The sequence below is a fragment of the Chamaea fasciata genome, unplaced genomic scaffold, assembly GCF_029207755.1.
Source record: "Chamaea fasciata isolate MVZ Bird 193981 ecotype frontalis unplaced genomic scaffold, bChaFas1.0.hap1 SCAF_7, whole genome shotgun sequence".
Classification (NCBI taxonomy): domain Eukaryota; kingdom Metazoa; phylum Chordata; class Aves; order Passeriformes; family Sylviidae; genus Chamaea; species Chamaea fasciata.
Genome location: NW_027094092.1, coordinates 22,023,535 through 22,145,890, shown reverse-complemented (window position 1 = coordinate 22,145,890; position 122,356 = coordinate 22,023,535). Strand labels below are relative to the sequence as shown.

The 122,356-nt window shown below is 40.3% G+C and overlaps 2 protein-coding genes across 6 annotated transcripts; both read right to left on the bottom strand.

Moving 5' to 3' along the window:
• Positions 1 to 5,634: 5,634 nt before the first annotated feature.
• EXT2 (exostosin glycosyltransferase 2) lies at positions 5,635 to 84,751 on the bottom strand. 2 transcript variants are annotated; one of them, XM_066187890.1, is made up of 15 exons: positions 84,670 to 84,751; positions 83,898 to 84,008; positions 81,429 to 81,988; positions 81,166 to 81,255; positions 76,306 to 76,422; positions 66,553 to 66,748; positions 63,086 to 63,225; positions 62,103 to 62,196; positions 43,900 to 44,031; positions 34,302 to 34,491; positions 21,651 to 21,817; positions 14,586 to 14,729; positions 13,922 to 14,050; positions 12,653 to 12,735; positions 5,635 to 6,655 (listed from the first exon to the last, which is right to left on the bottom strand). In XM_066187890.1, the coding sequence occupies exons 3-15, from the start codon at positions 81,962 to 81,964 to the stop codon at positions 6,517 to 6,519; spliced, it is 2,157 nt and encodes a 718-aa protein (XP_066043987.1). In that variant the 5' UTR covers positions 81,965 to 81,988; positions 83,898 to 84,008; positions 84,670 to 84,751; the 3' UTR covers positions 5,635 to 6,516. The 2 variants fall into 2 exon arrangements, with proteins under 2 accessions (XP_066043987.1, XP_066043986.1); XM_066187889.1 differs by lacking the exon at positions 83,898 to 84,008.
• Positions 84,752 to 89,732: 4,981 nt separating this feature from the next.
• LOC136292331 (1-aminocyclopropane-1-carboxylate synthase-like protein 1) lies at positions 89,733 to 119,828 on the bottom strand. Of its 4 annotated transcripts, none has more exons than XM_066187887.1 (15): positions 119,630 to 119,828; positions 104,715 to 105,328; positions 103,198 to 103,257; positions 100,534 to 100,604; positions 99,925 to 99,994; positions 98,761 to 98,827; positions 98,211 to 98,308; positions 97,567 to 97,644; positions 96,452 to 96,552; positions 95,722 to 95,811; positions 94,696 to 94,741; positions 94,404 to 94,545; positions 93,653 to 93,795; positions 93,117 to 93,270; positions 89,733 to 92,912 (listed from the first exon to the last, which is right to left on the bottom strand). In XM_066187887.1, the coding sequence occupies exons 2-15, from the start codon at positions 105,309 to 105,311 to the stop codon at positions 92,614 to 92,616; spliced, it is 2,016 nt and encodes a 671-aa protein (XP_066043984.1). In that variant the 5' UTR covers positions 105,312 to 105,328; positions 119,630 to 119,828; the 3' UTR covers positions 89,733 to 92,613. The 4 variants fall into 4 exon arrangements, with proteins under 4 accessions (XP_066043984.1, XP_066043982.1, XP_066043981.1 ...); XM_066187885.1 differs by lacking the exon at positions 119,630 to 119,828 and adding an exon at positions 117,316 to 117,479; XM_066187884.1 differs by lacking the exon at positions 119,630 to 119,828 and adding an exon at positions 106,432 to 107,247.
• Between the last annotated feature and the right edge of the window lie 2,528 nt (positions 119,829 to 122,356).

Sequence of the window (122,356 nt, the reverse complement as noted above, 5' to 3'; positions counted from 1 at the left end):
AGAGTGCTGAGAGCCTAAAGCCAGTTTCAGTAACATCCTGCTTGTATGGGTTTACATCAGAAATTGCTCCTGGCTTAAATGATGCCAAAGAACTAAAAAATCTCTCTCTAAACTAGATAGTGGCAGAACCCAGATTAGAAATGTGCATTTTCTTCTTGAAGCTGCACTTTCTTTTTGGAGTTACAGGAGTTATTTAAAACACATGGAAAAATTTCTCTCTGGGAGATGTGGCTACAGCTCCTAGGTTAAGGTGTTCCTTCTCTGCTGGAGAATAAGACTTAGAGGCAAGGCAAAGTTTGAGCAGTTTAAATGAAAAACAATTTTTTATTCCCGTAAACTAAACAGATTGGCCTTTTTTTCTTCCTCTTTTTAAAAGCAGGTTATTAACCTTTAAGCAGATGGATGTTCAATAATCTTCTCATTGGCAAGGAAGGTAACAGCCATGCAAGGTGCATCTACTTATGGCCAGCTGGAGCCCACATGTAAAGGTGTTGCATTTAATCTGAGACAAACAAGTGTTTATTATTTGTGAAAGGATCTTCCACTTTCTCTTGCTTTGCAGTTCATAACTTACTCACAAGGCAAAGACAGATGCTCCGAGTTAGCAATCTGCTCCTTTTGCTGTAGCCTTGCTGAATTCCTGGATCTCATTTTACGGTCCTTTCTCCTTCAAACCTTTTCCCCTCCTTGTTTGTATGAAGTGCAGTAAAGCAGTTATTGTTTCCATCAGTCCTCAGCTGAAGGCACACGGCACTAACTGTGCCCAGCACCCAGCTGAGACCTGGTCCTTACCTCCAAAGAGAAATTTCACAAAAGAAGGACCTGTAAGTTTACAACCAGCCAGCCAAGCAGGTGAGAAACAGTGGTTTTCTTGAGTGTATGGCACATATACACAAGGACATATGGGAGGGAACACAGCCTGTGGCTTGAAAAGCTCAAGGATCTTTCCAAGGCACTATGGGCTTATCTCCTGGATGAGCATGAGATATTCACACTGGACAGCTGGATATCCATAAGTGGCACTTTGTTCAGTCAGTCCCAAGCTTTTAGTTTTGCAGGTTCCCATCACTGCACAGAATGGAGGGGAGGGGCTAGAAGAGATAAGCTTCAGCCTTAAAAGCACGGGATGCAACAGAAACCACAACTCATAATGACACATGGAAAACCTCATGTGGGTCTGCATATCCCAAGTTCTTCATGCCTTCATTGCTCAAATGGTCCAGCTTTGACCTTTGTCCAGCCCCCCTCAACTGAAATTTAGGTTAAAAATCTAATAGATGTGACTTAATAATTAGGCTGGTATTTTCTTAGTCACAACATCCCCCCTGCATAGTCTGGTACTGAGCACTAACACAAGTTTATAGACCTAATAAAATTATAACCTGATCTCTGATCTCTGTCCATGGTCACTACAGAGTTGTCATGCTTGTCTGGAGCAGGAGCACTTCCTGTTTATGCAAGTAAACAGGCATTTAGCATGACTAAAGGAAATTTGAAGAACAATTACTGGATCCTTTTCCAGACAAATGAAGACAGCAAACAGGCAACCTTGCAGGAAGAACCTTTGAGCAGCACTGTTTTCAGTCGGGAAACTCCCTTCGTGCTGCTAGCTCCAAGCCAGTCTATGTAATTGCCTCAATTGTCCCTGTTATCCTTTAATGGGAAACATAACTCACTTTCAAAGCAACCACAAGAAGCTGCAGACAGGGGAATCCTGAAGATCAGCAGAGGTGGGACTGCATTACAGCCATTTCCATCAGGCTGAAATTACACAGAGTGCACCAGGAATGTCTCTAAATGGCTTCAAGCCAGGGCCTGCTGAAGCCTGCTGAGTCTTAAAGTCAAGGCTAACAGTTCTCTGCCTTGGTAGTGAGGAACCCAAAACTCCAAACCAACAGCAATACAGACAAAAGTGTAGCTGTTCTGCTAATCCCAGGTTTGGGATACTGGCGTTCAATCCTGTTGAACCCACACATCTCCAAAGGGTATCCGACCGTCTCTCTCCGTTTCCTTATCTGCAGCTACAAGTAAGAAGCTGATCTTACTCATGCAGGAGGACCATGAAACTCAATTTCTTGAACTTAGATACAGCAGTGGCAGGCATCATAAAAAGAACTTACACCGTCCTACAGGCACTCCCAACAGCATGAGATACAACTTAAGGACCTACGATTAAATTGTAAAGCAAAAGTGTTCTACCTGAATTTTCTGCTAAGCAAATGCTATCGGTCATATGCCAATGTTAGCAAGAGGTTTGCAGTGACCACCTGCTCATGGGATAACAGAGTATTGTGTTTGGCATTTTCTGGCAGGTTTTGACAGAAATTATTATTTTCAGCCTAAAAATTGAAATGAAAAGACAGTAGAGGTGGAATACTTGTCAGGATTTGCTCTGCTCTTCTCAGCTCTTCAGAATCAGACTAAAGTTAGCAACTGGACCAATTGGAATTGGAAAACTCCTCATTTTCTAGCATAGATTTAATCAAACATAAGTTTTCAGATTTTTTTTTTTGTGATTTAAGTACACGGACTAGACTATCCGCGACTACAACAACTACACATAGTATACATTTTAGTTTACAAAAGAACATGTTTTGCAGCAGTCATAGTAAGATTTAAGTATGCAAATCTTCAAAGAGAAAAATGAAAAAATTCATCCTCACTCTGTCTGATCCCATTTTCTCATCAGCAGCATCGATTTTAGTTTCTCCTCCGCGTGTCACGCTTTGGTTGTGAGAGCAGCTTCCACGTAAGAGGGCTGGATAGATTTATGCAGCACCCATTAACCATTCTGAGATCTTTCCTGATCAAAACATGCTCTACTTGTGAGGAGTACCCAAGGTATCAGGCATCCATTATGGAGGGCATTTAAATTGGAGATATATTTAACATTAAAATTGCCCATCTAAATCCATTTTCATGTGTCTCAGTATAGCATCTTTCTAGAATGTTCAACACTCACCAATACAGCCTAAAAGCAAAATGAGTCAGGGGTACTGAGCATCACTTAAATGCCACCTCATAATTATTTTGACATCCGTGTTTCCGAGGTCCTTCAGTTTAAAAGGCACTTGAATGGATAATTAAGAGGGATAAACTTGTTGCTAGAGTAAAGCATATTCGAACCACATGAGCAGAAGCATGATGGATGGCAGGAGGTTCCAGAGCAGGAGCTAGAGATGGAAGGACAGAGTCATTTGGAACATCAGGGCCTGAATTTTCACATCCTGTAATAAGATGGTGGAGCTGTGAGGAAGGAAAGAGAGTTGGTGATGCTAAAAAAGCATCCTTAGGACTCCCCACGACTGGCAGGGCAGGCCCTGAAGCACATCCCCCTTGCCATGCACAAGCAGGAAGGTGTGCCATGCACACACTGCTCTTTTGCAGCATAATCCACAGGGACTGTGCTGCAGCGCTTCTGGAAACAAGAACTGCCACCACATTGGATTCCACAATCTCAGTGACTCAGTCAGTGACTCAAAGATCTTCTTCTTTGAGAAGATCTCTTCTCAAAAGCACAGTTATTTAACATCTGCTGTATCTCTTTGCAAAATAAAATAAAATTAAAAAACCCTAAAAATTTTTTAAAAATCCAATCCATATTTCTCCAAGATAAATGCTATTGTCAAATCTTGGCAGAAAATTAGAGTAACAGCTACTCTCCCCAAAAGGTGACTGGAATGAATTTCTGCAGACCAAACTTCTGTTTTCAAGACAACCACTGAACTCCAGTTATGGGAAAGACAAAATACTGACAGATCTTTCCGAAGTGCACTGTGGATATTCAAGTTTAACACAGATTTATGTAGTAAAGGAGCTTGTCACTGAAATTCTCCCTTCTGAATTAATTCATGATTCCTTGTGCCACTCCAGAAGTGAAATACAATAAACACCCATGTGATTTAATTTTTAATACACAATTATTAAGCTTTTTTGGATATCATATATACAATGAAAAGTTTAAAATTATCTTAAAGATTGACAAAAAACCCTTTCCAAATCAGACATACAATTACACCTTCCCTTTACAGAATTTGCATCAAGAACATCACAATCACAAATGCAGAGAGCAAGTAAGTAGGCAATTTTACAATTTTTCTTTATGGTCAATTGCCCAGTTTTCTCCATGGCACTAAACAGAGATAAATGGGGTTGTAAATGAGCTAGTCCTATAAAAGCAACTGTAAAAGGCCAAAGGATAAAACATGATTGTTAGGGGTCACTGGACATTTGGTGCAAGGGGAAACTACTCTGATGCTCCTGAAAAGGAACTGTTACCTTTTTAATGACTGGACATTATAGTTCAGCTTACCAGAACTGGTTTGGCTGTCTACATCTAAAAATATTCAACTATTCAACTATTTCAAATCCTCAGTGTCTTTTAAGACTCTGTGCAAAATGGGCTTTTTACTGGCTTACAGGGAAACGATCAAGAAATCACAGCAGCTTCACAACTCTGTAAGGAAGGTGTTGCAACTCAGTTAAACTGCTAGGGCCTGCAAAGCTGAGATCAGCTCCAAAAGCACAGCTAAAACTGAAGTGACTACAGCACGGTCACAGCTACCCTTTTAAAGCAAATTTCTCAAGGAAAATATGCTGCCATCTCTTGATGCTCAAGCACCAGCACATAAATCAACAGGAAGATTCAATAAGAAGGTTCATGCTAATAAACCTGAAAGGCTGCACAGAAGAAATAATGAGTAACAAAGCGTCCCCTCTCTTGTCATAGCCACTGTGCAGACAGCAGTTGTTACTGCAACAGCTATCCTTTTAGCTCCCATAGCAACTCAGGAATAAAACAGAGAGTGCAGCAAAAAAACATTTACTAGTAATTAAACACTCCCAGAGAGTCAGATGATACAGTTGACAGGCACATCCCAGGGAGGTTATGAAGTGAAGCATCCCCTCAAAGCTATTGTTCCAATATGATTTTCATTCACAGCACATCCACTGCATTGGGCAGTAAGATAAGTCTTAGTGGGGGTGAGACAAATAGGAGCAGATGTTTCCTGTTTCTAGCCTGACTTTCATTTGGTTTCTGTCATTGCTGCGTATCCAGCTTAGGAGAGGGGGAGAACCATGATGTCTAACACTTGTCCTATTGTTTGGGGTTTGGCAAATCTGAGGAATAAAGTTGCTTGCACTGTAACAGAAAAACAGCTCATCAAATATGATGTGTCTGTAACCAGAAGCAACAGAGGTTTCAAAAGTCAGTGAAATCACACTAATCTAGTAATAAACATTTTATCAGTGGAGCTAGAAAAGATTGCTTTCTCAGCCCAACTTAGGACCCTCATTAATACTAAAGGGCAAGAATACAGGCAACTTTATACCTAATTTTGTTGCATTTAGTTTTCTCATTCTGGTTCATTTCAGTATGGAGAAACAATGCAAATGCCCTTAAGAAATGTAAATCTTCTCCAAAAGACTTCCTAAACGGTATGTTACAGCCTGTGCCAATGGGTTCCTTAAATTACAAGCAAAGACACAATAGTTTTTCCAACAATGATAACTTACAGGAGTTTGTGTGTTTTAACAGTGTCTTACACATACACATGTGCCTGTATATTGGAGGTGGAACTGTGAATTTCTGCAAATATACGTGTTTTACAAATTAGTACACTGCTTGCTGAAGAGGATTCAGACATGAAAAATTTATTTCATATTTCATCTCTATTGATGGCTACAATGTAAAACTGTAACATGATTGCTGGTTTGATAATGAAAATAAAAAATACAAGAAGACTAAAGACAAATCATTTTCTGTATAATACAACTAGTTCTGATATAGAATCAGAGTCTTTTGCATGAGTGCAGCAGAAAAACTGAGATTTACACAGGAAATGTAGCAATTGCAGTTCTGTCCTACAGGTCTCTGCTTTGAAGGAAAGTAACCTCCCAGCTGCTGTGTCTCCATCTCCATCAAAATAATTTAAGTAACACAAAATGCTTTGCTCTTTAAACTAGGTGAAAACAGAGATTTTTGTTTGTGATGTTGTAAAAAAATAAACATTTGTCTCATATTACAGAAGAAATTATTTGTCACACAGTTACTTAAGACAACAGTTAAAGCTCAAAAGCCAGAGGCCCACCAGCCACACAGGAAATAAACTCCTCCCAAAAGAGAGCAGGTCTACACTGCAGACAGATGCTTTGAATGGATGGATGTTCACTAACCAGAGCGCCTGCAGCACATTTGATAGAAGAGGTCAGTAATGCCAGTCAGACCACAGAGAGCAGGATTCTGTTTTATTCTTCCAGGTGCATAGCCTCCTTTGGACAATAGTGTGTGTTTGACATTTTTTGGAGAACCCACAAATAGATTCAATTCTCTGTGAGCAACAGAGAAGCAGTTGTTCAGGTGTCCATTACAACTTTGTACAATGTAAAAGGAAGACAACAACATTAATTCCCATCTCCCTCAGATGCAACCCACTCTCTAAGTTCTTCGGGGCCTCATTTTCCTCATAGCACCTTTTCAGCTGTTGTTTTCCTCACTGAGGTTTGTCTCACTCTTTACAAGCTGCCGATATTGGGAAAGCTCTTGAGTTTCTCAGGAAAGTCATCTTTGTACAGGACGGGGTCAGCACGATGCTCCACCACTTTGAGAGGCATGGTCCCAAAGACAGAGGCAAACTTATTGATGCATTCAGATCTGGGGAAAAGGAAAGCAGTATAATTAAGAATTCCAACAATTGGGCTGGCTACCAACTCCCATACCAAAATAACCGGTAGAAACCTTCCTTCTTGCACTTGGAAGTATTTCAGCCATGCTGGCTACTAATAAATAAAAAGAGAGCCTCAATGCAGAAAGAACAGAAAAGAAGCTGGTGTTCTTTGATTTATCCATTTAATCACAGAGACGAGCAAGGGGATGCTGGCAGCAGCACATGTGCACATGGAGGTCAAAGCTTCCCTTGTCCCTCCCCCTAGAATTCCAGTCATTCTTAAAGCAATGTACATGCTGTAAACCAGAACAGATTAACTGCCAACATGTCTCTTAAAGGGCCACTGTTGGGTCAATTTCGTTTATAACGAAGGTTTTGCAAAAACCAAGGCTTTGTGAAAACAGAGTTCTAAAAAACAGCCTGTCTTTTTCCAGGCTTCTTCAGAAGCTCTATCTTTTCCCCCCAAAAAATAAACATGCCTCAGAGAATAGGCAGAGCTGATTGGACTGTAACTTAAAGGTGAAGCTGAATTAAAACTATAAAATGCAACAAACTAATTAGTTTATTTTTCTTGTCTAAATAAAGATATATTGAGCAATAAGACATTACATTAGCACAAAAAAACTGGACCCCTGATGACTCTTTCAGTTTTAATAATCTCAGGTGTCAGTAATGTGGAAAGGAACATCGGTGTTCTTCAAAAAACAAGCAATCAGATGTTTAACTGTTACATTGCTCTTTTAACTCTTTCACTGAAGGGCGCTGTGGAAGCAAGGCAGAGAAAACCTGGCTCATGTCACCTCAGCTAACATCAGCTGCCTGCTACATAAAACAGCTTTTAAGGAATTCAGATACGAAGAATCATGACAACAGTTCCCTACCATAACAGAGAGCTACAAGAAAACAGGTGACATTTCTTTTGCCATTCAAAAGGGAAAACAAAAAGTGAAGTGAGCACTTTGACTCAGCTACAGAGACTGATGTGCTGCAGGCAGTCGCAGAGCAGGTCTCACTCTCCAGCCACGGCACCCTCTCCCGACCCCTTCGAAGGGTTAGGGGGTCACTATGGCTCCAGGATAATTTTCCTCATCAGGACCTGGTCAATCACACCAACTGAGTGTGACAGTTCTGTGATGGGGACTGCTCAACACTGCCCCAAACACTCGTTTGAAGTAGACAGGACAGCAAGAGCGGTTTTCAAAATTATTTCCTCAACCACATAGCTGTTTCAAGGTATAATGGTCATAATTCAGACCATTTTCTGACCTGAGAAAAGTATCAGAAAACTGCTACATATGAAGTGATACTTCAATAAGATATTTATACAGGTAAATGTAGATGCTTCACTTTCTGCTACCTTCTTCTCCTCTAGTACTTAGCCCTACCTCATACCTTCCTACCATCAGATTCAAATCATTGGAACCACAAATGAAAAAAAAAAAGAATTCAGAGTGTGAGAGAAAATCATGTGCAGTGGGACACAACCTCTACTCCTGTGACAAGCACAATCTGCTCCAGTGTAGCACAGATCTGAAATAGCAACGGAGCCACCAGTGAGGACTGAAGTGAAGACCCAGGTAGCTGTTCAGTATCTGCAATAATAAGGTGAACCATCAAGAGAATGAGATTTGGACCTCAGGCACTGAAAGGTTGCAGTAGTTCCTGCAGACAGCAAGAACTGAGTGTTTTCTCCAGGAACATTAAGCAGTTTCTGTTGCTTCTGCAGGATGCCTACTGTGAGATATCTTAAACACATCAGATTTTTAGATAAAGTCAAACTTTCAAATAATCTGTTACTTGTAAGAAATCTGGTTAACTAATCCATGATGTGTACTGGAGAAGCCTCATGGCAGGAAACCCACAAACTTCACAGGCAAGGAGGTAGATGCACTGGGAGATGTGCATGTGAGAAGTTTGCACAGCTGCTGGCCTTCACTGGTTTCTGGAATACAAGAATACTTTCAGTCTACTGGTTCAAATCCTGCCTTTGCCAGTAATGACTGAAGGACATTGTAATGTAACAGCTGCTTGGTGGCTGGTGTGAAATGAATTAGTTATCTCAGCCTACTGCCTGGTAGGCAGGTGTCCACATCAGACCAGCCATTGTCACAACCGGAACTAAGTGGCACCCTCAGAGCAAAAGACAAAACTAAATGGAGAGGGCAGACAAAATTGACCTCTTCTCTCCAGAGGTTATACTCCCCAATTATTTTGTCATAATACCTCCCAAAATGAGGTCTTATGACAAAATATCAAGATGGGATCCTTCTACAGAACAACTTACTTTGGTGGCAAGTCCATTCAAGCCTGCCAGTACAATATCTTTAGCCACCAAGAAACCATTTCATTGTTAAAGAAATGGCAAAAATTAAAAATGGAAAAATAAGTATATTCTAAACACTCTGGCTGAAGCAGAAGTTAGCCCTCCACAAATAAATATCAAATTCAAAGATCAGAAACAGGCTTTGTTAAAGGAAAGAAATGTCATGCACAAGTCACAAAATGTGTTAAAAAGAAAGACACTTCTTTCCAAAAACTTCATCTCTAGCACTGTACTAAATCATTTAAATTCTGAAGTCCTTGCCACTTTTGGACAATATAAACCAGAAAGGATGTCTAGAACATTAAACACTGAAAGCTAGGTAGCCAAGAGAATGTAACGTCATCTCAATACAGAGGGAAGGTGTTTTTCTTAGTTGTGTCAATAGTTTCACAAATTCAAAGTAACAGAGGCATGTTTGCTTCCAGGAATTATTTTCTTTTTCCTTGATTTGCTGACAACATGCAGTCATGCTCAACTCAATAAGACATTAAGATTGTGTGAACTCAGAAATTGAGAACCCCATTGCCCCTGGATGAACTTAGTGTTTGTTAAGGTCTCTCTTAATCAGGCTCCTCACTGCTACAATCCAACTAACTTTGTGGCAGGGTAACCCTGTACCTGCAACCTTTGGCCAACTGTGACCTGGGCAGTTTGCCTCTTAAGGAAATGGCTTCCTATTTTCACTCTGACAAATACTTACAAGTCCTAAATAAAACACTGCTGTTATTGGGGCTGCAGAAGCAGCTCAGCCCTTTGCTATATTTACCGTACTGGCAGTTGCCCTCTAGATTGCGTTTTACAGAGTTCTCCATTTTTGAGAGCCAGATGCAAAGATGCTAAAGGCAGTAAACTTGTTGCTACTTAAACACCTGTAAATACAGGGATTATGAGACTTCCCTGCAGTTTCTTCTGTGGCCTGATGAAAAGGCCAACCTAGGGCAAGAAGGGAATTCTTCGTTCAAAGCTTACTTCAGTTAATGTATTTTAATGATGGAGTTTGATAACCCTGGGAACTAAAGTTTTCTATTTATCGCAAATAAATTACACAGCAGGAAGAACAGCAGAGTTGACTTTCCCATGATTCAGTGCATTGCTAAAAGAATAAAATTTCTTAATAAGAGACAGAGTTCAACTGTACTATCTTCTTTTGTCTCTGCTGAATGAGTCAAAATGCCCAACACAACCAGTTAGTTACATGTGTTTCCTGGACAGATCTCCACAACTGACTTCTAAACCTTTTCCATTTACAAAACCAACAGGCAGTTGCTGGGCATATCTCTGCTATTTCTGAACCAGAAACCCAACACTAAATGCTGTGCATGTATGTGACAACCCTGATAAACTGTTGCACAAAGAGTAGGCTGATCCTGGATATCTGGGCAAGTAATTAGCTCAGACTACCTGTTTGTTATTTCTGAATGCTAAAAAGCAAGGAGTCAGGCACTTGGGGAAGCTGCAAGTAAAGCTGATAATGGCTCTTTGCCCGACACATCAGGTATTGTTCTTGATACCCAACACTGTAAAGTTATTAGTACAAAGTTATTCTTTTATAATGACAAGGATTCCCTGATACATGCGGTTTTTTCCATTCAGCTTCTCTCCTGACCCTGAAAATAGTAGATAGATAGATAGATAGATAGATAGATAGATAGATAGATAGACAGACAGATAGACAGATAGATAGATAGATAGATAGATAGATAGATAGATAGATAGATAGATAGATAGATAGATATGAGAGCCTTACTCACTGCTAAGTTAGGAAAATTTGCTCTAGGAGTTGTTACCATTTATTATCCACTTTAAATGAATACCTAGGTTAGAAGATTCAAAAAAATAAAGCCTTTTTGATTCTCAAATAACTCCTTTATATTTAGGTAGATTATAACACAGGGCAAGAAGGCATTAGGTGTAGCAAGCAGTTTCAGTATAATATTAAGGATTTTCAAAACCAAGTCTGAATATACCTAAACTGTATATCTCTCCAGATTCTCCTGCACTCAGACTCTACCATAGCATGTACTTCTTTGGCTGGGCAAATAAAAGCATGAGGATTTGCAGTCAATCTAACACTTCCCACAACCCAGTATTCTCCACTTTTCAAAATTACAGACAAGCAAAACAACAGTTTAAACATGTTCTCAATAAACTGTCAAGGACACTTTACTCTGAGGATACAAGAACTGCTATAGACATGGAAACATGACCTTTACCCAGCATCATAATGCACTTCAAGGCAAAGAGCACTTTTTCATCTTCTGGTTTTAGAGCATTTACCTTAATGAGAACCTAGCTCATAACTAAAATTCCCACGTGCTGTTGTAGTGCTACTACTATGACCACAGGGAAGCTTAACTGGCTTTGTGCAGTCCATCCTGTAAGCCAGGTCAGAATTGTTAGATATGGGGGAACCTCTTGTGCTTCCCTTTAAGCTAACATTTAAGATCTACAAAACTTCCCATCCCTTTCTCAGAGTAATTTTTACCATCTTAATGGGGTATGTTTTACTTCTGAGTTGCATGCTCATTCTTTAATCCACTAAAGTCCATACAACACTAAATTTTCTGAGTTCTGCAGAGCACAGAAAAAAGCTCACTGTTAAAATGATAACTAGTAAGATAACCATGTTATACCTCTCCACGCAAATCTGAAATGGCTTATTTTAAATGTAGGTCAGATTTTTTTTTTTTTTTTTGGTCACCTCTTAGAATCATACAATCATCTATGTTGGAAGAGACCTTTATAACCATCAGGTCCAACTATCTGTCTCTTCTGGTGACTTCTTCCCCCTGCTTACCTACCCCATCAGTTCTATGGTTGCAAACAATTTTTCCCAAGGTTAGCAGAGGAGATGCAACAGTCCAAGAGGGCTGAAGTGAGATGCCTTTATTGGTCCCCAATCTCAGGTTTATTCCACCTAATAACTGCAAAATGATGAAACTTTCCCTTAATTCACACATTCAGGAACCACGGCAGAGAGAAGCCTAGTGTCTAGGTCAAGGCTGTAAAGCCCTTTATTGTAAAGCAGGGAATGCAAATCTCATACTTACAAACTTTCAGTATTTCACTCTAAGCATTCACTGCCTTTCCAAATGCATACTTCATTTCAAAACTAAATTTTCAGAAAAATACAATAACGTTGCTACTGTTAAAAAATGCAACATGGAAATGTTGCAGCAAATGCCCTTCACCAGTGGAAGCAATATGCTTCACAACAACTGGAGGGAAGACAATGTACAAATATCACTTCAAATGACTTTATTAATAATTTATTTCCTTTCTGCTCTTTGGTAAGTTACCAATTGTCTGGTTTAAAAAAAAATCATAATTATTACAGTTGATATTCCACAGCAATCAGAAATGTGGTATTACTGACAGTACCACCAAGCAAGAACCTGAATTCATATATGTGTCCTATAAGCTCTACAGCAAAGCTGTGAAAAATTGTGCCCTTCTAAAGTCCTTTTTTGTAGTAGTCTACTTTTCAGAGACACATCACCCATTGTAGGAACTACTTATGTTGATCGAATCCATGTAACAATCTTTCAAAATTAGTAATTTATAAAAACACTATCATTTTTGATCCTAATTTAATGAGAAACAGGATAAGATTCTAGGGATCAGAAGAAGGCAATCAGAGAAATACAGAGTGGTCACTCACCTCTCCACCATGTGTGTCTGGTCCAGTGATAACCCATCAATTGCTGTGCATTCTGGACATTTGAACTTCTTTCGTGGGGTCACCTGCAGAAAGGCACGCCAGATATTATCAAATATCAACAGAAGGGACATTAATCTCCTTTCACAGAGAGCAGTGCAATACCTCTGAACATGCCTGCAGTGTAAGCTGAGCTGTCTCAAAAAGAGGGGGTGTACAAAAACAAAAAAAGCCACTCTGTTCCTCCATTCAGCTCCATCTGGCCCGGCTGACTGCAAAATTCACAGGGGCCCAATAAAAACAGCTTGGAGGGTTTTTTCCTTCTGTAACTGAAAAGAAGTGGCGATGACAAGCTCCTTAATTCCTGTTTAATGACTGTTTTCTCACTGCCAAGGTCCCTGTATAAACACCATTTGTTCTTGCAGCCATAACAGCGATGAAATATAGCTTCCCATACTTCACCGTAACGTTAATCCAACAGGCGCTCTTTTGCTCTCTCCAGTTAAGAGCTAACTGGCAAACTCTGCAAGGCTCTCCAAATTGCACAGAGGTGCCAAATTACTCTGCTGTGCCCTCATGCAGCTCAGAAACCTTTTTCAGCAAAAGCACATACTTTATCTCCTAAAGACTTTTCTAGGAAATGCAGCCACCAGTCCCAGTAAATGATGATGGACAGATGGGAGAACGGACCCTGCTAATTGAAGTAATGCCTGGTGGCCTCTAAATCTCATTCCAAGTTGACACACTTTGAAATGAATGTACAGAGTGAATGTCTGGACCTGAAAACGTGTCGAAACATGTCAGGAAATTAATTCAGGGATAAAAAGTTCATTTAAAGCTGATCTTGCAATTAATGTTCTTGCAATTAACATTCCTATAAATCAGCTGTTGTCAGGCCACGATAGAGCGAGCTGTGGACAGTTGGTAATTTCTTTCCTCTAGCAATCTCAAATAGTTAAAATATATGTATGTGGGCATGTACATATACATACACATACCTACAGCTGGCATTTAAATTATCTATTTTATAGCTCATTTAGATGGCTAAAATAACCACCAGAAACAACTGGTAAAAAACAATTATCTGTTCTCAGTTAACATAAAAAATTTACTAGAAGGGCTTTTCTATCATGGAAGGAGACCAAGATACCATACTGGGGGGAAATGAGAGAAAAAGGAGGATTAAGTAACATATTGGAGCCTACTGAATATATTGAAGTATGTATCTCATGTTTTTTAATTTTTTAAAGATAAACAGCAGAAAACCCCCACCTTAATGACTGATTTGCCAGTGACATTTGCTACTAGAAAATTCATGGCAATATCTTCACAATTCATATGAGCATCCACCCAATTCTTGATGTCTCCAGGCATTTTATAGGTGTAAAGGTAGTTGAAATACTGCAGAGAAAAGAGAGGGAGAAAGGATATAATTTTAAATATAGATACAGTAACTGCAAGACTAAACATTTCAGTCATGGAATGGCAGGCAGCTAAGTGCCCTCAGACAAGAACTTCTTGCCTTCAGCAAGAACTACTTCAGCAGAGAGAAAGTAATTTTTGGGTGCTAAACTGAGTAATTATTCCTTTCCTGACCACCACACAAATTTAGTTAAAATTGGTTTTCTTTTCTGAACCTACCAGCTACAAAGCTACATTCCCTGCAAAATTTGCTATGTACTTTCAAGTCATGCAAACTGGCAGGAGTTTTCTAAGTCCATAAAGGTAAGTAATGATTTTACTTCACTGGCAGAGACAAATCAGTGGTTTGCACAGCAACTGAAAGAGGTCTAGGGAAAGTTTGCAATCAGTTCTCCAACTGTTCTAAAAAACATAATCATAGCACCACAAAAACTGATAGAACAATGACAGAAACACATATAGATCTTTTTTAATGTACAAATTGTGCATTAATACAGTGCAAGTTGTATATTACCTTGTGATAAAAGGCTGCCCCAGTGAGCACCATTGAGACTTCATTGGTCCATTCTGATTCGTATTTCCATTTGTTCATCTCATGGTCCCAAAGATGCAGGCGGCCTGGATATCCAACCAACCTGTCAGGGAACTCACGCCAGACCTGAAGAGAAAAAAACGTGATATGCTGTTAACCAGGCCTGCACAGAAAGCAAATGCAACACATCTGCTTTGGAAGGGTAGAGTTACAGTGGGGCAAAGATCACTTGAATTCTTGTAAGTCCAAGTTCTTGGAACAAAAAGTTGACAGGAAAAAGTACAAAAAAGAGCAAGCTTGCTGTGGAAGGATCCTACAACTCAGAGAAGCCATGTCCCAGAGCAGAAGGCCACTAATGGAATACTAAAATAATTGTTGTAGAGAAACACAAATGACTATTCAGAAAGATTTTAACTCTAACTAAACCCAAGCATGATTAAAATGAAACTTTTGATGTTAACTTCAGTAGATATGTCTACAATCTAACTACTTTCACAGCTGGCTTTGGATCTAACCAACCTGCTTCCTTTGTCAGGAACTGCTTAAATTTTAATATTTCTGGTATTCTTTAGTGGGTGCCTGGCTACATGGAAGGCCGCTTTGCCCTTGACTTGTTCCAGACAGCTGGATACAATCAAGATACCATCCCTGTCACTCCATACATTATTTTATAGCTGACTACAGGATCAAATACAGTAGACAAAAACAAGGAGAAGGGCATCATTAACGCAACCCCAGTTCTCCACACTGTTGGCCACATTAAATAATGGACAATTTTTGCATTAGGAAAAAAGGAGGGAAGGATTATAATTGTTTAGAGGGGTCTGAATGATATTTGTTTCCTAGATACAGTTTGTCTGCATTATTTGCAGACAAATTATTCAAAATTTGTCCCTTAATCCAAACAACTGCTAGGTCTGTTGGAAGAATGAGTCTTGACCCTCTAACATACAGTTAGGTTACAAGAGTTTCTGGTTTAGGTTGGTAATGTATAAACAAACAGATGCATGCAAAATTAAATTTTTGTATGTAAGATCAACAACAAGAACAAAGTACCTCAAAAACACCTAAGGATCCCTTCACAATCTCTTTTGTCTGTACAAAAGATAAGGGAACCCTACAGTTGAATGTACAGTAAAGAACGTGTTATCTGGAATTCCACCATCCTGCAAATGTCACCCCATCAGCAGCTCACTGTAGGCACTTTCTATGTGCCACTGCATTTCAGTTGGGAGGCCTGGACTATAAGGACTCTATGCAAGTATTTTGTCAAAGTAAATATAATAAAACAATCAGCTTTAAGTTACTGCTTCCGCATCTACATTTCTGTGATTCTGCATTACTATATACCTTTTCATCTAAACATCTCAACACATTTTATTGCTGTCAGTTAATACAGCTTCAGAATCCCATGATGAGAGCAGTTATTATTTCAAACGTCCAGATGAGGAAACTTGCCAAAAATCATACAGGAAACAAGAATGGGAACCAGATCTTCTGACTCCTCGACTTCTATTTTATCCAGAAATCAATCTTTCCAGACAGTTCTAGGGCACAAGTATTGGGATAGTATTTAGATATGACAACGCTCCAACACAGAGGGTTCTTGAAAGCAGATAAAACTTGGAACTGAAGGAAGAGAATTCATAGGACACTTACAAGTTGGTGCCATAAGCTAACTAAAACAATACAGACGTCTGGCAGGCAAGCCAGTGAGGGCTTGAGATATCTATTTTGACACGATGTAGAAAACCTTAATAAAGAACACAAAACTAAATGTACGACATTCAAAAATTTATTCCTCACTCTCCAGGACTCAAAAATCTAATGATTTAGTTTTAAACCTGAATATTAAAATGTCTATCTCCCAGCTGTTGGAAGGCACCACCACATAAGCTACTGAGGCTCAACAAAGGATTTGACAGAACACTACAGATCTGCACCGTACTGAGCTAAGAATTCTTGTAGAGGAAATGGCATGCATATTAACAGCAGCTGAAAGAAAGATTAAAGTCAGCTACTGCTTCCCACGGGATTGCAGTGCCTTCTCAACACAGAACCCTGGACTCATATCCCTTCTAGTTTTTGCCCTTGGTGTCATCTTCAAGAGTCCAAATGACATAAAATAAAAGCCAATTATAATGCACATTACTCATACAGATGTTCTTGTGTCACTCTAAATATCAACTCAACCCTGTAAAAAAATTTCCTGGCCTCTGAAAATTGTCAGTTTGATGCATCTAAAAAATAACTTTGGTGTTTTGAACAAAGATTCCCTTTAAAAGTAATGCTTTCAAAGTCAGTGGAAAAGCTTGGTTTTTTCACAATGTTCACCACTAGCTCATTCAATGGTAATTCTGGACAGGCTCCCAGTGGCTTCATCCAGCTCATTGCCCAAATCCATACATATGCTTTGTGCCAAAATTAATATATACAGCTACTGCTTATAAGAAAGCTTTCAGAATAAAAATAGTGCTAATGATTCTAATACTACCCTCTATTTTGTACTACTGCCCATTTTCTCGTGTTTGATGGTTGCCTATGATTTATTAGTCTGTTACGAATACATTTCATTTTAACCAATGATCTTATTAGCTTTCTCAGACTAAGAAGGATGGTCTGATTTAATACTGGTAAGGGACACATCCAAGCAAAAACATATTTCCAAGTGAAGAGAAGGTATGCTTCTTCACAGACAAGTCATTCCAAAGACTCTGCTAGTCAACCCTGAAGATAAATATTTTTGGATGAAGCATCTCCCAGATGAAATGTCAAATAAAAGTTCTGACTTAGTAGTATTACTAAAAGTCTTGTAAGGAAAACCAATCGGAAATTATAGCAATTTTGTTTCCAAGTTGAGTTCCCAAGTGACATAAACAGCATGGCTAAAACACTCTCCAGCTTCATCGCTCCAGGGCTCTTTCTGCCTCAAAGCCTCAACTACTCTGTGCAATTTGCTGTGCCATCAGAACAGCAAACTCTCCATGTAGCCAGAAGTACAGGGAAGCATTTCCTCCTACAAAACATTCTCAAACACTTATGCATTAAATTCAGTAGACTATATTAATTCACACGTAATTTCAGCAATTTCATGAACAGAAAAATAGTCAGCATTTCCAAGGCTACCATGACAACATTTTAAGAACGAAACACTGACTATTCTTTACAAATGAAAACAAACTCAACCCATCAGTACTCTTTCTGCCTTCCAGAGCCCCATCCACTCTTAATTCTTTCCCAGCCCTCAAAGGAATGGCTTGTGCTATCACTAAAAAAATAAAGCAAAATGTAAACACAGAGTCCATTAAAAGATGCACGATGCTTTGCACACACACATTTTGTAAAATATCATCAGTTTGAAGAAGAACTTTGAACGTGGCCAGTAGTGAATAATTCTTTCGTTAAGCAGAGTTATAGTACCTGTCCTACAAAGGAATTCTGAAAACTGAATTTCTAAAGTCAAAATGAGCAAGGAAGAATTCTTCTGAAGAAGGCATTCAAACTTCATGAAAATTTCAGCCTAGCAAAAAATGCAATTCAACAGAATAGATTTTTTTTAAAGAATGCCAGAGACATGAAGCACTGAAAAACAATTCTAAGACAGAATAAGATCATCTACCAACAGAAGGCCAAAAGTTTTAAACTTAGCAATGCACCAAACTGTACATTTTATGAACGAAAAACACAGGCTCAGAACAATAATCCCCATTTAGACTATTTCTATTATTGATCTAATAAAAACACTTTGTCTCTCTAAGGATAAAGTGCTGCAAAAGTATGTGATAAGAAATTACTTAATGCTAAGACATCTACCTCAAGGCCAGCTGAGACACAGAGGTCGAAATGCTACAATGCTTGATTTCAGTCTTGTATTCAAATACCAAGCACTTCAGAGGTGGCCAATGGTTCTGCTTTAATTTTTTACGATTATGATAATCTAAATAGTTGCTCCATTTCTTGGGTCTCTCTGATACTCTCTCTGAACAACAAAATTCAGTAAGTGGGAAAAAAAATTTTCTAGACATAACAGTTTTTTTCCAGTGTCCCAAGTCATGTAACTTAACAAGACTACTTTTCTCAAAGTCAGAATGTCATGAGTATTCTTCTGCTACCTTAATACAGCAGCTCACAGGGACTGTTTTTCTGCTTGCTCCAATAGATTTATGCAAGGTCATAAATCACTGTACCATAACAGTTCACTTTTAACAAGTAAAAAATGCCTGACACTTTGAGTGTTACTATAATTTTTTATGGCTGAAAGTGTACAGAGATCAAAGTTTTCTGGGGTTTTTTTTTTTTTTTAGGCTTGCTCTATGCATTCAGACAAGTGTGTGACAGAGGGGGTTTTGCCACACGTTTAAATGCAAAGTCTCAAGGATGTCAGGAGAGAAAAGAAAATTACTGAATGTCACGTTCCAACCCTTCATATGACCAAAGCAGAAGCAGACCTACTTTTAAAAGAAAAGTTTCTAGTAATCTTATATGCTGCTACTGTTCCCTCTGGACTCCCCTGCAAATGAGTCAAGAGTTTGAGAGATACTTTTCTGGTAACACATATAAACAGATAGATAAATTATCACAGGCTGAGGACAATTTTAACATCTGGGAGCCAGCTCAGGCCTGTCAAGCAAGTCACAGACACTCAAGGACAGGAAAGATCAATCTTCAGCCCCTGACTTCTGTGCCAGAGAGTAGGAGTTACATCACCCACCCCCTATACAAGGAAAATTGTGTATTTCTAGAATAATTTGCTCTGCTTCTGTATTCAAAGACATTTCTATTCATTTAATTTACTGAGGGGATGGGGGTAGTGAAGTCAAACTCAAAATATAAGGATTCAAATTACTCATAGGTTTGTCTCAACTATCTTCTCAATATGGCACTTAATTTTCCATCAGTGTTACTGTGTAGTAAGCTGACTTCCCAGAATCAAAAAGGAATAGGATTTATAATAAAATGCAAAAAACTGCAAAAAAAATAGTTTCCAATCTGCCAAACTAAACAATCTCATGTCCAAACAGTTACATTCACACACAGAATATAAGGACTGTTACTCATATAGTCCCTGCAACCAAGGCACATGGCCATACGGCCAATAAATGAGCCAGCACAGTCAAAATACTAGAGCTGTTGGACTTAAACCTAGGAGAGGAGCAGTTGCAGGTCCCAATTATCCCCTAATTGCACTGACTACAGGGGAATTCACATCAAATTTTCTTTGCCTTACTTTTCTTTTTCATGAGGATAACTCCTTTCTCTGTGAGTGACCAGACTTAATATATGTGACGTTACAGATATTGTCCACTGAGGGTGTTAAAATTAACAGTTCAGACACACAAGAACCAAGGTTCTCCTTTACATGACTTCTGGCTGACACAGCTGCAACTCAGCTGCAGTTTGACTCTTTGCTTCAAAGCCTTCAAGCCTGCTCTGTCAATAGCAGAACTACTTACACAGTCACTTAGGTGACTTTGGTAAGCCACTCCTTACTCTCAGTCACTTTGAGACAGCTTAATGGAAATCAAACTGCAAATGGAGCAAGGATTTAAGCAGCATGCACATTATGGATCTGCTATCTTTCAATCCATCAGATGCCCCTCAAAACCAGCAGTTATAAGCACCAACACAGGCAAAAGTCAGCTTGCAGAACTGCCAGCACTTGATTGCTCTGCTGTTGCAGTACAGTGCTTAAAACATTCAGTGTAGACAACAAAGTATAGAGAAGGTCTGTGTAGCCAAAATCCCCTTCCTTCAGTTGTCTTCTCTTCCTTCCATCTTTCACACTTCATGTATTAACCCACTACTCTTAACCTGGCAAGGGAAGTATTTCCTTTCTGGAGACACACATGATAGATGAAACCTCTGTCTCCACTACTTAACATCTTTGTTATTACTTCAGCATACCTACATCATCACAAGACATTTCTGGAGTCCAAAAGCTTCTTACGTGCTAACAGTCTCTTTTACTCCAGAGGGAGAAAGAGCAATATTTTACCACACATGTACATACATTCAAGAAATGCTTTCAACATATTTTTTAAAAATACCATCTTAGGATTGCTAAAAATTGGACATCACATTTCGCTAACTTTCTCCACCTCAGAGAAGCAGTTTTCATCATTTCATTCAACTCAGGCAACAGTTTCATGTTCTAGCTCTCACATAGGAAGCCCAGCGTTGTTTTGCTGTTGATAATGCATGTACAGGTGTGACTAAATAATTCAAAGCTTTCTTAAAATATAGTATTACATTTTCTAATGTTTCTGATTTGTTTACAAATATAGCATCTTTGTCTTAAATACACACAAATAACAGTAATGTTAGATTATGGACTGTGTCATACACTCAAATACAAATGGAAGTCAAAAATTACCTAATTCAAAACACAGTTTTGGAAGGAAGATAACAGTGTTGCTTCAAATGTATTTTTAACAAACAAACAACAAACAAATAAATGTACTTTTAACAGACTGTCACCTCTTTGTGCCACTATAGGTAACTGATTTGGACAAGCTTTTTTTTTGTTCATACCCTCATCACAACAGCAGCTGTTGAAACTTTGCCATTTCAAGCACATGATCCATGTGTCCCCTCCTTGAAATTCTTCAGTTCTTCTTTTCACTGCACTCCACCTTACTTCAGCACGTCCTCAAGAGGCCTCGTCTGTTCCCAACACATAATCTCTGAAACTTGTCTTGTCCATCAAGACATGTTCACTTGGCTAGCATTTCTGATTTATCCGAAGCTGTTAAGAAGGATGCAGTTCAGTCTTCACACTGCTTCCACTACACTAATTTCACTACAACATTTTCTGGAGTCTCTTGGCACTCCTGTGCCAGTTACTGAAAATCTCCTATCTGGCAGGTTTTTCAATAAAGTAATGACTATTTGTAAAACTATTTCAGTCAGCATTGAACTGTTATGGTAAAGAGAGATGCAACAATCTGAACTAACAGACTGTGCAGTGCTTCCTCCACTTTATATACACTTTATATACAATGATGAAGTGGACAGCCTAAGAGCCAGGGAAAAACACAATTCTCTTACCTCATAGCCAAACTGGAGTTCATCTGAGGTTAGCATAATGATATCATCATCAATAGCCAACACTGCTTCTGTTTCAATCTCATCATAAGGGAAGAAGCGGTTACTGAGCTTGTTTTCTGCAGTTCTAACAACTTTCAGGGGAACACGAATCTTTGGCCAAAGGGAATCTAGAGAAAAAAATTAAAAGAAATAGAATTCAATGTTATATTTTACTTCTGAGTCTACATACCCATCTTAGCTGCTTTTACATTTTTCTTCTTTGCATCTAAACAAATGCTTCTTAATGCCAGATTTACAGCAGTTTCAGTTTGGAAAACACGAGAACAGATGAAGGCAAGAGCCAGAAGCTACAACTACATTTCCCTCTGTATCTCTGAACAAAGAACTTCATGGGCAGCTACACAGAGGACAGCTTGCCCAAAACAGCAACTTGCAACACTCTTAGAGCAAATATAGGGATAATATGTATTGGTTTAGGATACACAGCATGAAAAGATACTTCACTCAACTGCAACTAAAATAATTTGAAGCAGCAGTATACAATCACTGACTGCAAGGCTAGGGTCATAAAGAATTTGACTAAGAATGCTAGTTCTATTAAGGGCTGAGAAAAAAAAATTATATCAATTGTTTAGCACTATTGACTAAGGAGTAGATTCAGTGTCTCAGCAATTTCTTTCATCTCCAAATTCCTAAATCACAGTGATAATTTAAAACTAGGTAAGTACAAATGGATTCTAACTTGTGCCCTACAGCATTCTGCCAATTAGAATAGAGCACTGTAGTACACAAACATTAAAATTCTCAAGTCAAATGAGGATTTAAATAGCAACAAAACACCCTGTAGATACAAAACTGGATCCAATTCACTCTACAATGGGGTTAATTTCCATTTTCTCCTACATGTTTAACATGTAGCACCTCAAGCGACATGTTAACAGCTTCTGCACATATTCAAAAATTTTCAAAATCCTATTCTATTCCTACAAAAGAATAAATGTAGGTGTAAGTATAGAGCACCAAGCTAAACAAAATGGAAGTAAGGGCTGAATATTAAACATTATTTCTAAATGCATATAACCATGTCCAGTTTCTAGCACAAAGGTTAACAGTAGTCATTATTACAGTATGATACATCCCAAAAGCAACTGTTCATGAAAAAGTATTTTAATTAAAAGCAAGAGAGACACGGGCAAACTGGAGAGAGTTCCGCAAAGAACCATGAAGATAATGGTGGCACTGGAGCATCTCCCCTCCAAGGAAAGGCTGAGAGTGCTGGGGCTATTTAGCCTAGAGAAGAGAAGGCTCAAGGAAGGTCTCACCATTATGTACAAATACCTGAAGGGAAGGTGCAAAGAATATAGAATTAGGCTCCTTTTACTGGTGGCCAGTGAAAGGACCAGAGGCAATGGCACAAACTGAAACACTTGAGGTTTCCTCCAAACATCAGGACAGACTTTTTCAGAGTGAGTGTGACTGAGCACTAACACAGGTTGCCCAATGAGGTAGTGAAATCTTTTCTCTCGAAGATATGGAAAGCCATCTGGAGATGGTTCTGTGCAACCTGTTTGAGATGTTCCTGCTTGAGAAGACGGGGGGGAGGGGGTGGGCAGGTGGACAGATGACCTTCAGAATTCCCTTCCAAACTTAGCCATTCCTTAATTCTGTGGCAAGTGGAATCTAGAGGAACTGATACTGGGCCTGAAGCCACTAGAATTTTCATTTCTGAAATACATATAAATTTCCAGTGCAATTTGCAAGTGACACAAAGTCTGGAGACATGAAAAACAGTGAGGACAATAAAATCATACAGAGCTTACTAAAGTCTATACACCTGGACTGCTTAGTAAACTAGGTGCATTTGAACAAAAAACACGCTGACACATTTGAGACACAATTAAACACTAGGACCAAGGCAACTTCTTCTGTAAAAACAGCTTCTGAAAACGATTAAAGGGACAGAGTGGACATTAGTTCTCATCATGCTGCTGTGGCAGAATGGATTAATCTAATTTTTGTATATACAGATGGTTATGTCGTAAGAAATGGGGGCTGAGGGCAGGGCAATTTTACCTGTATGCAGACACAGACAGACAGATGCTAAAATACTGTTTCATTCTGGTGTTTTTGTATTTCACACCATGCTAAAACACTGAAAACGGTGCAAAAATAATCACATGAGTTATTTGAGGTCAGGAGAAAATGCCTTTTGGCAGAACATGGAGATCAATCTGTTTAGTTTACTAAAAGAAGGAACAAAAAGTAGATATGATTAACATGTACAAGCACCTACACAAGAAGGAAAATGACATGTATCTTCAACAAACTGGAAAAAGACATAACAAAAAATAATGACTGGAATCTAAAGCCAGGCAAATTCAAAGTATAAATAAGGCAGACATTTTTAATAGTAACAGTGGTTAACCGCGGGCAAAAGTTAAAAAGAACAACAGTTGGTTCTGTACATCTTGTCATTCAACAAGACTGGGTATTATTATAGAAAATGCAGTCAAGTTAGAAGTCACTGGGCTGGAAAGAAAGGCAATGTGGTGACTCATGGCTCACAGGTCAACCCAGACGGTCTTACTGCACCATCTGCCTCAAACACCATGAACAGTAAGACTGTTGACTGTCACCAGGATAAGAATAGGAAGTTTGAATAAAACTACTAGGATATGGGGAGCAGATACAGAAATTCAGAAAAGAGCATAAGGAAATATGATCCTTGTTTCTGTGTTTTGAGAATGAAAAGTGGAAGTTAAAATAGGTGTCAATGAAAAAAGCCACTGTAAGGACAAAAATAAGAGAAGTCTTAACCTTAGAAATAGTTTAAGATTTTAAACAACAACATATGATTATATTCTGGAATTGTCCTCAGAAGAAGGATCTGAAGAATACTGGCTGACAAACACCAAAAATAATGGGATACAGTTCTGTGCATACACTTCCAGTTCCATTATAATCTTGAATCAGGTCTGCCTCCAAAACAGTTTTGCACTCTCCACTGTCAGTCTGTTGCACTAGGAAGACAGAACCAGAGAAGAAGAGAAGCTGCTTCATTCCCACATGTACAAGTAAAATTTGCTATCGGGAAGAAGCGTTCACATCCTCATAGCCACTGGGTCTCTCAGATTTAACAGCTCACAAAACACTCAAAAAACCCACAAATCTGCACACTGCTAAAAGACACCAGGGTCCGAACACTATTTCCCTCAGGAAAACAAAGCAATATTTCCAAACCACAGCAAGTCTTCAACAGTCAATTTTTCTTGGAGCTGGATATTAGAAAGAAGGATTGGCATGCATGAGTGACCAAAGGGGAAAAAAGAAAAAAAAGAAGAAACACGGAGTGATATTTACTGGCAAAATTTGTATTCAGTATTCAGTTTCCTATCCCAAGGTTTTTCTGGTAATGTTGAAAACATGTCTGTAAAATCTACTTTTATCTGTGCGGTCTCGTAGAGCATGGCCTTTATTTGACACGTACGCATGCTCTTGTCCTGTTTTACTCACCTCTTGTCCTTCTACTAGAAGGCATAAGGCACTAGCCCTAGCACATGCGAATGGCTTGTGATATTGACCAGTAGTCAGCTGGAAGGATTCAATCCCATTACCGATGGATTCTAATGGAAGTCACGGTCAGCCACCAGCTGAGGGGATACAGCAAGCTCTTTGGGGCTACTACAAAAATGGAGCATTGATTCCATAATTATATTTATAATTACTATAAATAATTTTTTATTAATAATATTTAATTATATTATTTATCCCATAATTATAATTCATAATTATAGTGTTATAAGCTCATTTTATTCTCAGCATTGTAAGGTCTTTAAAAGCCCTGCATGAATCACAATCTAAAATGATGATTCCAGTAGGAGACCACTGAAATTCCAAAATTTTCAGCTTACTAGGCATTGTAACCTCAGCAGGCAGTGACATTGAATGATTGGAAGTGTTTATTGCAAATTAGTCCTCTTGATTTCACTCACTGCTTTCTTACTGGTTTACCATACAACGTGCAAGTACCATTTTATAAATGGTAACAGACAGTTAGAGGTACCTCACAAAGACAGATGTCATTGCCTCATAAAGAATACAGACTGTGTAATGTTTACAAGCTTCTTAAAGACTTTTGGATAATTGCCCATAATTATCCAAATGTAACCCCAGGATTAGTATAAAATAATTTTAAACAGCCTGACAGATCCCAGAAATACTGTTACAAGTGTTTCAGTTGCAATCAAAATTGCCCTTCCTATGTGTGCATTTGTAAATTTGTATTTATATGTAGCATCAAAGTCTGCATCTGCAACATGTTAAACATTCTTTTAGTCAGTCTTTTCTTCTTTTCGTGTCTACTACATGTTTAAAAAATGACAAGCAAATTGCAACAAAGTGCAGGAATATATTGAAACAGAAATTGAAACTGAAAAATCACTAGGATCGAAAAATAATAACTCAGAAAAACAAGCATGCATGTAAGCATTAAACTTCCAGCTCTTCTGAAAAATCAACTATTTGACAGCCAACCAACAGACATGCCACTTGCATAAAAATTGCTATAGAAGAAAAAGTAATGAAAAGTGTATGAAAAATGAAGATGTAATCTAATTATAATCAGCACGCATCTCAGATGTCAGCAAATCCTCTTAAATCCACATGATTTACTAAGGTCTTGGAAAGTCTCTCAAAATGACCAGTTCTCAACAACGGGTATGTTACTGTCAAATATTTGTGCTTTGAGAAACATAATATAAAGTTTCTGAATTTAGCCTTGGACTAATGAAAAGAAAATATAAGCATTTTGGAGAAACTTTGAGTAAGATGTTAGGGTACCAGTTACTCTGCAGCATGCAAAATGCTCAAGGCTACTTGCTGCTTAGAGGGTGACTTGATACTGGAGGTTGCTGCCCCTACAGAGATGGAAGCACGTGGGAGATGTTATGACACAATGACATCTGGGTAACAACTGGCAACCTGGGCAAAATTGACTATCATAAAGGACAGCAGGCTCCAGTGAGAGATCCAAGTATTAAAAATTAGCTCTGCCACAGCAACTCCAAAAGAAATACATATATAAAAAAAGACAACAGTCACTTCAGAAGTCAAAGTTTTAGAATCCATCCAGAAGGTTAAAATTGCCTATATCCATTTTCAAGGACCACAAAAGAAAAGTATTTGTACTTAAAGAGCAATCAGAAACAGGGTGTGCCCCTTCTGTAATACCAGACTTTGAATTTTCAGATACTGCCTGGAAAGTTCTGAGAAACCTCAGCACTAGCAAGACATATATGGAGGAAATTCTCCATTACTAGACTTAGTTATGACCAAGGTAAAAGCACAGACTTTATTCTTACATTAAGACAGACCTTTAACAACAGAATACAACAAACACAAAAGAAGCTTAAGAATCTTACATCATAGCACAAGATCCTTTAGGCATACAAAAGCAAAAACGCATGTTTGGACTGGAGACTACTCTTACCTTTGAAAAGATCAGTGAGGACTCTGTGAGTCAGCAGAAAATAGAAGCAAATTATGGAAATAAAGTCCTCTGAAGTGAATATAAGTCTATGTATGTAAGGATTCTGAAGAGAATGACAGGCACCTCCTATTGTGTGTCACACTGAAATAATCATGAGAGAAGAGTGAATAACACTTATACTTGCTCTCCGGTAATGACTCAGGTCACGATTGGCATTATGCGATATTTAGGACTACTGATGCACTGATTGCTGGAGAAGCCCATAGAAAACAGTGTGTGGTCCTCTAAAGACAAAATCAGTAGTTTCCCAACTTTGCCCAATGCAGCTCCCTCTTCTAATGGGCTTACAGACCCTAACAACCACATACATGGCTGCGTTTCTGGCCAGCCCACAATTGCACCATCAAGTCCTGCAAGTCCACATCTCACAGCAAAATTTTCAAGCATGATTTCAAGATGATTTAAACTGTAGGATAAAAAGGTGCCGTAGTTAGATTCCCAGTTAAAACACTCATATAAAAGTGCAGCAAAAAATCCTGTCCTCTAATTATGCATTTCTCAGCTACAACTGCCAGTGAATCACTTGGAACATGTAAATAAGAGAAGGGAGTGCAGCAGTCATGAGAAAGAGGCAACTTCATTATAATCTAAAGGAATACCCTCTCCCCTCTCTCACTCTCAACACCTCCCTAGGCTTGTGATCTGATATTTGTAATGAAAACATAACTAACATGACCTTGCACACTGTTTATATATAAAAATGATTTCTTAGTCTGAAATCCACCCGTTTCTCAGGGCTGAACTGTTACATCATACACAAAAGGGGATCATCAAAAATAATAGAGTGCAATATTTCCATGGAATATATTAATTTTTTTCAAAGAGAATGGCACTGTGTCATGGTTTGGGAATGGTACTCCCCAATTCAGTGCCCCCACCAAGACTCTCCAAACCACACGCCTCTCTTGCTCTCTCTCACTCTTTCTCTTCCCCCTCCCTGCTGCAGGAGGATGGAGGGAAGAAGAATTGGAGACAAAGATCACAAGTTGAGGTAAAAACAATTTACTGGAAACAGCAAAGAGAAAAAATGAACAGTAGTGGCAACAGTACTAACAACAGGGTACAAGAAAAGAAACTATTCTCATGGAAAAAAACCCAACAATAGACAATACCAGACAGCTCCTTCCACCAAGTCTTCTCAGCCAGAAGGAAGCCCTTCTCCTTGGAAGAGACTCCCTTTCCCCCAAAATGAGTGAAGTAGTACAGAATAGTGAGGTGTTACAGACTGCAGAAATTAACTCCATCTCAGCTGGAACTAGGACACACCATCATGTTGTTAAATAGCACCATTCTCTGCATCCTTGCTTCTGAGAAACTGGGAAGTTAATAACAGCTGAAGAAGTCCTTTTGAAGCACACACATTATTGTTGATCTTGTCAGCAGACAGAAGCATATTTAAAAGGAAATTACTTGCTCTACACATTAATCATCCATTCCAGTTTCAACACTCAACCTACCGAAAATGAGAATCAGTACAGTGACTGTACAGAGCTAACCAATATTCTTGGGACATGACTTCTAAGTAGTATCAAGTTCAAAAAATAGCACGTGATACTTGAATGCAGATAGTTTGCTGCATTTGCAATTGGAAGCAGCAGGTAAGGATAATGAGGAGCTGGAAATACAGCATACACTCCTGACAGCAAAAACTGAATGCCTGTCAGTATTAAAACCAATATGAAAAATTTTTTAAAATCCACTTATTAGCTAGAATTTTGATGACTCATACAAAGACATTTGTACAATCATTCTTTTTCTGCTTTACTGCCTCATTAACAACAGCTAAGAATATCTCATGACTAGTGATAACCTGGGTCCAGAATATTAATTCATATAATGCTCTTGGCTTCCCATAACTTCTATGAAGCCCATTTGGAAATACAAAAAGGAAAAATCTTTCCAGAAGTAGTGCAAGGTAGACAAAGACTGATTTAAAAACTGGCAGAAAACATCTCTAAACCTGCTCTGTTTGTACCTGCAGTTGCACAGAATCCCATTCAGCATACTCAATTTTTGTACCTGAACTTTTGTACAAGCTCTCATCTGATGCTTATCCTAGCTGGTCTATAGTGGTTTCCATGAATGCAACTAACTGAACATTGCTAATGAAATCTAATCAATACTTTTGGAGTCTCTAATACTGAATGGCAGAATTCAGCTGGAGTCTGAAGTTTCAAAAAACTGTCAGAAACAACATCAACCATGTTACTTCTACGTTTTTCAGAATTCCTTCCATTATGACTGAGTGAAAAAGTCTGTTCAGAGTTCAAAACAGGCACTTTCTACCCACATTACAGTGTTTATATTGTTCTACAGAAATGCACAAAATTCCTCTTGAATATAACAAAACAATATTTGGTTCTAGGACACTAGGGCCCAGTTTGTTAAGATGGATTTGATAGGCTAACTTTTTAGATTTCCCTAGGAAGTAATATTACAAAATGTTTATAATATGCCTTATGGAATAATAAAATCACCATGAATTAGTTCTCTAGCTAATCAAGGAAAATGACATTGAGTCCATCAAGAAGCCAATTTAATTGAAAACTTAGAAGTTAAAAAAAACATTCCTACCAGTGTTGACTACCAAAGGCACAGTATGCAAAAAAAATCCAAACCTGTTGCTGAAGATGTTGTTATTAATTTTTTAAGATAACACTTTAAGACACAGCAATCCAAAGTACACTCACTTTCTTTATACCCGTTTATATCAATGTTGTCCATTAACAGCATCAAATAGAAATACAAAGATTATTATTTCAGTAATACCATAAGAAGTTTATCAGCAACTTAGCTCCAGCATCCACAACTAAACAGAAAATACACACTCTTTAAAATACACTTTTCATTTTTATAAAACTGAACCTAAAAAGGAATCAACTTACCCCACATGATTTGTAGCTTGTTGCATATTTACTAACAGTAAAGAATTTATACATTGTAATATGATTTATGTGCTAGACAAAGTACTTTCTTCACTTGTCTGATACAAATGTTGGTGGAAATTTCTAACACAGACTATTTTCTTGAATTTCAGGACTAGCAATTTAGAAAAACAAAAAAAAAAGGGGAAAAAAATTGCACAATGGAGAAAATCATGATTTCTACACAAATATTTCCAGCACCAGGCACTTGAACCACAATGCTTTTTTTTAATTGATCCAGAGTGAGTGAGGGAAAAATAGACTTTTTTTTCCTGTAATATATCAAGGCTTTTACTGTTTCTATTAGTATTATACACACAGTTATGGGCCTACTGATATTACTGCTGCATTGATGGGCTTCTTGCAGACAATGCATGGCAGAGAAAATATGCAAAACTCAGCCAAAGACACACAGCAGAGATCCCATCCCTAAATTCATCAAGTACTTAAGATAACAAGCTAATTCTATAATGTTTTAAGGTTCCAGATTAGAATCATCATTGTATGTGATACTTTCTTTCTGCTATTTCACATAAGATTTAATATTTTTACCATCAAAAACACTGTAAACTTCAAACTTTGTTGTCTTTGCACAAGGCATCTGTGTTTCTCATAGCTTCATCTTGTTTCTTTTCACTGACTCTAAAGAAAACACAGAACCATGAGTTCAGACTTCCACAGATAGCTCTCAGACATTAAGTTAAAAAAATGATCCTTACAAACTCTTAAGACTAAAGAAAAAACAATCTTAAAATTACTATTGATTTCTAGCTCACATACATTTAGTTCTCCAATTTTATATTTTTGTATGCTATTTGGTAGAAAACTTTCCAGTCAAGTGTTAATCCACTGCCGTCTAACCCGCTTACCTTTTTTTATCAGCCAGAATAACAAAAAAATTCTGTCGCATCAGAGCTGCATCTGCCCTGAGAGGTCTAGGTTTGAAAGAAGTTTTTTTCCAGACACCTTGCACACTCCCACACCTGTTACCACTGCACAGCAGCGAGATCAGCTACAGCCTCTTAGCTGGGGTGCTCAGCACTACTAATGGCAGTGACCACCTGTGACTCCATTAAATTCTTAATGATCTCAAATGTTGTACAATTTTTAGAGTATTCAATTTTCATTTGGTTTTCCTCGTAAGTTGTGAGTATCATTACATAAAGGGATTAATGCAAATGCATAGCATATTGTTTTGATAAGAATGATATTTTCAATTATCATAATTTTCTGGTGTTGACAGAGGAAAGAAATGCAAGGCCACATGTCTCTTGCGTGGCACTTTGCCAGCTGCATCCCAGGAAACCTAAACCCAATTCTCAATTTAGCACACATACTTACTAAGGAAGGCAATTTGGATGTTCTTCTCCCAGCCCTCCCACTTACCCATGCAAAACAAAACGAAGACATGAAGGGCTGCAATGACTAAAGCCAAGATCTGCTTCTGTGCTGAAACATGTCCCTTACGTGGAAAGGACCAAGAAATACAGCACTTGATGGTCTAGAAGGTTAAGTGCCTCTGCTTTACTACAACCAATTAAAAATGAATAGCCATAAAAGTGCAGATACTACTGTAGGGTAATAAACTAGACTTTATCAGTGACAGTGGTGCACATTACAAACTTCAAACTCATTCCTTGTTCTAATCCATCAGAAACTTCCTGGCTTTAACAGGCTATAAACAGCAGTAGCTTTGAAGTCCGAGGATTAGGATCACTAATAGACAGACTGAACGAGAGACTGGCTGAAGAGCCAAGTGGAATGCCCTGCATGGATCTGGAATAAAAGAAGTTCATTTAATCAAACTGACCTCTCTCTAGCCATAGGCCAAGAGATTACAATGGTTGTGACAGCAATAAAGGGACAAGAGACACTAAAAACAAATAGTTATTCACTTCAATGCAATGCTTAGGCCAATGCAAGGACAAAACTTCTTATGCTCTCAACTGTGCTCTCAAGTCCACAATTTTAAGATCCATAAGTTGGGTTGTTTTTTTTCTTTTTACTAGTTTGGTTTTTTTTTTTTTTTAACTAGTTTAACTAACAGTAGCAGAGGCAGAAGAAAATTGAACATACTTTGATTTTCAAGATTCATACAATGATTGAAAAGAAAACGTCATTGTAATTATCTATTTGCTTCAACTCTCCTGTATCTCAGATTCACTTGAAGGATATGTGGAAACAATTCATTTGGGTTGAATCCACCCACACTCAGTGATCACATAACTGTATATATCACTAAGTCTTCTTGCTTTTAGAAAAGAACTGCTTACTGCAAAAATTCCAGTTGTCATCAATTTATACACAACGATTTTTACTCTAAAGGGCTGCAATACATTTAAAATATGACTGAACTTGAGGTATTTAGCCCAGAAGTAATAAAGAACACTTTTTAAAGTAAACAATAAAGCAACTCTGCTTTAAAGTGCAGCAAGTTGCCAAAATGGCAAATGAGCCAAGTGAATGGTAGCAATAGCTTGGCTCTGAGAAGCTCTTAGGAGATGGTAAATTGAGACAAGTGGTCAGGGATTAATTTCTATGTTGCATCTTGCTGCTATGCAGAATAAATAACCTTGAAGAGTAGAACACAAAGCAGTTGAAGCCTCTGGAAAGTGAATTATAAAGTGAGGAGTCCTAACAACACATTTCATTCACTACAGAAGAATCCACAAAACAGCATTTTTTTTTTTAAATGCATATTCCTAGAAGGCAACATTTCTTGTCCCACAATATCACCACATTTTCAGATGAGAATGACAGATCCATACATACAGCACAAAAGAACCAGGTTCATATACAGCTGCTATAGCTACAGTATTTAATCCAGAATGAGAAAAGAAGGCTTTAATTGCCTAGCACAATGTTCAGGATTTTAGGACTGGCGTTCAGACCTTGAAGAAAGTTACTCTAGGGAACAGAAATAAAATGAGCAGCGTTGGAGAGTCTGTCTAGCACTGGGGAGCATTACCAAAGGCCAAGCCTAGCTGGCTTTCCTTACATGGGGCAAGACCTCCCATTTATTCCCTGGTAATTTCATAATGGAATTCACTGATGTCAGGACCTGTGTTTCCAGCTGAGAACCTGGGAAAAGATTAGGAGCAGCCTGTTCTCGTGAGGCAGGCAGCCTGGGGATGGGAAAGAAGGGAGTTGGTTGGACACAGAGCAGCCCATGAAGTGTACAACGTCATTGCATGGAAGGAGTCAAAAAACCATGGGATAAGGATCTTGGGTTTGAAAACGTAGGCAGCAAGCCGTGAGGATTGGGCAGCCTGAGACTGAGGTCCTGGCACAAGGGGATACAGTGCAGCAGTATGCCAGGTTGGCAAAGTACACCACCGCTACTGAAAATTAAATAATTGAGATATTTACAGCACTGAATTCACACTGGAGTAATTATTATACCTTTGAAAACAAACCTTGTTCCAAAAATCTACACATATAAATAACTTGGGAAAATGCCTGTGAATGAATCTTCATTTTAAAATAACCACAGAATAAAAAACAATTTAAAAACCATGAAGATGACACCAGACTCAACTCACATACTACAAAGCGCAGCACAGTATACCACATGTGCTGCAAACAAATATTTTAAAACAGGTACTTAGGTATTGTCTTACTGGGCAAGCATTAGCATTTTCACAAGATATTCTAGTGGTATGGAAACTCCATTTTGGATGCCTGAAATGTCCCAAATTTTTATTTCATCAATCAATCAAAATATTCACTTATTTTATAGCTCTAAGCATTCAAACTACTTTGCTGAACCACGTTTGCTCTAGAAACAGTCCAGTAGCAGCAGTATATACACTGTGGTGAAATTCTGCCTACAGAGAAATTAAAGCAAGTATTAACAGATCAAAAATAGGCCTCTCCTTACTACTCCCTCCAAAATGTTAAGGACAGAAATGTTTCTGTAATATTGTATTTATAACTTTTGATTCAGAATTTAGCAGCACAACCACTGGTATGCTGTTTTTCTTGTTGTCTACTTTGGTTTCTCTTATTTTACTTTCAAACACTTCGTCACAAAAAATCCGAACAGATTGTTTTGAAAGAGCCATGAAATACTTCTTTAATATAAACGATGCAGAAGAAAGGTCATTCTGTAACAGGTGTCAATAGACATGTGATGCCCAGTTTCACCTTCCTCCACCACCCCTCCCATGGATTTTTTACCTTCTGGTGGATTCTTATTCTGGTTGTTCCAGACTACCAACAATTTGGATAGACTAGGCACTTTAGACACCTCGGTGATAACTCGGAAAAGGCTCTCCACTCGGTCATAGGTCAGAACTACGGCTGTAAAACCTTGGGACTGAGGTGGGATCAGTGGAAGGAAGAGTGGGTTGCTCACACTGCTCCATTTCTGTGAAGGAAAACAACAAAACAGCAAAACAATTTAATTAAAGTAAATTATCATAGTAGGGAGTAATTCATGTAGGCAGGCCCTAACCTTCAGATTTGTAATTTGCTCAGATCAGAAAGGTTGACTCTCCAATTCTGACTTCAGCAATTTCTCAAAATCTTTATTTCAATCTCTTTCTTATTTCAATTTTCATTTTTGTCTAGCTGTAATGTTGCAACCAAATAGAGGTAAAGGTAAAAACAAAAGTGGAAGAGGTAGATAGATTTGTGAAGAAGGAAAACCAAGGTAAATTGATCCCAGCTAGGATGGCTCAGTTCTCCTTTACTAATCATAATTTCAAGACATTTATATTTATAGTCAGGACTCAATAAACAAAGAGAAACTTAATCAGCACTACAATTTCAGAGTGAAAAAGTGTTAACAACAACCAAACCAAAGGAAAAAACCCATAAACTTGGCATAAAATGTGCACCCAAGCAAAAAGAGAAAAAGCAGATACAAAGAGGAGCAATGTACTAGCTTCCACAAAGTTTGTTCAATGGTAGAAAAAAACCCATCTATTACATTAAAAAAAAAATGAAAAGACATGAGATTCAAAGATGAACTTCAGAGTTATCTGCTCCTTGTGAATTTTAACTAGAGCATCCCTTTTAGGACTTTAAAGGTCTTACTTCAATACACAGCATAGGGAAGCCAGCCCAGACAGCAAAAGACAAGACAGACAACTAAATTCCCACTGAATGTGCCAATCCTCTTTGGAGCTAACAACATGGGGGAGGAAGCAGTGAAGGGACCATTTGATGAGAATGAAAACACCAGCATTTCAGTCTCAAATTTTCCATTCCAACTGACATTCCAAGCAGGGGTCAGACAGAGAAGCAAAGGGAAAAACCAAACCCTTTGGGACAAGGTGAAAAGGGGAGTTGGGAAAACAGAAACTGAGTGATGCTGTTTTGCAAGGAAGTTTTGAATCCTGGCCTGTAAAAACGATGAATACTTGTAAGAGATTAGCAACTGCCAGCAGTTTACAGAAAGACTGTGAAATTCTCCAGCTAAACTCATACCATAAGCCTGCTTGTATCAGGAGTAAAGCAAGTTTTACAGACTCAGAATTACAAAGGTCATATTTGTAGGAAGTAAACTTTGAAATTTTCTGTTTCCCTATTTAGTCTTTTGTTAATTTTATACTCCCAACTTTCACCTTGCTCATGTTTAATGGTTAGACACCTCTAACTATTCAAGACTTCAAGGATGAGGAGAATAAAGAATCTATTTACTGAAAGACATCATAACATTTTGACCATTTTGGTAAAGGAGAAAAAAAAAATGATATGAATATGATTTCCTTCTATGAACAAATCAAAACTGAAGAGGGGATAAATATGTGAGGCGGAAAAGTTAAGCACAGCATTGGCACACTCTTTTGTCCAGGATGGTCTAAGAGTATGTTCCAGGCAAGGACCTGTCAGTAGGAGTAATATGTTTTAGTAGATTTCCTGAAAGAGCTGGAAAGACAGACTGGCCTTCAGCTACACACACTTTATCAGGTCTGGTAAAAGCACCATTCATCTTAAACTGTTTGTGAGGATACTAATGGAAAACACCAAGTTCTAGTTTTTACCCAAGAAGAATAATGGGATAATGTAGAAACAGTAATGATACAATATGGAACTTTGGTTTATGAAAGGGACATGGCTACCTGTGAAAGCACACTTAGTAATTCAGAAAATCAACATCCATTACTTCAGCAACTGGTATGTGCAGAGAAAAATCTGTTTTCAGATTATTACATTTTCTAAAATTAAAGCTATTGTACATACTTTGTATAAGATGACTAGTGGCAGATGGGGATAGCCCTCTGATTTTCCTGTAGCTTCAATAATTCCTACAGCAAATCACAACCTAAATGTTGCCAGAGCATAATCCACCTCATTAAAGCTTTACTACAGGCTTGTTTCCACACAACCCCCACCCCAAGACTGCCATTATCCAAATGACCCTGGTAATGTCAAGCAGCTTCTTAACACAACTCTCAGAAACCTCCTTTCATTAATACTTGAAACAGAGGTTTAACATCATAATCAGAGTGCCAAGAAAATATTATGGTTCTGTCCTACAAGAAGAAATAACTGGTAGAGCCATCTGCAGACAATGTTTTATTTATCACTTACAGGTGAGAACTGCTCCCTAGATTAATGGCTCCCATTTGAAGTTTTTCTAGAAACATTTTCTCTCTGTCTAAAGCACTTCCTAACAAATTGCTTGCTATAGTATCTTTTGGAAAGGATTATTCCTTTTCCATAATCTAAGACTATTTTAGGTACTTACAGAAGGAAATGTACCATGTATATGTGTGCAAGCACATGCATATGTACCTAAATTGGTCAAGAATTTCTCTTATAAACTTATATTTTAGGTGCATTCCTTAAATCCCAACTTTTTCTACTTTCAGAAAGGCATGAAAATTCTCCCCTGCTGGTCATAACTTAGGAAAAATAAGGCAACTTTTAAGGAGGTTTTGCTTCTGCACCTACTAAAGGATGATGGAGGGAGGGAAAAGCCTGTAGACACACACTAATGGATGGGAGAACCATGGCTCTCATTTGAGAAAAACATTTCAAAAAGGCAATTAAGCATCTCTCAAGTGCCATTAAGAGCCAACCCCCTGCTGCCTGCCTGAAGAGTGTGTCTACAGTCTGAGACCTATTGACCCCACTTTCTGCAGGAAATCAGGCAAATTCAAACCTCCATAATTTGCTAAAGTCTTCCAGATTTCTGCTTAGGAAAAGCAAACCATACAGGCAATTAATACAACAGCAACCTAATTAAATCTCCATTATGGCAGCAAAGCATGAAATGGCTAATGATATAGGGATGGGTTCTCCCAGTCACTGTTCAAGCAACCAAGTGATGAAGGCACATTTGCTCCATTCCCATCTTTATTAACATTCTTGATGGAAATTCACAGGAACTTTCACTCTCAGAGATGAGAGCAAACAGCAACAGTAGATTGATCATCCATCACCTTTCTTTGACAAAGTGCTGACACTCAGCCATGGATAAGACAACCCTTCACTGTCGCCCTCCCAGTTAATATCATTAGAAGAGCCAGGATAATTAATCCAAGATTAATAGGTTAGTTGCTGTGAATCATTTTTATGGGCAAAAAGGATCAAATTGAAATGTTAGTTTCCAAAGAGTAATTTCATGTCACTTAAGTCTCGCAGTCTCAGTTGTCTGACAGCTCTTTGCAGTTCATATGAAAATCTAAAGTATAGGAATGTGAGTGACAGTGAGAACTTGGAAATAGCCTGAAGCTGGAAGAGAGAAATCAGGAATAGTTATGTATATACATAAGAATTCAGACTGCTGCAGCAGTCCTGTGCATGCTTTCTACAAGTGTGCATATGCAATAATGCCTCAGAAACAAGGCACCTTCCTTTACTATAGCTCAATCAAATATTGACTTCCTTTTGTCATTAAAAACAACCTGATTCTACTTCGGAAAAAATAAATACAACAGGGACAATGCACCAAGGGACCTGAATTCTCATGATGTGGGAGGCTTCAGGCTGGACTTGATGCAGTCTTCAGGTTCAACTTAGCAGGGAAGTTTAAAACAGAGATTTCTTAGCTGGGTACAGAAAGGAGACAGGAGGGAGCTTCACAACATCAATGAACACAACTGGACTGAGAAATGGACAACCTTAATATTTAAATTCTATGGAGCCTCAAAGATACTGGTAAAGCATCAGAGATAACAAAGACTCTGTTCTATTCCAAAATTTCTTGACTAGTTTTTCACCATTGAGACAACGTCACAGAATGGTCTCTGAGAAAATAAGGCTGCGTTAGATGTTCCATATTAAAGAAGAATCAAGAACTTCCCAGTGATCATTCAGTGGGAAAACTCAGCAACAGCACTTAAGAGGAACAAAATTTCACTGCTCCCATGAAGACGACAGTAAGTTTTCCCACCTGTGTATTTTATTTTCAACACCTAGCCTGCTTGTTGTAAACTACATATTATATTAGTGAAACCACACAGTCTGAACGACAATTCATTGTCTTTAAAAAGCACAGAGGCAAGGACAGTAGTGTGTTGAACTTAGTAGCTGAGCAGTCCTATACATCTAAGCAAAAACAGAGATATATCCCCTGCCACTGTGGTTAAGGTTTTTTCAGCTAAGTTGTTCTTAAAATCAATCTAACCTCAATATGGTTTCAATTATGAATTACCAGACCAAAAAAAGCCTTGATTTATTCTATTTTTCTCCAATTATTTATGGTAAGTTTTGATTCAATACTTTGAGAAAGTATTTCATCATGCTTCCCATCCTCAAGTGGTCACAGGGCAAACCCAAAGGAATTAACCCTCCCTACTTGTCCAGAGCCAACCAAAGTGCTTACACCCAACAGAATTACAAATGAAGTTGCAGTGGCCATCATTTCATGTCTTAATGAACATCATAAACCCTCCTTACAAAAAAAATTAGCCACAAGACAGACAGGAACTTCCATCTACTGTAGAATAGTCCACTGTGTAACGAAAGTATCCTAATCTCTGGGCAGGTAAATTTAAAAACAAATTGTTAATTCATGATTCACACTGACACAAAAATACCAATTTTTACATCTGAATACATGGAATATTCAATAAGTCCATAATACCAACATAAAAAAAAAAAAAAAGATAAGCTGAAATTTATTATAAAAAAGAATACCTATATTTTTAACACAATAAATAAAGGAAGATTTGATCCAGCTGATTGAAACCATCAAACAAGTAGCTGGAAAATACAGCAGAAATAGAAATCTAATATTGTTCAATGGAAAAAATACCAGATATGCACTGCCCAGAAAAGTGTTAGCTTGTTCTCATTTACAGGTAGATAAAAAAAGTGTATGTTAATATTTGCTTAATGCTTTGGAGATGACAAATGGTACTAGGAGGGAAGCACAGTTATAACAGTAGAATTATCTGTTAGCTGAGGACTATAAAATATTAGTCAAAGATGTTTGGAATAGTTTAATTTTTTAACAAGTGTCAAGTGACTAGCAACTGGAGGACCCACAAAGTGTTCTGTAAATGAACATCTTACTCAGGCTTTGCTAAATGAATGGCATTCTGGGCACTAAGATAATTCTGCTATTTTAGTTTACACCAAATGATGGTGCTGTTTTCTGCCTCACTGGAAGAAATGAAATCTGGTATGTTTATTGTTCGCATACTGATATTCTCAAGTGATTATTAAACTCTGGTCTGTATCATCCAAGGTCAGAGCTCAAAAGCAGCCCCTGACAAAAAAACCATCTAATGTTTCATAGGTCGACATTATAAACAGGCTTGAAAGAATTTCAACAAAAGCAGCTGAAGAATTCTGAAAAACGCCTGTCTTACTCATTTTTCAGAAACTCATATATATTAGTGAGGTATAAGGCGAAGAGGAGAATTTAAGCAATCTACAACAAAGTATAAGTGAGGAAGTAATTTACCTCTATTAGAGCATAACAAAGGACTTAATTGAAGGTAACAGATCACATCTCAAGTCCAAGTCATTATTTCTAATCCAGCCCAAACTGGTAACGATCAAAACGCACACCATAGAATCAGTCATTTTCTGGCTTACTTGGATGTAACTGATTGCCTCTGCCTAATGGATAATGGTTGGCCCAAAAAATACAAGATACATTAAACACCCATGCCTGCAACAAAAGACTGCCTGAGACAGTAAGGGTTCAAGTAGTCCAGCAGTGAATTTCAGGCCCCAAAAGTATCATTTGCTCCTCTTCATTGAAAGGAGGAAATATGTCATAGTGCATTTTTATTCAAAGTATTATTCCATAACATATTAGCATGTTATATGCTACTAGTCTTCTATTTCCTCAGCAGGGCAGTGAATAAGTAGAAAAATAATCCACTTTATAACATTTTTTTTTTGCTTGAGAAAGGCCAACAGACTTCAGTCAGCCCATAAAAACACATAAAACTGCTTGGATCACATCCCCTGTGCAATGGACTGAGTACGGAATTAACTGTATATTCATTTATCTTCTGCATACCTTTTGCTCCCTCCTGGAAAAACACCCTCCTGTACCACTGCTGGATCGACACTCTGGTGAAGATACTCCGACAACAGTCTTACTAATATTTTGAGCCAATATAAGTCAAACTAATGCCAAGAAAAGCAGCCTTCAAGCCACCCAGTCCCTCCCTTGCATATACTCCCACTCTTTCTTTTTTCTCTTGCCTGGTAAGTCTTATATAAGGAACATTATTTAGGCTAATTTACCATAAGTGAAATAGAAATATATAAAAAAAAAAGGTTGCACATGAAAGAGGAAACTGTTACCCAACTGTAGAAGAGTGCAGCAACGCTTCTTTGGGCAGCAGTACCTACTATAGTGGCTTAAGGTGTTTGGGAAATGACAAACTCAACACAAGATGGGCTGATGTTTCTTTGTGTTGAGACTTGAGAATTATCTCAGGAACAGGAATAAAGCTTATCCATGCGCAGATCCATGAGTATGCCTCACTAATTTGAAGCAAGTATCATTTTCATGCTGACTGTACAAGGTAACAGCCATCCCCTCACATGGGGGGGATACAAAAATTAATGCAAATTTGCACTAAAAAAAATGTAATCATTATTATACTTGTAGGTGTGCCTTGATTCCTTTCTTGAAGTATCTGAGCTCAAAGACAAGCAAAGAGAAGGCTTGTCAATCCTACTTTGCAATTGACATCAGATTTGGGGCAGCCTTTTGTGAAAGATGTAACTTTCTCAGCTTTTTCCTCATGGGTGCTGCTGTTACAAACTAACTTAATTGAACATTCGAGACCTCTAAAAATCTCTTTTATCTAGCATACTTACATGCTGCCCTCTGCTAAGTGTTTGCTAACTCAAAATAGAATCTATAATATACTACAATCAAAATACTAAATGGAAGAACTACATAACTACATAAAAACATAGAAAAAGACTGAAATCAGGTGATTAATCTAATTCTGGAAGAAAACACATGAAGCTACAATACTTCAACAAAATGCAAAACATAGTGTGCACCTTGGTGAGTTATGAGCCATTCTAATTGTCAAAGTAGAAACAATGGTTATACTGCTTTGTCTAACACCTGAAGCAGTTGTAAGAACTAAGCAGCACAACAATGAGCAACCAGAACATTTTACCAAACTTTTCCTGTTATTTCTCAGGATTCTAGTGACCTACTAAGCAAAATTAACCCCTATAAGCACACACAAAAAAAGCCCCACCTTAAACCAAGAAGAAGGCAGACAGGTAAGCAACCATGGCCAAGAGTTCTTTCTAAGTGTCCTTCTCTACACAATGATCTTGCACAGCAAGCTCTTCTTTCTGTTAGACAGGTGAATTTGTCCTAGCAAGTAAATTCACAAATCCCTTAAACCTGGCATTTTCCTGTATAGATATTCCATAGGCAAATCTATGCTCTCATTTTCAAAACCTCACTATTCAGAGCACAGGGATCTGAGCTCTATGAACAGCCTTGTACTGATTAAAGAAATTTCTGGCTAATTCAGTGAGTCCTTAAAACAGTGATTGCACCTGTGCAACTCTTGGTAATGTGGTTACAGTTTGTACATACTCTTTTTGCACCTTTGTGTTCCAATCGAAACCAAACCAGGTAACAGGAACAAAAGCATTGCACTTAATCCCTACTGACCACAACACCACATGGAACAACAAGCAGAGATAAAAGAACTGGCTGCTGCATTGGCTGAGTTTGAAGGCAAGAATACACGACAAGCTCTGGAGGTTAGTTCTGGGCAGTAACATAAGAATTTATGACAGTTACTCACACTTTTTACTGTGAGAATAATGTTAACTCTCAGGTGCTTATTTTAACAATTAACTATATCCCATCCCTGAGACTGACCTAAAATCATTTTCTTTAAAAGCTTCAGTCATAGAGTTTATTTAGAGAAGAATACAGCAATTTTCTTGTAAACAAAAAGGACATTAGTTACTTTGCCTTCTTATCAAAGTTAGAGGATATAGTTGCCATTTTCTGCTACCTCAGATGTACCTATGTAAGTCCTTCCAATTATAATGTTTCATCCAGGCTGACTAGAAATTGTAACAGTGCTATGAGTGGATATTAGGCAGGAGCTAGATGAGACACACGCTCAAGCAGATTATTACTGCCCAACAAGCAGACAACTTTGAAACTCTGACTAGAGCATTTATTTTAAAAAGTATAGGAGAAAATCCAGGAGACGTTTTTAGGTTCCCTTTAAAGACTGAGCAATCTGTAAAGCATTTTCTTCATTTCACTAAGTGTGTTTAAATGTGTTTGGTTCTGCTACCATAATTGTAAAGGTGTTAAGATACTCCGATTCCCTTCTTGTGGAGTACACACTTGTACAGATTAATTTCTTCCTTAAATACTGACCAGGGCCACATTTCCTCTCCAAGAAATGACAACAGGAGATTATTAATGCCTTTGACTAGGCAATGGAAACACAACTTCTGAAGCAGAGCAATAAGCTTTTAACTTCATCAGCAAGTGTTCACACTCCAGCAGTCTGAATAGTTTAAAGTAAAATACACTTTACTCCTACCCAGTACTCCTACCCAGCCTTCTTTCTCTTAACTATCATAAAGCAAGACAGTTAACAAGTTTGGTTTTATTAGTAAAACAAAACTATTTTTTATATTTTGACATAGAGAAAATTAACTGATTATGAGTGAAAATCATCTACAGGCTTTTATATAGTAAAAAATCAGAACCAGCTGCTTGGTGCAAGAGGTTAATTAATACTGCACTGTTTTCTCTTAACAGAAGTGAGTTCAACCAGTGAAACTTTAAATTAAACTGAAAACAGGCAAAAAAAAAAAAAGAATAGTAAAACTTTGATCATCAGTTTCTGTGTAAGTGAAATTGTTAAGAAATAACATGGAGAAAATTGTAGGCACAAGGATAATTAGCTATTTCAACAGAATTATATGAAAGATCTCTGCAGATTTTTTTCGAGATCTTCAGCGTTTTGTCTGCAGTCATACAGACTGTGTCTAAATATATACAGGGCTCCAAACTTTCCCTGAATTAAACAGAAATAAAGAAAAGAGTGTGTGTGCATGTGTATAAAGGAAAAATAAATAAATAAATATATAAACAAGGAAGCAATTTAATGTGTGCAACAGCAAAAGTTGGAAGTTCTTGTCTTAGTGCCAAGACAAAAAACCAACTGCTAGTTATTTTGCCAGTTGTCATAAAATATATTAGATTCATCTGTGCATGTTACCAGCACAACACATACACACACAAACTCAGACACAGAATTATTACCAAGTTTCATAGCACATACCTTTTATACAAGAAAAAAAACCCAAAACCAGAATTTGTTTTATGAGTAAATCATTTACTTACCACAGCTGGAGGATCATTCCATTCTTCATAAGAAATGGCAGCATATGGGTAAATTCTATCATTGATAATCTGAAGGGTAGCGAGAGCAATTGCTTTCATAGATCGAAAATATGCTTCCCAGAACCACCTTGCCTGTAAAGAGAATAAAATTCACTTTCACATTGCACATATCTAGTGCTTAATAATCAATTTTGGCTTGCCATGCACAATCTGTTCCATGCAGTCTACAGGTCAGGTGGAAATTAAATTAGGAGGCATGTTTATTGTACAAAGAGTATTTCCATAAAAGCCTTCCATAAAGCCTGAAGGCTTCAAACTCAACTCCACCCCTTAAAAGGACTCACAGCCAATAAAAAGAAGCAGCAGCATTATTTTGCAAATGATTAAACAGAATGAAAATATTTGAAGGAATCAAGTATTTTCACATTTCCATCATGTTTTCCTCCCAAAAAATGTCAAAAGCAGTTTGACCATAGAACAAAATAAATTACTGTTATACTCCATTTTTTCTAATGCAAAGGAATCCACAGTGCAGTTAAATAATCAAATAAAAGCATTCGGCCTTTTTTAACATCAGTATTAGAGACACTAGATCAGATAGAGAATTTCAGCAGTCATGAGCCCTACCAGACTAATAGCTTCCCAAATCTTCCAAAAAACCAAATATTATTTATACAAGTAAATTATTATGATTTTCACATAAAAGAACATGTACGTGCCAATTTATTACAATCGTTAATCCAGGCTAATTTCTAGCACAGTGTAAAGTTGCTGAAATAAGCATGAGATTGTTATACACAGGTGTTCTGAATTTCACAGATGAGTTGTTCCAAAACTAAGATCCTGTACAAGTTTTCATCTTGTCCCAGTTTCTGTGTAAGGCAGAAATGACAGAAGAAAAGCAGGGGTTTGGAAATGAAAATGCTGAGTTATCTGACTCTCTGTTAAGAGATATAAACATATTTTTCTCAATCCCTAGAACTACCAATGATCCTGCAGGTCCCCATCCAACCCAGAGGGAAACATGCTCAACCAAACCATGTAGTTCAAGAGTTCTGGCCCAAAATATATGATTTTTTTCAACCTTATTTTTCTTCAGGAAACTGCAGCACCTTAAACTCTCCAGAAACTAATTTAATTTGCAATCTCCTTATGGCTTATTACCAACTGTAAGAGCATGTGTTTGCATCTAGGAGGTAGAGCAATTAAAACAAATGCATTTTATTAATTAATTGGAACCTTTAGAAGCTTTCCGAGTCAGGACACAGCTGAAGGCAATACACAAATTTGGGCAAGTGCTATTTTACTCCTGCTACAGATTTCTTAAATAACAAAAAGGCTCTACAGACAAACCAGTTTTAATAACATGCTATGAAAATATTAAATAATATTATTTACCTTATTTAATTACTGAAGGAATACCAAGTTTCTGGAGGCACCGATCTTAGGATGAACCAAAAATAACTCTTGCTTATCTGTTGTTAACAAATGCCAACAGATCTCACTCTAAGGGTCAGTACTTTTTAACAGAAGACACACAGTGATTCCTGCATATACACTTCCTTTAAAATATTCCTAGACTCAATAACAGGATAGAGGAAAAATTACAAGCACAAACTTGCACATATTCATGCTTATGCTACTCTGTACTTTACTCCAAACGTAAGCTGTGGGGTTTAGAACTACAGACTTGTTGCCAAACCAGCAGCCCTAAAACACTACTCTGAGTAAAAAAATCTGTAACCCAGATTCTGCAGAATATTTCTGTAAATATTTAAGATGAAAAAATCCATGTTACAATTTAAAAAGCAAACTAGGAAAGAGATTAGTGCTCTCTGAAGCACTACATTTACTGTGCAAACAGCCATAACTCTGACTATTTCAGGCTATTTCAAAATTTAACTACAGGGGGTCATGGGTATGTCCAAAATGACACTACTTGTTATGCAGAGAGAATGAAAAGCAACTTCAGTTTAGACTGGAATCATTTTCCTCTCCTTATTTCTCTCCCTGATAGGACTTAACAGCTGGATAATAGGCTGATTACCAAGAACACAGAACAAAATTACTACCACATTCAAGTGCAAAAGCAGTATTATATAAAGGGGTAAGAATAAGTTAAAAGACACTAAATAAAGCAAACACTACATGCTAAGCAAAAGCATTACTATTTCTTTCCCCATATCCTATCCCTCTAGAAAAATATACAATCAAACAGCAAACTATCTTAAAAGAAAACCAGAAGCAGATTAGGAATTAAAATGGACCAGAATAGCTAACTTCTCTGTTCAAGTACGCTAAAAAGGTTTCCGAATTTTATTTTCATGATAGACAATAGTTTAAAACAATTGCTGCAAGCAGCACTAAGTAGGAAGGAGAAACCATTTTATGTAGCCTTTTAATGTACAACTTCATAAGCAATTAAGTAACTATGAATAGTGTGAAATACAGGATTATGTATTCCATTGTTATTAAATGATAGCAATCCTATAATGTTCTAAGATTGCTTATTAATATATAATAAGCATATAAAAAATCAAAGATGGTTTTCTTCCTTCAGCAAAACTAGGATGGATCTGATCTAGCTTCTCTTTGCTCAAAGAATGCTTGTAATACCAGGGAAGATTACACCTTTATACCAGAAGCAAATTTGGAGAAGAGGGCAGAGGGAATTTATGTTTTATAGACTAATATTTATGTAATTAACTTTTTGTAAAGAGCCATAAAATGTTCCCACAGTTGGTTGCAATATTTTTGGAGTTGTGTTTCTTTAAGGCAGAACTCAAAACCTTCTAAGGGGATTTAAAGTCCCCAAACAGATGTTTCGGGGTCTCATTACTTCCTCCCCACCTTGTTTGCTTTTATAAAGCAGAACTGATTAACATGGCTTGCTAGTGTCTGCTGCTCCACATGCTGAGTTACTAAATATTTTGGGAAAGTTTTCTATTGGGAAGATGTACGTTGATTCCATTTGAGATGTATTTTCTACTCTGCTTGGTGCGGTTGAAAAGCTTATGTTGGAATGCAAGAAATAGAGGAGATAGAAATCCCATGAACACATTTGTGATACAGGAGGGAGTAACAACACCACCAGACTCCTACGGCAACTTTCTTATTATTCTTACATAGCTTTACTGAGCTCTCTGTTTCTCTTTCCCATATCTATAAAGCCAGAAAACTCAAAAGTAACTTTAATACACTAAGCAATGTTTTTAAGGTATGGAAATTGCAATACACTAATTAGAGCTACCTGAATGCCTTTCAGGATCTTGAAATAAACAATCTGTAAGTCCAGACCTTGGCTTTCACATAGCATTGATTACACCCAGACTACAACTATGATAAAGTCAGACTTCTCCTTTCAACTTGAACTGAAATTACCTTCCAGTACTCTAGAAGCCTGCTTCACGAGGTTTCCAGATTTTTCTAAGGAAACACACTATGTAGACCACAGACTTGTAGAGAAAGCTAGCTTTGTATACACCTAAATATTGCTTAGGCCATGGGCAACCTAGGTGGTTAAGAAAGATCAAACATCTACTTTGTGCGACTGCCAAGACAACATAGATCAATGTACATTAACCTGTATGGTTTACAAGGAATTGAAAACAGAAAGAAGAAATATAATTTCTCTTCTCCTTCTAAATTCCTGGATAAATAGAAAATCTAGGATAAATCCAAAATGCAAGACAGAAAAGCATTACTTTTGAAAAGTTTTCCAATGCTTTGAAGAGTCAAATCTAGCATACTCTATGACTTGACTGACAATGAGAAATACATGATATTATTGGGTTGCCCAATGGGTTGGAAGTGACTGGAAGTTCTCATTACACAATAGATTGCCCATGAAATTAGTTCATCTGAATTCAATTTCTGCTGTAAATTTAACAAAGCCATGACAACTTCATTATGGAAACCAAAGACTGAAAGAATTGGAGACTGAATTCTCTCCTCTCGCCAAGCAGTGAGTTCTGCAGACCAAGTTCACAAATATGGGCATGCCAGTAAGCAGTACTAAGTTGTTGCCCTTCCTTTCTTCCTTCCTCCTGACTCACTTTCAACTGCTGCATCCTCACTAGATCAGCCACGAAAACCCATCACTTTATGTAAAGGCCAAAATTTCTTGACATAATGTAGTGCTATCAATTTATCTCTACAAATACACATGCGCCTTGAGAAAGACTAGCAATATCTGTAAGACAGATGTTCCTTAAACCAGGTAAGCAAACATCCAACCTAAAAGTTCAATTCCACTTGTTTTCAGTTCCAGGATTTATTTTAATCAGACTACAAAGAAACTAAACTGACAATATTCAGTACATATCAGCACAGGCAAGAGCTTGGGAAGGGAGCATTTGCACTTACTTTCATACCAAACAACAGGCAGCATGCATGCAGCAACAGGGCAGCCTACTCAGAGAAAGTAACATTTATTTAGGTAAGGTGTTATTTTCCTTAGAAATAAACACACTTGGGGGCCTAGCATCTCTTTATAAGCTCTTTACAAGCCAACATAGCATCAGGTTACAGAGTCCATTCATATAATGTTTATAAGTTCTAGTGCTAATGCCATTAATGGTGCTGTGGTATAGAGTGCAAGACAGATCAATGTAAATCTTTCCATTGGTTTGTGAAAAAAAAAAAAAAAAAACAAAACACTGGGCATAAGGCAAGGAAAGGACTACCTTCTGCAACATTTAGACCCAGAAGAAAACAGTCCATGAAAGGAACTTTCTAGCCTTCTGTCTTTTCACAGCCCATGATTTGGTGGGAGTTCGTAAAAATAGCAAGAGGGGAAAAAAACAAAATTCACAAAAGAGTAGTAAAATTTAACTGCCCATAAACCACCACTTTTCTCAACTTTTAGGTCAGGCGCCATGATGCTGTGAGATTCTCCTCCACTGCAGCAGTTCAGTGCTTCCAAAATGCCTTGAAAGGGTTTACAAGGCCTTGAAGTACAACCATTTTCACACCACCTATGGTGACTCTACTTAAATGCTTTCCCTTCTTAATGGCTCTTGGTGTTCCTGGTTTTCACTCCCAGCTGGATTAGAGAAGTCTAGCCAAGCTAAAGAGTGTGGCCTACCTGCTGCAACAGCACTGGCCTGGAAACTTGGTGATCTTACTTTTAACCCTGATTCTGCTACTTATTTACAGATAAAAGTTTGGCATTTATTAGATTTCTTGCTTCTACTGCAGCCTCTCAGCAGTATGTGTAATATTGACCTCAAAGAGATGTTGTGAGACTTTACCACTCTAAACCTCTCAGATTTTGAGATGGATAGAAGAACAGAAAAAAACCCCAATAACTTAATCTTTTTTTATTTGTAAATAGAAACTTTAATAAAATATTTTACTAAGTAACTGAAGTAACTGACTGCAGTAACCCTTTGCTAAAATGTGTACCTTCAACAGAGATACAAATGATATTACAGTAAATATCTACAGCTCAACTGTGCATCTGACAGCTCTGGAACTCATGGAAGTGCATCCACAAAGACCTGCTAAAGTTATGTGTCATATTGTAATATAATCAAACATTTTCTAAGTTGCTGAGACACAGCACATTATTTCCCATTGAGTAAACTGCTCAGATTGGTCCTAGGCAACCTCCCCTCCTCCCAAACTATTTCCATTGGGCAGTAGGATTAAATGGGCTACTGAGGTTCAAGATTAATTGAATTTTTATATGTTTGCCCTACACTCAAGATGCATATGAATACAGCTGATATTATATAATAGTCAGGTTAGCAAACCTGAGCTCTCAAGAGCCCTATTGACCTCCCCTGCAAACTGGAACTGAAGAGAAGGTAAGCTACTCTTTTGGAGCAATATGCATTTTAGAAAAAGTTTCCCAAGATAAGTTTTGGGTTCAGACTGAGGACCTTATAGCTCCGAGTTCCCACATTTTTCTGCTTATAAACTGCAATCTTCACCCTCTTTCTGTACTGTTTTACTGTTCCTACATCTGGTTCCCTGTTCCAACAGCTTCCTCAGTGATCACACATACTACTTTTAGTATGCAGTTCTCCATGCAGGTTTTTTTACACAGGCTAAAAAGGAAGCCTCAGAAGACTTTATACTATTAAGAATTAAACAATATTTTGTTGTTTCTAGAAAATGGTAAGAATTTGGGATTATAAAAAAATGCTTGATTGGTTTAGGACCCTTGGTAATATCACTCAATCACATTCAACACACCTAAGGCTGGCTGACCTCTGTAATCAGTGCAGGAAAAAACCAGGATTATTCAGACAGAAATTTAGACCTCTGATACTTTAAAATACCTTCTGATAAATCTGCTTGTCTCTTAGCAAAGGAGCATGAGAGGATAAAATAAGTGACTAGCTGTAGGACATGGTCCTTCTTCCCCTTGAAGCTCTGTTTTCAATAGAGACTACCTGAAGTAGTCTCATTTTTCCCAGAGAGGCATGAATATTTGAAATGGAAATCTAGGCTACACAAATGCAGCCTAGATTACATTTTTCCATATAATTACATTAATCACATTACATTAACATAAACTACATTACGCAAACGTAGGTTACATTTTTCAAAAACAATTCATGTGTTTCAGCCTATGAATAACAGTTAGAGACCTGTGCTCTGAAAAGTTATCTCCCTTTTGGGGTGCCAGAACAATTACCCGAAACTGGAGGTAAACTCTTTAGAAATTGCAGTCTGAAAGTAAAAATTAGTTTCTTGTCCCCATACGTGGACTAGGAATTTTAAAAGCTAATCCATTAAATAATTAAATACTGGTAAAATCATGCTAACTTGCCTAAAACTGGAAAGTTTTATGATTTTCATGTTTTATAGAGTATCAGATTAAAAGTATCTTCCAAATTCAGCCTAAACTGGCTGTGTTGCATCTGTTTCTCACTGCAGACCTATCCATGAAAAGCAGTAGGGCAGACAGTATATAAAGAGTGCTCAGAGTATCAGCATGTCACCTCTAAATTTAAAAAATGGAGGGAAGCAAGGAACAGAAGTTTTGGAGGCCCATGATCACTTCAGATAAAGACTAATCCATAATTCAGCATCAGGGGGTTATCTGAACCTCAGACCAGAAGTTCCACTGCAAGAAAAAAAAAGAGGAATGAGCAGTAGGACAATGCAGGGCACACACTGTTGTTTCCAGTTAACTAAGGTTTGCTTCTAATGTAATCTGACATCATTCTTTTAATATTATTTCCAAAGTTTCATTCCATTTGTCTGAGTTATGCACAATTCTCAAGCTCTGAAAATACTCAATTTATCTATTTAATTTATACAAATTATATGAGTTGGCTATAGAGGAATATTCCTTAATTACAAGACACTTCAACAGTATGAGTAAATAAAACAATAAGTTGTATCATTACAGTCAAATATTTTAGGAAGAGATTCTAGACAGACATTTCATGGTGCTGGTTTTTATTGTAATTAAGCTTCAAAAACAAACTCTTCCAAAGAGAAGCAGTAAGTGAATTTAATCCTTTGGCTCAATATTCTCTGCTGCAGTAATTTCAGCTATGAAAAAAGCACATTTGCCTCCTTCAGATACAACAGAGAGTGAAAACTGAATCTTTCCATTATCCAAACTTCTTTTTTTCCTTTTTCTTTTTGAAGCTGCCAATTCGTAAGGGGACAGAGGTCAGAGTTCGAAATGCTAATCTTACCCTTCAGATACCAGCCACTTGGGAATAACTCACTTCTACTCACTCTCAGTTTTATTGCTGGAGACTACTTGCTGACTCTTAGAAGAGTTAAAAGAAAATGTTAGTGCAAGCTCAGATATTAAAATTAAGCTGCTTGCACTGCAACCTTCCTCAGATTCTCCCCTTTGGTGCTTTGAAAAGAATCACATCAATTGTAGCAGTCCACACATACAACACATACTGTGCATATGCAAGAATGGTTCTTAGAAACTTATCTGTTAAGGTTAACATTTTCACTCTTGCTTCCACACTTTCACATAACTTTGGGAGTTTGAAGGGTGTTTTGATTTGTTTTAGGGGTGGTGGGTTTTGAAGGCTTTTTGCTTTGGTATTTCTAAGGTTTTCATCTTCTCATGAAGAGCCTTCTTCTGCTCAAATACATGACATAAAAGAAGGTATTTTCAATAAAAGAGTTCTCATTCTCTCTCATTAAATGGCAACTTTTTATATAGTTTTGAAATCCTGCATTATCTTTACCCTTAAAATACAGATTTCCGCTATTCCTTGTTCTAGAGATAGCAACTTCATTCTAAAAATAGCAAGGACACAAGACTTGAATAGATAAAAATACCACTTAACACTGGTGTTCTTCCCTCCCTCCATATATTTCTGCATCTCAAACTTGCTTCTTTGATTAATAAGTACATCAGCTTAGCAACTCTCTTGCAGAAGGCAACATTGCACCAAGCCACGAAACCTGACTTACTCTCCTGACACCCTACAAATCCATGGTCAAAATACTTTTCAGTTATGGAGCCAACAAACAAATACCAGCACTATGAACAGCAAGGAACCCAACCCATTCTCAGCTGTAGCGGGGAATACTGTTGCAAAGCATGGAGACAGAGTCAGCAAAGAAAGCAGCAGGATGAGATGAAAAAACAACAAAACCCAAAAAACCCCACAACCAAACAAAGCCCCAAAGTTTCATGCAGCATTTACAGCCTTAAAAACATGCTGTATAAAAACTGACTACCATTTTCTCAACTCCTTTTGCTCCCAAAGAGCTTTCAGTTTGTCTTCCTATTTACAAGAAAATGGCATGTGTTGACACCATAGATATAACACAGCTAAAAAAGAGAAACAGATACTACTCTAGCTTCCAGATAAGCCATTATATCTACATAGTCATCAATAATGATGTAAAGACACAAAAACAGCCCACTCTCTTCCCTCCAGTTTCCAGGAGTTTGCATGGCTCTCTAATTACTCCAATTTCACCAGGCAATTAACGTAAAGGAAGTGGCACGCACACCTAACCCGAGGAGCTGTCAAAAATACTTGAATCTGTATCATCCTTAATATGTTTGTTCTCAACACACTCAACATAAAACTAGACCTACAATAAGCTAGAACTGTGCTATCTCTGATTCAACAGTAGTCTGGAAAATAACAGAAAACAAATATATATATGTGTGTGTGTGTGTGTGTGTATGTAATTGCAGGGAACATTCAACTACTGCATGACCAGAAGCTGGGGGGTGGGAAGATGTTTTATCCACATTTCTTGACAAGTGATGGACAGCTCCTGAAACTGAAAGCAATAGGTTGCTAGTCCTAGGGGTATTGCCTTCAAATATGCCTATGTTCTCAGGGTAGATCAGTTTTCCCTGCTGCAGGCATCCTGCTGAGAGGTGAGGTCCCAAGCAAAACACAGGAATCTGACTGCAAGTCTTTGAGGTGGCAGGAGCCAAGGGAGGTTCAAAGACAAGGCTGGCTGGTGGGCAGCACCTCTGAGTACTGCAGAGGTTAGAGGTTAGTAAAGCAGGAGCCACTGGCCAATAAAACAGTGTTTGGAGAGCCCACCCTATAGATAAATTAGGGATCTGTTTACACCTTTCCCAGCTTTCTGAGTTACACACACTGATGCTTCCCACTGTGATCTTGTCCTGTGTCCACCAGCATCTCCCTTCCTCAGCAGCTGCCCAGCTCTCCGCTGGTTGGCTTCATAACATCGCTAAAGGATGCTTGGAAACTTTTAATCAGCATCCAGCATCAAAAATAAATAAATAAAAGTACAACTGCTTTTATTTGTGTCAACTGCTGCAATAAGATCTGGCTTGTTTGAGATTTCCCATGACTGCTGTACTAATGCTGGGAGAATAGAAGCTTAAATTCCCTTGATTAGAGAAGCTAAACACAAAGCAAGCCCAGTGCCAATCACACACATGAAAGGACAGCTTTTTGAAGGAAGAAAAAAAAAATCTAGGTAAGGTTACCACCATATTATAGCTGTCAAAAATCAGCACATACCTCAATTTCAGAGCTTAAGCTCTGTACCAGGAAGAACTTGTTCTTTTGATGAAGGCATGTTTTGCTCAGTTTCCTGTAAGCTATACAGCTCTGTTTTATATAAGCACAAACATAATACACATATCCCCATACAGCCAGTTCTCAACACTGGAGAACTTTAACCACAGACGTTACTGCCAGTGTTGCTTGAATACAAATACATCTTACTGACTTCTCTGAGGATAAAAGCTGAAGGACTGGCAGTCATGAGGTTTTTTTCCATATCTACTGGAAAAATTCCATTTAGGACATGGTGCTGCTTTTTTCCTCCACATCTTAAAAATAACTGATCTTAACTTGAGCTGTATAAAAATACCTCATCCTTCATGGCTCAAACTGCACATGGCTGCATGGCTATTTGATGAAACGGGGAAGGTGAATATTAACTGTTGGTTGTGATAACACTATGTGGTACTCACACTACAATGAAACAGGATGGAAAATAAATTTGCATGAAAAAAATCATTGATAGACATCAACAGGAGTTATTTATTTCTTCTTGGTAAACATCTGGAATAGCATGCTATTCTTTACTGTATGAAGCCAAACTTCTATCCATGATTACCTACTCCAACATCAACATCCTGGAATATGCACACCCTCTCCAATCCTTCTCAATCCTTCTGCCCATAGCATCTCTACAGAATAAAGTCACCAGGATTCAAAGACAATTAATGCCAGGTGCCATTTTAATTTCTAAAGAGCATTGAAACTTGTTGCTAATGAAGAAAAAAAAAAAAAAAAGAAAAAAGAAAAGAAAGAAGCCAAACCCCAGGTACAAATTACACCATTTGAAAGCCAATGGGCACCACAGTATATTCCTAAAACAGCACACTATTCAGTTTGTAAAAAACACGCATAATTTTCCTACCTCCAGGCATCTAAGAAACTATTCAATATATCTGCATAATTTACAGACAAAGATTAAAGGAAAAGCTGGCTAAAGATGATCTGGCAGCAAATTGTTTCTATAGAAAATGTAAGACCTTTCTAATTTAAAAGCCAGATGTTCCTACCGTCTTGTAAGGTACATTTGATACAGTCATTAAAACAGGATCTAGATTTCTAAATTCCATTATTAATATTATGATTTGGCCTTGTACAAGTTATTTACATATCTATCTACTCATCAGTAAAATGAATACAAGACCAGGGTGTTTTTACTACTCTATTTTATATACTCACATGCAAATTACTACAGCAATGCAGTGTATTTATGCTATATAGATAAATGCTAAAGTTGTAATACTTTCAGTAATTAAAGGAGGTAAACAAAGCAAGCAGATTTGATAAGGAATGTGATGTGGTACAGACCATACAGCAGCAGAGGGAAAGCACAGAGTAACAAAGAGTGCAACATCAGGAGAATATGCTTAATCATCTGTTTGTCTGCAGCTGGCTGCTTCATGTGCATGATACAATATTTTCAAATAGTCTTTCTAAAACTACATGCCTTCCCAATTTCTGGATCATCTGGTTTATCTGTAATCTCTCCAAGTTATGTATAGCAATCTGCAAAGGGTAAATACCAAAACTCCAAGGTGCAACAAGATACTGACTCTTAAAACACAGACTCTTAAAATCTAATCCGAAAAACAAGCAAAAAAATTGTATTTGAATAGCATAATTTTCCTCTTACAGTTAAGTTTAACCTTTTACTGTTTAGAAGCTGCCAATGCAGATACAAAGACAGCCCAAATGTATCCTATAAAAATTATGCATGGAGGTGCTGATTGGTCTCAAATTTCAGAGCTATTTCTCAGAGATGCCACGAAGACAGTTTTCTTCATTCTGAAAAACAACATGGCAGGACAGGCAAGAAGAAAAAAAAATCTAGGATAAGGACACTCTCTGCAACAACTGAAGGGAGAGGGGAGCACTGAAAGTCTCATATATAAATGCCAAGGATTCTACAACTCCCATGGTGATCCTGGCAGTAAGCCAGGAAAAAGTTTTTTCTTTCCTTTGCTGTTTGCAGCAACAAATCTTTCCTCTGGGGGAGGGGTGAGAGGGCTGGAACTAACTTCACTGCATCTGATAAGATGGCAAATTGTCCAGGCCTGACATTTATGGGGGACCCAGAGCTTCACTGAAGCACTCTGGGAGGATTAAAGCAGGGTTAGTCTCTGCAGTCGCACTCCTTAAAATGCTACAAATGGCAGATAGATGAAAGTTCTCTTAAATTTGATAATGATGATTCTACAGAACCCAGAGACAGAAGCTGTCCCCCGTCAGGGAAAGAACTGCAGCTGTAAGTTTAATATTCTCATTAAAAGGACTTATAAAAGCCTAAGTATGCTCAAAGAGCATCCAGTGTCCAGATATTGAAATGAATTTCTGTTTAATTGGTTAACAAGAACTAAATCCCATCTCTTTCATGTAAGCTGCACCACCCACAGGAAAACTCCACCACCCATTTGCTTTAACTCTATCCAAGACCATCTCACTGCAAGAATGTGATGTTTCACACGCTGGCAGGGATTGCCTGGAGCCAGCAGAAAGGCTCATATAGCTGTCAGCAAGCTGATAAGAGTTGAAATTACTCTACAGAGTCCTCTTTAAAGAAGAGCCAAAGAAGCACATTAAATGAAAGGGAGGAGGGTCAGAAAAGCCAGCCACTCATGTTGTTTTAACGTGGCACTAAAACAAGTAATTGATTTATGCTTGTGTCTTCAGCTCTGTTTGACCTGGAGTCTGAACTTCAGTGCAGGGCTGAGGCACATGGGATATGCACAAGAAAAACCACAACAGCTTGTCCAGGTATTCCAACTGTGGGAACAACCATCGCAAACTACATGTTTTTGATCCACAGGTTTTTACACTGAATTTACATCCTTTTTTAGCCTTTAACTGTCGACTTGGGCTAAAAACACAAGAGGTTGTGATTATCCAAAAATTTAATTAATGAAAAGCAAGAATGGTACACGGCCACTATTTGAGAGGGTAACTTGTGGGGCTTCAGGAAAGTGAATTACACATTCATCCAAAGAAGGAAACTATACATTACTTTCAATAGTCTCCCACTGAAGTGTTTGACAGCCAGTGAAGTCAACATGCATTTTAAAAACCACTGATTATCTGACAACGTTATTACACAAGGCAATATAATACTAAAGTCTTTTGTAAACATGAGTCCTGAAGCTGCCAGGTCTGACCAAATGGCCTTCTGTTCCCATATTCTCCCTCTGACAGTGCTCCACAGCAGGTACCTTAGGAACCCCCCTCCCACAGACACAGCAGGCATAAGCCACCACTTCCTCAAAGTACTCTCCAGCTTCCAGAAGTCTGCAATGCAGGAACTTTTAAGGCAGAGGGTATATCTTTGCATTCATCTCTGACAGATATTCCTTCTCTGGATTTCTTCATTCTACCTTCTGTGTCAATAAAACCTCTTCACTCACACAAAGTTAAGAAGCAGCAATTCTCACAGACTACGTCTTAGTTCTGTGAGATCATCTTGGTTTTCAGACCAGATTCCAAATAATAAAACCACTGTGACACATCAAATGAAACTGTATCAAACAGTGTACAGACACATCCATTCACTTTCTCATTACCTTCTTATTTTATAGTTCTATATTATATTCCTGCTTCACCATCACCAATCATTCATTTTCAAGATGAAGAGTGTTAGGCTATTTAATCAGTCTTCTCTTGAAACTTTTGATCACCTTTGTTCTATTATATTTGTTCTCCCATTTTCAAGATGGGAGAACCATAACTACTGTATTCATGGTGCAGACATACAACATATTTACATATTTTCCATCCTGTTCTCTACCTCTTTTCTAAAAATTCTTTGTATTTTTTTTTAACATAACTGACTATGGAATTTATACTTTCACATAACTATTTATTACAGCTCTTAAGAATTCTTTTCCAAGTGATTGCAGCTAGTTGAGAGGCCAAAACTGCCTATGAGAAGGCTGTTTTAAATTGTATATATACCCCTTTGTATACTGAATTTAACTTACCACTCTATCATTTGGCCATTTTGTACCTGAATTTCTGTGGCCTAAGGTGTGCCAGTTCCAAATAAAACCTTTCCCAAAGCAGATAATTCAAAATGGATAAATGCAAGTGGTTTTCTATGACTGTTAGCTCAAGCTGCAAAGTTTCTCTTAAAAGGCCATGTTATTCTGGGGTGCTTAACTCCTACACAGGTACCTAATTTTATGGAATTTCTTATCTCCAATCCCTCCACTTCTATGTAAGTTTGGTCAAAATTGGGCAGTAACAGAAATCAGAAGAGGTATCAGCATGCATCTTGTATGTGATCATACCCATGTTTCCCTAGAAAACCAGGATGAAAAGAATTCCCTCACATAAGAACACCAACTCTTCATCCATGTGTCATCAGAGCACACAAAGTAATCCAGTCTTCCAGAACATATCTGAATTCAAAAGTTTTATTTCTGGGAGATGGGGAGTGTTACAAGTCAAAAAAGAACAGGCACACAAAGCCAGCTTTTGAAATTAAACTCCTTGCCTAAAATCTCTTCAGGGAGAAAGAAGACCTAAATAAACGGAAGAAAAAGTCTTCTATTCCCACTACATAGTACTTCCATATTCTGATTCTATGCCTTAATGAGCCTATCCATGCTAAAAGAGTTCTAAGTATGTTGCTATTAAGTGAAGAAAAATATTTACAAGATGCCTATGTATTCAGATAGACAGATTCACCTCACAAAAAGAGGGTGAAAAAAGCACAGCAGCTGAGATATCAGCTGAGGAAAACTTTCACACTAATTAAAGACATTTATAGATCAACTACAGTGCTGAAACGTGTTTCCAGAGACGAACAGGCTTTCAGAGCAAAACCTTAAAAAAACCCCAAACAACTGTTGCAAGGGAAACTATACAAGCCATGAGACAAGGAGATATCAGCAAAATTCCATTTTGCTTATTTTTTCCTTTATCTATCACTCTGTGGAAGGAAGACAAAATTTCAAATTTTACTCTCTGTCATACAGGCCCATTACATCTACTTCTTCCCCTCTGCTTCTAGAACTTTGCTATTACCTGGATCTTGGTTAGAGATGCAGATAAAAATGAAGGCATAAGGATGCAGCATCAAGTCTGTGCAGCTAAGCTGCTTATCAAATTGCCTCTGGGCACTTCTGCCAGTGTTTCAGACTCCATATGGAACTATTTGTGAGAGGGGGATGGTTCAAGGAAGCTTCAAAGAAAATGAGAATGACAACATTACTGTAGAAAACAGACAAGACAGCAATCCCAGAGATACATAAGTTTCATCCAGACTGCTACTAATTTTAGCAGCTCAATCTGCAGAGGCTGGTTTTGATGGCCAAAATATTGCAGTTTTTAAGAGCTATTATATGCGAGAATCTGGATTTCAGGGACATAGGCTGTACATGCAGTACTGAAAATATGTATCCACTTTTTACACTGTGTACACTAGGATACAAGCACAGAAACTGTTCCCTTTTGTGAGGACAGGCAGGAAACTGGACTGGGAATTATTGAGAGCAAACTGTTCTGCAAGTTTGAACAATAAAAGCGTAAGTTAATATGGCTGATCTCCAGAGATCTCAGTGCAATCAGGTATGATGTAGGACAGTAGAATTAATTTTGATTTCCCACACTCAAGCTCTGCTCAAACCAATGAATCTCTTTCCCACTTTATACTATGTACTGTCTGATAAAAAACTGAGCAAAATAAAATTGTGTTGTAGGAAATCACAGCTCAGGTCATACCAGCCACAGATCCTAGCAGATGATGTCTCCAAAACTAAAACTCCAGTATTTTATCCTCTTCATGACAGTGTTATGTGATGTCCATGACAGGTGTACAAACTGGAAGAAAACACTTTCAAATGAGTTCTTATATAACTTAAATGTAATGACTTCTCTACGAGAATTCCGCTCTTCCCCAGCTGATGTATAGCTAGAAGTATCTCCAGAAACAAAGAAAAAAATGCGTAGAGAAAATTTTACTCATTAAAAGCAGACAACCTATTTCAACTTGAAAAAAATACATATACAGGGATATGTAGGTGTACACGCATACGTTTATGTTTACATTTTAATCTTAATGTATGATTTCCAGAGAATCTCCTGTGATAAAATACTGCAAAAAAGCACCAAAGAAAACTGGCAAGCTAAAATTTACAGTAATATTTGTTCTAATTTTGATGCTTTCCAAATAAGGACAAGAAGTGCAAGACAACCACTGAAACCACCGCAGTCAGATAGCAAGGCTCCAATCCCACAAAGGTTATCAGACCAAAAAGTCTGATAGGTATGATAAATGCATGCTTCAGGCAGGAGAAATTCAGAGCAAGGATTTGTTCTATTTGCCTAGAAAAAGATGATCTCACCCATACATGTCAGGTTACTGGTAGTCCACACAGTATCAGTCATTAAGTACTTTTCACCATCCTAGATGGTTAGAACACAGAACAGGATTTTGCCTTGTAAATAAGGCTGACAGGACATGGGATATATGGATAACATGTTTAAATATCCTCAATACACAAACAGGAATAAATTCATGAAGATGAAAGACAGACCTTGTGATTTCATCCTATTACTTTTACTACCAAAACACATAATAAAAGCAACAAGATGCAAGAAGAAGCTTTAGAAAAATGCATCACACCTTCAGTCAACACAATCACATTTTCCAATGAGGTTCAGTGATGTTTTGAACCCACTGACAGTGACCATCGCAAACCGTGTATAATCCAACAAAATTCAATCTGAACAGAAACTGTATCTGTAAAATGAGCACTAAAATATTATCTATTTTAAGTTAATTTTATAGTTACAGGTAGTATAGATAATGTATACATCATCCAAATAAAGGGGGTTATTGTTGGTTTGTTTCATTGTGAATGTTTAGGGGGTTTACTCCTTAGTCTTTATTTTGTTGACTTTTTTTTACAGATGAGTTCCCTGATTTCATACTTTAAAGTTAGTGCTTAAGGTGTCCTTAATGTCAAGTGATTGTCCATAGCTGGAGAACACTGTCCTGAAATGATTATTTTAGATTATCAGTGAAATAGACAACAAGAAAATTATTGCACACTTTGACAGACTATTAATATCAATTTTAAAGCTTTATTAGGCAAAACTCCCTAGTTTAAACATCTCTAAAAAAAAAAAAAAATCACATCTCTAAGAGTTGTAACACCAAGGTTACTTTCTCACCTCCTGATTTTGGTGGCACCTTGGTGCTGCCAGCAGACCCCATCAAAATGGTTCATTTGTGTGGAAGCACTAAAGAGAAAGGAGACCCCTGACGGCTGCTGTGGTATTTGCAGACTCAGAACAGAATGAAGTGAAGCTGGCAACAGAAATCAGGCGTGAAAGACATTTACTTCTAAATTTGGGAGTCTATTTTCTCCCTATATACCAGTATTAATACACTCTGTGCAACATTTAGCACTGCTTAAGTAGAAATAACTGCAGTGTTGTAGGCTACATTCTAAAAAAATGTCTTGGGTCACTTTTTACAAGGAAATTTGTCTACAAAAATCACATGCATCTTGAAAAGTCACCTGAGATCAGATAGTTAACTTTTTCCTTAAATACCTAGCTCTTATTTCCTGTATGATTTTCCTGATGAGGAACTGAGGCAATGATAAGAGTACTGTCTTACCTTATAACAACATACACTCAAGTACAATAAGATGTCAAGGATGAAATATCCTAGCTACAAGTGTACATTACGTGTTAATATCCTCTTTACTGGTCTGACAGTTCATGGTCTCAGTTCTTGCAGTCACCAAATAAGAAAAATTTCTCTCTCAGAGGAATTGGCAATGTAGATAAAATCCTTAAAATATTTTGGACTTAATGCTCCCCTCACATGTTAAGTGACTAAAATGTTTCTACAAACCAAAGCTTCTTTTGAAATAAACAGAGACTCTTGAACTCTTTTACTGCAATTTAAATACCACGTTGAAAAAAGAAACAAACATACACCATGATTTCATCAGAAATATGTTAATAGATGTCAATAGGCAGTACACTTACATCCAGAGAGCTTCCATCCCACTGAAAAGTGTTAGCAAATGCAGATGTTTAGCATAAAGAAGGAACAGGGTCAAATAATAAAAATATTAACATGAGAGCACAGGGGATGTTTCTGCATTCCAGCAGCTTCCAGAGCAAGGCAGGTGCAGTTGTATGAACCTTCACTCCAACTGTAAAGGAAAATAATTTTAACGTGGTACACTGCTTTACCTGTCTTTGCATCTCTTCAATCTGTCGTTGGGGGATACTTTGCAGAATACTGTACATTTCAGGCATCTTCTCTTCCGGGATGACAACAGAGGCCCTATAAGCAAAAAAAAAAAAAAAAGACAAGGTGAGAAGAAATAAATTCGACATTAAAAGATGTTTACTGCTTTTCCAACCCAGAATCTTGTCCTATTTTAATAAGATATATTTAAAAGACATTAGCAAAAAGAAATAGTCTTCTTTCAGTGTAACAAAATACTCTGTAGCAGTAGCAGTTCCTTCCCAACATCAGCCAGTCTGCCCACAGATAATGCCACCAAACTCTGTAGACTGATCTGTCCACATAATCAAATAACTGTGGAAGGGACAGAGATTCAGAAATTTGGAATTCTCATCTCTGGATTGCACTGACTTTCTGTCAGCAGAGATTTTTGGAAAAACCAAACAGTAATAGCATATACAGTGTTGCACATGAAACAAATCATTTTTGTACATATTATCCCTATCCCAAGATCATGTAACTGGGCATAGTGCATGCATAGAGAAACAATCTAAACTCCCAACACAGTGTACTCAGTCACAAAGTAATGGTATCTTTCCATCTCAGACAAACTTGGGAATCATGGTGCAATATAGAGAACCAGCATTTCTGTGATGCAATATTTAGTATATATTTTCTTTAGAAGAGCCTGAACAGAGACCAGTCTTCATTGAATTCAAGCACAAGATTATACAGCAAATCTGTTTTAAAGGAAAAAATGACTGGCTATAGGATAATCAAATGCTCTATCATATCAGTCTTGTTTATTTACCCCTCCTATTTTTGATACATAATAGATCAAGGGCAAAGGCAGTGTGCATCTCACTCTGTATTTCATTTCCTGTAACCCAGTACACTCAACTTATTACACAGATTTGATTCAAATCACTGAAGGCAGTGAAGTGTCTCAGGCAGTGGCTCAACATACAACAGTGAGGGTACAGACCTCTTCCAGTCCAGAACCTCAGAGAAAGGTAAAATGTAGGAGTCAGCAATGATGACTGGGACACAGCCAGCTTGAAGAACATCACTTAGCACAGCCTGTCCAAGGCGGGCTCCACGTAAAACAACACAGAACGTAGACTCCTGTCACCAAACGGTATCCAACACATGGAGGAGGAAAAAAAGGAAACATTATATTTGCATTGTATGTGCGTGTATGTATATATGCATCATGTTTTCCTGCCCTTTCCTTCATAAAAAAAACCCAAAAACAACACAAGTCAAAAGGAAAACCAACTTGCTCTGTGCAATCAATATATTCTGAATTCTTAGCTAATTCAAAATAATTTTATAACTTATCTTCCAGAGGCTAGGAAAAATACCCTAAGTGGAGAAATGGGCTGGTGGGACAATTCTGCACTTTATTTTAATGGCCAAACTTTTGAAATCAGTTGAGAAAACTCAAGGAGAAAAATAAGTTTAAAACATTTCAAAAGTATGGCACAATAAGATGAGCAACAATTAAGATGAACTTATTTGAGTATAAACTGTATGGAGCCAACTTAATTTTCTTCTGTTATAAGAGAGTACAGCTTTGTGGATAGCAGGGAAGTAACAGATTTTGTATCTCAAGTCATTTGACATGTTTGGTAGCATTTTCACAGGCAAATTAAGAAATCAGGGGCTAGATAAAACCCCCATAGGCTTTACATAAATTACAATTACAGAACTCCAAGTATAAAGTAGTTAGCAGTGGCTCACAAGTCAAACAGTGATGGATCAAGTAGTCTTTCCTAAGTGCAACAGCATTCAATGTGTCCCTTAGCTAACTGAGAAGCAGAATTAAGACCATACTTAATAGACCTGACAATACCTATGATTTTGTAGGATTAGCAGGTATAATGGATACCAGGATTAGACTTTGACATCATATGCATAAATCAGCTAAGAAATACTGATACATATAGAATTCAACACTTAGAGAAAAATAGCAAACTGAACAAATATAAAACATGAAGTAACTGTCTAAGATTTGCACTTTGCAGAAGAGGACATTTCCTACAAAAGAACAGGCAATGAGAGGGTATTCATGTGACAGCAATGTTGTACTGTTCAAAAAACAAACCGCTCCACCCACAAGTAGTATTACAGTCCAAAAAGACATACAATTTAAGAAATCTGAAGGATTCACTTACTCTTCACAGTAACAAAAGACCTCAGACAAACCAGGGTTCAGTCTTGAGCAAAGCACTTCCAGTGGTAAGTAAAGGATGATTACTTACCTTAAAGGCATAATCTACAAGGAAGGATTGACTCAATCAATGCTACTTATTCTGAAGGAATGAGGGCAGGAGGGAGGGAGCTTCAAAGATAAAAAAGTTGTCACAAAAAAGAGTATAATCCATCCACTCAGACAAAATGCCACGAGTTTAACCTGCAGCAGAAAAGGCTTCTTGACTATGTTGCACTCACCCTGTACTTCGGAACTTTAGTTCTCACTGCCACTAAGGAATCTTGATACAGATTCAAGATAGCAAAATAAATGCTAGTAGAGTTCAGCTACACAAGAGGGAAAAATCCCAAGTCAGTACTATCCCTAATTTAAGAAAGAAAAATTATAAAGTTGATACAGGGGTTCCCACAGATAAGAAAACATTTTTCCAGCTTGTGTTCCATGGCCTGAAGAAAAGGAGCCAGAAGGCTCAGCAGGGCAGCAAAACATCAAGATGGAACTAGGAAATACATGGGGTTTTTCTGGCTCTTCGCTTGTTTCCTGATGCAATCATAAGACCTGTGTTCATACCCATAGAGTACTAAAAGCCTTGAAAATCTCATCCAAGAGAAGACTGCAAACAGGAAGCATTAACAACCCAGAAGTCCAAGAGTCTGTCTAGTAGGACATCTGTAAAGTCAGTGCTGGAAAGGATGAACAATGATCCAAGTTCCCCTTCCCCCACTCTTAGGCAGGAAGAGAGGGAAAGAAAGGGTGTGGGGAATGGAAGGAGCTGAGAGAATGAACACACATTTTAACCATTGACTCAACAGATCACACAGCAGCAGGTGGAAGAGACTAGTAAGGTCTGGGAGAGACAAAAAAGAAAAAAACATCCCAGATGTGGACACACATGCTCATCTGCCCAGATAACCATTTTTCCTGTCTAGACAAAGGTTACTATAAATACATCTCCTCACATCACCACTGTTATCAGCCAGACATTCCAAAGGGAAGTGCAGGGGAAAATATTTTAACAATCTCGGCATGTGCCAGCTCTCTTCTGAGTTAAAAAATCATATATACCAAGATATAGATATAGATCCCCTGACTTGCTTTCCTTTAGCAATTCAGTCTGTATTAAAGAAATAAAGCAAACAAGTTTGTTTTCTTTTTTTTCACTCAAAGTTTAGGACTCACAGTGACCCTTTCCTCCCTCTCCTCCTCCTCCACATGGAATTTTAAACATATTTCCTACAAAACATAACAGGAGGGGTGGAAACTTTGCCTTTCCTCAGCTTGTTTGTTATTTTACCATCATTTGCTGAAGTTCAAAGACAGATTATATGCTGGTGGCCGCAGACAGAGAACAGTGGCCTATGGCATAATTCACTTCACCACACTGCATGCCAAAGCAGCTCTGTTAGTGAATTGCCAAGAGACACAGGGGTCTGAGAACACTATCTAGTTTTATCTTCACTGACACATCAAAAGGCCTCTGGAAGTTGGGCCAAGGCCATGAAACACATTTCACCTAGATGTTTTCATAGCTGCATGCTGACAAGCCTCTTAGCTCAGTCTGTCATATCTATACAGACAGTTTTGTACAATTTAACTACTAAGCTGCATACAAAAAATGTAATCTGACTAACTCTCCTTAAATGTAACAGTCTTTTTTTGGCCCAAATATAAGAGCATAAGCTCTTTAAAGTTCACTTTAACCTTCTATCAAATTGACAAAGCCATCTTCAGTTCCAAGCTTCATCTAGCAAGGCCTAGACTGTCGTATCTGAGAAACCAATTCCAAATTCATGCCTTCTGAAAGCCCTTTTGCCAGCTGTTTTGGAAGGTGTACATTCCAATGCTCCTCTCCAATTCTGAAGTGAGCAACTTTATCTGCCTCCAGAAGTTTTTCCTCCTGTTCCTCCATTTTAGCATCACATTGCTGCTGAGTTTGGCAGTATCTTTGTGTAGTTTTTTTAAGTTTACATGACACTGTCTTGTGTTACTAAACCACCCTGACCAGACCCATATAAGCATAGTCTGCATATAAGTTGGAGTACATAGTTTTTGGCTCTCTTAAAAATTAGGATAAAGTTAGGATATAATACTCAAGCTAACATAATAAATCATGCAGTTTTAAAACATAGCCAGCACATTAAATACAAGGAAATACCCTACCACTGCTAAACAGGAACAGAATCCCAATTAAGACAGACACCAGTGGGAAGAGAAGCCTGCAGGAGAGACAGCCTTACCTGAAGCACCTGAGGATAATCAAAGACTTGATTCTTGTAGCAGCGTTTGCGAACAGCGGGGACCCCATCTGACAGGTTTGTGCATTTGTCCAGGATCAGCACTGATTCCCCATTCTCAGCCTGAAGAGCTTCCAGCTCCAAGCGGTATTCTGGGTGCAGAGCCATCTGAGATGACAGAATGAAATACCTGCGAGGACTGAAAAAACACACCCAGGTTACCTGACAGCACTGCAAGTTTACTTCCAAGATGCTCAGGAACACATTTCCTTCCATCCTGGAAAAGCAGAGCAAGATTAACTAAATGTGGACATGCTGCCAAGACCATATTTTCAGACGAGGCTGGAAAGGGTAATGATGAAATATAATTAAGTCTGGGATAGTAAGTGGCTCAACATTATTTACCACTCTGAATAAATCTGTACTTGGTAAGAGTGCTTATTACATTAGAATAGGCACTTGCATTATAACTTCTATTATAAACTTAAATAAACATTATTTAGCTGCATTTTAAATCAGCCTGCTACTGATGCCAGGATTGTTTGTACTTTTGTTTGGTGTTTGTGTACTAAAACAAGGTAGACAGGACACTGAGTGCTTCTAGTTTCTCCTCCCATATATGTTCTCATGAATTTTAATTGAAAAAAAAGATGCTGAACTGACAACTCAGTATTTAGCTTATTCAGTCTTGATATGGTGACAGCAGCAATAGAACAAGCTCATTTTTTTTAGCTGTGATTCAGTTCTGTCCCTTGGGGCAGAATATATAGAGGAAACATTTCCAAGGAAAAGCTGAAGGTCCACATGGTGTATCTCAACTCTACCATGTTCCAAAACCATGAATATTTAAAATGCTCTGAACATTTTAAATACTGAAGTAATTAACACTGGAGGTAAACCACACAGGAATACAAGATCAAATTATGTGCTTGCTGATTTAAAAAGTTATACTAATACTGGAAAATAGCATGTCACATAATTGTTATACACATCTACTTGGGTTTCCTTTTAAAACATGTCAGCTAAAGTCAGACTGCTCCACCACTCCCCAGTGAAAGGAACACACATAGTGAGTGAGTGCCCTCATGCTGCCAAAAGAACACAGGAAGCACGAAGCCTGTACTTAGAATTCCAGTTCTACTCCACGTGATGCTATCTTTAATTTACAGCTCTGAAAACACACAAACACGCACACTTTATAAAGTCAGACCTCTCCTGCTGCTCTTCTCACCTCTTCTACTCATTTTCATGCTGGTCACTTTAGTTGCTCCAATTAACAGATGCATAGCATTTTTTTTAAACATTCTTTCTCACAAGTCTCCAGCTGCTACCAACTTGCTACCAGCAGAAGTGGATTTTAAGCAATCCAATTGAAAAGGCAAGTAAATCAAACCCCCTCAGTTCAGCTCTGTAAGAGGCCTTTAAAAAAGGAAATAATGATTCACATGAGTGATAATATATGCACATAAGCAGCTTTAAAAAAAAGTAGGTTTGTTTATGTATATGTTTAAAACCAAATTTTGCCTTGAAACTGTCATCACTCTATGACACTCAAAATCTAGTTTATCAAATATTGCTACAAAAGAAAGTACACGCCATCTCCCTCCCAAGAAATAACACACTAAAGTAGTGTGATGAAAACGTTTATCCCAAGCAAGCCTGGATTCTTGTGTCCTCATCCCACTCCTGCACAAAGCAGTCGAGGCTGGGAGCCTGTCTCACTAGTAACGCTGACTGGCCACTGGATGGCACTCCGGACACCAGGCTACCCAACACACTTAAAAAAAAAAAGGCAGTTTTGAGAAACGAAATCCCCAACACCTTAACTGAACACAAGACCTATTTCTCTTAGCCAACTGAAAATCAGAAATAGAGTTTAGCTGACTACATCGACATGAGCAATATGACTGCTTCTCTCTTTACAACTGGTTCTATACATGCTGAAGCCTATAATCACATTCATGCTCTCCAGACAGAAAAAACACAGTATGCTTTCACTCTGTGTTGAAATGCAGTAACACTTGAGACCTCCAAACAATCAACTGGGATGCAACCAGATCGCTGGTTGCATCGCTGGCCTGGTCCAGGGGCATCACAAGCAGGGACATAAAGGGTGTGAGCAAAGTAAACCACTGCTGCACAAGTTTGTTTTAATTGACTGCATTATCATACTTGGAGCAGCCAAGAGCAACAGCATGAGCACTGCCCTTACCAGAAAGGACAACTGAACCCAAATACCAATAACGTTTGTGTCCAACAGAGGCTGCACCATTTCAATCAGTTTTCAATTTTGAAAATTCATATTCTCTACAGAACACTGGAAGAAGAAAAGGACCTAAAATTTCTGCATTTGTAAACTTGATCTTCACAATGAGCAGACAGATCATTGATCCCCACTGCCTCTGTCTGCCCATCTTTTAAACCATAACAGAGGTAAGACCTTGTTGCAGTGAAACTTTTTCAGCTGTGTAATTAGAAGATTTATGAAATATCAAAAGAACAGGCTTCCATAACCAGTTAAAGCATGTCTTCCAGACTTCCACCTCCTCTTGTTCTGAAGACATGAAAGGATTAGAGAAGCCACCATTGCAGGGTAGTTAATTTCAATGGCTAATTCCATGCTCTGAGAAAATTAGTACTTTATTTCCTAATTGTCTTGCATTACTTCCAACTACAAGGTTCAGGGAGGGGAGGGTTCTGTTTTTTGTGTTTATGTCTTACTCCATTACTTTATGTCCTGGGTTGAAGTATATTCTATCACCATCTTCATGAACTGTTGAAACCAGGTGAGGCAGTGCTCCCTGCCTCCTCCACTCTGGCTTATCTTCTGTTAATGGGCCATCAGCACCTTTGCTACACAGCTCACAGATAACCCCCTCCTGGACTACCTCCTGTTAATGGGCCCATCAGGCCTTATCACATGACTCACCATCCCATTGTGGGATGCTCCGCCCAGAGGGAGAAACCAAGCATTCCAGCCTGGATATAAGCTGAGACTCTGAACACCAGAGGGGCGCTTACCCACTGGATTCCCAGAGGACCCGAGCTACCAGACCTTTCTACAGGATCACTGCTTCAGGAAGACCCTGCTTCAGGAAGACCACCTCATCTGGACTGCTTCCATCACTACGCTCAGGTTGTATTCTGACTCTGTCAGTGGTCTTTTGTATTATTGCATCGATTTTATTTTACTTTCTTTCCTTTTTTTTTTCCTATTAAATTGTATCTCTGACTTGGAGCCTCTCATTTGTTTTGTCTTCAAACTACTACATTTTTGGCGCCCAACGTGGGGCACAAGGCACTGAGAAAAGTCAGAATTACAATTTTGTATTGAAAAAGACACCTGTTCACTATGATGCTCAACATGCTTACATGTGTCTTGTATCTATCTCTCTATATTTTTCCACAACTGGGGTACTATCTGCCAGTCTTAATGCTCCTGCGTAGACCAGGGTATGGTACTAAAATTGCTTTAGTAGTCTATTATGTCCATTGCTTGATAAACTCTGAGGCAATGAACATTATTCAGAATATACACCCACTTTTGTTTTCTTGTTCTGGTCTAGGATGCTACATCTGGGGCCTCAACAATCTCACCCAGCCCCTGTGGGGAGGGGTGAAGAATGATTTTTTCCAGCTTTTCAGGCATGACACAGCAGTTTTTGAAAATATGGAATACCCTCTGGATGCCAAGGACAGCATGATGTTGTTGTTAGTCCTGCTTTGTCTTCTCTGCACGGCCCGCACCATGCTTAGAATCAAAACACTACATGGTGTGATACAGCGTGTTCTGAAGGAAGAGGAAGAGGGAAAAAGAAGCAGAGCAACAATATCAGTGTCTACACAGAGTGTCACAGAGGTGAAAGGAACCAAAGGCAAGGCAACAGTGTCCTCATCTACACAGACCGTCACAGAGGAGAAAGGGACTAAGGGTGCCATCAGCATCTCCACACAAACCATCACCGAACCGGAACAGCCTAAACCAGTAGCAGTTGCCCCCGTTCAGAAGAAGAAATCAAGGACCAAATCAGTCCGCATAGTGACTGATGAGGGTGCAGCAGGACCTTCACAATCAGCAGAAGAGACAGAGCCAGAAATCATCACTCGCTCTCTATCTCTGGGTGAGCTGCGTGACCTGCGAAGGGAATTCACCCGCCAGACCAACGAGTCCATCCTGACCTGGCTGCTCCGCATCTGGGACGCTGCAGCCAATGACACCATTCTGGATGGAAGTGAGGCCAGGCAACTGGGATCGTTGTCCCAGGATGTGGTCATTGACCAGGGGATTGGGAAAAGCCAAGAACCTCTCAGCCTCTGGCAGCGACTGCTAACAAGTGTGAAGGATAGATACCTTTGTAAAGAAGACCTCCAAGTGCACCAAGGAAAATGGAACACAATAGAACAAGGTATCCGATGCCTGAGGGAATTGGCTGTGTTGGAAATCATTTTTTCAGAAGATGAGAGATTTCCTAAAAACCCAGATGGTGTCCAGTGCACATCACGGATGTGGTTGAGATTTGCACGGCTTGGATCCGAGATGTACTCACGTTACCTGGCAACACTGCAATGGAGGGAAGGTGAGGACAGGGTAGGTGTCTTGGCTAATAAACTAAGAATTTACGAGGACAGTGTCACTGCTCCAGTTCGTACCCATGTCTCGTCTGTGGAAACAAGACTGGCTGAGCAAGTCCGGAACTTGATTGAAGAAGGCCATCAGAAACTGAAAAAAGAACTTAAGGAAGAAATTTACCATATCCAGCCAGAGCCAATGAGAGTCTCTGCCATTAGGAGCAGGCGTTCCCCAGCCAGGGAGAGAGGATACACACCACGAGGTAACCTCTGGTCTTTTCTTCGGGAGCATGGAGAAGACATGAGGAAGTGGGATGGAAAACCCACCTCCTCCTTAGCAGCCCGGGTACGTGAACTGAAAAGAGAAACACCTACCACAAAGAGCCCATCTAGAATCAATGTTGCTCCGGTCTCTCATGCACAGAACTCCAGACGGTACAGGAATGATGATATGACTGATCCTCTTGAAGGAACCTCAGAAACATATTTACAAGAAGAGAGCAATGTATGCCATGACCAGGAATAGGGGGGCCCTGCCTCTAGCCAGGTAGAGGAAAGGGACAATCGGATCTACTGGACTGTGTGGATTCGATGGCCTGGAACATCTGACCCACAAAGATATACGGCTCTGGTTGATACCGGTGCTCAGTGTACTCTGATGCCATCAAGGTATGTGGGAGCGGAACCCATTTCCATTTCTGGGGTGACAGGAGGATCCCAGGAGCTGACTGTACTGGAAGCTGAAGTAAGTCTAACTGGGAAAGAATGGCAGAAACACCCCATTGTGACTGGTCCAGAGGCCCCATGCATTTTGGGCATAGACTATCTCAGAAATGGGTATTTCAAAGACCCAAAAGGATACCGCTGGGTTTTTGGCATAGCTGCTCTAGAGACAGAAGGCATCAGACAACTGAGTACCTTGCCTGGACTCTCAGACGACCCCTCTGCTGTGGGACTACTGAAAGTTGAAGAACAACAGGTGCCGATCGCCCGAGCAACAGTGCACCGTCGGCAATATCGCACCGACAGAGATTCTGTGGTCCCCATCCATAAGATGATTCGTGAGCTGGAAAGCCAAGGGGTGGTAAGCAAGGCTCGTTCACCCTTTAATAGCCCTATATGGCCCGTGTGTAAGTCCAGCGGAGAATGGAGACTGACAGTGGATTACCGTGGCCTGAATGAAGTCACACCACCACTGAGCGCTGCCGTACCAGACATGTTGGAGCTTCAGTATGAGCTGGAATCCAAGGCAGCAAAATGGTATGCGACCATTGATATTGCAAATGCCTTTTTCTCCATCCCTCTGGCAGCAGAATGCAGGCCTCAGTTTGCCTTCACCTGGAGGGGCGTGCAGTACACCTGGAACCGACTGCCCCAGGGGTGGAAGCACAGTCCCACCATTTGCCATGGACTGATCCAGGCTGCACTGGAAAAGGGTGAGGCTCCAGAACACCTGCAATACATTGACGACATTATCGTGTGGGGAAACACTGCAACAGAAGTCTTTGAGAAGGGAGAGAAGATCGTTCAGATTCTCCTGAAGGCCGGCTTCGCCATCAAGAGGAGCAAAGTCAAGGGACCTGCTCGAGAGATCCAGTTTCTGGGAGTGAAGTGGCAAGATGGACGGCGTCAGATTCCCACCGAAGTCATCAATAAGATCACTGCAATGTCTCCAACGACCAACAAGAAGGAAACACAAGCTTTCCTAGGTGCCATAGGCTTCTGGAGGATGCACATTCCCGAGTATAGCCAAATCGTGGGCCCTCTCTACCTGGTTACCCGCAAGAAGAACGACTTCCACTGGGGCCCAGAACAGCAGCAAGCTTTCGCCCAGATCAAGCAGGAAATCGCTCATGCGGTAGCCCTTGGCCCAGTCAGGACGGGATCAGAAGTGAAGAATGTGCTTTACTCTGCAGCCGGGAGCCACGGTCTGTCATGGAGCCTTTGGCAGAAGGTGCCGGGTGAGACTCGGGGACGACCACTGGGATTCTGGAGCCGAAGCTACAGAGGATCCGAAGCCAACTACACTCCCACAGAGAAGGAAATCTTAGCCGCCTATGAAGGAGTCCAAGCTGCCTCAGAGGTGATTGGTACTGAAGCACAGCTGCTTCTGGCACCTCGACTACCGGTGCTGGGGTGGATGTTCAAGGGAAAGGTTCCTTCCACACATCACGCCACCGACACCACGTGGAGCAAATGGATCGCCCTGATCACGCAGCGCGCCCGTATTGGAAACCTGAATCGCCCTGGGATTCTGGAAATTATAACAAACTGGCCTGAAGGTGAGACCTTTGGATTATCCTCTGAAGAAGAGGAGGAGCAAGTGACACGGGCCGAGGAAGCCCCACCATATAACGAGCTACCAGAGAGTGAGAGACGATATGCCCTTTTCACCGACGGTTCCTGCCGAATTGTAGGTACTAACCGGAAGTGGAAAGCTGCTGTATGGAGCCCCACACGACGAGTTGCACAAGCTACCGAGGGAGAAGGTGGATGGAGTCAGGTCGCAGAGCTTAAAGCTGTCCAGCTGGCTTTGGATATTGCTGAACGAGAGAAGTGGCCAAGGCTCTATCTCTACACTGACTCATGGATGGTAGCTAATGCTCTGTGGGGATGGCTGGACCGCTGGAGAAAGGCCAACTGGCAGCGCAGAGGGAAACCCATCTGGGCTGCTGAGATTTGGCAGGACATCGCCACCCGAGTAGAAAGGCTGACCGTGAAGGTTCGACACGTGGATGCGCACGTACCCAAGAGTCGGGCTAATGAAGAACATCACAACAACAAGCAGGTGGATCGAGCTGCCAAGGTGAAAGTATCTCAGGTTGATCTAGACTGGCAGCACAAAGGAGAATTATTCCTAGCTCGTTGGGCTCATGATGCCTCTGGTCATCAAGGGAGAGATGCAACATATCGATGGGCTCGTGACCGAGGGGTGGACATTACTATGGACAGCATCTCCCAGGCTATCCATGACTGCGAGACCTGTGCTGCGATCAAACAGGCCAAGCGAGTGAAGCCTCTGTGGTATGGCGGACGATGGTCAAAGTATAGGTATGGGGAAGCCTGGCAAATTGACTACATCACCCTTCCCCAAACCCGCCAAGGCAAGCGCTACGTGCTCACCATGGTGGAAGCAACCACTGGATGGCTGGAGACCTACCCTGTGCCTCATGCTACTGCCCGGAACACCATCTTGGGCCTGGAAAAGCAGGTCCTGTGGAGACATGGCACCCCTGAGAGAATTGAGTCAGACAACGGGACTCATTTCAAGAATGGCCTCATAAGCACTTGGGCCACAGAACACGGAATCGAATGGATATACCATATCCCATACCATGCACCAGCTGCTGGGAAGGTGGAACGCTGCAATGGACTGCTTAAAACTACCCTTAAGGCACTTGGTGGAGGGACCTTCAAAAATTGGGAACAGAACTTAGCGAAGGCCACCTGGATGGTCAATACCCGAGGGTCCATCAATCGAGCTGGTCCTGCCCAGTCTGAATCCTTGCATACAGTGGATGGAGATAGGGTCCCTGTGGTACACATGAGAGGTATGTTAGGAAAGACTGTTTGGATTAATCCCACCTCGGGCAAGGGCAAACCCATCCGTGGGGTTGTCTTTGCACAAGGACCTGGTTACACTTGGTGGGTGATGCAAAAGGATGGGGACATCCACTGTGTACCACAAGGAGACCTTATTTTAAGTGAGAACTGTGTGTAGGATTTCATTATATATATATGTGTGTGTGTGTGTAGTTTAAGGAAGGTATTGATTTGGGATGATGTAGATGGTAATAGAATAAGGGGTGGATAATGTCCTGAGTTGAAGTATATTCTATCACCATCTTCATGAACTGTTGAAACCAGGTGAGGCAGTGCTCCCTGCCTCCTCCACTCTGGCTTATCTTCTGTTAATGGGCCATCAGCACCTTTGCTACACAGCTCACAGATAACCCCCTCCTGGACTACCTCCTGTTAATGGGCCCATCAGGCCTTCTCACATGACTCACCATCCCATTGTGGGATGCTCCGCCCAGAGGGAGAAACCAAGCATTCCAGCCTGGATATAAGCTGAGACTCTGAACACCAGAGGGGCGCTTACCCACTGGATTCCCAGAGGACCCGAGCTACCAGACCTTTCTACAGGATCACTGCTTCAGGAAGACCCTGCTTCAGGAAGACCACCTCATCTGGACTGCTTCCATCACTACGCTCAGGTTGTATTCTGACTCTGTCAGTGGTCTTTTGTATTATTGCATCGATTTTATTTTACTTTCTTTCCTTTTTTTTTTCCTATTAAATTGTATCTCTGACTTGGAGCCTCTCATTTGTTTTGCCTTCAAACTACTACACTTTAAAAAAAGAAACAGACAAAATCAGTATTCTAAGCTCCGGGCGTATGTATTCCCATAATCACACATAAAAGTTTTCATCCTTCTTTTTCATGAGCTTAATGACAGGTCAGGTGCAAATGGTGAGTGTTACATCAGGCTGGCAACCTGTCACAGTGGGGCTACTCAGGGCTCCAGCTTAGCCCCTGAGCTCTTCCTCCACATTTTCATAAACAACTTGGATACAGGACTGGAGGGGATACTAAGGATGTTTGCCAACAGCAAAACATTGTGAGGAGCTGCTGGCTCCCTTGAAGGCAGAGAAGACCTGCAAAGAGATCTCAACAAATCAAAGGGCTGGGCAATCACCAACAGTATGAAGTTTAACAAAGACAAGTGCCAGGTTGTACCTGGGACAGGGCAAACCTGGATGTATGGACAGACTGGGAAACAAGAGGGTGGAGAGCAGCCCTGTGGAAAGAGGCCTGGCAAGCTGAATGTGAGTCAGCAGTGCCCTGGCAGCCAGGAGGGGCAACCCTGTCCTGGGGTGCATCAGGCAGCTGGTCAAAGGAAGGGACTGTCCCACTCTGAGTCCTCTGAACAGTTCTGGGCATCACAATATAAGAAAAGTACAAAGCTAGTCAAAGGAGCAGTTGACAATTGAACCAAGACCACTGGCACTGGACCCATCAGCATTGAAAGCATCGTCTATTTTAATAGCAAGAGCTGTTAAAAACAACTCTTACAAAATTGACCAAGCTCACCACAAAGTTAGTAGCTATATTTATATTTCATAATCATCATTACAAAATACGATATTGAATATACTTTGCCCAATTCATGGGAATTACTTTACCCTGGTCCTCTTTCTGGCAGATCTATTTCTCCTGACAATGGGCTGTAAACAGGAATACTGACATCGTAGCCTTGCCGGTAAGTCCAAGTGGAGAAGCCTCCACCAGCCAACAGAGCTCTGGAAAACACAAAAAAGTAAGTTTAAACTGAGAATGTGTAACATTCAAACTCCAGCAATTCACTGATTGTCATTACCAGAACAAGAAGACACATGCTCGGAGGTAAGCTTTCCCTCAGCATTTGTCAGTGGCACATTTTCATGTTGGTTTCAGGTTGACTTTAGTTTTTGTGATCTTGGTTTACTGCTAAATTGGACCTAGTTACCAACAGAGTGCTTACAATTGTGTATGATCACTGAGGAATGGACCATTTTTGCATTAATATAGGGAAATCTAATGTATTGCTGTCATTGTTGCAATTTGCAAGCTTACATATCCTAAGACTATTTTAATGTGAAGAAATGCATTCTGAATTATTTATACTAGTTAAGATATTCCTTGATGCCTATACTAAAAATTAGGTATAACACAACTTTCAAAGTGTTTGAGACAAGCTATATTTCAGATACAAATCACAGTACAGTAACAGTATTTTAGCACCTTACAGTGACTTTAGACTTCTCAGGATGGAAAATAAAATAGTTATTTGCAACTGTATTTTCAAAGTTATCACACTTGTGAAATTTATTTCATTTTTATATTACACAAAAATTCTATAAACAGAAAACATGAGAACAAGAAATCTGTATGCCATGACACTAAGTTCCAACAATAGAGGTTTGCTTGGGACACTATATGCTAGAGAGCATGGGAATAATCAAGGACTGATAAACTAAAATGCAATCCAACCTTCCAAGAGGATGAGCTGCAATTGTGCCTTTTGCTAGATAGGGACAACACGGAAGTGCTTTAAGCAACAGGCGAGAACAATGTGTATAGAAGAAAGCAGTATATCATATAAAATTCCAGACAGAGAAGGGTTTGCTACAATCTCCTATCACAAATCAAGCCTCTTTGAAATATCCTAGTAGAGGACAACAGTTTTTCCTTTGTCATTTCATGTCCAGTGACCAGGCGGCATCAGGAACACATCATCCTAGTTCCAAAAGAAGCTCAGATTCAGCATCTTTTGTGGGACATCTCAAAGAGTTGATCATACTTTCAGTCCTTTGTCACTGAACAGGAGGCTGAGCTATACTTTTAGTTGCTTCTTGGATACTGGTTCTGCTTAAGGTACCATATTTCTCAATTCCAGTTTGTCTCCTCTGTGGAAAGGAGCAGGACACAAATACATTACTAGACAAGGCATTAAAAGGATCCTGAGGAGCTGTACCCATTATTGCAGTTATTATTACAGTAGAAAGCCTTACTGTCACAGTTCAGATCAGAGCAGGCACAGGTCTTATCAGTAATCACAACACACACAGGAACAAAAAGTCAGCACAAGACTGGAAGAGGCACCAACAGTCTATTAGCTAATACTGTTGTTTTCAGATACCACTGAATGAAATCCTTGGTAGGGTGTTTGGAGAAGCAGTCCTCCACAAATGTTAGACAACAGATTATCATTATACCGAATTATCACCCGAGATTTTTCCCATCAGAACAAGACACTCAGGATGAACACCAGTATGTTGTGCCTGTACTAATCCCCATCAGATGTTCCACAGGATACTTCACTTCCTGCTCTGACCTGCAGCACAACTGTTGAGTGTTCAAACACCATGATCACACTTTCCCATAAATGTAACTCTTTATTCAGAACACAGACTATGATAGGAGCAAAAATCAACCTGAGAACCAGATGATAAATTAAGTACATACTGAGTTTGGAAATTATGTCCCAAATAATTTCTAATTCCTTTCCAATGTCCCCTGACCCCTTGCTTTTGGTGACATGTACAACACTGCTATGACCAGGTCTCACTGTTGAAGCTGCCTGTTCTATGTCTTATCCATATTAATTCAGTTACAAGAACAGAGAAAAAAAATTGTCTTGGGTGTTATTGTTCTTGCACTTTATATTGCCCTTCTCTTTTTTTACAGTCCTCCCCCCCCCAAGACTGGGAAACCAGAACCAGATTGTTTTAATAGGATCCAGTGAAAACACGACAGCACCTCATCAGCCTTGAGAAAGCAGGTGTGTGTCATGCAGATTTTTACCTAAATAAACCCACAGGGAACCAACACCAGTTAAGTAACTCCACTTGGATTTTCATTGCACAGTGCATTAAAAGAGTAGGAATATTAACTCCTAATGTACTCAAGACAAAAAAATCTTTAAATTGTACTGATCGGCAAGGAATGACTGTCCCTGAGCAACTTTTCACCACTTTTCAAATATTGATCCTTCTTTCTCTCCATGAAGTGCTCCAGCTGGCCTGTACTCTAAGTGTTTCTGTCCAACTGCCATCTGCAGCAGCTTTCTGCCAAACTTCACAAGTCACTGAACTCAATTCACGGACTGAAACAGAAATAAATAAAAAGTATCTTAGTTCATAAATTCAATTCCACAGCACCAGAATAGCTTTGCAAAAGAAATCCTTTCAACCTCATCATTGTACCAAATCCAACAGCACTAATTAACAGATAATATAGAGCTTATCTTTTAAGTTTTATGGCAGGAGATTACATATGTTATGGCAGCTAATACTAGCAATATAACCTCTATGCCCACAAGGCATATTTTCACCTTTGAAATTATGGAATAAAGCACTTTTACACTGTCTTTGGAAATTGGATTTAAAGATTTAATAAACAAACACCCCTTAGTGAAGTACCTTAGCCAAGACCTTTTACAGCTGTAAAATTATTACATAACTGAACTCCCCCCTGTGTATAAGGTCTTACTTTACCTGGATCAATATTCAGCAGCAAATTAATAGAACACAAGTCTAATAAACTTCAGGATCCACTACAGTTCAACTGTGTGTGATCTCTCAGACGTTTTGACTGTAGAAGGCAGGCCATACTCCCTGTGCAAACTTCACAGATACTACCTGTGTATTTCACAAGTGATCCACAAACTCCCACGAATGTAGTCCTTCTGGATTTGTCATGGTACAGTTCAGACAAGTCATTCAAAACCAACTAACTCTTCCAGAATGCCTTTATTTTGGCCAGCAGCTTCTCACCCTGTGATGCTACAAACAGCTCTTTCACACTTAGTTAACTACCCAATCCTAACACCTTTAGACATTCTCAAATTAACAAAACACACCCATGTTGCTTGTTCTGAACTAAGAATTCCTAAGGTCTCCAAAATCATACTGAAAGTTCACACTGCATCACTCAGGCTTCTCCAGGACTACGGCCACACTACCAACTCTTTTCACAGGCCACTTGTCTTCACACCTGTGGCCTGTAGAATAGGTTCTATACATCAAACAGTCCAACTGCTGACTGTCTACAAAAAGGAAGTTCCATTTTTTTTCCATCCCAAGCACTGTTATTGCCTGACTTATGTATTACAGCTCGTGATCATACAGCTGTGGACTGAGTCAAGTTGGCAAACTACAGCAGCTGAATGCCAAAAAAGACTTAAGTTTTTTACTTAAATTACTCAGTTTTCCACGTTAGCATGACAAATACTTAGGAGAAACACCTACCAAAATAATTGGTTTCCTGCCTGCTAAGCCAAGGCATGCAAGGCCAAATGTAAAAGGAGATTTGAGATTAAAAAGTAAAAATAAAAGTTCTGCAGCATACCTACATTCAGTTAATAAATTCACTTATTTGACAGACTCATGTATCCATAAACATGCAGCCCCTTCCATTGTCACATGAAAATTCTCCTTAAATATAAATCTAAGATAACAAATGCAAGTATTTACTAGCAGATTAACAGACTTGCTTACACGAGACTGATGCAGGACTGCCCTCTCCAGGCCAACCCACACATACAACATGTTTCATACAGAGAAGGAAAAAACTAAAGCCTTACTTCACAGTGATGTTAATTACAATGAGACAATTTACTCTTAAAACATGTGCAGAAAAAAAAATCTGTTCTGGTACTGGAGGATGTTTTAAATTGTTTTTGCTGCAAAGAAACCGAGATACACTTCACAGACAATCATCTTAGCAAAAATCCCATGTCTTAGGCAAGATTTTAACATTTGGCAGAAGGAAGTTAACTTTGACCTCCAAGAGAAGCACCGGTTACAATGGACCTAACTCAGCAGAACTAAGCACACACAGGCTGACATATTAGAAACATCGTCAGTAACAGTATCACCTTCCTCTTATTCCAGTTTCCTTTGCCTTACAACCTCTCTTCCAAAACTAAACTATCCTGCAAGTGAAAATTGAGCTCAAAACATAAGCCTTTAAAGTTCCTGGCAAATATTTTTAAAGCACACTTGCCAGAGAATAACTAAGAGCATTCATCCAATAACTAATATAGTCTAATTATTAAGATAGCAAAAACTATTGAAATTCAGCATAGTTTTGTCAAGCAGAGCAGCTGCTTTAAAATGCCCCTGAAGCACCTGACTTCTATTAGAAAGCTGCTGCTACAATCATCTTTGAATTTCTAATTTGCATCAAATGGGACATTCTGTAAATAATCAGTTACACACCAGATCAAAATTCTCCAACCTTACAGCAAGTCCAAGAGTTAAAAGCAAACTGTCAGTCACATTCCTTATAAAATTAAGGATGGGGCTAAACTATCAGATTTCAAAAGTAAACACTTCTTCTACGCAAGGCTTTACTTTCCTTTTTTGAGAGGCAAGCAAGTCACAGGCTAGCTTTGTAAACGTTAAGGAGCACATCCTTTGCTATCAATTGCCCTTCTGAGCTTGTTGCTTCTCCACTGGCATTTAAACCCAGATCTGTCCACCACACAGCACAACACATACCTATCTCTGGGAACATCTAGGGCAGTGTTATAATCTGGTGGTCCTCCAGGCAGCATATTGAAGAGCAAATGATTTGTGCCTCGATCCCACCTAGAGCAAAAGAAGAAACAAACTGCAATTAGGAAGGTGTTCGCTACATATAGACAAGTCCTGTCAAAACCTAATGGCTGGCATTAACTTACTGCATTCTCCCCTCCCACACTTGCCTTGCCTTTCTTCACTTTGTGCTCTTTACATTCACACACTGAAGTTTCAGCACATACCTGGATAGCTGTGCCAAAGCCTGAGCTGTCTCCTTGATACGGAGGGCGTTCTGATTGAGGACATCTATGGATGGCACAAAAAGGCAGGCCCGGTTGACATCGTCTGTGTAGAATTCACTGTCAGAGATGGCCGTCAGCAGCTCGTTGTATTCCCTGGAAATGGTGTTGCTCACCAACGTCCCATATTCATCCACATACTTTTTCAGTGAGTAGATGTACACTTTGATTTTGTTCTTGGGATTGAAGCCACATCTGTAGACATCGAAGCAGGTGTGCATCCTGCAGCTGAGGTCTCCTCGCTCAGGAATGGGGCTATCAGCAGGAAGCTTGACCACAGGCACATCATGGACGCTGCGTTTTTCAACGGTCCAGTCACTGGATGATTCAATGGAGTGAGGCCAGAACTGGAACATTCCTGTGGCAATTAGGCCAAGCAGAACTATGGAAAAGAGAGTGATGTAATAGATGCGATGCTTCGTTTTCATCCTTGGGATGAGGGCCGGACCCCGGGTATTATATTTGGACGAGGCACACATAATGGAATCAATTATCTCTTGTCGCTACAAAATAGAGAGAGAGGTTTTAGGATGAACTCTAGAAGAGATACATAGTTATCACAATGCAGAGAAACAAGCAGTTACTGCTTTCAGGGAAGGGTCTTTGCCTCAGCTGATTGTAGTAGGCTTTCTTCAGATGCTCGTGAGTGGCTCATCCTGCCACCAGAAGGCAGGATGCCAATCGGGACTGCCACTTGGCAAGCACCAACCGAGGCTGATCTGCTGGGTCTGGCTGGAATGAAATGATGTGGGCCAATTAACAACCACAAGCCAGAAAAAGGCACAGCTTGGGCAGAAGGAGGGAGAGGAAATCCCAGACACGGCAGAAGTGGTGGGGTCTCATAGGTCCCACTGCGCCTACAAGAAAGTGTATTCAGAGGGAATGCTAACAAAAAACCCAAAATGCTTATCTACAGAAGAGAAACAACCCAGATACCAGCAAAGGCCTTATAACAGCGTCACACAAAACTTAGGACCATGATACTGTTTCTAAGGTAAAGGTACTTCCAAATTTTCATAGGAGCCCCACCACTGTTGGGGAAGATGAATCAGGGAGATCTTATAAATATGATTGTTTAGCAAAAGATTCTGAAAATATGAAACCTATAATCGAAATAGAAATGGAAGCTTACTTTGAGTTGTAGGATACCAAGTCTTACTTACTATTTAACCTGAAAACAATAGCCTAGCCAGCTGAAGGAGAATCCCTTTTGATTGAACAATACCTTTCTGCTGGCTAAGGGATCCAAAGGTCAATGTAGCAAAACAGAAAAGTCTAAAGAGTAGTTTTTAGAGTTTTAAATATAACAATGTATGGTAATGCAGTAGTTCTTACAGGCTATACGTAGATTCTATATGATTTTATGTCTTGTATTGGTTGGTCACTGTAAATTAGAATATCCATCACAAAAAGAGATATAATGCATTGTAACAAAGACCTCGCTCTCTTACTTCTACCTCTCTTAGCTCTTACTTGTACCTCTCTTAGCTCTTAGTTCTTCCTCTCAATTCCTTGCTCTTCGCTCTGCTCTTACCTCTTCCCCCCGCTCTCTGACCCCTGCCACCTGGCTCCCTTCTCTCTTAACTCATACCCCCTTGCTCTTCCTCTCGCTCTCTCTGGGACTTCCCTTCAGCCGATGCAGGTGGCTGAAGGCAAGGCCCTTTTTACCCACGACCCTTGCAATAAAACCACGTATTCTAGAATATCTCAGGTCAGCAGAATTCCTACTCCCTGCCGTCCGCGGATGATTCTACATACCACATCTGATTAGAACGATGGAAAACTACTTCTAGCAAGAAAAAGGACTTAATTTGTCATCTTTGTCATCTTTTATGCCTTGTAGGGCATAAAAGTGTTCTACAAGCTGCCATTGCAGCCAAATTGAGAAAAGCGTTTAAATAGTTCACTATAGCCTGAACTACAGTTGAAATGAAAAAACTATAAAGTATCACAAACTATCATCTTTGATATTTCTTACAAGCTCCTACACACAGAAATGTGGTTGCTGCAAAAGACAATTTACACTAACTACAGACTGAAAATCTGGCAAGCAACAACTTGCTTAGGTTTTCAACTAAAACTTTCATAACAAATAAATTCAACCTGAACTCTCCATAATGAGAGCTTTTTAAGAGCAGAAAGCACATTTTCCAGAAAAAGAATGTGAACAGTATAATTATATGTTTTTCTTTAGGACAAATGTGATGTTTTCTTGCTTTGTGAGCTAGAATGAAAGTCTGACATATCAACTGTCCAGTAGACAACAAATATGAATAAAAGAAGTACCAATGAGTGAAAGAAGCATTAATTTCATTATTAATCAAATGGTGTAACAAATCGAATTATGTTCATTTTGTGTTCTTAACAAAAGACTGGGATGAGGTGGCTAATGCATGACTTGACTGTACTTACACACAGTAGCACTAAAATAATCTCAGATGCTAATAAACATTCCACTTTTAACGGCTCTTCTCATCACTTTAGGTCCACAATCTGATTCTGGAGGAAGCTTCTAAAAAGTTCCTGTACAAGGCAATACATGTCATGCTGTTATCAGGACAGAAGCCAGAATACTACATTACTATCAGCTTTACAACTGAAAACTTTCCATGTTTCCGTCTGTTAACCACGTCTTTTATTCCTCCTTCCTGACATAGCACCAGAACCAGCTATGTGATGACAAAGGTTGCATTCTGCAGAGAGCATTTTAGTAACTCGGCAAATCTGTCCAGACCCGAGCCCGGCTGGAAGAACCCTCAATGAAATGTACCTCTCCATCCACGGTCACGTTCTCTCTTACACTGCACGCAATCCACTTGGGCAACTGCAAGAACGGGACAAGGAGTACTCGCACTTGGAGTATTGGAGGTAACGGGAGCAAGACGCAGCGGACAGAGAGGTGGCAACACCATTACAGGGCGCAAAGGCCGAGGGACGGGAAGGGACGGGACGGGAAGGGACGGGAAGGGACGGGACGGGACGGGACGGGACGGGAAGGGAAGGGACGGGACGGGACGGGACGGGACGGGCCGAGCCGGGCCGGGCCGCCTTCCGAGAGACGCGGCGTGCGGGCGGGCCCAAGCCAGCCCGGAACCCGGCCGGCAGGACCCGGGCCGCCGGGCCGCCGCCCCGCCGCGGCTCCCGCCCACCCTCCGGGACCGGGCGGGCCGCCGCCCGCACTCACCTCTGCCCGCAGTCGCCGGGGCCGCCCGGCCGCGCCCCGCCTGCCCCGGCCGCTCCGCGCGGGGCCCGCCCGCACCGCCGCCCCCGGCCCGGCCCGGCCCGGCCGGTGCGCACGCGCGGCCGCCGGCCCCAGCGCCCCCCCGCGGCCGGAGGAAGGGCGTGCAGCGGGGGCCTCCCCCGGCGGGGTTGGGAGCTTCTCCCGTCGGAACGGGCACGGGCACCGGTCAGCCTTCATCTGCCTGTGCAAAATCTGTGCCGATGAACCTTCGACACCCTGGTGCACAACACATTTGCATTCTTGGCTCGCTTTGCTCCAGTCCTGTGTACCTTTCCAAACCTGTACTGGGCTGTCTCATTGACCGAGGACCTCTGGGTCATGTGTCACTTTCTGCTGGATCACACTACTTCAGTGAGGAGATATCCCAAATCTACACCTTCCCCAAACCCTTCACAAAAGTAACTGGAAGTATCTCCTTCTAAGAGGAGAAGGACAAATTTGTTGCACAAAACTCCAGCCATGTGGGCATCAGAGATGTTAGTTTCGTTCCCAGAAATGGGTGCTGACTTGGTCTATAGGCCAAATAAAAGCCAAAAAAAACCCCAAACAAACAAACAAAAAAACAAAAACAAACAAACCCCCCCCCCAAAAAAAAAAAAAATCACCGCTCAAGCAGATCTACTTCCAACATCGTTTCCAAAGGCAGGGACATATTGCACCAGACCAGTTTGCTCAAAGCCCCTCCAACCTGGCCTTGAACACTTCCACAGATGGCACATTCCCAATTTCTCTGGCTACCTGTGCCTCACCCCTCTCACAGTGAAGAATTTCTTGGCTGTGTCTGATCTAAACCCTCTTTCAGTTTAAAGCCATTCTCCCTTAATCTATCACTACACACCTTTGTAAAAAATCCCTCTCCAGCTTTCTTGTAGGCTACCCTTAGGCTGCTCTGAGGTCCCCCCAGAGCATTCTCTTGTCCGGCTGAACAATCCCGAAATGCTGCAGCTGAACTACACACAGGGCAATGGCGCATGAGACATTCCACAGTGTCAGTGTGGTGTCCCTGCACGTGACACCATGTTCTTTATCCTCCTCTGCTCTCTGAGCTGAAATAGCAGACTGACTACATTCAGTGCCACCGAGGTGGAAACGGGGCTGACTTTGTATCTCTCTCCTGTAAACAATTTTCAGCTGTTAGGACTGTAACTGTTTCAACTGTTACCGTTTAACCAATAAAGTTTTCAAAAATTACGTCCTGTCTCAAAAAGTTCTCCTTTCCGCTTTTTCTCCTGCAGCCCCTTCAGCCACCTGATCTCTGAACCAGAAGCATTTCCAGTCTTTCTGCCCCCTGGGATGCGATGCAGGCCAGCTCTATCTCGTAATCCTTGGTGGTTTAAAAGACTCTTACCACGTGTATTTCATAACAGTGTCAAGGGAAATGTATTTTTCTTCTTTTCAATTTTTCTTGTCGTCATTTTTATAGATTTGTATCTTACGTACAATGGTGACATGATGGTGTACTATCCTATAATGTGTGTTTGTGAAAGGATGGGGGTTGCACATATCCCTGCTCTAAGCCTCTAAACTGAATCTCTCTTTCACACACACTGAGTACAGTGTCCTTAAACAGCCTTGACTGTCAGCAATAGATTAGTTCTCTTTCACTTCACCTGCCCTTGGGAAAACTGCTTGCTGCAAAGCCATCCACAGGCACGCACAGAGACAGCTCGGTACTCCCACAAAAAAGGCAAAACGCTGTCACTGCAGTGCTTTCCCCTCTTTCTTTCAATTTCTCCCCACACACGTGGCATTGCAGGTGATGTAGCACACTCCTCAGACTCACTGTTACCTTCTTCATCTTGTCTGTGACATTCAAACCAACAACAGACAGCACTCACAGATCTTAAGGCATCGTTCTGAGCACCGGTACTGGCTTTTTCCTCAGGTACTGGCTTGTTCCTCTTGGCAAATACAAGCTACCGGGGCTTGTTAGTGCACATAACGTTTCTGGGCATAACCCATCAGCTTCCAACTGCTGCAAGCTGCCCCATTCATAAATCAGAGGCAGGAATACTCCTTCAGGAGGATGGTTGGACCGTGTCTGATTTTTGTGAATTGGAAGGCGCCCCATTCATGTGTTGGGGCTGCTCGGATGAGCACTGGATCCCTGCAGTTATGGGATTCGCCAGCATGAGCAGTGCCTGGATGTGCCTGAGCCAAGGAGAGGGGTTCCCAGCCTTGTCGCATGACAGAGACACTGGTTGCTCCACGTGCAGCAGCGGGGAGGAGGGGTGGGGGTCACCGAGCGCAGCCTGCGCCAGCCCATGCAGTGCCCGCAGGCGCTTCCTCTGCCTTCCTGCTCTGCCAGGGAGAAGAAAGTGCATCGAAACAATTGTAGCTGAAATTTTCACGGAGACCTGATGATGCTTTTATCCCTGTAGGAAAACTTGAAGATCAGTGCAATTTTATTAAAAGCTAATATTAAACAAGTGCAAGAGGCATCAGCTATTTTATTTCAAAATGTAACAAGAAAAATGGAGGATGTAGTCTGTCTTGATAGAGATTTCCCTGAAACCACATCAGGGAGCCTGTTTATATTCTAGTGATGTAGCTAAGCCAGACAAGTCTGCGGCACAGCATCTATTTTTAGACTCCAGGTTGCCATTTATAGCTTGTGAAAGTATTCATCAGCATCTGGATAACCAGCTATCAATTTTTATAAATGCACAGGAGAAATCAGATATTTCACATCTCTTTGCTATGCCCTTTTATGTCCTGCCTTATGTGGCTCTTTGAGAGTCATTTGGAATTTGTTTTTAAGGGCTTTACCATGACACCATACATTTGCCTGCTGTCGCATACAGCATCCTGCATTTTCTGCTGGGATGATCAGTGTACAGAGGAGAAAACCTTTTGCTAGCTACTGTGTCTCCACATATAAAGAAGCTGCATGTGAGATTATGGTGCACCTTGTGCAGTCAGTGATGGAAGCAGCATATTCTGAAAACACCTTTATAATAAAAGGGGCTAATTTTAAAAGGCAAATATGAAGAGGAAATCGAATGGTCTGAGGACATCTTTTCGACCTTATTTTCCATCTAGCATGGCATAACTAAAAATTCATAGCTCAGTTTATTCTTCTGAAAATTTTGTTATTGGCTACTGCCAATTTATAAGGTACTGAACTAAATTAAAGAGTTTCTATCATAAGAGAAAGAAGGATGTTGTAGCAGCCAGTGAACCTTGCTTTGGTTCACTGTTCTGGTTTAAGTCTTTCAACCAAAAGGTACCCTCACTTATATCAGTGAAGTTTTTAACTAGTCTGATCAAGAAAATATCTAGCAGCCAATTGCATGGTTTTCTCTCTTGATCCAGTCCATCATACATTTCCAGTGCTGCTGGTTTGTGAGGGATGGCACTGGTCAAAATAGTGATTTGTCTTATGTCTGTAACTCTTAATTCCTCTACTGCTTTCCTGAACTGAAAGGAAAAAAGAAGTGTAAGTATACTTAGAAGGGGTGCTGCAATAGCTCCCACTGAGGGATATGAGACACAAGGAAACGCAGTTAGGCAAGAGTTCCCTTCAAAGAAACTATTAATCTGGCAGAAAGATGCAGATAGAAACAATCTGTCAGTGTGTGTTCCCCCCTCCCTAAAGCTTTCAGCTGTCATGGCCTGCAGAGGCATTAATCTTTAATCAATTGAATGTCTTCTGCAGTGAGGCATCCAGGGAAAGGACAGGTCATAACAAGCATTTGCCTAGAATAACTAAGCAGTCGTGCATGAGCTGTGCCATCAGACCTTGCTGGATAGCAGCAGGGAATAGATGGAGAGCTAAAAATAGCCTTTCCTTGCAGTGTTTTTCCAGACTATTTTTGATTCTCCATTTTGATAAGGTCGACTGGCTATTTGCTAAAAATAACCAATCCCGGCAAACTGAGGACAAAAAGTAGAGTATTTATAACCTCCTCAGACTCTTTAGTACATTTGTTGGCTGCAGATAATCTAGGATCTTGTCATCAGTCAGTTGCCAGTGTTTTATGTAAGTCAGTAATAAATAAAGCATTAATTAGAATGGAAAATCAGTCTATCTTGCCCCTCTGATTTTCTCAGATGGAACACATAGTTTTGTATATAATCCTTGTAGGTTACCTTGCCCCATTCTTCATGATGTGGTCTGAATTGCTTCAGAAATAATCAAAACAACCTCTTGTTAGGTCAGCCAATCTTACAAAAACAGTTGCATATGTAATTAAAAGTGCAAAAGCAGTTTTGTATGCCTGATACTTCAGAAGCAGAAATTTTTAGGGGTGTCATTCACATAGCTTCCTCCATGAGAGGTTTTTTATCATAGACCCTCTGTGTGCTACTATCTCTGATGAAATGAAAGCACCACTCTGACAGCAGGATAAGAGCAACAGAGGGATTCTGTAACCAAGTAACTGGAGGAGGACTGCAGAGAAATTGTCAATATAAATGATAATTTGACCCCAAGGCAGGTTTCAAGAAATTGGGTCATTCTGGGAATGAGGGAAACACACAGCAGTCGGCCCAGCCCAACTGTGTGACCTATTGGATGTTCCAAGGGCAAAAGACAACAATTAAAGGATCAACATTTATTTTTTAAAAAAAATAAAGTCTATCACACAGTACATTTGAGCAACTGCCCTTCTTCAGTTAAGGTTGAAAACTTTTAAGTAATTAGTGAATATTTTCCTTTACAGATATTTTGCTGAGGACCTATTAAACTTCTGTAAGGGAAAATTCATCTTCACAGATTCTTTCTTTAAGTATGCATGATTCTTCATAAATTCTTATCTTGAATGAGCCTCACTTCTGTTGTCTGCTTAACTGCAATGTAACACAGGTTAATAATTTGGAGATTTGCAGATTTTTCCTTCCCACAAACATGAACATGTCAAGTACCTGCCTGAAATGTATGTTATGGAAGTCTCTATGACTGAGAGCAGTGCTGCATAGGAAATTCCCACCTCTGCCCTAAAAGTGCTGAATATTTCTCTGGAGAAGAGAAACAGAATGGGGAAGGGGGCAGAGGAGGGGGACAGAGAGGGAGGGGAAGAGAGAGAGTGACTGGAACACGGCAAGGACCATGAAACCATTTAGGATCCTTTCTGTGCTCAAATGAATGATAACTGGAACACAAAAATGCAGGCAAAGTGGATTTTATCATCTTGTATGATTACAATGAGTACAAGCAATGAAGGCACAGTGTCATACTCATTTTGATGGCATTTCTTATTTTAGATGAAATGCAAGAGTTTTAAAAATATAGATCTGACTGGCTTCATTTGAGGTGCTGCTCTGTTTGCCTATGACAAACAGGTCAAAAGAAATGTGAGGGCAGGGACAGCATGGGTAAGTCCTTAATCTTTTCTCTATATTTTTTTTTCTGTAGAGATTTGCCACACAGAAAAAGAAAAGGCCATTAACGAGATCTATGAGATACATCAAGCAGAGAAAACATCTAACATGAAAGTAGCAGAAAGAACAAACAATTTGTAGAGGCAGAATCGGTGTTTTTCTTCTCAGGGGTATTCTTAGAGCAAATAGGAATTGATTTAGCTTCTATATACATATGCGCAGGACTTTCTACATGTTTACCACTTCTTGTAAACCAGTTAAGGCCATTCACAAAATGTATGGGGTTTGTACAGTCAAAAAAACCCCATTGTTTTTTTCCAATAGTAGACTCACGATCACATTTCTCCCTTGCCTCATTTCCAGCTAAATTTTTATTTTCTGTGACCAAGCTAACATTCCTCAGTGACGAGGTCCTCAGACAGCTGTTAAACTTGAAAAAAAACATAGAAAATACTCCATGCAACAAAGCGTGTGTGTGTGCTCTGTTGAGTTACAACAAGCTCAGATGTAACTGTGGGCCATAGTATATTAGCTGTGAGGATTCTGAAAGCACATTACACCCTTTTTCCTGCAGAGGTGTGATTTAACTAGCTGAATCCACACAGAGAGAGTACAATAAGCCTGCTTTTTGAGCAGAAAATATATATGGGTGAAAAATACTATCTTAATTGTTACTATTGTATATTCATATACTCCAACTGTAAGAATTAGAACAACAAAAGAAAATTAGGAGTAATTAATGGATTGAATTTGTTATAGGGATCCCCTAAAATATCACTTTAACTAATGTCTTACCTGGTTCTTGATTTCAAAGAGCTTGCTCCCTAAAATTTTGTTGCTCAGGTCCTCCTTGGGGTACAGAAACAAGAAGGGGAAAATCAGGAAGTCCATTGGTAATTTGGCTGTACACCTCACCTCCCATTCCATTAGGGAGACCTGCCTTCTGCTATAACTTACTTTCTGGACTTTAAAATATTGTTTATGAACAAATGCCAAACTAATTAACAAATATTGTGTTTATAACTATCCCTTATATATATATATATTCGTTATATATATAACTGATCTTACCGTTCACCTCACCAACCTTGCCTCATCACTGAAGGAGGAACAAGTTACTGCTCACAGCAGTCACAAGGAGCACCATTGTCTCTTCAGCCACTGCTCAGACTTTCCTTCTCACTGTCCAAGCAGTTCTCCACCACCACCACCCAGCAAATTTTGGTTGCATTAATTATTTGTTGCCTATGCTTTGGTAATTTGGTTTACGATGCAGATGTGCTTTTGTCACTCATGCTCATCTGCCAAAATCTATGAGGAGGGGAAAGGTGGACTTCTGTTCCGTTTTCATGGGCAATTTCATTCAACTCCTGATTAATTTGCATGCAGAAAAAACAGGTCAAATTCCTTTAGGATACCTAATTTTTTTAGTACCAGAAGTTAAAGAGCTTTGTATCTGTGAAAGAAGCTTTCCAGTTGAAATACTCTACCGCCAGCATACAGAAAACAGTTTCTTAAACTGGGAAAGAGAAGAAGGAGACAGAAGAATACCATTTAAGTAAAAAAAAAAAAAAATACCCTGCAAATTGAGAAACACAGAAAAAAACCTGCATTAATTGTCATGATAATGGTTGAAGGTGCATCCTTGGATGCCTGTGGTAGGTGACAGAAGCAGCTGTACCTGCAGGTACACCTAGCATGGTGGCAGAAGCATTCTCTGCACTCTTTTGCCAATATATGTTGTTGTTAACCACAAGAGACGGACTTCCAGGGATAGAAAAAATACAAAAAGCACACTGACTTTCTATTGCCTCTCCACTTGTAGCTCTTTTCTGGACATTCTGCCAAGAGGCCAATGGATGCAGTTTATTTATATGAATATAAAAAAGAAGAATAGAAATAAAACCAGGCATTTCACCAACTGAGGGCAGTGGATACTGTCTGATCTGAGGTCAGACTGGAAACCAACTCACAACAAAAAGATTCATAGAACTCATGACACAGTCCATAACCATGGTCCTTAGAGCCTCAGTTATGAAGATGAATCTATGCACATGCTTATTTACCCTTAGCTAGGGCTAAGTTCGGGCTGACACTAGATTCTATCTCCCAAAAACACCTCTTTGAGACAGCTGGCCCTAAAATAGTTACATCTGATCATCATTTAAGAAATCGGAAACTTCACATAACTTAAAATCTAAAGTCTCTTTTTTGAAAGTGTGAAGAAGAACAAAAAAATTACACCACAAGACCTTATAAGAGAGTTAAGAGCATATTCATTAGAAATGAAATATAAAATACAGTGATGCCGCAGAACAGAGAGCAGCACGCAAACAAGACACAAGACACCCCCCCCATTCCCTACCCTCACCCCGATCCATGGAAACACACCTATATATTACAAATTAGAGATCTCAAACAGGGGGGAGAGGAGGGGGCCTACAAAGTAAATTTCTTGCTATACAGAAAATATATTATTTGTTGGAAATCACTGCTGAGTTGTTAGGGGCCCAGGGTCAGTCACTGCTCAGGAATGCCCCACTGCTCAGGAAGGCACACTGACACCTATTGCTTCCCCACCAGTTTGCTGAACACATCATAGATCTCTGGCTTTTCCTGGGCAAACTGCTCGGCTGTATTTTTCTGTAGCCAGTCAGATGAACGCATCTGTTGCTGCAGGAGGCCAATGAGGTCACCAAGGCTGGAGCTACTGGCACAGGTAGGGTCCTGGTGGCGGGATACAAAAATTACTTCATCTGTGCTATCCGCTTTGCCATCCTGATCTGATTGACAAGGCTGCTCCTTCTCCTCAGCCAGTATCTCCTGCTCACGCTCTTCCAAAACCTTGCGTATCCGTTGCATACCTGCAGCGGTATAAGGAGGAGAAACACTAGTGTATTAGTTTAAGCCACAAGTGTCTCCAAATCCATCAGATCCAGAAAAGGATAATGGAGAAAGGAAGAAAATCAGAGAAGACAAGAGGACAATAATAGTCTAAGTTTAGGATTAAAAAGAGAAAGGAACAGTGCTGCAGAAATTGTGGTGGGAGGAAAAAGAGCACTACTCACCTAACTGCAGCCGGTGGGTTTTGTCAGCAAAGATGATGCGGAACCATCCAGGTTCACTGCACTCAAAGGCTTTTCCGCAGGACAGGAGAACCTTATTATCCAGAAAACGCTTCCAGAGCAGCAACTCCTCCTCAAATGTGCCTGTCTTAAGGTACTAGGAGAGTCATCAGAAGGGCCAGAGGTTAGTACCATATAGACTACATCACTGAGATCCTCATGAATTTGTGATTCCCATGAGGTCTGCAAAGGCCAAGGGAGACACCTTTTACCTCCGAAGTACAGCAGTTGTGATACAATGGAAGAAATGGGGAGGGAAGTGGCTTGAGAGTAGTAAGATTCCTGCAAGGAGGGAAGCTCACAGATTGACGACAGGGAAAGAATAGACTGAAACATCTGGCAGTCCTTCTCTCTCCTCATCAGACGACAGATTTGTTAAAACAAAATGCTTGTCACAATATTAACCTCTCCTCCAGATGCAGTTGCACTACATGCCTGCCCTCACCCCGGGAGAAGCCTCACTTCCTAAGACTACCAACCTTTCGGAAATCAATCCAGACAAAGAAGCCTGCGTTGCGGTTGAGAAAAGGAACCCCAAGTGTCTTCAGCTCATCTGTCACATACGTATGAGCAGCTTTTAGGCGGGCATGGTTGGCCCTCAGGTACACTTGGTTAATCCAGTCTGACCAGAAGAAGAAGATAAAGAAAAGAATCACGAACTGAGAAAGTATTCAGATCTGTTCAAGCTTCCAAAACTCTCTTTTGGGTCTTTTTCCGCTCCACACTTCACCTCCTTCTTTTGTTTTCTCTTTCCTCAAATAACAAAAAGACAGCCAAGAAGTATTTTGCAGTTTCATATCTGTGCACAAGAGTATCTCCTTGACCTTCCTGAGGAAGTTTCCCTACATTTATAGTTCTTAGTCATTGTGGACTGTTAATATTCCACCCTGGGCAGAGTTAGAAGGCCATTTCCATTCTCCTTGTCCCACAAGCCCGTATCCTTTGTTTCTGCTCATCTGGTTCTAGATAGCACTGCCAATTTCTGTACAAATAGCTACCACACTTCTTCCAAAATGCTCCTCTAACTCTGCTGATAAGGAGCTCTGCAGAAAAGGTCCTTTTCTGCAGAGCTGTCAGCCTTGTGTTGCATGGGCAACTTCAGGGTAATGGAAGACTGTCATTTAAGGTGTACAAAGAGGAGACCACTAAGGAATATAAGGGGAGGAGAGATCTTCCAGGTACCAAGACACACAGAATGGCAGAGGACTGTACATGGAGCTACTGACTCACCTCTGTCTCTAAGCAGCTGTGCAACCTTGTGCTGGACAGGTCCACAAACCCCGTGGAAATAACACAAAGAAGCCACTGCATTAGTAACATCTTGGTTCTCTGTATACAAAGTACCAAAACGAATCCCAGAAACAGCAAAATCCTGCAGAAGACACAGAGAGACTACTTTATTACACTGAACAGCTGGGATCCTATTACTACTGACTTGATCTTTCCAGCATGAGGAACCTGAGGAGCCCAAACCAAAACCTACCAGCCACAAAGGCACAGCATGCTAACAGCCAGCACTCACCTTGGTTATGCCCCACATCACGTGAGTCCGCTGTGGATCAGGCAATCTGTATGTAGAAGGATGCAGATGGGCAGTTAGTGTCATAGGTGCTGAAGCTTTTGGATCACCAGTGCAGCATTGCAGAAACAGAGAGGCAGCATTACACAATGATAGACAGTGCACCACTGAACAGCAGTCAAGCAGGGAAAATTCAAATGCAACATAACTTTAGAAGCTAGGAACCCCTTAGAAGTAGTTTTAGACAGAATTTTCGAATATTTCAAAGACAAAAATGCTTTCAAGTGCTACATTTTACATGCAGATTTCCTGAATATACGAAGCTTGTACATTTAATGCTAGAAAGCAGGCTTCTGTCAATGTATTTGTCAAGAATCAAAGGCAATGTTCTTTTATATCTAAGCCCAGCAATACTGAGCTAGCACTTAACCAAGTACATTTTTTTTCCTTGCAACTGAGCACAAGAAAATATCTAGCACCACTGGTGAAGACTAGAAATTAAAAAAAGAAAAAAACTCAACACCACACCACATTTTAAAAAAAAGATTTTTAAAGCATTTCATCTCATTAAAACACTACCTAATTAGAGCCATTATCCAGACTGTAATACTACTGTGATCTGGGATTACTCTATGGAAAATTAGGAAGTAAAAAGCAATAGAAAGTCTTTACAAGCATCAACAGAAACATGGAAAAAAACATTTAGGTAGGAAGAAAAGCATCACCTTCAACAAATGAAAAATCTGTTTTCAGTTTTGGGGACTGTCATAATCAAGTACTGATGCACACATTGAGAAGTATACCACAATAAAAAGCTAGCTACCATTTTTTACTTGCTAGATTGTATTTGAAAAAATGCATTTCCCATTCAGAAATAACCAAAAAAAAAAAAAAAAGGAAAAAGAAATCAATATAAGGTGGATTCAGAATTTGCTAGCTCATGACTTAACTTCCAGTTACAAGTTCTCAGCAAGGCCTCATGTTGAACTGTCACTGGAAGATGGCCAGGGAAGTAGGAGCTGCTTTTACCTGTCCATGCCTAGGACACTGTGAAACGTGGCTGATTCATCAAAAACTGACAGCATGTAGATCTCATCTACTATCACATGCAATTCATGCCTGCAAAAGGACAAAATGGAGATTACAAAAGAAGGCTCCTTCTGATTTAACAGAGACAAATTCAGGCCTGCAAATACTTCCTTTATACAAAAAAGAGGGGATGCCAAATTTTGCAGAAATAAAGCTTAGATTTATTTTGTGTACATTGAAATGATTTCAGCTATTCCTGCTTAACAGTCACCGATGTAACAAGACAAAGATTCTATCATTGCCAATGTGAAAATTAATTCCTATATGTACTACCCATCCACTCAGCACCTCAAAGAATCTGAGTCTCAAAGAGTATTATGATCCATGATGAAATTGGGAACCCATATTCATTTACTTTGTCTTTACAGATACAGAGAAACTGAGATGAAAAGAACTCAGCTTCCTACCAGGGTAGCACAGTGCCACAGTGTTTCCTTGGATTACTGAAAAATAAAACTTGCATTCCTTGATGCAAGTTGCTTTGCCACTCCAGATGACTGCATGGTCCATGATCTCAGCACTCCCCTCTCCCTTCTTAACTCCACCAATGTGTGTGAAGAATAGACTATTTGCCTGACTTAAAAGATATTCACAGATAATTTCAGGGACAGCAAGTAGTCCACCACATCTGAAAGCCGTATCTGACTCAGGGTATCTCAAACTGACATACCTTTTAGCAAATTCCAGGTAATCCCGTAGTTCTGACAAGGAGTAGATGTCCCCAAGGGGATTTTGGGGATTCAGAAGAATTAAGGCCCTTACAGTGACACCCTGCAGAATACAAATACCATAGTATTAAGAGAGTGCCTATCATAAATTTTCAGTTGCTCTACTTGAGCAGTCCCTCACTTGAGTGTGACACAGGAATCCCCTGAAGCTTCCACTATGACTTTTCACCACGACTTTTCACCACAATGGTTAGATTTGCATGAGAAAACTTTCAGCCACAGATTAAGTTTGGGGTTTTTTTAGAATTAGATCATTTGCAAAGTGAAATGAGCAAAATGTTACAGAATTAACCTATGGTTTTGAAAAGAGGGAATTGCCACCACCAAGTAAATGGTTGCCATCTGGTCAACCAAATAATGAGAAAGATGGTCTCATATGCTCTCAGTAAGGAAGTACTTTTTCTAAGCTGCATTAGTAATTGGGAAGTAAAAAATTACTGAATACTGCCCATGAATGTGGCAAGAAACATGAGAATTTAAGTTAGGTGGATGCAAAGTGTACTCATTTAGAGCACACTTGGCTGGAGATGTCAGAGCTGGTAACAATTCAAAGATGCAGCTAAATATTTATGGGATTTAGGACAATGCTGAACTTACAGACTAACTCTTCAGAAAAGGGATATTCACTTGCATTTTATCCTCTTGAGTTCCCTCCTGAAAAAACTCTTAGCATTCTTAGTGTATTCATCTGCCCTGCAGTGTAGAGCAGCCAGTTTTCAGGTAACTCGGCTGGCCTTTCTGAGAGAGAAATCCTGAGTAATCCCAAGTACATACCCAAGTAATTTTTTTTTCGGTGATATGAATGGGTTCCAGTGCTTTGTGAATAGTTTGGTTTATCCTTTCTGCTGTGACAAAAACTGGACAGACACAACACTGAGGGATTCCCCCTAGAACTGCCCCTGAGTTTGCAAGCTGTCATCTCAGATGGTCTACAAGGACAGCAAGAAAGCCAGGTGCTAGGTTTTGAAAATGCTTTGATCTTTAGGCCACTTCTGGGATGTGACATCTCCAACATATTGTAAACTTAGGTGGTGATGTGAAGCTCAGCTAAACTCACCTCTGCCCGGGCATCCTGCAAGGCTTTCTCCAGTTTTTCCACTGTAAGTTGAAAAGGCCGAGTGCTTGTTCCAGTAATCTGAAAGACATTAAAAAGATTTTAAAAGGCAAAGTTGTTTCAATAGAGACTGCCTTAAGCCAATCCACAGAGAAATGTTCCCTGAAAGAAAATGAACCCCCAACAATAAGTACCTAGCAACCATCTCCTTATCCTTTTATAGTACAGAGAGAATAAATAAGTAAGTAAAATCAAAGAAAAGGTAATCAGAGGTTGGCCAAAATCAGAATTTTCTTCCTATCCTTGAATAACTAAAGCTATGTAAGATCTCCATCTGCTCTTCTGCCCTGGGACTACCTTCAGTAGGACATAACATAACTTCTCTCTCCAAGGTTCAAAATGGTATTTTTTTCCTTTCAAGGACTTTTATTGGGAATAAGATATAAGAAAAGGACAAAACTGGAATCCAGATTCATGGTCTCAAGCGACTTTCTTGTGAACTATGTGCCTATTTTCCCAGCAATAAACGGTGTAAATGTTCACTGGCTGTAGTGTACCCTTGTTCTGAGAACTGCCTGCAGAGGTTCCCAAAGCTCAGCATTCCGGTTTAACTACAGAGGTTGCTATTCCCTTCTCTCGGATCTTACCTTACTGTCTAAATAGACGTACACCAGCTTGACATTACCATAGAGAAAGACACTCTGGGTAATACCACCATAAAAGGGAGTAGCAATCAGAACAGCTTCTGGAACCAAGAAAACAAAGTTGGTTATCAACAGGTCAGTCTTCTCTCCTAATGTGCTTTAGCTAAACGTGAAAGCATTTTTACAGCTGTGTCCTCTGGAAACACTGTAATTCTATTGCCTCTTTCTTCACTTTATTTATACATTAATTCTTTATTCTTCTGCAAGAGCCCAAGTAACTATGAGTATAGCCCATGTCTAGTCTGGCAAACTAAAACAGGGCACCACAAAAACAGTGAAGGCAGACAGGGCAGGCACCAAGTGTAAGTGCATGACATCTTCAGACCATGGAAATGAAGAATTTCACAGCACAACTTTGCAGGAAACAAGAACTTTGCAGCAGGCCAATGCCAATTCCACTACTTCACTCCTGTCTAACAGTATTTAAACAAAGTAACATTATTTCCCAGCAAAAAAACCCCAAAACAAAACTATGTTCCAACCATCCACTTACCCCCTGGATCACAAAGGACTGTAGCTAATGCAGAAAATAAAGAGCCACAACCATTTAAAACAATCACCTGCAGAAGAAAGAGAGAAGCTAGTGATACACCCATACATAGAAAGTTAACACTATAAAATAATAATTCCTGAAAATATCACTGGAATAAATTTTCTCCCTAATTCTCAGAATTTTCATGCTGAAATCCAACTTCTACCAGAATAACTTTAGTCCTGTTCTTTCAGAGACACTTTGTACTGGTGCCATTTTTGATTCTAATAAACAATTTAGAAAATGAATAGGCTTAGAGTAGGGGAAAAGTTGGGGAGCAGCTCTGAGATGTTAGTAAAACAAAACACTTTTCAACAGTTAACGTGTTATCACCTCTTCATGGTAACAGCAGTTCTGATCTCCTGCCAAATTTGTGCAAAAGTGGAAACTACTGTCTCATACAGAAGCAGGTTTGACTCCTGTCTCTACAGGACAAATACTCACAGGTACCATGAGTTTCATTCCAAGCATCAGGAAGAATAGGCAGTGATCAACAAACTGATCAGTGGTAACCTCAGTTCACATGAAGTATGGGGTTTTGCTGAATGACTGCAGCCAGAAAAGCAATGGCTGCACCAGCTCCTGCTGTCTTCAGCACTGAGCAGAGACAGGAATCCCTGACCTCCAGAGGCCCCTTCATCCAGGCTGTATCTCTCACAAGTCAGCAAGTCCTGCAGAGACTCAAGTCTTGATGTCTCTCTAGCAACACTGCCACAAATTTTACAGGCTAAAACGAACTCTTGGCTCAATTACAAATCTTTGTCTTGAGATATAACAGAGGAATGTGATGACATGAAACTCAACTGAAACAGTGGGCACTCTTTGTCAAGGCTGAGAGATACAGGCATAGTAGGTCCCCGAGCTAAACAGGGAGATCAAAATAAAAAGTCCCATTGAGAGTACTAGCAGGAGGAGCTAGCACACAGAAGTGAAACATGAAGCAAATATACAGTAGCTCTGAAGGGTTTTGACAGAAAAGCTACTGAAATGAAGAATCAATCTCGTTTACATGATAACAGTTTGCACTCTTACCAAATCATTTGTTTGAAAAAACAGAATTTGAAACTGTTTCTCAACAAATGGCAATACTATAGAACAGACACCAATGGACACTGGGTTACCTACATTCTCTGCTTTAAGAGGTGCAGGGGCCTTGCAGTAATAGGTCAAAAATCGAGCCACTTCTTCCCGTAAACTGAAAAATACACATATGCAAATACTGATTCAAATATTCTCCAAGAGGCTGGGCTTTCAAACAAGGTTTACATCTTAGGAAAGTCAAGTCAGGGACAGTAAAGTCTGGTGAAAATAGTCAGAAAACAGGATAGCTCTGGCCCATGGAACAGACATGATTTTTACACCCAGCAGAGGTGCCGCAGATAATGCCTATAATGGTGCATGCATTTCTGACAAGCTTTAATCTGGCACAGAAGAGAAGGATTAACAATCCCAAGTGTTCACTATGTTTCAAAGAATTGTTTGGAGTTACCCAATTTGTTAATGTATACAAGTACTTTTAAAACTCTGCTTTAGAAAATTTGCATCTCCTCTCACATAAAAGGATGTTTAACTGGATGAGCTTGTAGGACAGCTAATATAAAGTCTTGCAAAGAAAAAGATGATTAAGTGACCTAGAAAAGCTTTAACTAGAGAATGTAGCAGAAGAGGTTTGTATTCATCCATTTGTTTATTAAACAATTAGTCAAAAAGAGAAGTGTTACAGAAAAGACTTACAACAGATGTCCTTTCCAGTCAGGATACTGAAGCAGTGAAGGGTCCATCAAATTCATATCAGCCTGTGTCAGCTGGGAGAAATGAGAAGAACCATTAAAAACCCAGTTACTGATAAGGGAAATATGGAGATAGGCAGGATCCATGTACAGGCACACACCTGCACAGACACTTGTGCAACTTCAACAGTTCTAAAACTGGATTGGGAAAGCTACCGACCATCAAAGTTAATGCAGCTTGGTGAAGCAAGGACCAGCAAACTGATCTGTGATACCTTCGGGCTGTATGAACTACAGGTATCTGCTAAGTTATTTCAGGCAAAATTTCACTGCACAGAAATCTACAAAAAGGATGCAGAACAGGCAACATACGATGCCCATAACCAAGGTGCCTGCAAAAGACTTTCTCAGCAAATGAAGCAAACCCAAGAGTGTTTTGGCCAAGTTCTGAGGACAACAGCTTTTAGCTGGAAAAATAAATTCCAGTTGTGAAAGCCCAGGTCTAGACTGTCAGAAAGAATTAGAAAGGAATTTGAATCAGAGTCAGATATGTATTTTCTTTAATAAATTTTCAATTTTTTTTAATGAATTACAGCTTTCATTTATATCTAGTTCAAAATTACTGCAGCTTCTTCATATTTATATTTCTGATCAGTTTGGTAAGTGTTGAAGTGTAACAGGAGCTTTCAAAAGACAGGATTGAAATTATCTTTCTAATAATAATTCCCCAGAGCAGGCACTTTGTTCCTGGTGAGAAGTTCCTTCTGATCTCAAAGACAGATTGACCTGAACTGTGGAGGTCCTTTTTAATATTTATAATTAGATAAAGTGTGCACACTGCTTTTACCTAAATATTTTCAAGGTCATAAATATGAGGGTTTCACATAAACCAGCTCTGTGAAGTTTCAAGGGAAAGCACAGTGTTGACACAGGCAGAGAGAACATTTTAGATTAAGAAAAGGCGATAAACAAGCATTAGGTACAATATCCCTTCCAAATATTTAATGGCAACCAAATCTATGAGTCAATACTAAAAAAGTAAAAAAAAAAGTAAAGGTGGGGGTGACACTAGTAGGTGATAGTGCAAAGGAGGAGGGAAATTCCCCATGCAATGTGAAAGTTTTGCACATGACAACAAAACAATAACATTTTCTATAGGTACTTTAATAACTGGTGCCAAAGCTCTGGAGTTTAAAGACAGTGTCCTTATCCCATGCAGAATTACAACCTGGTACTATAGGATAAAAGTTCCTTTATTCAGCTGTAGATGTTCTCAGAGTCTATGTTGCTTCAAGAACTGTGCCTCCTTACATCTCTCTCCTAAACTTATTGAGAGAATGAAACACCAAACATACCAGCAGACTTGGTCAAAAATGACTACAAATTAATAGGGGGGGAACCCCTAAAAGTATTGTGTTAAGTATTCTGTAATTTAAGGGTCAGAAGTTGAAAACAGAATCTGGATGCATTATTCAGTGGCACCAGTAAGTAATCTTTAATCTATAAAAAATATTTGCCTACAATCCCAGCTAATGCTGCCCTTAGTGAATCCACACTGTTACTCAAGGCTGCGAGGACTGAGAAGCTGGCAGCAACATCTTTGTTCTGCTTGTTGCCACAAGCATGCACACTACACCTGGCAAAGTCTCAACCCACTTTAACAGAAGGGCTAATTAAGATGTAGCTGATTAATGTCTCCCTCTGCACTACTTACTGCAGACATGGTGTTAGTTTAAAGGGGAAAGGACAGTGAAGGAAGGCACTACCTACACAGCCTGGAAGACACCTTTCTGTGCAGGCAGCAGCTCTGCTTTACCTGTTCTTTTAGCTGGAAGGCGGAGTGGTGGGGTAGCATCCCCCAAGTCAGTGGAGCAGCAGGCAGAAATAAAACAGGGAACATTTTGAGGGTGGGAAGTGGTGGAACGGGAGCAACCATGAACTTCAAACTGCAGAGACTGACTGTCCAAGCCTGAGCCACCTTCCCTATCCGCACACAACCACAGGTAGGAAAAAGTACTACCTGCCCACCTCAAAGGCTGCCTGCCACCTGGGCAGTGATTTTAATGGAAATCTAGAAGCATTCCTCTACAGCACAGTTGTGTTGTTTCCTTTTGACTTTTTCTACTTTTTCAATTCTGCTATGTGTTCCACTCCTCTGCCTAGTGCAAAGCCAGCAGGTAGCAGCCGACCCAGTCTGATTTTGAGAGGTTTCACTGCTGCCACACTTGCACATTTCAGGTGAGTTCAGAACCAGGTGTCCAAGTTGTGTGACTTTATAACGGACACACCTAAAGATACTCAAAATTAAAGAGAGTTCAAAACTAATTTCAAAACATCTGTTTAAATTCATCTACTGTAAGCAGGGGAAAATAAAATTCTTCCTATTTTCATCTAGTTTTCTGAAATAAGTACATCCCCAGAGGGAAACCCATCATGAAAGGAAGAGAAAAACACCCGTGTTTCTATCCTCCTGGAAAAATAAAATAAATAAATGCACAAGTAGCTGTGATTCAAACGTGAATTCAAAAGTGATTTCCAACAAATTTAAAATTCACAATGAAAAACTTTACCAGAGAAACCTGAGTAACAGCAGTAACTCTAGGAAAGTGCAAGCTTTGAAGAGGAACTGCACAGCAAATTCAGTGTTTTATTTTGGAACAGGACTCACCCGCTTGGACATCAGGTCAAAGCAAAGCTTGTTCTCACTGGTGCCAAAATTTATTATACCCTAGAAAAAGAAACAGTATTGTTTATAGACACATAAAACATGTGAGTACAACACCTTAGCTATCACTTCCCTAAATTGCCTTCAAAAAGCTTACCAAGGAAAAGTCAAAACACAGTTCAGATAACTCAAGACATGCATCTATGTGTGTACATTTCCATATATATCCCAAGCACTTGGCTTCTTAGTCAACTAACTGCGTGTAAATGAACATGCACTAATAGTTTACACTTCTTTGCAGAACGTGTTTAACTTAATCTTGAATTCACTCACTATTATATGTAACCCTAAAACAACTGAAAAAAACAAGGTTTTAAACAAGGATTTGGATATATTTCTTTATCTTAAAAGCATTTTTTACCATTAATTACTATTCCACTCTACTGATTTGCTCAAAAACCATATAAACATGTAGTCATGATAAGTGGTTAAAATAGTGATTTTTCCCCTCTGGAGAGATGATCTTACAGTTCTCGGTTTATGATTTGGCCATATATAGTTTGGCATTAGATCCTGAAGAATTCAAATCTACAAGTACATTCTCATTATTGGAAGAGTCTGGGTAAATAAATTTTTAAAATGTGAAAGAAAATCTAAACAACCGTACACTTCTGAAGTTATTGAAGTACGAGTCTAATTTTAGGTGTTTGTTTAAAAAAAACTACCTCCTACATAGACAACAGTTTGTAGAAGCACAGGTCTGTACCTCACAATACACCTTGTAACAAAAAAATTCCCTATGTGTTTCTAGTTTAACAATCTAGTTTTCACCCCCACAACACAGGGCAACGAAAGTCAGGGCTAATAATAAAATATCTTTAAAATTTCAAGTAGCTCAGTATGTGAATGAAGGATCTAATTAAAAGTAATCCACATATAAATTGTCATTTATATTTACTATCCTTGTTACCCAGTAATAACTTACCATGAACTATTAACACAGCCTTTGTGCCACAAGAGGGCTACAACGAGCTACTTAAAACTGAGCAGCTGAGTGTAAACGGGCAGAAAAAGTGCTGAATGCTATTAACAGTAATTATAAAAAAAAAGGCTACTACTTAGTAGTTCTACTTCCTGCATCCATCACCTGCAATAATCAGATATAATCAGATAATCAGAGACGGTCCTCAGTGGGCAATAGAAGTGATGAGGTGGAAGGAGGAACATGTGCTCTGTTCCTGCAGATTTCTTACATCTTTTAAGGTCTGCTACTGCTATTACTACTCTGATAAAGAAATCAGAGTGTGCAAACCTGAGCTGTACACAGCATTCACCTTTAGTATCTAGATGATCCACAAAGCCACTTTTTATTTCTTTTCCTCAAGCAAACAGTTTGACTCACGTTGTATTAGGGAGATCAAAGAAAACCCCACGCTTTTAGCACATCTGTCAGCAAACCTCTAAGAAACTATTTTTTCCTAACAAGGAAGCCAGGAAAACCCTTTGAGGTTCTTACTCACATTGGGGTTCTTGTCTTCATCATACTTGTCAGCATGATAGGCTTTGTACCCTTCCTCAGTGGAGCCCTGAAAAATGTTGGCAAAGTTGCCTCGAGCAGAGAGGTAGGGGCTTCTCTGGAAGCCGCTGGGGTTACAGAAGCCGTGCATGTCAACCCTCCTCTTGGCAAGCGGCCGAACCCTCATCTCTGGCAGGTTGCTCCCTCTTCCTCCCATTCCCTCAATTTCAGACAGTGCCTGGCTGAAGTCCAAACCCTGAGGCATGGCAACAGGGGAGGAGGAGCCACTATGGCTCTGCTTCAGGATGCTGAGCATTTGAGCAAAGACATTGAACATGCGGAACTCATGTTCCCGCTCTAGTTCAAACCGGCGCTGCTCCAGTTGCATCCGACGCTCCTCCACGTCCAAATCTCGCTGGAATCGGCGTTCTTCCATCTGCAGAAAGCGCTCTTCCATGGCCCGCTGAGATGTCAGGGTCTTCAGCAGGAGATCATCGAGTGGGTCCCTCATGCGCTGGCCTTTCCGCTTTTTCCTCAGCCGATGCAAGGCAGAGAAGCCAGGCCGGGGGACAACATTCTGGATCCGAGATGAGTTTGCCATGTTTGGCTCACTGAAACCTGTAAATACACAAAAGCAAAGAAGAAAAAGTGCAGCAAGCAAAGTGGCATGGGCATGCTTTGCTTCCTCCTCCCAACTGTCCTAAGAACACCTTCTTATCTACTGTAGAGTTTATAGAAATAACAAAGTAAAACCTGTCAGGTACATCCTGAGGTTTGCAAACATTTTTTTTATGTTTGTTTTTAAAATCAGACATCGGGCACACCATGATGCTGCCAGTCCCAGCCCCTTACATGGCCTCCACATAAACCTGAATGATCATCAGTTCCCTCCACTAGGCTAACTATGCAAGCACCACAGCCAAGAGGACATACCATTTCTTCCTGACCTCAGACATTAACCTCACATTTGTTATCATCTCTTCTTCTCCAAAAATTCACGGTCTTCCATCAGCCTGTCCTAGACCGGTTTGAAATCCCCAGGATTCCCAGACTGTACCCTTTCTGGCAGTTAAGCAATGCCAACTGCATTTTCAGTGCAGGAATCTCATCTCCTGTAAACAAATACACTGTTTCTGCCAGTGACTTTCAAAAACATCTTCTTTCAAGTCCCACTGAATAGCTCAGAAAGTCAGGCAATGATTATTCCCAAATATTCTTCACTGTTGAGTGGGCTAAAATATTAGGTCTGGAATATATTTTAAAACAATGCAAGGACAGTTTCACCTGCAGGTTTATGGTGCGACCATGGCAGAAGAGGGTGTACTGATACAATTCAGCACGAGGACAGCAGACAGCTCTGGTTATGTCCAAGTGATACCAAAAAAACATTCAAATGGTTTTCATCAATAAGGCAACTACTGTCAGCATTATATGCAGAAATCTAACTAATCTTATGGAGCCCTTTGTATTTCATACAGGTATTTCACCTAGCTAAGTAACTCTAGACTATATTTACCTGCAGTGAGGTACCTGCATTTTGGGAATGGCCAAAACACCACAAATTCAGATATTGGCCTTCTACTTTAAATCTTTTTGGGATGTGGAAGAACAAGAATCCAAATGTCAATAAGAAAACAAGGTGTCTCTCTCTGCACCAGAAATAATCTCTTTCTGGGAAATGGGCAGGAACCTTATGCTGGAATGTAAAAGGCTATCCCTACCTGAAGGTGAAACACTGGTTTCAATGGGAATCTCCACCCTGGAGATGGGAGAGTCGTTCTGGGCCCTCTCCAAGAAGGCTCTCTCCATCTCCTGTTCTTCAGGGGAGCCCTGCTGGTAAGACATGGCTTGTGGGGGCTCTGGGGTCAAGCTGTGGTCATCAGAGTTCACCTCCTCACATTTGATTTCCATCAGCTCAGGGTGCTGGGAGTGTCCAAAGGGCAGGGCCGAGGAGGGGAACTGGTGGTGGTAGCTCTCCACCATGCTGCCCTGCAGCACCTGCTGAGCCATCATGCTGCCGCTCAGGGAGCCATAGGCCAGGGCCGGCCGGCTGGTCAGCACCCTGTCCATCACCTCGTAGAACTTCCACGTCCTCCCGCCCCGCGGGGCCTTGCTATTGTCCTTGATCCGCCGGTACTCCAGCTTCATCTTCTTGATCTTCTCCCGGCACTGGTCGCCCGTGCGGTGGATGCCCTTCTCCCGCAGCACCTCGGCGATGCGGTTGAAGACGTGCTGGTTGCGCAAGCAGCTCTCCAGCTCTATCTGCACCGACTCGTCGGCCCAGAGCTGCAGCAGCTCCACCACCTCGGGGTCCGACCAGTTACTGCCGCGCTCGTACTTCTTCCCACGAAAATCCATCGCTCCCGGGGTCCCGCCCGCCGCTCGCCCCGGGCTGCGCACCTGCCCCTGCCCCGCCGGGAGGGGCTTTCGCACCTCGGCCCTCGAGGGCGCCCGGGCGGCCCGGCCTCCTCCAGCCCCTACCGGGCTGCAGGGCCTCGGGCACGGCTCGGCACGGCACGGCTCGGCACGGCTCGGCTCAGCCCATCCGCTGGAGCCAGGCGGAGCGAGCTAGCGGGGAGCCGGGCCGGCATGTTCACATCCGGGGTGACGCACATGCGTGCAGCCTTATTCCGGGATAACTTTATCCCGTGCCAGGCGCTTGTCGCGCTCCCGGGGCCGGGCCGGGCCGGGCTCCGAGCGGCGCCGTGGGGTCCCTTCCACCCTGCCTCCTTTCCTCCCTCCCTGCCTCCTGCCGTCCGTCCCCCGGCACGCCCCGACCCGGGAGGAGGCGGCACCGACCGTGCCGTGCTGCATCACCCCGTGCCGGGCCGTGCCGAGCCACGGCCGCGCCACAGCCGCGCCTCCCCTCACGGCGTTCGGCACCGCGGCCCCGCCCCGCCCCGCCCCGCCCGGCGCTGCCAGGCACGGCCCGGCACAGCCGCGCCCGCATCAGCCCCGGCTCCGGCTCCGGCCCCGGCCCCGGCCCCGGCCAGGCGGACACCTCGGGAGCGGTGCTGCCGAATGCCGCCGGTGGAGCGGCCGGCCCCGCTCCCACCGCGCCCCCGGGCCCGGGTCACCGGCGGCGCTTTTGCCGGGGGCGGGCCCGGCCTGGTGAGAGCAGCGGAGGTGCGGCGGCGGCCTCTGACGGCGGCTGTCCCCGTGTCCCTCGGGCAGCGCTCGGGGACACGCTCGGGGACGGGGCCCTGCCCGCCGCTCCTGGACACCAGCGAAGGACTTGTGCCTCCAGTCTAGCCGTCCCGAGCCACCAAGCATTACACCAGTTCGTTCCTTTGTTTACACCCCACCATCAGTGAGCTGCGTGGTTCAAATCCTTCCAAGTACCCCACTCAGTCCTCTGCCGCATCTCTAACTGGGCTAAAGGACTGTAGAGAGTGAATGCAAGATTTCTTCCTTTTCCTCTACACCACACCAGCTCGAATTCCCTGCAGGGATCTGTAATTGCGGAACTCGACCTCACAGAGCTATCCTGCCGCATTAGCCGTGAAGGTGGCCTCAAGCCACGCTGCAGGACAGAGGGAGCAGCACCGTGCCATATCAGTGCGGAGATTTCAGTCCAGACCCCCGTCTGGCAGGATAAGGACTGAGCCCTAAGGCAGCAAGTACAGACATAAACTAGTAATTCATGAGGAACCCACACAGTATGTCCATGTTCTGTATCACCCGTGGCCAGTGTACTAGTGGTGAAGCACGTACTAGGTTTGTCATTTTTCTCTTAGACCAAAAGGTCTGCTTCATTGCAGCATTAGGTTTTTTATCCAACTATTATTACCTTTATTCTGGATTTTAACAAAAAATTCACAGCCTCTATGATTCCATTTCTCAGTCTGTGAAATGGAAACAAAAAAATTTATCTTTGTTAAATTTCATTAAATGCTTTGAACCCTGTGTTGGGGGCTGGGGAAAAAAAAAAAAAAAAAGAGAGAGATATTTAGCTTTAAAAATCACACCACCTTTCTTAATAAATTATGACCAGAGGAGTAGTTTGGATTTTTTTAGTGGTCTGCTGAACTAGAGTTTGTATTTCCACACGCCCATAAGGTGTGCTTTTACTTTCCTGGCTTTTTTTTCATGAGAATGGTACTCTATATTCTACAAGTACCTACTTAATTGCATAAGGACTTTCACATAGATTGTACTCTGGAGCACACAAAGACCAGGGCAACAATGAGTAGAGTCATTGATGATAGAAGTTTAGTAGTAAATATAAATAGATTAAAGGCAGCATGGAATAGTCTTTTTTAAAAGCTTTTCAAAGAAGCCTGAGAGCTTGGCTAAAGCTGTTGTACCCGAGGGCCATAACTTAGGCAGGCAGCCGCAAAGTATTCTCAAAAGTAACTTGTTATATATCCTGGCATCAGGAAAAGACACTGTTTCAAAATGCAAGCATTAAAAGGAATGGAACCTAGATTTGTGATATAAAAAGTATAATAAATCTTGAACTCTCTTTCTGGTTCAGTTATTTTTGCCCTCTTATGCCTTGTAAAGTGGGAACTTGGTTTTTAAAATGAAAATGGGGGCTTCCATTGCAATCATGAAAGTTATAGACAAGCATGGAGTTGAGAAGGAACAAATCATATGCTGTTATATTGCTGAGATACTTGTTTCACCTGCCAGTTCTTTGAGCTGCTTTTCCAGTTCAAATGGAAAAGAGAATTAAGAGGGGCTGTGTTCCCAAAGTGCAAGAAGTGATGTTAAAATGTGCACAGAACAATTCACTGAAAATTTCAAAACCAAAAAGAAAGACTATCTTCTGATGTGTTTTGTACACCTATTTAAGTGACAAAAGTATAGATGCCACTTAATTTGATGTATCCAAGACAGGCTAATTCTTTTAATATTCCTTTGTCAAAAAAACCCTCTCTACCTTTCCTTTTCATGCAGCTATCTCAGGAATGCAAACCAAATGCTGTCATGGACTTCCTTCCTTGTTTTCAAAGAATTTCATGCCTTAGTTTCATCTCAGCTGATGACAGCCGAGTGCCTCCATTACACATCATTTCCTTTCCCAGGAAAGTGCATATGGGAACTCCATTTCTAAAAAGCCATGACATGTGATCCAGAACATATCACCTCTAAAAAATGATGTTAACCTTCACTATTTCATTATTTTTAGCTTCATATAGGACTACAAGGCATTGATGCAACTACTTGATGATCAGCTAAATCTAAGACAATAATGCTTGCCCTAAACACTGCAGGCCATCAGAGCAGGGGACTGTGCTCTTCTGCCATTGCCCATAAACAATGATATTTAAAATAAAGTTTTGTCAAATTTCTTCCTCAATGGCACGGTCACAGACAGCACTGAATGACAGCCCTAGAATTTCTGTTTGTTTCCAGCACATCTGCCAGCTGAGAGGAAGGGGCTCATTGAGTATCAGGCCTTCAGCTGGGAAATATGACAACCATCATGATGGTTTTGGTGGGGAAAATTTTACAAAAGTAATAGAGGCCTTGCAACTCAGTTCAATGACAGATGGTAAGAATAAATTATTTTGTAATTACATAGGATTTAACAATAACAATAATAATAGTAATAACAAAGCCTTAAAACTATAAATGCCTTCATGCTGCAAAGAGGATGATTCACACCAAGCAGCATTTGGGTTAGTATCTCTACTGTCACGCTGCCTCCCTCTCCCAAAGAATGCCCCTCGTATCCCCTCCCTGGGGAGAGGGCATTTGGCAGCTCCCACTGCTAACACTCCCGGAGCCATGGCTTCGCCCAGCAGGACCTCTCTGACCTTTTGTCTCCATCCACCTTGGCAGCGTGGAGAAGCCTCGGTGGGCTGGAGGTGTCCCTTCCAGGCAGGCGTGGCCGGCGCGGTGACGGGAGGAAGGTCCCTGCAGAGGGTGCTCCAGCCCCAGCTACCTTCCTCTGCCTGGCACAGTGGGTTTGCGTGGAAACCTACGGGTGGGAAGGAACATATGGGGGGACCCTGGCAGGCTGGGAATGTGTTACCGAGAGATTTAACAGGAGGGCCCGTCTCCAAGCAGCCCTGTTTTCCAGAAGTTCAGTACATGGCTCTCCATGGTTCGGTGTAAAGGGAAGTTTAAGTTTCTGCTGCAGTCAAGTAAAACTCGATGGTTTTCAAAAGCTGCCAGCATGGGAAAGGATGCTGGGTTGGCTCTTACAATGCTGTAGATCAGAGGAAGGTTACTTTCCCAGAATGTGCAGTGGCTGCTGGCAGCACTTAAGTAAAGCCCAGAAGCACCATGACCAAAACCACAACCACCTGCTGCCCATTTATATACTGCCTTGGAACCAGACAAGCTGAGCAGACTGAGGTCTATTTCCTAAGAGGTGGCTCTAGTAAAAAGCCATTGCCATAAGTGCAGTTTGCAAATTAAAGTCCAAACTGACCATTGAGACAAAAAACTTCACACATCTCCCTAGTTTGGTAGATAGTTTAAATAAATAAATATGATATTTTGCCATGTTATCAAACAAATGGGAAAAAGTTAAAACTCTCTTAATTCTGCTAGTTTCTCTGCATCTGAGCTCCTGCTCTGGCCGTTGATGGTGCAGAAGAGCACCCCCAGGCACTCTGTGTTCTGCATCTAATTCCCCAGATTGCCAAGAGGAACTGAACAGCTGAAGCCAAAGCAGCTTTTATTTTTACATTCTTTAAAATCTGACCATTGCAAAGAAATGGAAAACACCCTTTCTGCTTCAAAGACTTCCTAGTTGTAAAGCTTATTAATATTCATTATCCACTCAATTTCCTGCAAAACCCCTCAGGCCAGCCCCTGAAAACCACAAAATGCTGACTAAAACAAAGCACCTCAACCAAAACTAAGGCAGGATCTCATACATACCAGGATCTTCCTTCCAAAATTATTACTAAATCTTTTATTTCTGTATGTTTATTTGGAGATGAGTTTATTTTATTTCACTGGCCTTCAGAACCAGCAAGACCAAACAGCCATTACAGATGCCTACTCTTAGGCTTCTTATTGCATTGGCAGGCACATGAAAGGGTGGGAAGTCTACAATTGGCTTTGCTAAATTAAGGTATCACTTAATAAGCAGCTGCAGCACATGGGCATGAGAGAAGAGAAGCAAAAGTTTCTGAGGGAGTCATATCCCAACACATGCCCACAGGGTTATTTAAGGTACTTCACAGTAAAACCCACAGAGGGCAGTAGGACAGTCTTCAAAAATACTTTGTAAAGTGGAACTGGACAAAGGAAACTGCAGAAGAAAAGAGTTTGGCTCTTCAGCTCCTAGACTTTATGAGACTGATTCTTCTTTTTTTCCTGAGTGAGTTTTTTACACGATTAAACAGCACATTGCATTTCTGATGAAACTCTGAGCAGACCCACAGGACTCTGAGCAGACCCACAGGATCTGTCCCACTGGAGGCACAGGGAGCTATTAGAAGTGCTGAGTGTTTTCCACCCTCAAAGTCAGTGTAACAGCTACACAGACAAGGAATTGTGGTTTACATGTTTTCTGTGCAAATTACTTTGATAAGAGCCAAGTCTGCTTAGTCCTCCCATGCAAATACTTTATGGTATTCCCTGGAGCAGGAAGTGGTGGTTGGAATGGGGGTGTTTCAAGTACTGGATAAAACTGTAACTAAAAACAAACAGTGCTAAAGAGAATCTAAGTGTCTAAATTAATTTGTTAGAGGGATTCAAGAGAAGAAATGGATCCAGATTCCTATAAACCATTCTCTTCTTCAAGATATCTAAGTTTCTGTAGATTTGATTGCCATAATACGATTTCTCGAAGTTGTGACTGAATAAGTGTTTATGTTACAGATGAAATGGTGGCAAATTTCAGGGCAGGAGCAGATCGCACTTCTGCTAAACTAATGAGCACACTACTAGGGAGTGACAGGGCCTTTTCTTCTTCAGGGTGAAGTAACGCTGATGCCACAGGCAAGAAGTCAAACCAAATATATCTATTAGGGCAAATAAATTTAGCTTTCCATATGATACTGACACTTGTCATCCTATATGTAGAGAAAGCTCTTGCAGTGCTTCATATTCTCCACTAAGGCTTTCCAGGCACTCAAGGCCAAGGCAAGCAAAGCCAACTCAGCACTTGCAGATTCACACGTGTACATTTAAGTTCCTCGCAGGGCTCATTGAAATCTTCCTTTTCTAAACACTGAGATTTTGCATTGCCCTAGAGAAAGAAACCCTGAGAGGCTTCATCACGAAGGACATGGTGTGGCATCTGACAGTGACCTCTGCAGTTTCTTCATAGTCACTGATAGTGGAAGAGGACTGCAAGGAAAAGCCGTTTTCAAGGGAGTAGAGGTAAAGGAGAGCTACTGGCTCTCGCTAGAAAATGGGCACTAGAAGTTCCTTCCCTCTTGACATGTTATTTGTATTAGTCAGGCACGCATTTTTGTTTGGTTTTTCTTTTTTGGCCATTGCTGCTTCTTGGTCTGACTCTGGTCTGGGAGTTCTTTGCAAATGTTTTCTCCCTCTGTGCTGCCAGAAGACAACGTGGGTCATTTCAGAATCCACAGACACCAAGCCAAAAATTCCTCAGTCCCTTTTGTGGCCCCCAAACTCAGATAAACTGATCACTAAGGTAAATACAAGAGATAAAATTCCTTAAGTAACAACACAACAAAACCAGGTATCAACCCATTTCTCTCCCAGTGCGTGGTTGGACTGTGCCCTTCAGTTGCCATGATTTTTTTTTTTTTTTTGGTCTCTAGTTTTACGTAAGGCATATTCAAGATCTGTCACATTTGCCTTAAAAGAGAAAAGCCAGACTGAAGGAAGAGCAGGCTAACTGCCCTTATCTGATGCTAAAGATAGACAGAGACCTCCATGTTTGGTCTCATACAATAAACAGTTGGTATTCAAATTCTATATAAAACATGGGTGAGAATTCTTCTGTATTTTAATTTATAACAGTGAGGAGCTTATACTGCTTTTGCCTGAGCTAACTACCTGAGATGAAACTGGGATCTTGTTTCCCGTACCACAACTAAGAGCCAAGCAGGATACTTCTAAAATCCTCCTAAAGGATCTGTTCATTCACACAGAGCCTTTTCTAGGGAGGGATGATGGTGTCAGTGCAGTTTTTTGAGCCCAGCCACTGCTACAGGGGTCCTTGGTTTTCACAGGGCTCTGCCAGTGCAACTCAGTCCTGCTGGAGTCCCACAGCTTTTCTGCTCCAGCCTCACTGCACTGACAGCAGATCATCATCCTCACCCTGGTCTTCTTTTCTTCTCTGCCAGGCCTGAGAATAACAAATGGTGATAACACTTACTGGTAGCCTTGCATCTGAGGCTGAGCCACAAAACTCATAACTTCTTGCCTTGTTCGGAGAGCTACAAAACCAGCATGGATGTATCCACCTGGCTCAGCTATGCTCGGCTTCCACTTTTGTGAGCCAAATACAATCCCCAATAAGGGGTGATCCCCTCACACGTTGTCGTGCTTTCTTAGCAACTCTTACTAAATACTTTTTATTCTTTTTTTAGTTTCTAAGCTTTTTTTTGCGGTCAGTTCAGGAGAGATAGAGACCTTTCTATTCTCCTTTCATCATTCTCCCTATCTTGTGCAAGAGCTTCAGTGATGTTGCCCTTAAAAAGTCAGCAATTGCTTCCAGAAGCATCATTGTCCTTGTGTAATGACCAGTACCTCAGGAAACAGCCTGAGACTCTGTGGGTCAACACTGGCCCAGTGTAATGGCAACTGCCTCATCTGCACAACTCTTTGGCATCTCATCCAGCTATGTTATCATTATCTGAACTTGCTGTGAACCAAAAATAAAGTCCTGTTTTTAAATACTATTTTAATGCAGACTTCCTGAGAACAGGCTGGGGAAACCACCACTGTCCAAGCTGTGCAAGGGAGTGAATGAGCGGGAGGTTTTTGAGCTGCCTGAAATAATTTTTTAAGTAAGGCTGGCAGCAATGTTATGCTAATATTTAAATTTAAATGACCACACTGTATTGAGTTCTGTCTGGAAAGAAGAGAGAACCAGAAGTCAGATTAGGACAAGGTTTTGATAGCTGTAAGTAGATATTTGCCAGTGCAGCCAAGAGTCTATCTTCCCTTCAAAGTAGTGCATGGATGAAAAAATTTGGTCAGGAAAAGAAATGTGGAAGTGGTTGAGATGGAAGTCAAATCTCCCAAGACTGGAAATCCTTCTAATTTCTCACATGGATCTGGAACCAAAATTTGAAATCCCTTTTAAACCAGCGACCCTCAGACACTTAAATTGAAGCTGGGGAGAAGATCCTCTTGTTCCAACAGTTGCACAACTTGTCATTAGTATTTGAAGACTAAAATAAGACAGAAACAGTCAAAAAAAAGTGTGCAGGTGGTGCTGTTAACTTTGTTTCTAAACAGGCTGACAAACACCTCTTTTCTTACTGAGTGATTTCTTCTACCCTTGGCACAGACTTGCAGGGACTCTGTCTGGTCTGCTCCACAGTAAGATTACCAATAGCTTGAGACTGGAAAAGAAACTTGTTTGCCCAAAGGCTTGTCTGGCTTGCACAGCTGTCCTATCTGGACTCCCTGATGTTCTCTTGTAATTTACATCTCTACCTGTGGCAGCACTACCATGACAATTCCCAGAAGATGCAAAGTTTTTGAGATCTCACGTAAAAGACTCACAAACTCTCCTAAGCAACTTAGTTGGTGCTCTTCTACATTTGGAATGAGAAGGGCTTCCTAAAGGCTAACCCTTATCTCTCCGCTACAATGTGAGTTGTAAGGGAGAGTTCCGACTCAAAAAATTGTTTTTCTTCTTTCTTTGACAACAAGCTGAGAGGTTAGTGTACAGCCTTGTCAACAAATTGAAAAAATGTAGAGAATATCTTCCCTAGACATCTGATTGGTTTTTCTTCTTGTCTCAACTCTCTGAAACTAATCTATGATTTTTGTGAAACCTGCAATCCACAGTTAAGCATAACACTCAATCCAAAACCCACCAGTGCGAAGCAGAAAAAGGAGGGTGTTTCAGTCTATATTCATGTCTGTTTGTCTCAGGATAAGAACGGACTCTTAACAGTAGCAAAGCATTTGAACCATTTGTTTTGTGATCACTTGAAATCACTAAAACCTTCTTGCTGTACTGCAAGCTGTCACCTACCTTGTATTTGTGCAGTGGATTATTAACTCCTATTTTGTAACTCTCCATATTCAATATTGTTTCATTTGGTCCTCCTGAAGACCCCTTTGAATTCTGACCCTGTTCTCCCATGCATGTGCTTGACGGCCGTCAGCATGACACCGTCATCACATTTGACAAGCACTATCTCTGTTGAACCAATGAAGCCATTAATGACTTCATTGTTATTCATAGTTCCCTCTCATTTCATGCAAAGTTCCAAGGACTGTTCAGTGAATAAGCTTTTCCATGGGACAGTGACTTAAATTCCTGGAGTTTCACATGGGATCTGAGTCCATAGCTGCCTTATGAGTATCATGTGAAGGAACATGGAAAACCTTGGCCAAGTCAGAATATAGAACATCTCCTTTTTCTTCCCTGGTTGGGTCCTCTGTCAAAAAACAGAGGGCAGGTGGCTCTGATAGGATTTCTTCTTGACAGGCCTATGTGCCTGTGACTTATGACTTCATTATCTTCTTTGGGCTTATGCACAGCTCATTTTCCCCACTTTTTCCAGAAATTGCAACTGTGGTGACTACTACCTAGTTTGTTTCACTTCCTTTTCTCCTTTCTTCAAATCTATCACTACATGCACTCTCATCTTACACTTTGGAATCTCATCCCTTTCCTGTGATAGCTCCAAACTATTTCCTAATATTTCTCAGCCAGTTCCCTTTATGCTGGACTTCATCAAGGGTGCATGAAGACATGTAAGCAGTGCCTGAACAATCCTAGGGTTGAGTGGTACTACACAAAGCCAGCTCCAATCTCTCAGAGGCCCATTCCCTCTGACACTGATTGTGAACGAACCCAGCCCTCAGAGCACAACAACCGTGTGCGTGCGATGTTGAGTCTGACCTCATTATCTCTGCCTGACTCCACTGTTCCTTCTCACTAGTGTGCATTACAGGGGCGCAGATCCATCCAGGAGACTGCCACAAAACTACTTAGATCTGCTGGTCCTAAGTCGGGTTTGGTTCAACATGCACCTTCTCCATCCCAATAAATAGTGTATTCTTCCTACCAGCCAAACAACGGGGAGTTGACCAACATGCATTCCGCTACACTGGTCCAGTTCCAAAAAGGCTAGCAGATGGAAATAAATACTCTTAAAAATACAGTTCCTGGTCACCCCAATCTCATTGTCTACTACAGAATAGGCAAATGCCTTGTGTGTTTATGACTGCAACATTACAACTGAGTCATACAGCTTGTTTCCAGTTTACAAAGAGAGGCACAGGGCAATTCAGTGATTTGTCACAGGTCAAAAGAAGTCCTAACCAAAGATTTCTCTTGTGGAGAAGTACCAACCAAAGATGCTGGATATTTTCTCAGAGTTCAGTGCCTCATGATAACAACAGATTCATTTATACAGAGCTAGAATGCCCCAGAATTAACTACACCCATTGTCTAAAGCAAACAAAAATAATTCTTCATACCTTACAGCTGAAGCAAAACACAACTGCAGATAGTAATAGTTTGCTCTTACCTGTGGACTTTACTGGAAGAAGAAATGGGCTGACAGTCAGTCAGATTTTGCCTTATGATCCTGGGTACAGCTGCAGTTATAACTCTGGAAAAAGGCTGAGGAAATGCTCTCTTTGGTGTTTATTTACTTTGTCAGGTACGTTCATCAGATTGCATCAAGGAGGTTCCAGAGAAGCATGTGTGAGAATCACACCCCCCCTTGGAAGGTTTTCCCAATCAGAGGCCATGTCCTTGTGCCCTTAGTTTGAGTCACATGGCTTCCTTGAAGTGTTTAAAGAGCAGAATGTGTGTAGGTTATCAATCATCAGGTGTATGCCTTCTGGGGTGGAAGGGAACATTCAGAATTCACAGCTATTGCTAGAAACTTTTGAAAATCTGATTCTTTGGAGGCTGACAGGTGTTTTAATACACTAAGAAAAAGAACAAGTTGTTTTGCACTTTCTGGCAAACCTTTTCTTTGAAAACAGTCTTAGTTTGAACTGTGCTATATTCAAACCATTTTAACTCTGTGATGTTTACTAAGCTGTTTTTAAACAATGATTCATTCTAGGGAAGTTCATAAAAGGTTCTGGAAACATGTAAGAAAATACTTTCAGGTCTACAAATGACAAGTGTTCATCTACTCACTTGTTGAGATGTCAATAACAATCTGATGTTGGTGCCTTGAAGAATTACTGGTTTTAAGCCTCTAACTTCAGAATTGCAAAGAGGGTTTCTGCAGAGATCATCTCCTAACCCAAGACTGTCACAGCAAAACCCCACCCCAGAGCCTGAGGGAATACTTGAAACCGCTCTTTCCAAAGCTAATAAAGCTCTGTCAAGCTGAGGCCAAACACCCTTTGCAGGTGTAAGTCTCAAACCCACTGAAAGCCAGTCTCTGCTGCTGACATGTTGAGGTCACTTTCCAAATGTGATACACTGTGGGACCAAAAGAATTTCCTCTGGTTTAGTGAGCTGTTTCTTAAAATAGTAGGTAAAAGCAGTGGCAGTGAACAGAGTCAGGGTGCTCATACCCTCAGTGCAGCCAGAAAGGGCATGTCACATTCAGCCAACAAAGGAAGATTTCCCCATGCGACCTGCCACCATTGCACAGCTTAAAACTAGTGGTGACTGCAAGAGATAAAATAAATTTTTCAGTTTCTATTTAAGCCTTCAATGCATCTGCCAAGACTTGAGAAAGGGAACCGCTTTTGTGCCATGAGAGTTGTGCAGTGAAAACTGAGCAGGGACCAGTTCCACCTAAATCTCCCCTCCAGACTACTGGAACATGTCCAGGACCATCACCACCCTCACTGACAGACAGAAGGAAATAGAGTTCACCAGTATTAAAGAAGTGAGCTGCTTGGCTTGAATTTGAGTCAGATGTCTATAACCCAGACTGTAGTAGCAGCCTTCACCCTTTGTAAATCAAGAACTGGTGGGAGAGAGGGAACATGATCTCACCTGCAGTACTGTCAAAGGGTTACAAAGAAGAGTCTTCACATCATTTTCCCAATTTCTCAGCCTTTCAGTCTGTCCTGTCATCTGACTGTACACTCCTTGAGTATCCTCATCCTAAAGAGATTTTCTTTTGTCTGAACACAAACTTGAGTCTAGCCTAAAGTTATCTTACTGATCACATTTAGTTCATGTGCCTTCACCCCTTCCCCTCTGCAGTTTTGGCTCCACTGCAGCTGAATAGGGTAATTATGAAGAAATACACACATTAACTTTCCATTTGAAATGTGTGCATTATTGCCATCTTTCTTCTCTCTACTTTCCTATTTTTCAGTTTGAGTGAAGCTGCTTTCATTCAGAAGTGACCAAAATTACAGAAACATTTATGAAGGAAATTAGTTGCATTTCCAGTCAGTTATTTAGGAATGATGAATTCCTAACAGAAAAATCATTAAGTCTGTTGTTGGCCCAGAGGTCATGATTCAAGCAGGCTGTTTGTCCCACAAAGGAACTTGCCTTTTTCCAATTAGAAGAAAAAATATTTTGGCAAGCAAAGGCAGCATACATTGAAATGTGTTCTGCCTGTACCCAGGCTGCTTCAGCCTGATGGGATTTCATTCATTCTATCTCCATGAAGCTCCTTAAACTTAACTCAGTTCAAATATACAAAACGAGAGAAATCAGAGTTCAGTTATGCTCAGAAAGACATCACAAATTTCCAAACCATCTCCCCTCATTAACATACTTTGACCTTCTTTGTCTGCAAACAGAAGGATTCCTCTTTTAGAAAGCACCAGGATCTCACTAAGCTAATATTAATCTACTTTAATAAGAGCAGGTAGTTTAAAACCACTCCACATTTCATCTGCATTACTGACCTTTGATGCAGGGACTTGGCTAAATGGCAGTGGTCACTTGGTACCCCAGAGGCAGCGTTGTCTATCACCTATGTATCTCCAGGAGTGGAAGGCATAGAAGACCTTGGGTGCCCAAGCAGGAGTCACCTCAGCCGTGTTGTTTCACCAGGCACTCTCTTGTGCTCCAAACCACTGGGGGAAGAGCAAGATTATTGCTGTCTCACTTCCAAACCCAGGTGCAAGCCACGTGCCTGTCCCACGTAGAGAATATGCCAGATGCTCACCAGTGATGCTGGGGAAAAGGCACAGCTGATCCACTGATTAAGTGGTCAAGGTCTGGCCTCCAGTCTAAAACCAATCATAGTTATTTACAGAACAATTTGCAAGAAGAGAGGAAGAAAAGAACTTTTATTTACATCTTTCATAGATTTTTTTTTCCTCCATCAGGTGCTCAGCTAAAAGAAAAATACATATATTAATAGACACAAAAATGTGTAATTTCTTGATGTCTGTGTATCCCTATTCCAATAAATAAAATTAGAAATTAAACCAGCATCTATATTCCATCAAAATGTTGAGTTAGAAAATATTCCAAAATTATTTAAATATTAATAAATAAACACTGATCTCTATAAAGCTGAAGCAAAAGCCTCCATAAGCAAAAGCAACCACAAGATTGATAGAAAAATCCAGATTTTGGCAACGTAGTGCTGGTTCACTTCTCCCATTTGCAATCATTCAAGACTTTGCCTTAGCTATTCCTTCTCTCTCTTTTTCCTCCCTCTTATCCACTGGGAATATTTATTTGCATGTGACCAGGCTTCAGATGTTTCCCATAAATTGGGGAGTTAAAGAGTTCATTCCTGTGCCGGGGGTGGTGCAAAGATACTGCAGGTCTGTGAAAACCTGCAGCCCTGTTTCAACACTCGGTTGTAGCCCAGAGATTAACCCAGTGGCAGTGCTGGTGTGATTGAGGGTATCTTGGGCAGGTGTGCAGTGTTTGCATGCCCTCTCCCAAACCACTTCAAGGCCTTGTGCCAGCTGACAGGAAACTGATTAAATACAGTGTTGCTCTTACTCAATGAGAGAAGCTCTGAAAACCTTTACCATGGGCAGGAGGCAACTGGAGGATGCAGCATGCTCCAGTCACTGCCAGACAGAGCAAGCACAGACAGGCAGCCAGTCATATCTCTCATGCATTTGAACATGAAGGATCCTCCATTTTGAGTTACTCCAGCATCACTGAGGATAAATTGGACCTCTTTCTCCAGAATCTGATTTGCTTTCCATTTCCTCTACTGCCTTCACATCCAGGCCATGTGGCAGTAGAGGAAAAAAGAGCTGCTTTCAGGGATGTGTCCAGTCTGAAGGCTTGATTCATACAAGCACTGAAGTCCAAAGAAGATACTCCAAACCCCCGGTACTTTTTTCAGACTTTGTGCTCTGGTTCACAGCCTCTGTCAAAATTAGCTGCAACAGTATAAGCAAGGCAGACAGTCCCATCTGCATTCTTTACTTTTCTGCTGAAGCTCACCACTCCTATAGGTTGTGGTAACCTTTGGCAAACTTCTGCACCAACTTCTATGAGAAGTTTAGAAATTTCACAAACCTTTGCAGACAAAGTCGCTGGCGTCAGGTTCAGCACCCACAGCAGTAGGTGATGTTTGTCTCAGCAAAGATGAGCAGTACAGTGCCCGTGCTCCAAATGATGCATGCTTGTCCATAATTCCTCTCCACGTTCATAGAAAGTACTGAAAGATTAAACCAGGAATGAGTGGAAACAGCATAAAGATGCTGATCTTTGATGAAAGAGGCTGATCTGTGCTAGGAGGGGTCAGGGATCCTACAGAATTAAGTAGTCACCAGTACACTAGTATTTCAGTGCTCTGGGATTAGAAGTGAGTTGAGTATGGTGGTGTTTTACCTCTGATACCAGACTAAATTATTACAATGATTCATAGTTGAAGTATAAATCTTTCCTAATCTGATCCAAGACTTTTCATAGAAATGGTGGTAAATTTCTTCTTCTGCACATACTAAATTATATCATTTTATTCTGAGGGGTATTTAGAGCTTTTGGGTGACACAGCTTTGTTGCTTTCTCATAAATATTTAGCTGTGGAAGCTTATGCTGTTTAGGTCTGGAATGTCTCAAGATGGAAGAGGGAAATGAGACTGCCTGGAGCTGAGCCCAGCATTTCTCTGGTGAATGTGCATCAATAAAACAAAACATTTACGCACATACATAAGAGACTGTGGGGAGGAGAAGTGGGGAACCCAAATGTCTCTTCCATTGTGTCCAGCTTTAACTCAAACAAAAATATTAGAGATAGGGGGAAAGGGGCAGAGGAAGAAGATAACATGATAGACAGAAAAGAATGTGAAAAAGCTGCATTCCAGCACAATCTAAAACTTTCCAGGGAGACAAATGGGGATAAGCAGGTAATACTGTTTGGCCTTTTGTAGAAGTCTTTCATTCATAGGAACTCTCTTCATTTCTCCATGACCATATCTCACTGCTCTTTTTACCCACCATTGTCTGATTCTGGATTTACAGGTCCTCTCAACAGTTAACCACAGCAAATATTTTGAGCACAAGTCACTTTGCATCTCACAGAGTTTTGGAGAAGAAACCGAGGAGAGACCTACCAAGGCAACCTCCAGAGCTAATAATTTACTTTAATAGCAAAACGATCTCTTTTAAACTAGCATGTTTAAGGTAAATGGAAAAGGATGCAACCTTTTATC

What these genes read in the sequence shown, in the direction of transcription:
- LOC136292331 (XM_066187884.1), bottom strand. Translation starts at nt 107,068, where the DNA reads ATGGATTTTCGTGGGAAGAAGTACGAGCGCGGCAGTAACTGGTCGGAC. An exon ending in AGTCCTTTGTGATCCAGGGG is followed by an intron (nt 98,309 to 98,760) that starts GTAAGTGGATGG and finishes TCTTGGTTCCAG; the next exon opens with AAGCTGTTCTGATTGCTACT. An exon ending in TGCAGGATGCCCGGGCAGAG is followed by an intron (nt 96,553 to 97,566) that starts GTGAGTTTAGCT and finishes TGTATTCTGCAG; the next exon opens with GGTGTCACTGTAAGGGCCTT.
- EXT2 (XM_066187890.1), bottom strand. Translation starts at nt 81,964, where the DNA reads ATGTGTGCCTCGTCCAAATATAATACCCGGGGTCCGGCCCTCATCCCA. An exon ending in GAATAAGAATCCACCAGAAG is followed by an intron (nt 21,818 to 34,301) that starts GTAAAAAATCCA and finishes TTTTTTCTCTAG; the next exon opens with ATTCCCTTTGGCCAAAGATT. An exon ending in GGGCAGCCTTTTATCACAAG is followed by an intron (nt 14,051 to 14,585) that starts GTAATATACAAC and finishes TTTTCTCTGCAG; the next exon opens with TATTTCAACTACCTTTACAC.